The 125083-nt window shown below is 38.5% G+C and overlaps 2 protein-coding genes across 9 annotated transcripts; one reads left to right on the forward strand and one right to left on the reverse strand.

Moving 5' to 3' along the window:
* Positions 1-1996: 1996 nt before the first annotated feature.
* On the reverse strand, positions 1997-67442 carry LOC111865882 (zinc transporter foi). Of its 8 annotated transcripts, none has more exons than XM_023854305.2 (13): positions 67307-67442; positions 67130-67210; positions 48368-48906; positions 46665-46736; positions 36962-37035; positions 32673-32871; positions 31010-31179; positions 29177-29383; positions 25246-25375; positions 13244-13481; positions 10977-11194; positions 7262-7449; positions 1997-3101 (listed from the first exon to the last, which is right to left on the reverse strand). In XM_023854305.2, coding segments are annotated over exons 2-13 (2187 nt in total). In that variant the 5' UTR covers positions 67132-67210; positions 67307-67442; the 3' UTR covers positions 1997-2951. The 8 variants fall into 8 exon arrangements, with proteins under 8 accessions (XP_023710073.1, XP_023710071.1, XP_023710072.1 ...); XM_023854303.2 differs by having other exon boundaries at positions 32673-32874; XM_023854304.2 differs by lacking the exon at positions 67130-67210 and having other exon boundaries at positions 32673-32874.
* Positions 67443-67581: 139 nt separating this feature from the next.
* On the forward strand, positions 67582-102067 carry LOC111865885 (zinc transporter 2). The gene is made up of 7 exons (XM_023854312.2): positions 67582-68159; positions 80618-80764; positions 87389-87551; positions 89182-89335; positions 93589-93778; positions 99452-99692; positions 101336-102067. The coding sequence occupies exons 1-7, from the start codon at positions 67794-67796 to the stop codon at positions 101482-101484; spliced, it is 1410 nt and encodes a 469-aa protein (XP_023710080.1). The 5' UTR covers positions 67582-67793; the 3' UTR covers positions 101485-102067.
* Positions 102068-125083: the final 23016 nt, after the last annotated feature.

Here is a 125083-nt window from a genome sequence, read left to right on the forward strand (position 1 = left end):
TTCTGTATCAAAAGGTACTAACCTGCTTAGGATTTATAGAATGTATATAAATTAAATTAAATTCAATTCAAAAGAAAAATACAGCTAAAATTAAAAGAAAAAATTAAAGGATTTTAACATTTTAATACCAAAATATATTACATTTCTCAATGTGAAAAGTGGATCCATCTTACTGAAATTCATTTTAACATAACCCACAATTCAAGGACCCTCTTAATTATTTTGAATCACCTGATGTGTTATGAGTGAAACGAAATATAACCACAATAAGTTAATCCTCACACTTTGTGTGTTGTTTTATTTTAATGTCAGGTCACGTAGATGGTCCTCTATATATTGTTTCTCAAATGTACACTGTTTTACGAATGTCCTGCCTTATGTATTTGCACATTAATGCAAATGAAACATTAATACCCACCCCCCAAATATTTTTTTGACACTTAATTGCCATGAAAACCTCAAATGTCAAAATGTCATTGTCATTACCAACTTCAAATGAGGCTGCCAGTCACCGGACCATATATAGTGCTTTCATGCACTACTATTTATTTGTATATATATAATATTATTTTTGGTCACCTGAACTTCTTGCTTTTAAATTAATGAGAAATGCAATTTTGCTTTACAACTCTTCACCTAATGACTTTCAGGGACTACACATCCCTTTATAAAATGAGTTGTATAATACTGACACCCATGATCCCAAGGTATCTCACAGTGGGGGACCTGCTCAGTTGGAAAACAAGCAGGCTAGAAAGATTTCTGGAGATAGCAAGTAGATCTATCAATTGGGCTCAACTGAGTAGGCTTTACCTGAAGTTGGAGACAGAATCCAGTCTCTGAAATATAAACATGATGGTGTTTTTATACAAAGACAGGATGATGGATGTTTGTACTAATATTTAGTACTAATGTACCATCATCATAAACTTTTAGATCTTATTTTGAAATGCCCCGTCTCCTTTTACAAGTTTATACTTCAGTTCTGGTTTCTGCTTTCCAGTCTGTTTCAATCTGCCTGAAAGTACTAGCTGAAGAATAAAAATCTTTTTGCATTTTTCATATCATTCCATACTGTGTTTCCTCAAATATCTCATGCTGAGGGGGTCCAAAAATTTGTGTGTGAAGCCTATTCTTGTTAAGGCTGACAGCTGTGTGGACTTTATCTGTTAAGAGGATAGCTGTGGTATGCAGTTTATTTGTGTTGCGGTTGGCACTGGTGCACAGCCTATTTGTTATTAGCTGTCAACATTACTCATTCCAAGCACGATCTCAGCTTTCACAATTTCCTCTTCATTTTGTGTACACGTTTTAAACATGAGTAAAGGTAGGCTTTTATGATATTACATGAAAGTGAAAACTGAAAATAATTCAAGGGACAGAATGAATTGGAAACTGTGTTGTTGGTAGATTGGTACACATAAGACTTCATCTGAAATGGACCAAAACCTTTCAGATATGTTAGAAGCAGGATTTCATATGCATAGTATAAACTGGGGATTGACAGCGGTATTTTTTGGAATAACTTACCTGTGTATTATAAATGTGATTCCCTGGGGAAGGACATCAGATACTGCAAGACAAGGCTATAGCAGAAATAAACAGAGATGACCAAGTTTGAATTTCAAGACACTATATATTACATACACATACACTTACATGAATACTTCAGTATTTCAATAAATTCACATAAAGTTTGCCGGATTTTTTATTTCTTAAAAATTGCAGTGTGTGCTTTATTCAGGTGCACGGATTAAATGAGAAAATATGGTAATTCTTCGCTATTATGCATGTAAAGTTCTTGGAGAACTATGGTTCTATCTCTTATTGATTTCCTTTTGACAATCATTGGATCTATGCACAAATCTTAACCCTACTGCCGAAATATTTGACTGAAGTCAAACAAGCAACCATTACTGTACAGTGTAACACTGACTTCAGTCCACGTCAAGAAGTAATCTTCTCCTTTTGCTGTGTCATTTGGGTTCATTTACTGGGCTGTAAAAGTTCATTGCTGTTTTTTTTTTTTTTCATTTTATGAAAATGGCAAGAAAATAATATGCAGCGAAATGTTTAAAGGGTCTCACAATACTACTAATTGAAAACAAGTTAAACCTAATAAGCAGTTTTAGAAATTCCCTCCACATAGTGCATCTTATTGACTTCTCCATGTTTGCAAAACCTGTAGTAGTATATATATTCAGTTTATCGGTTCTCTTCAATCATCCCTTCATTCAAACTTTTCTCAGAGTGGCCAAACTACTGGGTACTGTCCTTCAATCACTGTATCACTGACCATTTGCTATGACAGGTGCTACTTATTCCTTAAATTTTACAGATGCTGATAACACAGTTGTGTAAGAACATGTCACCTCCTTGGCCTAACACTGAGAGAGATGACTTGATTGTCCACATCTACAGAAAATTATATTTCTACACTAATATAAAGAGAAATTAGGCAGTCAACTTAAGTATGATGCCAAAATATCACACAAAAAATCATAAAATAAAAATGTATGTTAATTGTGAATGTCTTGGGTCAAAAGGACAGTATACAGTAGCAACATGATTCTTTTCAGGAATGTATCATATAATAAATAAAAGCACCAAAAAATTACTGTCAGTGTAATACAGTTTAGCTAATGAAACATCAGTGTCAAGCCCTTGATGCAGAATGTCAGATGCAATAAAACCAGAAGACAATACTGCAACTTCTAAGTACAATAACTGATTAACCTTGCAGAAAGCAGTTCAAATAGTAGCTACAAAAATAATGATCTCAGTCAGACGCCTGTTGACTTCCTAAGTACCAAAACGTTAACTGCCAACTTGAAGAAATGGAAGTGATGTCTTAACTAATACAGGTTGTTTCCTTCGTACATATTTGGGTCATCTACACAGTCTTTACTCCATGAACAATGTTACTGACACACACACACACTGTTAGTTAACTAGTCGTCCGTGAAGACTGTCTTCAGGTCATGTTCATATGTGGCAATGAGTAGCATAATGCCAATCCCTGACAACAGGCCAACACATTGCAGCAGACACTGGCAAAGAGAACCCCCTTCCTTCGAATGAGATGTTGTCAGCTCTGGAATCTGCAAACACAGGTACACATTAATATGAACTCGTAATCTAATCATTTTGAAAGATACAAGGTGGTTCAAATATGACCAGGACTGATTTTTTTTTAAAACCATAATTGCCAAACCCTTGCACATGTCAGTCTTCAACATACTCCCCTTCGTAGTCAACACATTTTTTCCAATGTTCTGGAAGCATCCTGATGCCCTTTTCAAAAAGGCTTGTGGTTGGCGGCGTATCTACTCCCGAACAGTCTGGATGACGGCGTCATCCACAAACCGCATGCCTTGCAAGTCTGCTTTGAGCCTTCCGAACAGGTAGAAATCACTTGGGGCCAAATCGGGACTGTACGGCAGATATGTCAGAAGGTTCCATTTCAATTTCCAGAGGGTTTCCATTGTTGTTTTGGCCGTATGGGGGCATACATTTTCTTGAAGGAAGGCTACCCACTTTCCACCTGTCTTCCACTTGGATCGGACCTTTTCCTACATGCCTGTTGCCAGGAGGTCTGAGTAATAAACTGCATTGACTGTTCTGGCATCTGTCAGAAAGTCTACATGGATAACCCCCTGCCAGTCCCAGAAGAACGTTGCCATCACTTTTCCTGGCGAACGGCTCCTCCGTGCTCTCTTGGGTTTGGGAGAACTGGTATGCCGCCACTCGCATGATGACTGCTGGGATGCAGGAATGAAGTAGTGCATCTACGTTTCATCGGTGGTCACTATAGACTTCAAAAATGCATCACCATCTTCAAACTGCTGTAGGAGACGACTGGCAGCTTGCATGCACACCATTTTGTTCATGTCCGTCAAAGTGCGTGGTACCCACCGTGCATTCACCTTGTGATAGTGCAGGTGGTATTTCACAATGTCTTCTGCACTATCAACACTGATGGACAGCACTGCTCCAAGTTTCTTGATAGTAATGCGCCTATTATCACAAATAAGCGCGTCTACACGATCAGTGTTTGGCTAGGTGACGGATGTTCGCGGCTGACGATCGTTCGGTTCATTCTCCACACGCTCTCTGCCCTCTCTGAAGCTCTTACACCACTCAAACACATGGGTCCACGAGAGACACTCTTCCCCATGCTGTTGTTGGAGTCTGTGGCGAATTTCAGTGGACGGGACGTTTTCACCAATGAGGAATTTGATCACAATGCGGTGTTCCACACTCCACAGTACCTTCTGTTCGCCCATCACTCTAGCAACTCCCAGGCAGGACTGAACAAGTTCTAACCCGAACAGGAGGAAGGGTGGAGGTTGTGGCATCACTCTCTCAAGGTTGCACAGCTGCTGCGCAGTGTGGCTTGTTTACACACAAATCAGTCCCGGTCATATTTGAACCACCTTGTACCTTTATTCAATGTAAAGGTATGAAAAGATGTTGTAGCTGTGCTTAATTAAGTACCACATATGAAGATGCATGAGGGAGTGTAGGTACAGCTCCACACATTCTTAACCTTAATACTAGATGGATGTGAATAGCCAGTTTCAAACCCTGGCTGTCTGACTACCCGGGTAAGGGCCCATGATACCCATTGGACAGGTGGCTTGGTGATCTCTAGAACTCATCTGGACATAGTCGAGAAGAGATAAATCATTACCCATGCTGGGAATTGAACCTTGGCCACTAAGTTCAAAGGCAGTCATTATAAGGGCTGAACTATCCCAATTCCTTTATTCAATGTTGTGTTCTAAACTATGTAAGATGCAACTCTGGTTCAAACCGGCAACAGAAACCATGCAAAATACAGGTTCATGACAAGAAAGGATATACCCTAGCACATGAACTTTGGTATTATAAAGGCAACCATTAACCCATTCACTTCTGGACTAGGTTCCAACATGTTAAGTACAAAAATGGAGGAGAAAAAGAAAAAATCTTTCACACTTCCTATGCACTGATACTACAGTGAAATTTTGTTGGTGACATCACTTCAAAGGTTCATTGACATATTTTAATATGAAGTAACTTCAGAATTTTGGTGAATTCATTCACTGGAAGCTGAAACGTTGGCTATTCCCAAATAAGTGGTGATGTGCAAGGCCTTTCCCTTGAGGTGGGTGCCATCTATGGAAGCACTGCTCCCATATGCTTGCTTGAACCATGTAGCAAGTGCAGATTCCAGTTTCTCCAGTGGTGAACATTTCAGTGATATCCACTGCTTGGAGGAAGGTCCACATTGGACAAACCTTCTCTTAATGTCTTTATGGATATTAACGATAGTGTTTATCACGGACACTGAATGTCTCAAGTGTGATGCCATTATAACATGTGTACCAATATGAGCCAGCTTGTGCTAAAATATGGTCACATTTTAGGGGTGTGTTGTGGCTATAGACAGGGTATGGATTGGGTCATGGATCTATTGATCACTTATACACTTGTGACCCATGACTACATTTTACACATCATTTACACACACACACTAGTGTCCTCAGTCTATTACAGTCTCCACTAGCCGTTTCCTGGCAGCGGATTTAACATAGTGGAGATTCTTTGGCTTTCTGTGCTCAGGTCCTCTTGTCACAGCCACCTGTGCAGGACTCTTTGTCAAATGACAGCTCAACTAACTGGGTCCCAGGGTGGCAGCCACTTCACACCAACCTCCTACTCTCCTCTTCATAGGCTGACTTTCAACTGAACTGAACTGCAAACGAACCAACCACCTACTTCATGTCACTTCACTCAGCCAAACTGCTGACAACTATAACCAACAACCACTTCATTCCTTCAAACTGTCCTGCTTATAACATCTCGGCATGGACCACGTAAATAACAATGTTCTTCTATTGTTGTGTTTGTGTCCAACACCACAGAAATGTGTTTACTGAACCATGACTTATAAATGGGTTGCATAACCCTGTCATTCTATTACTGCTTACATTACCTAGAAATGGCCACTGTTACCAGAGTCGCTGCTTAGCAATGGGTCTATATGCCACAATGTACTTTATCACTTATTGTAAATAATTTGTTTTCCTTTATTATCCATATTTCATCCTCTTATGTTAAATTCATCTTAATCAATAATAAAATTTTATCTCTATAAAGGAAAGTCACATACGCACTGGGAGACTGAAGAATTTAACTTTGGTGCACTTCTGTTGAATCTTCCACTTACAAAATCACACTTGCTGCGTTGCAATGGTCAGTTTTTGGAACACTTAACAGACATGAGAGAGACACATTGCTCTCACTGAGTTACAGTTATACTAAGATGCAACTGGATCAAAGCTGGCTTAACATGTGAGCTGCTTCGGCTATAGTGGACAAAAAATACCCTCATCCATGATAAGCCTTAGTGAAGACATATGGTGCACATTAATCACTAACAGCTGTGCATCAGCCAACTGGTAGTATGTATTTTCAGACTGAACTACAAAATGTAAAACCAGATAAATTTTTGTATTCAGAGCTAGAAAGATAAAGTGAAAATTTGGGGAAAACATGAAATTGAGGAAACATAAAATCCATTAAAGTTCAACATTATTGCTATGGGCCTTCAAAAGGTGATATATATACATATATACAGGGTGTATCACAACTAAACGGCAAAACTTCAGGAACGGACTCCTCATACAGAGAGAGGAAAAAAGCTTATGACAACATGGGTCCGGAAATGCATATAATTACGGAGTAGTAATTGTGTCTATACGCCACTGAAAAGAATTGGCAGAGGAAAATTTATCACTAAGTAATCACAGGTGACGTCATGATAATCATAGAGCTGTTCTCCCAGTGAAAAGCCAACCCAACGATAGAAAGGCTGTCCTCCCCATGAAAGGCCAACCCACCAATAGAAAGCACTCATGTCGCCAATTCTTTTCAGTGGCATGCAGACACAATTACTGATCTGTAATTATATGCATTTCCAGGCCCATATTGTCATATAATTTTTTCCTTCTCTCTACATGAGGAGTTCGTTCCTGAAGTTTTGCCGTTGAGTTGTGATACACCCTGTATATTGATGTGACTCAAAACTGAGCATATCTGGTTTTATTATGAAAGTGTCAAAACTTCAATTATATTTTCCAACTAGTTATATACTTGTGGTACGCTATCTCATCCAGTAGTTACCAAGTTTGATATTATTTGTCCTGTTTGTAAATTATTTTAGTACCAAAAAAAGTATCACATTATAAACTCAATAAGAGCCAGAGGTTCTTACCATATCCACAAGAGCTATGTAAAGGAACATGCCGGCAGCTGCAGCAAACACTGATGCAGTGGCAGTTTCAGACTCCCCCAAGAATACTCCCAACACCATCCCAAGCAGAGACAAGACCGAGGAAAGAAGATTGTAGAATACAGCCTGTTTTGCACTCATCCCTGCTTTCAGGAGCACAGCAAAGTCACCTACAGCAGAATTATGCCTTTCGTGAAACTTTGAAAAGTGCATGATCAACTGCAATGTAAAACTATTCCAAATCACAAACACAGATCACCCAAATATATGACTCAGTGAGTAACTATCCTCTAATTAACAAATGTTTTAAATATATTTTGCTTTACTCAGCTAAGATGAAAAAGAGTAATTTTTCCTGTTGCTGTAATATATATTGTAACGTGTTTGTTTCTGAAGACGCTGTTCAGTGTTAATCGGTTTCATTAACAACCCAGAAGTCGTAACTACAATTAATTATAACACTGTTGCGGGTTTACACGCTTTACAAATACTACACACTATCTTCAGTATGACACGTTGTAGCCGTACCACTGACACCACCATCTTTATTTGTAATCAATATTTCTTTTAGAGTAATTATACACAAGATGTAGCAAGGAACACTCAAGGGTGACTTAGCCCGATTCTTGGTTTCAAGAATAGGGCCTGCTTCACTGCTACAAAGACCAGACAGGAAGCACCCCGCAGAGTTTTCCTGGAAATTCAGTCAGAAAGTTGACCGGCGGGATCCTTTGGTGAAGTTACACTTGACAGGTTTTGAACCCCGTAAGTCAAAAGTGGGAAGGCCAGCAACCCACGCTACTGGTATAATTTTTCAGGCAGCTGTCAAAAACGACGTTAGGACTTTAAGGTCCAAAGTCCCAAATTAAAGTTATGTGATTGGAGCAGTGAGAATTATGGTTAACTCCCTAAATTCGAATTGTTCCAATCAGCAGAAATTAGGGTAGTAACTTGGAGGCGGAGCTGAAGCCGCGAAGATTTCTTGCTTCGAAGCAGGGTCAGTCTGCGAGAAGAGTCTCTGAACAACCCTCCAAGTGTACAGCCGAAATTATGTTTAAGTGTTTGCAGGAACAATCTCTGGATAACTCTTCTAAATTTAACGTGAAATTTTCTTTGTGCTAAAAGTATAAGTGAAAGTGCAATTCTAGGGGTTGTGCTAAAAGAAACAGCCGCTAACTAACTAGCCAGGGATCTGGTCGACAACGTTGGAGAGATTTCCAGGTGTTTTAAGGAAGTGCAACAAGTGCTGATACATGTACGTGTATAGCAAGATCGGCTAATTAAACAGTGTGTGTTAGTGCCTACCTAAAACGCTCTTCTCTTTCCCGCTGACGCGAGGCCCGTATTCACCCTGAGACCGAATCTCATCGCTCCAGTGAGAATGCGGTACCTAGCACCTGTAGTTTCCAGTTCATCGCCCCTTTTCCCCGAAATGTAAGCCGTTACAGTAAGCTTACTGGCGCCCAGCACTCCGATAACCCATACTCCGCAAACTATTATCCACCAGAACAACAAAAAGGGAAACAGAACTGGATAGGAAGGACGCAGCCGCAACCTGCCAACTCGAAGTAACAACAGGTGAGAGGGAACAGCTAGAGGAGCAGATGCAACCAGCAACCAAAGGGCTCTTCAGAGGACTGCCGGAGAAGGACGGTTAGAAGGAGTGGCCCCCAACACAAAGGGCCTTAACGCACTAGACGGTTAGAGAAGGAGTGGTGCCCAACCAAAGGGCCCTAGAGAAACGGTTACAACGTGTTCCATTCTTCTTCTTCCTGCGGCTGTCTTGCACTCACTCCAAATACTCGCCAAATACTCCGAATACTAACTGACACTGTCTTCAGTGGCTGCTACATTTCAACTGACTCCTTAGGTATTCCAGTCTCTCTTATAAACCCTCAGTCGGACAGCAGAGAATGCAGCTTGCTTCACTGTTGTGACACTGTTTACAGAGGCATTGCTTCGCAACACTGCCGAGATTTGTTTATTGCTGTGTAGGAACCAGCGCGCTTCGGCTCGGCTCGGCACATCACGGAGAAACACCGCTTTCCTTACTGTTGCGTAACTTTGCAACCGACCGTTTATCAAGAGTCTGCCTTCATGGTAACTCATTCCACCTCCTGTTGCCCAACAACGGTTTGACAGGTAAAATATGAAATTGGGCATTGTACAGAATACCCAAAAACATAGGGTACAGTGAGATGTGGGCTTTCTTACATTATTCAGGTATCCCATACAACACCAGATGTGATACTAGATGACATATTCCACATCCCACAGTCGTTTTTGACCAACTATCTATGTATGTATGTATGTATTGTGACATATGAACCGTCTCTATAAAACAGAGGAATGTCTGTAAACATTCTCGCAGCAGTGAATACAGGCAACAACAGAAGAACTGCCGTTTCTATGCGATGGCCAGTAAACACCTTCTCCCTTAAGAACATGACAACAATAGGGAATCAATTGTTATAAGTTATGCAACTATGCTGAATAGAAGAGGTCCTCTATGCGGTCCATGCTGTGGCTATATAATGAGAGCTGTAAGCTATAGGATTGGAGTGAATTGGAACTAGCAGTTGACAGAATTAGACTGGAGAGTTGACGTAAGCCGCAAGAAGTTCATAGTTGAAGAAGAATCAGAAGTCGGCCAGTGAGGACTTAACATGTAATTTGAAGACTTTATGTGTCCTGTAGAGCAGTGATATCTGGAGTGTGAGAGTTACAGTTCCTGTGTTAAAATCTGCTGCCAGGAAATGGAGAGGGAAAACTTTGCAGAGGAATAGCCATTGTTTAGTTCTGTTACCTAGCAATGACCAGTTAAAGCAGATATAGAAGACTTTATTTACGTGTTATAATTACAGTAATCTTCAAAGTGTTATAATGATTTGTAGCTACAACTAGTTAATATCCAATAATCTATTCGCCAACCAACCTGCGCCAATTACTTCTGTACAGAACTTGGTGAGGGAGAAGTATATAGATGGAAAATTGCACAATTAAATAAATAAGAAATTCATATATATAAATTATATGGGGAGGGGGAATTTTTTCAAGGCAGTGAAGATGTTTATTGTGGTCTGTGTTGTTACATCACATAGTCTAGAAGGTGGTTACCAACATTTTGGAGGAACATGCTGCCTCCATCTTCATGGTAGAAGTGAAAGATAGAGGCAGCATGTTCCAATGCAACAGGGATAACCATCCACGAAACTATGTGATGTTACATCCCAGAAGATCACAATCTAAATGCATATTTCCAGTAACATTTCTATTGCTTCCTATAACTAAGGCCAATAAGGTTAAACTTAACAAACCAGGTTTTGCTAAATGCAATTCTTATAACATTAATACATATGTATTAATATGCTGAAGCCATACATAGACTCAGCTGTAGTGCTTTTCTGAACTTATACACCTGGCTAGCAACACGTCACAACCACTATGCCTACAGGGCACATGTAGACATGGCTCAGATGCAAAAATGTGCTGATAACACACTGTACTTGAAACAATAAGGCAGACAAGCCTTTTACTATGTGATATGCATCAACTATGCCAATAACAATGTTCTGTGGGAAGTCTAGCGATGCCATCTCTTTAAACAAGCAATAAACATTACATGATACTACCACGTGTAACAGAAGTTAGGGGACATAATTTGAATGTACCTTGAACATCATGCCTCGGTACCCACCTAGCTCATGTGGCAGTTCATGGCAGAAGACAGCAACTGCAGTAGAGAAACCCCCTGCAATGTTGGCAGCAAACGCAGCTCCAATGGCCATCCCATCCGTGAAATTATGGAGCCCATCTCCCATCACCACCATCCACGCAACAGAACTCAGTGTGTCAGGAGGTGAATGTACGTGGCCGTGTGTGTGTGAATGACCATGGTGCTTATTCTCGTGCTCCCTGTTAGAGCAACAGTAAGCCAATGTTTGTACACAAGGAATCTTCCTCCATCTGTTTTGACTTCAATGAAAACGTTCTTACTAATTCACCCCCACATGGCAAAAAAATTGTATCAATATCCACATTATTTGAGCAGAAAAGGAACACTTTCTTTGCTAATTTCGCTCAAGTTTACAACACAATTATGAACATGAATTTCTTTTTAACAAGAAATGAGGACATGATTAACAAATGTATCGGATTATGGGCAGGTGAAGACGCTTAATGCAATAAGATTTTCTTGGGCTATCAGCCATATCATGGATGAGTTTTCAACTCATTCATGACCACTCTTTTGAAGACCTGTTCTGTTCACATTACCATGGTCAATGATGATGCTTAATAATGAAGGAAATGGGACCTAAAATTTATCACTTTTTGTTGTTCAGTACGAGACAAACTGGGAAAATTAAAAGATGTAATAATGAACTCTACTTGAGCATGCAAACACATAAACAAGTATGTATAGGATCAGTGAACCACGGCACATGCAACACAACTGATATCAACTTTAGATGCAAATTCACGATTCTGGAAGAATATAATTTACATGTTTAAAACATAAAGCTCTGGGAGAAATTTGTGTTTATTATAATAATATGCTAATAACATGTTTCTGTAGATGTATTATATTGTGAGTCTGCCAAAATTAGACTTAAATTTTTCTTCTGAAGTTCTTGTACAGTTAGGAATCTCATAGTGAAATTCACACTGCTCAATGTAAAAAGAAGAAAAGGTTCATTCAATGGCTTCTACAAGTACACATTAAAAAAAAAAATAAAAAAGTGAAACTCTGGTTAAGATAAAATTTTCAAGTGGAAAATGATGGCATGATAATTGTACAAATCTAGAAAATTTTGGCTTAAACATTGAATGTTTGGTTTTAGAGTTTAGTCTCAAATTGTACAATTTCAATAAACCTGAGTTTTCTTTGTGTCATGGCTATAATTCTGTTTTATTTTCAACAAAACAAAACTTCTCAGTCTACTGCTCTTGCAGTACTTCTGTCCTCTGTTTTTTCATCCACACATGTTACTTGGTCAACAGATCTTCAGTTGAAGACAACAATTCAGAAACATTTAGAGAACTGAGAAAAGAATAGGATTTTCTCTACAAGATAACATTTTTCATTGTAATCAAAATTTTTAACACTACTCACATTTTCACAGTGCACTAAAGTGTACTACTTATCCCATTTGTTATCAGATCCCTTTTCAATGTAATTTTTTTAAGTCACTGTATAAAAAAGGCCCATTCTTGTGCCATATTCTTCCATGGGCAGAAAGTGTGTGTGGTGGGGACAAGAGATGTTAACTTGTGCTCTGACTCCTATATTGCATGTTCCTTGACCTATAAGGTGATATTTTCTGTGTTTATTCCCAGTTATAGTAATTATCTATTTTTCATGGCTGATATAGTCTCTGGCACTTTCTATCAATACAATTCTCATGGATCAGAGCGTTTGCGTGCTGCTGTGCAAAAACAAAAGTAGTTTTCTTAAGATTCACAAAATGTGAGACTGAAAAAAATACAAATGATCACAGCACACAAACATAAGGAAATGCATATGTATATAACACAGTCAGAAACTGCATACTGACTAAATCAGCCATGAAAAATTGATAATTACTATAACCGGGAATAAACACAGAAAATATTACCTTTTAGGTCAAGGAACATGCAACACAGGAGTCTGAGAAGCATTTTGGAGGCACTGGTTCCTAATCAGTCTATGTCAGAGATATATAAAAAGAGCAAGTGAGACTAGAAGCCTTAGCTGTCAAAGGGGAGCTGCTGAGCATGGAAATATTACTTGAGGCAATACCAAGCAACAAATACAGGAAGAAGTAGCAGACTGAAAAGACTTAGAAAGTGCTGTAGTTATTTAAAGATTAAGAATAATAATGAAACTGTGTGTAGTTATTTGTAGTTAGGAGCAACAGGTGTCCAACAAATTCAATTAGCAATCACCAACCTGTGATAATATATACATTCTATAAAAAAAACTACCTGATAATGACCGTGTAGCTCTCTGCTTCACTAGGATTCACATCTGTACCATGTTCACTGTCTGGACCTGGGGCCACAGAGTTACAGGTTGTATCCATTGGTCGCAGTTCATCCAAACCATCTGGGTGGGTCTCTTGTACTGAACCTGAAGTAGTCATCTCAGTTGTGTCTAATGCAGGCACACTATGGGTGTGGTTGTGCTTGTGCTCATACTGAAAGTTTCGATGGTGATGATCATCTGGACAAACAAACTTTTTCAATTACAACAAATGTCAGAGAAATAAGCCAATCTCAACACGTACGAGAACAGTCTAATGAAAAATAACATACTGTCAGTATAATATCACATGAATTAACTCAGCACCTACACAACTGACAATGAACTATTTCACATCATTGATCTGAGGTGTTATCGGAAAGTTTCCAGACTGTTATTGCTATAACTGCATCAGTGAAAGGAGATGAGAGGGGAGGTCAAAGTCACACTTCCACAAGCATATTGCATCAGTCTGCCACGTGACACTGCGGTGTAAACACGCATTATTTTTATATGAATGCTTTTTTCGACTTTGTGTTTCATTTTGTCTGCTGTGGGTGGCAAAATTGAGCAATGTGTCTGCAATGTGAAGCTCAGTAAGTCCACTACCAAAACCCTGGGAATACTTCATGAGGCTTTTTGAGAACATTCTTTGAGTCAAGACTGTGGTTATTGAATAGCATTCACGTTTCAAGGCCGGTCGAGTGTCAGTTGATGATGACGAACGTTCAGGGCGACCAAGCACCAGCAGAAACACAGAAAATGTTGCTGCAAAGTTTGTTCCCCGACTCCTGACAAACGATTAAAAGCAGTGGTGCCTAAATGTGTATCTTGAGCTACAAAAGAAAGTTAATGGGACCCAACTTTCATGTGTATCTCTAGGATCATAACAGGTGACAAAATCTGGATTTATGGTTATGATCCAGAAACAAAGCAACAACTGTCACAGTGGAAGAGCCCACAATCACCAAGAGCAAAAAAGGCATGGCAGGTCCAGAGTTCAACAAAGAGCTTGCTCATATTTTTTGACATAAAGGGGTTTGTTGATCATGAATTTGTTCCTCCTAACACTATGATCATCTCTGACTTTTACTTTGACATTATGAGATGCTTGAGAGAAAATGTGCAACAAAAAAGACTGGAACTTTGGCGCAACCACAACTGCCTCCTTCACCACAGTGTGCCCACCCACATGTCCCTGAAAAGAACAGAGTTTGTGACTAAGAACAGGATGGTTATCATTCCCCATCCTCCCTACTCACCGAACTTAGCCCCTGTGATTTCTCTTTGTTTCCCAAATTTAAATTGAAACTAACCCTTAAGCTGGGGGGGGGGTAAGGGGATTAGTGCCCAGCCTTTAACCTTTTTTTCTCTCCCCCAACACAAAACCCTGCTCTGTCCCAGCTCCTTCCCACCCCTCCCACTCCACTGATTTCACATGTAGACTTGCCCTTCCCCCTTTTCCTTCACTGCTCTCACATAGCTGTGTATATTTCCAACACCAGTCTGCTTTTACCGGTTCTCACGGTTCCTTCGCTTGCGGATTTCTTATATTTTCCTTCTACCCTGAAGATGGAGGCGATACGTTCCTCTGAAACATTGGTTAACATCACATATACACGGTGCCAAATCCCAGAAGACTGCTTTCTTCATAGTCACTGCAGCGAAAACCTCAAATCTTACATATGTGCTGTTTTTTAATCAACAGTAATAATTTGATATTAAAAAGTCAACAAGTTATTTGGTATGGTCTGTGTGACATTAACCCAAAGGCTATAGCTTACAGAACTATCTGTCTTCTTAATTTGTACACAATTTTGGAATTTTCTTACAGAGAAGGTGGTTATGTTCAGTTTTTGGATATGTGTTAGAATGCCTCTGTAACACATTTATGCAGTATCAGTACCTATGATATATCCTGATAGAAGCAAAGTACTATTTTCTTTTTCATTAGGTGTTGATTTCTTTTTAGTAATAATCCCAGCCCCAATGTACAGTATTTTCCTGTACTCAAAAAACTCAACCCTAATGGCTTAAGCAAAAGAATGAAACACATAATGGAATAATTCAGGCTAGCCATATACGTTACAGGCAACACATCAAGTGCATGGTTAATATGCAATCAAAATTTCAAACAGACTTATCTTATCCTATCTCTAATCTGACATATGAGAATTGTTCTTACATGAAGAAATGGAAATATACACATTGTGCGTTCAAGTTCTAAGGTCTCCAATTTTTTTCTCATACAATAACCATACAAAAAATTTGAAACTTCTGTCACATTTCAACGTAATCTCCCTGCAGCCGTACACATTTTTCACAACGTCGACGCCATGATTCCATGGCCGCTGCGAACGCTTCTGTAGGAGTCTGTTTTGACCACTGGAAAATTGCTGATGCAATAGTGGATTGAAAAACGGCATCCATGTCTCATCCATTGTCACAATTGATGAAAAGAAAGTCCCATTCATGCCTTCATCACGTGTCAACATCGCCTGGCAAACTGCCATGCGTGCAGCCTTGTGGTCATCCGCCAGAATTTGTGGCACCCACCTGGAGGACGCTTTCCGCATTCGCAGTTCTTCATTCAGGATTTTGTGCACAGATACCACAGAAATGCAAACTTTGGAGGCAATGTTTTCCGCACTCAATCGGCGATCCTCCAAAACAACTTTCTCAACTCACTCAACCATGTTGTCAGACCGGCTGGTGCAAGGCCGAGATTGTTTTGGTTCGTTGTCACACAACGTTCGGCCTTCTTCGAACTGTCGCGCCCACGAACGTACATTTTTCACATTCATGACACCATCACCACACGTCTCACTCAACTGGCGATGAATTTCAATGGGTGTCGCACCACACAAGTGGAGAAAACGAATGATTACTCGCTGTTCTTGTAACGAAAACGTTGCCATTTTAAGTATCAAAAACACTCCTCACTCTCACCGTTACCACTAGAGTTCTGTGTGCCATAGAGTGCTGCCATCTCTGTCACGCATTCACAAAGAGTGCACACGTATTTTAAACTAAACCGCATGTGTCTATCTGTTCCCAGTCCTGAGAAAAAAATTGGAGACCTTAGAACTTGAACGCCCCTCGTAATATAGCTATAGTTTATTGCAGATGCATTACTACTTCCAAACAGAATGTCCATAGCTTCGGGAATTTCAATTTAAATCAAAATGTTCATTTTCCTCAGGGCTGTTCCCTTAGCATACTTAAAATACATTTGAAACAATCAAACATTCTTTGCTTCTAAACACTTGTCCATTTGTACATGACAATATACACTTCATATGACTGCAATAAAACAGAATATCTAAAACTGTTTACAGTATTCTGGAATGTATTAAAATGACTTGTGTACAAATTTCTTTATTTTATTCCATCACCAGAAGAGGCAGCATGGACACACATATGTTTGCTACAGCATGTTTCAGCTCATTAAGATATGATGAGGTATTTTACTTTATGTTCAACTGTATTTGTCTGATAGTATTCCTACACTGGCCAGTGTTTACACATTGGAATACTGGTTTTAGTAGTATGTAATGCCAATATATACAAAAAGGTGTGTTCACCCCTAGGATTAAATTTTAACTGTTAAAATCATTAAAAATAAACGTACATAAAAGGTTTTCTTATGTGTTTGCTTGGATGTTGTAGTTATGTGGAGATGTGCCTCTTCCACTATTGTATTTCTTTGGGGTTCTTCTTGGTCTGGAATGTGAACAAATTTTTATGAGAATATATGTTTTTATTTATCTGTGAGGGGAGGGGGTATGTTTTTCCTTACTTTGTATCAATATCTTTGTGGTGTGTGTTTTGTTGGCTTGTAGGTATATAACTGCAGTTTCTCCTTGTTTGTGTGCATGAAAATATACTGTATTTTCTTTAGTATATAAGTGCATGATTTTGAAGTTAAGTATTGAGAGCTGGTAGGAGTTAGAATTGCTTCTCACCTTGTATTTGGGTGAAATGTTGTGTCTTGTATGTGGTGGTTGTGAAACTGATGTCTATATATATATATTGTTGTGCATACAAGGTAATGCCATCTGCTGGGATGGTGTGTGTTTGCTAATATGATCCTTGTATGGCGCATCAAATAGTGGATTCTGAAGGTGAAATAGTACTTCATTCACTTGCTTGTTTTGTTGACATACACAATAAGTATGAAAATTTTCTAAACTGTTTATGTGTTTGTTTTTATTGCTATTTGTATTATGTGCATAGGTAGACATGTCTTTGTTATGTTTTACTGCAAGTGTATGTTCATTGTATCTGGGTTGGAATGATCATTCTGTTTGGCCTATATACTGTAAGGGGCAATCTAAACATTTCAGTTTATACACCATTCCTCACACTTATTACTTTTTCACGGTATTTGCTGTAAATGTTTCTGTATGGTGTTCATGGCTTTTAATGCTATTTTGGTGTTAATGTCTTTGAATATTTTTGTGAGTTTCATGTCCAAAGTATGTAAATGTGATCCATTTGTTTTGTCCTTGGGTGTTTGTTTTGGTGTGACACTGGTCTGCTGTCTTTTTATTTTTTTTTGTCATTGTTAAGTTTCCTTTTCATGGATCCATTTATTTGGCATTGATTTTGTTGTAACGTATGTTTTACTGTGTTCTTTCCCAAATACAAGGTAAGAAACAATACTTCGCTCCAAATCATGCACTTAAGTATTAAAGAAGACATGGTATATTTTCATGAACACAAAACAAGGATAAAACACACTCATATACCTACAAGACAGCAAAATACATACTACAAAACCATCAATACAAGAAAAAACATACCCCTTCCCCAAATATAAACAAAAACATATATACTAACTTATGGAGCTGAGCCCTTCTTGAGGAGAAGCCAAATATGCAGCTACTTAAGAATTTCCCAGAATTTAATGGAACCCGAAGGTACATTATCATGTTCACAAGAGCAATCCACTGTTCCCTATCCTGAGCCAGATCACTCCAATCCATACCATCCCTTCCTATCTCTCTAAGATTCATTTTAATATTGCCCACCCACCTATGCCTTGGTCTTCCCAGTGGTCTCTTTCGTTTTGGCTTTTCCACCAATATCCTATATGCATTCCTCGTCTCCCCCCATTTGTGCTACATGCCCTGCCCACCTCATCCTCTTTAACTTGATCATTCTAATTATACTTGGAGGAGAGTAAAAGTTATGAAGCTCCTCATTATCCAGTTTTCTCCAACCTCCTGTCACTTCATCCCTCTTTGGTCCAAATATTCTTCTCAACACCCTCAGTCTATGTTCCTCTCTAATGTCTGACACCAAGTTTCACACCTATACAGAATCACAGGCAAAATTATAGTTTTGTATATTCTAATTTTTATGTTTTTGGACAGCAGATGAGAAGACAAAAGGTTCTGGACTGAATTGTAGCAAGCATTACCCAAGTTCAATCTCCTCTTAATTTCCTCCTGAATCAGGTTTTGATCTGTTACCATCTTTCCCAAATATCTGAACTGTGCCACATTTTCAAAACATCTGTTTCCTATAGTTATGTCATGATTTTGCCCTGCACTTTGGTAATGAAACAGCAACATATACTTAGTTTTCTCCATGTTTACTTCCAGACAAACCTCTTCACTTACGTCGATTAAAGCTTCTGTGTTTTTCTTTATGGCATCTACATTATCACCCAGGAGATTCACATCATTGCCGTAGACTAACAGCTGATGTGTCCCGTTTAATTTCAGTCCCACCTGGTTTCCCTGGACCTTCCTAATTGCATATTCTAAAGCAGAGTTGAAAAGGAGTGGCGATAAAGCATCTCCATGTTTTTTAGACCATTCTGGATAGGAAATTTATCAGACAAAAAATTTCCTACACGGACTTTACGATAAGTTTCGTTTAAACATATTTTAATCATACTAACTAGTTTCATGGGTATCCCAAACTCTATCAGAATATTGTACAATACTTCCCTCCTAACTGAATCATAGGCTTTCTTGAAGTCTAGGAATAGCTGATGTACTGTCTCATTGTTCTCCCACTTTTTTCTCCAATATCTGAAGAATGCAAAAGATCTGATCTGTAGTTGATCTGTTATGTCGACACCCACACTGATGATCCCCAATAATTTCATCTCTGTATGGACTTAACCTTGAGAGAAGAATATTGGATAAAGTTCTGTATAAGTTTATAGCAGTGATATCCCCCAATAATTACTACAGTCAGTTTTACCACCCTTCATGTGAACTGGTACAATAATAGATTCCTTCCACTGATCAGGCAATTTTTCCTTATGCCAAATAGAAGTAATTAGCTTATTGATCTTAGAACGAAATATTTCACCTCCTGCTTGAATAAGTTCTGCCGGCATTTCATCACTACCTGGCGATTTATATCTTTTCAATTTTGCAATAGCACTTTCAAACTCAAAAGGGCTGGGATCACGTATTAACAGCTCAGCTGTATGTATTTCTATCAGCCTAACATCACTGACCCTCTGTACATTCAATTGAGACAAGTAGTTCTTCCACCTATTCAAAATATTGTGGGAATCTGCAAGCAGATCACCATTCTCATCCTCCACTAAGTTACTTCTAGGTTGGTAACCCCTCTTAGTCATTTATTTCTCTGTACAGGTCTCTAATGTTCTTGTTCTTACTGTTCATTGCAAGCTCATCAATTTTGTCTTTCAGATATTCCCTCTTTTTGTTCCTGAAATGCCTGCTGGTTTCACATCTTATATTGTTCAGATTATCCCTATTTAACTCACTTGGATCCTGTAACCATTGCAATTTGGCTTGCTTTCTTTGATCTAATAATTTTGAGCGTCCTTCATCAAATCATGGCTTATGCTTCTTCAGTTCATAAGAACCTAGACTCTCCTTGGCAGAAACTTTTATATTCTCTCTAATAGTTTCCCAAGCTTTATTAACATCCACCTCAGTTTCCAAGTTTTCCAAGGCCACGAACCTATTTGAGATTTCAACACGATACTGCACTTTATCCTCTACTTCATTTCTTGAGATTGAACCTCTCCATGTGACCTCTGTGGGTTGTTTGTTTGACACATACATATATATTGTCTTAAAAATGTGTTCACATTCCAGATAAAGAAGAAACTCAAGAAAATACATCAGCAGAAGAGACACATCTACACACTACTAGTACACCCACAAAAAACATAAGAAACCATTTTATATACATTAAATATTAATGATTTAACATTTAACAATTAATATGTGGGACATTCAGAAAATAACTGCTGGGAAGCTGTTGATAAAACAAGCAATGAGAATAAATGTATTACAGTATATACAAAAAAAATGTACATACAAAGAAGTCTGCCACCTGTGATGAGCTAAGCCATATTTCAACACCTTCCATCAACTCCTCATTACTGTTGAAGTGCTGTGATCCTAACCAGTTTTTCAGGTAGGTAAACAGGTTACGGTTGCTCTGAGCAAGATCAGGGCTGCAAGGGGGGTGGTCAAACAACTCTCAGTTGAAATGCTCCAGTAGTGCTCAAGTGAGAGCTGCTATACTCACATGAAGAGCGGCATTGTCATGGAGAAGCACTACACCAGATGTCAGCATTCCATGCCTTTTATTCTGAATGGCCCTACAGTTTTTTTTTTTTTGTTTTCAACATACTTCTCATGTTATCATGAATTCCACCATCTGCACTCCTTTCCTGTCCCAGAAAACAGCTGCCACCAAATCTCGGCTTGTTTGGTGAATGTGTATGCACCCACTGCTTTGACTGTTATTTGGTTTCAGCACTCACAAATGAAACCCAGGTTTTATCACCTATTACTAAGCAATACACCACCATCTTTGTGGTATCATTCTAGAAAGCTAAAGCCATTCTCTGCATTTTTTTAAAAACATCCTGTTCAAAACTTACAATAGCCTAGCCTAACTGTGATATTTTCATACAGAAAAGTGTGAAATCTCTGGAAATTCATATTAAAGTTCTGAAATTTTGAAGAGCTGTCTTTCAGAATTTTTTTTCTTTGGTCAACACTTTGAACAAGATTATCTTTCACTACAGATGGCTGACCACTTCACTCTGCATCGTCAACATCTGTTGGCAAGCACATCTTTGAACATTCTTCATCATTATCTTATAGTTCCTTCACTCATTACATTTTAGTCATTAACTACTCATAATTCACAATGGATGTCCATAGCACTCATGTTCTTAGTGTGAAGAAAGTGGATAACAGCTCGAATTTTGATTCTGGTAGAATTATCAATTGCAGAAAACATAACTCACTCTGTAGAGACAAGAACAAACATTAGGTAACCAGTATTGTGATGGTTTACAAGGCGTGAGTCATGTGACATTACCTCACATGCATAACCTCTCCCCTGCTCCTACATTAGTTGCCTAAAATAAACAATGGTTATTTTCTGAATAAACCTTGTATGAGGTGTAGTCAAATGAAAACAGGTCAGAAGCCGAAACATATTAAAGAACATTTCTTACCTCAAAAGTAATCTCCAAAACATATAATACATTTATCCCACTGGGAGATAAGACGGTCAATTCCAGCCTTGAAAAAGCTTCTGGGATGTCTACGGAACCAAATCTTTACCCAGCCACACACGTCTTTGTCCGATGCAAACGGATGTCCACGAATGTCTCTCTTCAGGTCTCCAAAAATGTGAAAACCACATGGCAACAGATATGGGCTGTAGGGGGGATGTTGAAGCACTTCCCAACCCAATCTCTGTAGCGTATTCCTCACAGAGTTGGCAGTGTGGGGGCGCGCATTATCATGAAGAAGGATACTGCCGTTCGATAGCATCCCAGGGCGTTTTGACTTTATGGCACGTCTCAGTTTCTGCAAAGTGTCTTCATAGCGCTGTGCACTGATTGTCCTCATGCTCGTGAAATTCGACAAGCAGAGGGCCCTTGTAGTCGAAGAAGGTCATCATCACTTTACCGGAACTTGTGTGTACGGCGTTGGATTTCTTCAGTGGGAAAGAATTCACATGTGTCCACTGCTGGCTCTGCCGTTTGCTCTTGGGTTCAAAATGGTGGCACCATGTTTCATCCCCAGTGACAATACGGGACAGAAAACCATACTCTTCTTCACGGTATCGTTGCAAGTGACCCAGTGATGCAGCCATTCTCTGGGTCTTCTTTTCCTCCGTCAGTTGATGTGGAACCCACTGCATGCAGATTTTGTGGTACAGCAGGTGTTCTGTCACAATGGCATGTACAGAACTGTCACTATTCCCATAAAAAGACTAATTTCTTCCACAGTGATCTATCGGTTTGCCCAGATATGACCATCCAATGCAGCAATAACATCAGGAGTGATGACATGATGAGCCTGCCCTGGGCGAGCATCATCTTGCAGTGACACACGTCCCTCTCGGAATCTCTTATGCCAGGCCAGCATACGTGAACGTGACATGCTGTGTTCGCCGTAAACAACAGACATGCGACAATGAATTTCTCATCCTCCTACTCCTTCAACTGTCAAAAAATGCACTACACTTCACTGCTCTCCTTTACAAACCTCCATTACTGATGTTGGACAACTACACATAGCGCTAACCTTACTTCCAGCACAATGAACAAATGACTAGTGTTCAAGGGCACGTTGGCACTGTGCTTTTCCAAGTCCCCACCAGATGTTCGTACTGTGAGCAAATTCCACTGTTACCAACTTGCACGCCATGTGAGTTATGCGTGGTGACCCATTTTCATTTGATTGCCCTTATATTTAATCTTACTGAACACACAATTTTACACCTAATGGCAGTATTTTTATATGTAAATACAGGCCAATGTAGGAATACTAGCAGATGAATACAGGCGAATGTAAAGAAGTCGAATAACTGCTGATGGCTCAATGAGCTGAACCATGCTGTAACAAACAAAGAAGGTGTGGTGTGTTCATACCACCTACAGTGGTAAAAGCTGTTCCTGTGCTTAACTAATTAAGCACTATGCAATGAAGATTTATGGTGGAGTGGATATATAGATCCACATTTTCTTGACTTCAGCATTAGCTGGAGGTGAGTGGTCAGCTTCACACCACTTCTGCTTTATCCCAAGGGAAAGATCCCCTGGTACGCATTGGGCAGGAGGGTGGGTGGACCCTGGAGAAAGTATGGACGATATGGAGAAGAGAAAATTCTTGACCATACCAGGTTTTGAACTCCAACCTCTCAATTATCCAGCCCATAGATAGTCGCTAAACCAACTATGCTATACTTAATGTGGTGATAGAATAAAATAAAATAATTTCACACACAGAATATGACTATGGGGGGGCACAGGGTAGCTTAGTTGGTTGAGGCACTATGCTACACACTGGAAGGTTGCGGGTTCAATTCCAGATGAGGTACATTTTTTCAATTTACCTAATCCTTGCAGCTGCACTATGGCCCTGGGATCAACTCAGCCTCTAACAGAAATGAGTACCAGGATTCTTCCTGGGTGTAAAGGGCAGCCAGTGCATAAGGCTGACAACCTTATCATGATCCGTGAGTCGACTGTCTAGAGAAAATGTGGGAGCCTTGATGTCTCACAACCCTATGGGCCTTCACGGCCTGTTACAGGTATACCTTTACATTTTTTTTAGTAATATGACATAATATTTCTGACTGCATGAGAAACTGAAGTAATGAAAGGAGGCTGATACATTTAGCAAACAAGACAGTGATAACCTAAAAGAAATGAATAAATCAATATTACATCAAAATTTAAAACGAATTAGCAAACTAAGAATTCCTTTCAATACCAACTTACAGAAAGCTACATTACAATCAAGTGAGAAGGAAATAAAAAAACACAGACTACAGATGGCACCATTCAAGGTGAAGTTCCATAAAATAATTGAAACATTTTCTTAACCTGAAAGGACAGGGCCATCATGAAGAGACTTTGACATAGATGGAGTTGGTTTAATTGAATACCATGTAACAGAGACAGTGTGGGCTAGATTCAGCTGGCTCAGGATAGGGTCATGTGGCATGAACAGTGTAATGAATTATGCTTTCCATAAAAGTTGTGAATTTCCTGACCAAAAGAGAAACTACCAGATCCTTCATGACTTTGCATCATGAAGTTATAACCTCAGGTAAGAATATTTAAAGCACAACAATAACAATTCTATAAAGTCTGGAATCGATTCAGGGGGAAAAACATAAAAATCTATATATTGTGAAGTGGATGGCGTAGCAGGAGGTAGGGGTCACGTGAACTCTGTGATCTCAAGAGTGACATCACATACCCCCCCCTCCATCCATCAGTGTGCAACGCTAGGTAGACACCCCTTTCCCCCCAGTGACGTAACACGGGATGCCACAGTTGCTGTGTAGCTGTAAACAACTCCCGGCAGTGCTGCCCAGCAACGCCTTTGTAAACACGGCAGGGAGTCCGTGCAACAACTGTTCCTAGGCAGTCGGTAAACATGACGTTACGCAACAGTGGCACCTATTACGTAACTGTTTTCTGTGTTGTCCATAACGGGGCTAAATAAGGAGCAGCGAACACTATTCAACAGTTAGTTACGAGTTAGCCAGGGAGTCAGTTAACCAGTCAATAGCTGTCTATCTTTTGTCGGAGTATTTGTGATACTGCCAATGGCAGTAAGGTTGAGATTGTAAACTGTGTGACTGTAAGAGTGAATGTGCAATAAATTCGCTATATTCAATAAGGCGTGAAGTTATTTGTCGCGTTATACACCCAACATGTGACAATATATACATAATTCACAATATTTGTTTATCATGGTTTATCTTGGAAGCTAATAAAGAGAGCAGTTAATTGTGAATATACAATTTGTAGTTTCAGAATAAAAATCAAACAACTGTTAATTCTGCTTTTACGTGGATTTTGGAACAAGTCAGCTACCAATAAATACTTTCATTTAGGGAGGCTGACTGTTCAGAAGTAACACCAAAATATTTACTGCAGATTCTTCCAAGATTATATCTAGTGTTCCAAATACCTCACCTGACATCTCTGTTGTAATCTCACCATAGCAGTAAGGGTAAGAACTGTATTTATGCTTGCACAGCTTTTCACCCACTGAACTATTACCCAAATTGTCTGCATCCCGCATCACACGCACTCTTGATGGGACCTGGATGTGAAACACATCATATATGATTCAGTTTGCTTACTGAAACCAAGAATATGGTTAGTACATATGTTTTCAAAAAGCAGTGGAAACAAAAGACTTAATGAATGTAAATTATAATTTGTACAACTAATTTTGACTAAGGACTAATGAATTTTCAGACACTGTCCACTGTCTGGTATTCTAAGAACACATTCCGGAAATGAGACCAGTGATAGTGGTTAGTTCTTTCTAACAGATCCGACAGAGTAGGTGTCTCCCATCCTTTCATTTGATAGAAACAGATCCAGTTTCTGAAATGTTGAGCTCATCAGAATACTGGATGATGGACAAAGTCCAAAACTCATTAGCTCTGAGTGTTATATATCATCATCATCAGAGCCTTTTAGAATCAAATTTAATTTCGATATTTCTAACTTTGAGGCCAGTTCTGCCCCAAATATATTAGAATTTCATATAAGTACACCTAATCACCTCTTTCATATACATTTAAAAAATCCACTTCCAATGCTTAAAATTTAATATCAGATAAATTCTCTATCTGTTTATTTAAGTAGTCTGCCCATTTACACTTAAATTAATCAATCTCTTGAACAACTTCTAACTGGGGTTTTGTCTTTTCCATTAAGTTCTACTATTGACAACACAATCAAATGTAACTTAATACAGATCTTCCTTTTCTCCTTTTGGCATTGTAATCTGTTTCATATTAGACAAAACTGTTATTTTATATCTTTTTCATCTTACACGTTTCATCTGTTTTTCAGACATCTTTGAGCAACCATGTCATAATTTCTAACTTGATGTCACTACTGTTTTATAATGACTTATAAAGATCTTACTTAAATGTCGATATAGCAAACATCTTAATAAAAGTATTACATTCTTAAAAGTAAAATGCTGATGCAGATTGTAAAAACATTTACATTTATAATATCCATAAAATAAAATTTTAGCATATACACCCCTCCCTCCCACCCACACAAAGAAGGAAAGAGGGATGTCTGGAAAACAGAAAAAGCATGTGAGAGTGAAAATGAACAGAACAAGGTTCAAAATATGAAATACACTATGATGTCTTTAATGATGGAAATGTACTGTCACATGACAGAGTGACTCTCAAAAAGGTTTTGGATTGGATATTTTTTTTATTGACCATTTATTCACTCACGACTCACGACTACACTTTGCAGATCACTGTCACACAAACATATGAGTGTCTCAGTCTATTACAGTCTCCGGTAGCTGTTTCCTGACAACAGATTTTAACACGGTAACTACGTAGGTAAGCTAATAAGTAAGTTACATATGAACATAAAACTTTAACAAATAAGAGTACTGATCTGAAAAATACTTTTATTTCTCAACATAATCTCCCTGTACATTGAGGCACTTGTCCTATCATTTCACAAGCCCCTGAAAACCAGCAGCATAAAACTCTTTTGGCTGCTGTCAGAACCAGGCGTGTTCACACGGCATGGCCTACGTCATAATGTATGACAGGTTAGGTTTTCACAAAGTCTGTGCAGGATGGGTGCCGCACATGCTGACCCCACAACACAAAATGCAAAGAATGGGTCTGGCAGTACAGCATCTCAATCACTACCATGATGGACACGATATTCGAGCCCAAATTTTCACAGGTGATGAGTCTTGGGTTCACCATTACCAGCCTGAGACAAAGCGTGCGTCAATGCAGTGGAAACTTCCTGAATCACCTGCCTAAAAAAGTTTAAGGTGACACCATCCTCCAGGAAAGTGATGCTCACAGTCTTCTGGGATCACGAAGGCATACTGCTCACTGCACTCCAGCCTTAAGGCGACGCAGGATGTTTCCACTGCATTGATGCATGCTTTGTCTCAGGCTGGTAATGGTGAACCCAAAACTAATCACCTGTGGCAATTCAGGCTAGCATATCGTGTCCTTCACCATGGTAGCAACTGAGATGCTGTAATGCCAGACCCATTCTTTGCATTTCATTTTTGTGGTCAGCATGCGCAACATCCATCATGCACAGACTTCGTGAAAACTTAACCTGTCATGCATTACGAGGTAGGCCATGCCGTGTGAACACGCCTGGTTCTGACAGCAGCCCAAAGAATTTTAAGCTGCTGGTTTTCAGGGGCTTGTGAAACGATGGGACAAGTACCTAAATGTACAGGGAGATTATGTTGAGAAATAAAAGTATTTTTCAAATGAGTACTCTTATTTGTTTAAGTTCTATATCCATTTGTATCTTACTTATTGACTTACCCTCATATAACAGTCTCACGGAATTACACACTCCAAATATCATGCATAAAGTCCTCTCCTCACAGACAGACTTTAAACTGACTAGCTCAATTCACAAGAGCCTCCTAGTCCTCACTTCACAGACTAACTGACCAAGCTCTAATCCTGTCCCTTGCTTATAACATCTCGGCCCAGACCACATACAAAACATCATTCCCCTGTTACATTTATATCCGTTGCCAGAGGAATGTATATACTGAGCAGTTCCCTAGCAGTGGCTCACTATTCTTGATTATTAAGAATCTCCTGCCTAGCAATGGACAATGTTCAACTGTTCGTTTCGTGGCTACTACCTAGAAGCAACTGTTGTTTCAGAGCCGTTCACTAGCAATGGTTTTTTCTCTGGCTCCACTGTTTTTTGCTTTGAGCAAATATCCACAGTATATTAATAAACACATCAGGGTTTCATTGAATATGTGTGAGGGCAATGCATGTGTACGTGTGGATGTGCACACATGTGGAAAGGCTTCTCTTCTACTATTTAACCCTCTCCCAACACTTTTCAGACATACCGTAAATCTAGATTTTATCTTATTATCAAATCTTTCCATATTTAAGGCCTCAAAAGTACCTTACCATTAGAATTTTGGTCTCAGTTAAGTGCCAACAAAGATTTCAAGCATTTCCTGCCATCTTAGATTACAAACTAATTTTTTGGTACCAGTACCATTCAGCAGTGTATGGTGACTTTATTTCCCGTCCCAAAGGAGCCTGCTGAATGTAAAGTTATGTATATCAACTTACCTCTGTGCAGTGTAGGCTGCTTCTTGTAGGGTCTTCAAGAAGTAGGAGAAGCAGCAAAAAGAGTAATCCAGAAAACCACAGTTCTGATCATGCACGCGTTAAAGTGTTGTGAATACGAGCTCCAACTTCATTACAGTTTATTATGTACTTCAAAATTTACTCATGCTTTTATGAAATGATGTAAAAAAACACTTCTCGATATTTAAAATGAGAGGGTACAAACTTGGGACCAAAGGTTTAAAAATTTGGGTGGGAATAGATGAAAAATATATCTACATTACACTTTCCCATATTGACACAGATAACTTGGAAACTGGATTGAAAGAAAACCTGCCTTCATACATCGTATGATCCACTGAAGCATGAAGAATGCATTCTCCAACAGACAGATGGCAGTAAAAGGTAAAGCTATCCCTGTAACAGGCGATGAAGATCCATAGTGTTGAGACAGTGAGGCTCCCACAGATGGCAGTAAGGGTGTCAGCCTTACGCACCAGCCGCCATTAATCCCCAGGAAGATTCCTGGTACTCATTTCTGTTAGGGGCTGAGTTGACCCCAGGGCCATAGTGTGGCTGAAAGGATTAGGTCAATTGAAAAAAAAATCAATCTCATTAGGACTTGAACCCATGACCTTCCAGCTTGCAGCATAGTGCCCCCAACAGCTGGCAGTAGTAGGAAGAAATAAAACACTAATGATTTCAAGCTCAAAGACCAGGAACAACAATCAGCATATCTTTTAATGCTTGTGTCAAACAGTAGTACCAACCTTCCTTCTGCGCTGTCTCTGCTTTCTCCACTCTCCCACCAAGGTGAGACACCTTTCTGTGAAGAAAAAGAACACTAGACCCAGAGCTGCAACCAGACCCTTCCACATGTTCAGATCATGTTGAACTTCTGCAGAAGATAAGTCGTCATGTTGGCTCCCATGATGGGTAGGTGAAGACGTGTGAGAATGAGGCTCACCCATCATTGCCTATACAAAAGAATTCACTTTTTCATAATCATGCTAAGTACTTATTAAACACATGTACTCAATTTCATTCTGATCAAAATTTCTGGTTAAATAAGCAGGCACAACTGAGAGCTACAGTATCTTGTTCATGGGAGGATAGAATTTGTGTTCTTTCTCAGTCCTGACAAATTATAATCCCATGTTAATACCATCATCAGAAAAACCCACAATCTGCTACATGTTCTATTTTCCATCAATCAGTGTTAAAAAGATGCTCTGAGAGCATGAGATTCAACAACAATGTGAACAGGCTTAAAAAGTGATATGCCAGAAGCTGGCTTCTGCCCACATATGGACAAATTAAGTAACTGCACTATAATATTTTGTGAATCATGCCAGATTAAATCTAAACAAGGAATTCCCATTAATATTATATCATGAAGCCAAAAAAGATGACTGAGATTTTCCATCATAATTACAGTGCACTTCCCCATAACTTAAGGTGGTGGGAAAGTTCATGTGCCCTGATTACCTGGACAGCTATACTAGCAGCACGGGCATACGCACCTGGTAGGGTCACCCATACTAGACAGAATGATAGAAAGCCCCAGGTCCTCCAGGTTAGGGATTTGGCGTAAGCTACCAGCCTTGACTCAGAGATTAATACATGTTAAGATACCTAATGACAGAGGCCTGATGGAGAGAACAGCATCCGTTGTGTAAGAGGCCAAGGTTCTTGGTGAACCATACAACCAAAAATGAAGCAAATAATTGCAGTGCAGCAAACTGTGTACAATTTACTTTATTAAAAGGTAACAAAACTGTACAGTACAAGAAAGATATCCACTGTCTGATTACATAGGCAGGTAATGTCTCAGTTCTTATGGTAGTGATTCTAGGCACCTAGGTCAAATAGATTTCTTGTAATCATTATCAAAAGATTTTCCTAACCTCCCATATAAATATATTGCTTTACTATAACAGAAACAGACACTTGCAGCATTTTATAGAAACTGAAGTATTACTGATACAGCCAAAATACTTGCATGGGTCTTTAGTATATGTCTTTAAGTTTGTATGACTAAGTTACAAATGTTTTATGTATGAGCCTTTTGTCACACGGTAGATATCAATATGATTATCTAATTCATTCCAAACACACAGGTGCATGTCCTTGTCAGAATTTGCAACAGCTGTTGTGATGTGTTGCTTTAGATCATTTACACTTACAGGAAGTTGAGGAACAAAAACTCTGTTCTCTGATATATCCCCGCGAGAAAAATTCACAAGGGGTTAGATCCGAACTTTTTGGTGGCCAACATGTCATTGCCATGTTCTGGTCTGTTGAGCAGTGTTTGGAATGATCTGGATTATCGTATTGGTATCTGTTGTGTGACAAAAGGCTCACACACAGAACATTTGAAACTTAGTCATACAAATTCAAAGACATATACTAAAAAACATGTATTTTGCCTACATCAATAATACTTTCGTTTCTATAAAATGTTGAAAGTGTCTGTTTCTTTTATAGTAACCCTATATTTTCTGGCAGACAATGACAACAATGTTAAAGCTAACTGTACTGTTGACATATCCATGATGACAAGCTTTGAACATAACTACTACTGCATGCAACAACTTACTCACATGTGGAAGAAGATGCAGGAGGGCATCCCCACAGAGTGTGCCAACAGCAAGGGCAACGAGGAACTGTAAAAGCTGCTGGTAGAACACCCGCTGCATCACTGGAATTACTGCCACTCCTAGCAGTCCACACAGGCTTACCACCACAATGCTTAGTGTTGCATATAGCCACACTGCAACCAATATTACAACATGAGAAAGACACTACTGTAGAAAATCTGCACTACCATATGCTTACACAGAGAGTTTCTGCCTTGCTGCAAATGTATATTAAGGAAGGGAGGTTAAGTTATTCCTGTGCTCAATTAATTAAGCACCACACCACGAAGATGTGTAGGGGAGTGGAGATATAGCTCCACCATTCTTGAATTTGTTGTTAGATGGAAATGAGTGGTTAGCTTCACACCCCACCTCCTATCACCAGTACCCACTGGATAGGAGGTGGGGTGAGCCCCAGAGCCAGTCTGGATGCTGTGGAGAAGAGAAAAATCTTTCCTCTGCTGGCAACCAAACTCTGGCTGTCCAACCCACAACCCATCACTATACCAACTCCTTGCAAATGTATACTGCTAATCATAATCTTGTTGCACTTGCTGCTCATAACAGTTAATTTCTTTCTAATAAAGACAGTGGTCGCTTAGGTTAAAATTTTGTATCTTTTTAAATGTTATTTTCCTTTTCACTCTCACCACACATTTACATTTTCCACATGTCTTAACTATATTGACACTACTTGTACTCGTAACATCATGTTAATATACTACAAATAGTTTATAGTTTATTTAAAAACATTATCACTGACTTTATACAACATCAAATGATGGGATGGCAGCAAATTGTGAATTGCAAAGAATGTGGAAAGAAATGATACCAGCCTGACTTTAATGCCTGTACTGGCATTTGCCTGGAGAACCTCAGAAAAACCACACACACACACACACACACACACACACAAAAATTGATTCGTATAGTCAGTCCCCTGACTACACAGTAAAATGTGTTACTGCTATGTATACATAAATGTCTATCCCAAATTAATCTAAGTATTGCTGTGGAGCTACTGAACTCATTTTACATCAATTTATTAATGTCATCCCACACCAACAGACATGTCAGAATGCCTGTTTTATGTTTTCTATGTATTCTTCAACCAGTGCATGGTCTGCTCTTCCATGTTTTTGAACGTTATTGTTCATGTTCATTTCATTTCTTTCTTTTCTCTTGTGGATATTTTACAATGATACGAGTACTTCAAGCTATACAATGTTGAATGGTAGGATGACTGGTGAATAATGAACTTGGAAGGAAGTGATCATGATCTAATTGAGGAACTGTCCCAGCATTTTCCAGGCAGAACTGACGTAAGCCATGAAAAACATCACTAAAGATAGCTGATATTCTAATTGAGATTCAAACCGAACGCCTCACAAATAGAAACCTACATCACTGCCGCTACATCAACCTGATTGGTAATTAATTTTTATCTTCTTGGGATTGTTCTTATAATCTTCATGTGCAAAATTCACGTCCATTGTCTGTAATTTGCAAAACTGGAGTAGTCTTCAACATGCAAAGTTATAATTTGTTACTGGATAACATTTTTATTTAAGTATCTAATTACTGGGAAAGGGAAGGCATCTATAAACTTTGAATGTGTGATACTCACCAGCACTGTGGCTCACTACTTCAGTACTGATGTCCATTCCATGTGCTTCAGGACCTGGCACTGAAACCATGATGCAGTCTGTAGTCATATCAGTCAGCTGGTACAGCAAACCCGGGCACAGGCGCTGCAGCGACTCAGGTAGCAGCTTACCTTTTTGGTCACCAGCAAATGCAAAGAACAGTTCCTTCCCACTCAGACACTGCTGGTAACAAGAACACATCATTTTCCCCAAATTATCCATGAAAATACAGTAAAACATAAGAAACACAAATTTCTGGGGTTTGTTATGCGGGATATTTCTTTCAGATATAAATGTCATACATTACACTGATGCAATGTGCTGCATCCTGTGTTTGAAGCCTGCACAACACAGAAGATAACAAAACGCAGATTTTAACATATGATCATTATGCATTAATTGGGTGAAACTGAAAAAATTATAGACATGATTTCATAAAATGCATTCACATTACACATTATACATAAATGACCTCCTGCTACAAACCTTACCCAAGAATAATAAACTGAGAAAACAACACATATGTCTTTTCATACTGCACAAACATGAGACCCACTAAAACCCTCAAGTCACACTGACAATATGAATGCCTAGAAACCAGTAACAAAAATTTTAGACATAGACATTAGTGAAAATATTGTCACGTGTTGGGTATGTTACGCGACAACATGGCACCCTGGCTTGCTATAAAAATTATCTGAATTATAATTTTCCATCAGTTTAATTAAGCTTATTGGCTCTCTTCCTCCTCAGAAACAATCCAGAGTCCCGGTCAAAGGTGAAATGTCTGGATATACAGGGTTTGTCCGAAATGTAATGCAATTTAGTTTGTAAAAAAAAAATTGATTCAAGATATCGTTACAAAGGTTTATAATTCTTCAAAGTATTCCCCTTGGGTATCCACACACTTTTGCCGGAGACTTTCCATGCACGGTATGCATCCTGGAAGGCATCGACAGGGACCTCCTTTAGAGCCTTTGTCACGGCGCTTTGGATCGCTTCAATGGTTCAAAAACAGGTTCCTTTCAGGACGGTCTTGATCCTCGGGAACAAAAAGAAGTCTGCTGGAGCCAGGTCAGGACTGTAGGAGGGCTGGGGTAACACTGCCAAGCTGTACTTGGCCAGAAACTCCCGGACGCGCAGAGCAGTGTGGCTGGGAGCGTTGTCGTGGTGCAGCTGCCAGGTAGAGGCGATCTCCTTTCGATCTCCTTTTGACAGATTAAGAAACAGAGTCGTCCGCAGACGACTCTGTTTCTTAATCTGTCAAGCACTTCCACATAGTAGGTAGCGTTGACTGTCTGCCCTTGGGGTACAAATTATTTGTGGACCACACCCTTGGCATTGAAGACAATGAGCATGGTTTTCACTTTTGATTTGCTCATTCTTGCCTTCTTGGGATGAGGGGACTCCGAGGCGTGCCATTCGGAACTTAGGTGCTTTGTCTCCCGGTCGTACTCGAAGGCCCATGTTTCGTCGCTGGTAATGACATTGTCCAAAAAATCAGGTTTGTTTTGTACACGTTCCAAAAGTTCACTCGCGATCGTCACTCGGTTGTTCTTGTGGTCGTCAGTCAACAATTTGGCAACCACCTTGGCACACACTTTCCACATGTGCAAATTGTCAGTAACAATGTCGTGCACAGTGGTTTTTGGAATACCGAGTCTCTGCTATCATCCGAACACTCATTCAACAATCGGTATTTAAAAGATCACAAACACGAGACACATTTTTGTCACTTTTCCTGGTTGAAAGCCATCCAGAGCGGGAGTCATACTACACCTCTTCCCGGCCATTTTTAAACAACTTCAAACACCTGGAGACTTGAGAATAGGAGAGAGCAGAGTCCCTGTAGGCTTCCTGAATCATTTGGTGTGTGTCGGCGAGGCTTTTGTTCAGTTTAGCACAGAACTTGATCGCATAACGATGTTCAATAGTTTTCTCCATTGCCCGCCGTGACACAGGCATTAACAGGAGGTTCACGGAAACATTGATCCTGACGCTTCCAGAGCTCAGAGCAGACTGAGCTTGGAAGCGCTGTGAAGCTAAGAGTCCCCCCCCTTTCCCAACTGGTCCAAATTCGCTGTGACCAGGAGGAGCGGCAGGAAAAAACAAATTGCATTACTTACCGGACAAACCCTGTACAAGGTGGGGGATCACAAGGTACCATCCTGTTCCCTGCATGATGAATTCTACAGTTTCTGTAATTCTGTGTTCATATGTCATAATGATCTGTCCTACACCAAAAGTTTACAAAGAATGAATAAAAACTAAATTAGACTAAACTAAACTATTCTTCAGAAAACAGATTTCTTCAAAATTCTTAACACACAAACAGAATTGAATATTTTGGAAATAACATGTGAAAATAAAAGTGCATTACTAACACTTCAGTATTAGTAAAAAAGTAAAAGTAAAGCTATCCCTGTAACAGGCCGTGAATGTCCATAGGGTTGTGAGACATTCAGGGTCCCACATTATCTAGACAATTGGCTCAAATATATCGGTAACGTTGTCAGCCTTACGCACCAGCCGTGCTTTACCCCCCAGGAGAATTATTTAATTAATTCCTGGTACTCATTTCTGTTAGAGGCTGAGTTGACCCCAGGGCCATAGTGCGGCTGGAGGGATTAGGTCAATTGAAAAAAAATGTAATGACCTCATTGGGACTTGAACCCACAACCTTCCAGCTTGTAGCATAATGCCTCATAATTAAAAATTATACCTGGGGCCTTACTCATGAATTTAAGACGCATAAAATATTATGAGAAATTATCATCTTATCAGGAAAACACGATTAATGTTGTTATAGTAAAACCACTTTGGGCATTCTGCAAAAATAATAAAACCTTCACATGCCTGTTCAACCCCCCCCCCCTTCACACACAGTCTAGTTAAAAACCTCTAAATATAAATGTATTGTAACCGATGATGAAGATGATGAAAATGACAGCATCATCAGACTAAAAGACTCCACAATGCTCTGAGTTTTGCCTAACTTTTGTTATTCCATGAGGAAATGGAGGTTAATGGAATTTTATCAATGAGACAGAGATTGTAAGACTGCCCTTTTCCCTGATTAACTTTGTTGAGTTTCCTTACTACAAAATGAAGATCATTCCATAACATCATCACAATGACCAACTCCAGACACTCCAGCAAATCCTGACAGAGTATCTTCATTAGGTCATGACTACTTCCTTCTGAATAATTTCCAAATCATCAACTGTTACACTATTCAGTGCTATATAGTTCAACTAATGACAGTGTCATAAAATACCCCCCTCAGTACCAAAATGATTGCTCTCAAACTACTGAGAGGAAAGTAATGCTAATGTCTTTCAATGAATTTTAGTTGTTTTAAAAAATATATATTTTGGAAAGACAAAAGATAGAAACATACAACTATTCTCATAAATTAAATGCCTTGTACATATTTTGCTGTGAATCTTTGTCAGCATGCTCAAACATGCTTATCTTTCTGTTCAAAGTCACAAGTCATGATAATGTGTTGTTGGGAGCTTGATAATAGTTTCTTTAATTGCTAGTGGGGTGGGACTAAGTCCCTTGTACTGCGGCCACTTCTGGCCAATTGTACCAGCCCCAGATGATAGGTGAGGGTGATTGTGGAGCAATTGGTGGAATGAAGATTGGCAGGGGAAACCAAAGTACTCAGAGAAAACCAGCCCCAGCATCACTTTGTTCAACACAAATCCCACTTGAACAGACCCGGGCCACCGCAATGGGAAGCCAGTGACTAACCACTTGAGCTATGGCACAACCATTTGATAATAGTTAATTCACACATACAGAGGAATGACTGTAATTATAACTTATTCAGACTTTTAATACCCTTAATATGCATTAGTGTTTGTTGCTTTAATCATTCCGTAATCAGTCCTCACACATTCATCAGAAAACCTGCATTACAGATGGCACTGTAAGCTGCTATGTTCAGCCATGAGGTGACTCCTCATTTTCACCTACTTGGTTAGGAATAAAATCACAACTCACAGACAGGTAAGTAAAAAGTGTGATTCACAGGACTCTGCTGTTCTTCACTCTTATTTCTGGAACTGTATTTCCTCTTTTTCCCGATGTAACTTGCAAATAAATACAAAGTTACACTTCGTGCAGAATCTCATTCCCAACATACTGGAAAATATGGAGTAACACAAAACAAAATCTTCCAGTTCAAGATATTATTGTGATTATAAGATATTAACCTATATGTAAATTGAACAACACAATCTTTAGTGTTCTTCTATAGTACCTTAGCTGTCTGGTTTGAATGTGTGTCCCCCTCACTCATGTCATCGCTTGACACAATGGCATCAGGCCGGCTGGCTGCAACACAGAAAATAAACACCACCACAATATCTATCACTTGAGAACAACTTACAAATGGCCATTATTTAATCCATCAACCACAGTTACCACTGTCTTCAAAACAAAGACTTATTTGCGACAGAGCTGAAAGGAACCCTATCTGTCCAAATGTAACACATATATTTACAATAAACATTACCATACCTTGAAAACTTAAATCTGTCAATATTCTGATGAATCATTAACACATATAAACATCATACATGCATGAACCTTATATCAAAAAATGTGTAAAATGAGATCATATGTATCTCTTCATCGATCCATCTTATTTCATCAACTAAATCTCTCTGAATGAAGTTCTGCTTGGGGAAACCATATCAAGGGTTGTCAGGCATATTTTATCGCATGTATACATCTAAATGAGAAATGTTTGAAATACATTTTAATCTTACAGCTTAGTAAAGCATATATTTGTATCATAAGGTTATGGAAACTGATGCCGTGTAGTTTGGTGATAGGTACTAAAGTTCCTCTGAAACGCTGATACCAGTATACGAAACTACATGGTTTCATATTCCCAGAAGACAGCAAATATAGGCCAAAATGTTAACGTATAATGCTCACACTAATCACTCTGTAATAGTATCTCTTAAATTTTTAAGGCCACATAATAATGAAAAACTTGTCTTTAAACAGTAGATAGATGCCTGCTGACAGGAATCCTTTGTTTCCCAATATCATCAAGAAAAACAAAGTCAGTTCAGAGCTTTTAGAAGTACAAGGTGGTTCAAATATGACTGGGAATGATTTTTTTTAAACATAATTGCCAAACACTTACTTGCACATGTCAGTCATCAACGTACTCCCTTCCGGAGTCAACACATTTTTTCCAACGTTCTGGAAGCATCCTGATGCCCTTTTCAAAAAAAAGGCTTGTGGTTGGCGGCGTATCCACTCCCAAACAGTCTGGATGACAGGGTCATTGTTCACAAACCACATGCCTTGCAAGTCTGATTTGAGCCTTCTGAACAGGAAGAAATCACTTGGGGCCAAATCAGAACTGTATGGCGGATATGTCAGAAGGCTCCATTTCAATTTCTGGAGGGTCTCCATTGTTGTTTTGGCCGTATGGGGGCGTGCATTGTCTTGAAGGAAGGCTACCCGCTTTCCACCTGTCTTCCGCTTGGATCGGGTCCTTCATGTCTGTTGCCAGGAGGTCTGAGTAATAATCTGCATTGACTGTCCTGGCATCTCTCAGAAAGTCTACATGGATAACCCCCTGCCAGTCCCAGAAGAACGTTGCCATCACTTTTCCTGCCGAATGACTCCACTGCTCTCTCTTGGGTTTGGGAGAACTGGTATGCCGCCACTCGCGTGATGACTGCTGTGTCTCGGGAATGAAGTAGTACACCCACGTTTCATTGTTGGTCACTACAGACTTAAAAAATGCATCACCTTCATCTTCAAGCTGCTGTAGGAGACAACTGGCAGCTTGCATGCGCACCATTTTGTTCACATCCATCAAAGTGCATGGTACCCACCATACATTCACCTTGCGATAGTGCAGGTGGTATTTCACGATGTCTTCTACACTACCAACACTGATGGACAGCATTGCTCCAAGTTCATGGTTGATAGTGATGCGTCTATTCTCACGAATAAGTGCGTCTGCATGATCAGTGTTTGGCTCGGTGATGGATGTTCGCGGCAGACGATCATGCGTTTCACTCTCCACGCACTCTCTGCCCTCTCTGTACCACTTACACCACTCAAACACAAGGGTCTGTGAGAGACAATCTTCCCCATACTGTTGCTGGAATCTGTGGTGAATTTCAGCGGACGAGACGTTTTCTCAAACGAGGAATTTGATCACAATGCGTTGTTCCACGTTCCGCAGTACCTTCTGTGCACTCATCACTCTAGCAACTCCCAGACAGGACTGAACAGGTTCTAACCCGAACAGGAGGGAAGGTGGAGGTCATGGCTTCACTCTCTCCAGGTCACACAGCTGCTGCACAGTGCGGCTTGTTTACGCACAAATCAGTCCCGGTCATATTTGAACCACCTTGTATACAACGTCAGTGCAGTGATGTATTTCTTGACTACACCACAATCCCTGACTCCTTTATTCTCTTCTCTTAGCAAAAGCCAATGATTTAAAAAGCTCAGTTGAAAAATTAAATTATCTTGGTTTCAGCTGAACTTGGCTTAATATCTTTAATTCAAATTTCTATGTGATATTTACACTGTTGTCATGAAATCACTTCTTTCAGTTGATATCAGTGTTTTCTGCTGGCGGTAGCTATATTCACACTTACACTGTGTTCTATCTTCTGGATGTTCAGATACATGAGTACAACACCTCTCGTGTTCTACTTTGCTTCTTGCTGGTACCAGCTGACTTCGTACTTTGCTGAAATTATCTTTGGTACATAAAAGTAATACTATCCCCTATATTTTTTGACTGTTCAGTTACTTTCACATAAAAGGGTAAACAATTATGTTACATGATGCAAAAGTTGTTTCGGATGAAAGCTCTATACCAACAGATTAACTGGAAATATTATTCATTAAATTAATCACATACATGTATTAAGTAATCATTTTCTGTTTGTTAGACCGACATATTTCGTTAATCTGGACTTCATTATAAAGGGATCATTTCCCTATATTTATAAAGGGAACCAGGCAGACAACGAAAATATATCACGTGAATTTTTATATTACATATTTTATCTATTAACAAATGCTCTGGTAATAAAATGATTCAATACTACAGGTAAGAAATGTCTGAGGCAGTCCAATCCCGTTCACACTTTCGTAATTTATTTAAGGGCACTTTCATATGTTCCAACATTGTCAGCTATTTTTTTATGCTCTGATATTACAAGTGCTGTTGTTGGTATAGTAATCTAGAAATCACTCTTAAATTTGCCAATGAAATTCTTGTGGTATGGTGTGGCAATTCAGTTCAGTTTGTTGAAGTTTGAAGATAGCTAAGTGATGGACAAGAAAAGACTCCACTTATATTTATTACTTCTCAGAAGAAACGACTGATGACAAAATTATACCAGACAATGGTACTGCACTTCTAGCCATCAGAAGTACACGTAGCATCTTCGATGCACTTGCTTAGAATTAATGAGGCCTATAGGGGATATTTTCTAATTATTTTACCAACACCAATATGTCGGTGCCTGTCTAAAACAATGCACATCCTTGTACTGCTTACTACATTTTGAACAAATATTGATAAATTTCTAACCAAACATCTGACAGTTACACCAATACCGATATGGTGAAACAAATTTTTATTGGATTAGTGACTGTGATAGAAAAAACCTATAACATATGTATTTTCAATCCATTCTATACTGATACGGACCCCAAACTAATAAAATCAGATCAGGTAAAAGAACCCTAAATAAATTTATGTATTATTTTTCCATCCTCCCCTTCATTTATTAAGCGCCAACTTTCTAAGAGCTTTCCCCACCAAATTTTTCTGTTTTCTTCCTTAATCTGACTGCCCTAACTAGGTTGTGTAATTTATCAATTCCCTTGTTTACACAGCATCTTCCATTTTGCCTTTAAGCCATGTAATCACGGCTCTAAATAGTCTCCTTTCACACTCAGTTTTCCAGTGTTTACATACTTCCTCCAGAGTAAGAGGCTACTTCCCACAACAGACAAAACTGGTTAAACGATTCTTTTAAGTGCTTTGGAAAGCAGATGGAATGATGCTGGTTATTGAACTGAGTAAAAACAAACATTCCTGAATTATTTTTGTTTGTTTCTCCGCTTTAAATTTTAACATCTTCAAATGATGTATGACCTAGTTATATTACAACTTTGTTGGAAATCTTTGCTCTGACATGCTCACTCACATGCAGTTCTGTCTTCATGTATTTCATCACATGTTTATTTATTGGCTTGTAATTACTGTTCTATTAAAATCGTAGGTGTTATGAATGGGCTTTACATTACACTGTCTGTTATCTGAAGTTTGAGAGGACGAGTTACCTTCTACATATTCAATGTTTTCCCCCCTCTTGTTTAATTTTCGCAACAGAATTCGACAAACTCCCATTGCTTTAGCTGACCTTTTACTTGCCTGTTGACTAGGCACTGTAAACGTCCCCCACTGGCTTCATTTTCCATAAACTTATCACTGTTGTAAATTAGCTCTCATCTGGCTAAGGAGTTTCTTACTCTTCAGTATTGACTGTGTAAGAGTTCAACAGGGATCACAAACATGTCTCAGAACAGCATTAAAAAAGATAATTTAATTAACAAGGGCAATCTTAATGGTGCAACTTCTTGTTGAGTGCGTAGACTAGTAGTGTGGTACATTGTCATGTATTATAGTATTTCCTTCTACATGTTTTGGCCTTATAAGGTCATAATCAAGTAGATTACATATGTAGTTATTGCACTGTATAGTTCTTTAAGTCTTTGTTCTAAAATATTGCCAAATCATGGTCAAAACTAGGTCTAAATTATTGCTGAATAAAATAAGATGCTCAGAATACAGACAATAATACACCCATGCATAACAAACACTGAAGCTGTTGTAATTAAAAAAACATAATAACTTGACCATCAAAAATTTCCAGTTCTTGAGCCCAAAAATGCTCTGTAATTTTCAATTTCACTTCCTGTATTTTCTAATCATGCAGCACTTACTAAATAGAGTTGATGCCTCTCTTCAATATTTTAATTCTCTTAACAGAAATGTAAGTTTAAATTTAACTTATAACTCTTGTATCTGTTCATCTTGCAACAGAGCTTAAACTACCAAGTTATAGCACTATTTGAGAGCACCAAGAATAACGACATGACCCAACTACATGACTCGTCATCCACCTCCCAAAGTGGAAAAGTGTAATGCCATGTTTTAAATCAAAACATTTTGCAAAAATGTGATTCATTTTTTTCTTGGTAGCACAGAAATCTACAGTTCCTCCTCAATGTTATGGTCCCTTGTATCAGTACTCACAGCTGTTTAGCTTGAAATGGCATTGGCCAACAGTCAGGTGTTTGCCAGGTGCCCTGCCAGTTGCTCTGCTCTACTATACTGGAATCAGGCAAAGAATCTCATGCCTCTACACCTCCACTTTATCTATCCTTTATTCCTCTGCTCCGCTTACTCTACAACCGGCCACGCCATAGCTCAAGCGGTTAGTCGCTGGCTTCCCACCGCAGCGGCCCTGGTTCGATCCCGGGTCTGGTCAAGTGGGATTTGTGGTGGACAAAGTGGCACTGGGGCAGGTTTTCTCTGAGTACTTCGGTTTCCCCTGCCAATCGTCATTCCACCAGTTGCGCCACAATCACCCTCATCTATCATCTGGGGCTGGTACAATAGGCCAGAAGTGACCACAGTACGAGGGACTTAGTTCCACCCCACTAGCAATAAAAAAAATACTCTACAACCACTCCACCACTCCTCCACTCCTACTGGCTGGATTATTCATTCTACTCTAGCAGGTAGGCCTTATGGTTCAGTGGGTGAACAGATCTTCCCCTCTTGGCAACTCTTATCCCCACTGTCCATGTGAATTTTTGGCTTGCTGCACTGCAGTGAATCACCTGATAATTTTTTTCTGCTGCTAGATATACTGGTATGTACTGTGAATGTTGCAAGCTTGCAACTGTAAGTTTCAACATTTGGAGTCTAATGAGGATCTGACAACAGCATTAAATTATTCTGCCCAAGGTGGGCTTGTTACATCACAAAGAGGGGAGGACACAGATCTTTAAACCACCGTACTGAAGTACGACCACAGTGTGATGATTACGCTTGTAATTACAGTATAGTAAGTGATTAAATTCTAGCCGGTCACAGTAGCCGAGCGGTCTAAGGCATGCACTGCCTTCGCTCACTCGGAAGCCGGGATCGTGGGTTCGAATCCCACTCAGGGCATAGATGTTTGTGTGCATTTTTCTGTTTGTCTACAGCTAGAGCCCTTACAACGAGCTGATCACTCACCCAAGGAGTCCTACCGATTGTGTAAGATCTAGAAAAACCGAAGTGAGCGGAGTTCATGGAGGTAGGCCTAGGCCCACTGGGGCTGTAGTGCCAAGGGGGGGGGGAGGAAGAAGTGATTAGATTCTACAGATATAAGGTCAGGGTTTCAAGCAGGAAATTTCTTCCCACTCCATGGTTCAATTATTACATTTTTCAGAAATGAAAGGATCCTGAATCAATACCAGAAATTACAATTTGGAGAGGTTTCAGGGAATTTATAAAATAATGAAAGCAGAGAATCTGAAGAAAGGTAACCTGAAATTATAGACAATTGTCAGATACAGGAATCAAGATTAAACCTCAAGATGACAAAAAGGATATGAGTATGAGGGCTGTAACGTGTTTGGAGTAGATACCTCCATGGCAAAGCAATAACAGTGGGCCACTGTGTAGACAATGCCAAAACAATGAATGCGTTTCCCCGGAGATGAACAACAGAAGGCCGTCGAGTACCAACGGATGAGACGAAACACGTTACCGCTGTAATCTATAGAGATCGTTCCCGAAGCAATGGATTGCCGAACAAGTGAGATCAAACCTTGGCGAATGGTGTCTCATATCTGGTCCGCAGAACACATAAGTCAAGAGCGACAGAGCTACAGGACAACAACCACAGAGACCTAGCCTTCATAGAACACAGCCTTCATACAAGACAGTTGGAAGATAGCCGCCACAGAGTACAATTGAAGTGGTAACGATTGTAAGGTGTGTACGATTGAGTGTCCAATAAAGACTCGCTGAATCTGAGACCCACGTGAATTTGTCGCGTGACATACCCAACACGCGACAGGGGTGAGCCACAAAAACCGGCCCTTGCACTGTGACCTTCAATGACCTATTGTGCTTCCCCTTTATTAATCCTCCACTTCAAATGAAATGCAGGACTTTCTTTATGGAGGCATCATAAAAGTCACTTGGTTCCATGAGGAACTGACCCAGGTAGTCAAGCTGCAATCAAAGCAATTGGTACACATCAAATCACTTCAAAATTGGTTTGGGACTGCCACCAATCCCTCACACAGCTGGACAGACATAACAGAGTTCAGCTGATATAGGTGCCAGGCCATGAGGGTATTGCCGGGAATGAAACTGCAGATCAGCTGGCAATAACAGGATCTGAACAGCCATTCATAGGACCTGAACCAGCTTGCGGCATCTCAATTGGAGCTGCCAAGAAAGCGATCATGGACTGGAGTAACATAAAAAAAACACTGAGAATCCACAACTGGACTCAAACAGACAAAAGTATTTATATCAGGACCCTCTGCCAGAAGAACAAGGGACCTGTTAAAATTAAACAGAGATCACCTAAGATGGGTGGTAGGATTACTTACTGGACACTGCCACCTAAAAGGACACCTTTTCAAACTGGGACTGACAGGCGACCCAACCTGTGAAAGGTGCCTAAAGATGACAAAATGTATAATGTGCTTTCTAAATTTAACATTGCAACATGACACCTGAGAACTGGAATAGTGGACACAGAGGAAATGTTGACTGACAGGCAACAGCTCAGTAACAAGTTCCCATAACAACAGATGAACTGTCTGAAACAGTGTTTTCTATGCAACGTGCTGAAGCTGTATGACAAGGACCAACAGGACCAAGTACTGAGTTGTGGGAAGAGCTGCACAACTCCTAGAGTCGTGAGACAGCAAAATATGGTCATGAGTCCTGGAGGACTCAGAACCAAGATGACTGCTGCTGAGAGCCAGTAGCAATTCATCTGACCAACCAATTAAGTACCAGGTCATGAGCTGGCACTTGCAGTTTGTGGTTAGTCATGTGCACAGAAGTACAGAAATCTCCACTGCTGGAAACCACTATCAAGCAATAACTAGTGAAGACATAACAGACTGAGGAGACTTAGTGTGTGACCTAGTTACTTATAGAGTGTGTAGATTAATAAGTGTTACAATTATTTCTAGTTATGTGTCATAAGCATTCAATAATTCCAATTATCAATTCAAACCCTGCATCTAGTCACTAATACATGATGATATATATGCTGATAAATGGCTGTTAACTTTCAAGTTTTGTACATGTTTGGGAGTATTCTAAATGACAAGCAGTAAACAACTTCAGTCAGGATAGCAGTACTAGGTAAAGAAATGAACCCATGGTCTTCTGAATATAAAGCAGGAATGACAATTACTCAAAGTGTAAGGTCAAATCTCTCGCCTAGATGAATGGATTTAGATTAGATTAGGTACTGAGTCCTTTTTCAAATAAGATTTTGACTGAAACTTGGTTAACTCCTATACAGGGCTTAATACACTTTTAGATATGTTTCAATGACTAATAAAAAATTACTTCAGTCAAAAATCTATGGTTATAATGTAATATATACTTCAACTTATGAATATTTTCTTAAAACAAGTCCCCCTTTCGCCAGATAATATCTACAGAATTTCAATATTCTGAGTTCCAACTATTACCTATACACAAACTACTCTGGTGCCTAGACATACACTTAAAAAACTGCTATAATTACAAAAAAGTGGAATCTTCAAATTAATGAAGATTTATATCTGCATGCTTCATAGTTCTTGAATACAAAATATAACTAGAAAACTTGAATATGAAACAAAATCTTGCACCCCTACTAAAACGACATAACTGTACTACCATTAGAGATAGTAAACGTACTTATAAACCAGAGTCTGGAATAAATAAATAAATATACCTGCTTCCTCATGTTATAATACAATTGTTATTTTATACCAACTCATGTTTTATGAACATAACATTAAGGCAAACTTAATTTCCTCCAATAATATATTCAATATCCTCCTTGGATGAAACAAAGTAAGGATGGTAAAAATATCTGTCACATATTATAATGAGAGCGAGTGAAAATCGCATTTGGTCTACTCAATGCCAATTCTACACTGTTTATGGGCAAAAATGCCATGATCATTTCTGATTATAATAAATTTTGGCAAGACTGCTAGCTCTGGTTAAGTGGCAAATATGAAAAATTACCTTTTTAGCTCAAGAAATTTCAGAGATGGCAGTATTTCAATATGTAAATCTTTTTTTTAATTTCCCGTTCTGAAGCACTGAAACAACCGCAACTCTGGCCCTAACCAAGACAGGAAGCTTAACTTTATACCAGTTTAAAATCATCAAATGGAAATTTTGTCTCGAGGTTTCTTTCATTCACTTAAAATTTATCTTAGAATTTATGACTTTCAAATTAATTTATGTTCTTGCAAAATATTTTGTCACTTTTTAAGTACACTGTTGGAAAATCAATGGCAAAAGACCCATCTTTTACAAGTACATGTATGCCATATATACATAATTATAACACAGCAACACTGATAATAGCACCTAAATATAGAACCTAAAAATAAACTTGTCAACTACATTATTAAACAAGAAGTAAAAGTTTGTGATGATATACTGATACAATTATTGACCTTTTGACATTATACAGTCCTGCTTTTTTATTTGGTGTTGGCTTCTATTTTGGCAATACTCTGATTTTATGGATTGTGCCTGTTACATTATACATGGTCATAGATGCAAGGCCTCATGTATGTGAAGATTGGAAATGTTTTTCTCAACTTCCTGCAGATGGTTTATGTTGTGTCTGGCTTATACATCCTACCTTGTGTTGGTTCTGGTGTCCAGAAATAGGGGCTAGCTCTATCAATTGGGCCCAGCTGAGAAGGCTTTTTACCTGAGGACAGACAGAGTCCAGTCTTTGAAACGTTGTTTTAAATAAATAAAAATCAGGATGCTGGATGTCAAAAAAGTCAATAATTGTACATTACTGAACATAGCATGATGAATAGGAAATATTACCTGAAACAATAACAATCTATGAAGTCTGCCTTCAAGATTGTCAGTATTCATCACTGTGTGTGATAGTCATTTCCTCAGCCTGTAATTATTATGACTATGAACAGTATTTTTAAACAAGTTGCCAGCATGTGCTGTCACAGAACAATGGTGCAGGCTCATAAAGATAGAGTGTGATATTTTCATTTTATGGCTGTACAAACGAAGTCAAGGTAAATAGTAAATGTAGTTATGTGACATGTGTTGCACATAAACTGGGCTGTAAGGAACGCAATACATCACAGAACTTAAATGTTAAATCTAGACTGATAATTATTTTCCCACAAGTTTGGAATATACAGATATATTACTTACTTGGCATACGATATTGACACATAATTTGATGTACTATAACAGAAACAGGGGCCCAAATGCTACCTATATGAGTTTTCACTTTTCCCATCAAACACAACAAACACCAAAAAGCTTTCTCACATTAGTGACCTGACAAGCGATGAAGGCAAACATAATAGTGTCAGCTCAAAGACTACAAATCCATCAACACATTTAACATACCCAACCACAATCCAATGCCACATATCAACATATTATAAACATAAGTGAAGACAGTTACATCATATACACAACATTTTGAATCAAGATAACAGCAATAAGCCAAAATAGTCACAGACAATAAGAAGCCCAACACAACAGAGAAAATCTATACCTGAACTAAGGATGAGAATTGGCAACGCCATAGCTCAAGTGGTTAGTCACTGGCTTCCCACTGCGGCGGCCCAGGTTTGATCCCGAGTCTGGTCAAGTGGGATTTGTGGTGGACAAAGTGGCACTGGGGCAGATTTTCTCCGAGTACTTCGGTTTCCCCTGCCACTCTTCATTCCACCAAATTATCCATCATCATAATCATCTGGGGCAGGTACAATAGGCCAATCAGTGGCCGCAGTGCCAAGTGGACCCTACTGGACTCCACCCCCCATTAAGAGAATTAAAAAAAAAAAAAGGATGAGAATTAACCATTAAAAATATCCAGAATATGGCATTTCCATAAGTTCAATATTTTAACTCTCACTGGATTGTTTAATATTTTAAGATTTTTAATAAGTTTTAAATGCTTGTTTACTACATTTTAAACCAGTTTTGGTTCAGTATAGAACCACTTAATATGTGCATATAAAAGTGAAAGTGAGAGAAGCATGCCATATTTTTCATTTTATTCGTAACACATAATGATAAACATGATATATGGATCCATAAGCCAAAATAGGTAGCAACGCCGTACGACCAATGAACTCAGTTATGTATAGTAGAATGTGACGTACTTGGTGTTTGTTGTGTTTGACAGGAAAAACAAAAACTCATGTACGTAGTACTAACACACAAAAGGATGCATTCCTTAAAGAGAGGGGTTCACATGGTTAAAGGTGGCACAGTAACAGCATGATATACTGCTTACTTTAGAAACTTTACATATACATCTACTTCAGTATGAATACCAGCAATATTCTTTACCATTTGCTTCAAGCTTGACATTGGCTATATTGGACAGTGGTACACTGTTCAAGGAATGACCACCTCTCGCTGGAGATATGAGCCGCTGCAGTCCAACAGTTCGAAGGAGACGTTCGAAACCTTCAAATGTCATGGTGTCCCCTTCACCAAACTGTGAAAACAACCTCTTCACAAACACCTGCTCCTCCGAAACATCCCAAGTATCCCTCGTGTGTCTGCAACTATCACTTGACATATCTATATGACTCTTATGATGTTCATGGCCAGTATGGCTGGAAGTGTCACCGTCATGTCGATTCACATCACTGCCATCACTCCGTCGCCTTCTCTGTGTCCTTAATACATCCCCCAAAGATGTATAAATGGATGAGGAATATGCAACCTGCCTAGGAGTCCCTACACTGTTGTGTGTTTTGGAGAGTAGTGTAGCATGGCGATGGAGCGAACACTGTGCATGCTCTGCACAAAGGAAGCAGAACACACAACATACAGCCGTAGTAATGAACGGCCTCCCCATCCTAGCCCACACGCTGGCTGGCCTGGAAAGTAAATAGGCATGTTAAGACATGCTACTGATATTTTAGAACTTCATTTTGTCTGACATATTATATTCACTCATAGAAGCCCCCATAACTTGAAAATAATTTACTTTTACAAAATAATTTTGATTTTCATTTATGTTTTGCTTGTTGTTGGTTTTGAAACAGGAACACAGGACCTATAGGATCCTTTGCTTTATCATCCACGATGCAGTACTCGTGACTGGTACGTGTGGTAGCATATAATGATGGAACAGTTAATTTTACTGCCATACAGAGCATTGCAAGAGAGTGGGTAGCATTCCTGCATTTTATTCAGGAGGGCCTGAGTTCAAATGCCAGCCTGACAATTTGGCTACCTTGACTGAGACTTTTGGTTTTATTCGGTCCTTTCAGGAAAATGCTGGACTAGTACCTCAAACTAATCTACAACTGCTTCATTTCAAACCCTTTCCAATTCATTATTCAATATTCATACTATCAATTGGTGACATAACTGAGCTACTGAAAGGGTAATTAAATAAACCAAAAAATAAATTAATATTTCTATTTGGTTATGATGATACAAGCAATTTTTCATTTTATTCCAGCTTATTTATGGCACTATCATGTCACTGTAGATCTTTCACAACTAACAACTACCAAACAACTCACACACACACACATGCATACAGGTGTTAGAAGAGGAGTTACAGGCTTTAAGGGGGCACAGTACTCATTTAAATGAGCAAAAGAGTCCCAAGCAACTTATGTCCAGAAATCAATGCCTGCTGACATACGGGCAAGTTTTCAAGAAGCATTCATACTGAGAAGACTGGAAGATCTCAGAACCAGTGTGTGAAAAATTTCAGCTGCTGAAGGCATCATTGTTCCGCTGACCTGGAGAATTATCCATGAACACTCACTTTACTCATACCACATCCAGCGAATGCAAGCCCTCACTCCTCCTGACCACTGTGTAAGGGCGTTGTTTTACCAGCGCCTTCTTGCAAAATTCATCATAAACACACAGTTTGCAGCTAACATCCTGTTTGCTGATGAAGTGGGATTCACAAGTGATGGCATTATGAACTTTCATAATACCCATGTCTGTGTGGATGACAATCTCCACACCACCATAACATCAAGACATCAACATTGATTTTTCGCCAATATCTGGGTGGGCACCTTACGTGATCAACTCAGTTGCCCAGTTGCCTTACCTAACAGACTAACAGATGCTGTGTACCACTGTTTTTTGGCAAATGATTTACCAGCACTCTTGGAACACATGTCGTCCATACCCGATGGGGCACCACCTCATTTTCTATGCACTGTGAGACAGCACCTGAACCAGACTTTCAGTGAATGGAGCATAGGACAGACAGGCCCAGTCAACTGGCCGGCATTATCCCATGATCTTAATCCTCTGCATTATTGGCTGTGGGGCCACCAAAATACTTTGGTGTATTCAGTGCTGATCAATGACTTAGAAGTACTACAGTAACAAGAAGAGAATGCCTGTCAGGAGATTCAAGTGGAATCTGAAAATTTTGAGAATGCACGCCTCTGTGCAATGAAGAGCTGAAAGATGTGTTCAAATTCATGGAACCCATACACAGCACTTGCTGGAGAGATCACACACCATCACCCATATTTCAGCAGACACTTGTTTCTGGATATATGTTGACTTGGGACTTTTTGCTCATTTAAACAGCTACTATACCCACTTAAAGCCTGTAAACTCCCTTTTTCTTAACATCCTATATACATCATACAGTGACCATCATCCTAACAGCCTTCAACATGTTTTGCATCAGATCTTTGAAAAATAAGCAGCTTCTTTTGTTTACCATATAAAGCAACATGAAATCCACATTTTCCTCTTCACTTAACAACTGATGAACCTCTGTAGCCCAGCCTGTAAGCCTTAGTGTGGAAAATAGATCATAAAGATAGTGATACAAATACATTTTAAATGAAACATTGCTTCTGCATTAAAGACTACAAATAGTGACAATATGGCACTATGAGGTTATATTTGATAAATTTCAGGTAATAGAAAACTATCCTAACCAAACTATTCTACCAGAAGTACTAGGGCATTCACTGGCATCTGATTGACCTGTTGGAGTTAGTATCAAAGCTAGATTTAAAGTGCTAACAAAACTACAAGTTCACATGCACTAGATCTTCCATGACCATCATTGGACTATTAACATAAATACCAAACTCAAATTCAAAATGATAGCAGAGTGTCACAAGGTAACACAACACAACACACACACACAGATTCCGGAAGCTCTTAACACTGAAGATTGAGGTGTGTATATTATTCTCAACTTCCATACACTGAAATTTCTAGGGAAGCATGACTGAGAAGATAAACCACAAACTAAACCACAGAATATAATTTATGTAACGTAACCTTATCTGTACTAGTTTCGGTTACATGACAGTACATAAGGGGCACAGGACATAAACTTTGCTCATTCAAAGATGCAATATGTTAAACCATACCACCATACAACATACCTTAACATGTACTATTTAAACAAAACTGATATCAAGCAGAATTGTAAATCATCAAAGCTGCACACTGTTTGATCACTGCCCTACTTTAAAAAATCTTGATAAAACATCCATATGTGAGATAACATGCACATTTCTTATATTAAGCTACAGTGAGTGCCCAAACACAACATGTGTATGATCTTATCCTGAGCCTTCACTGCCTACTCCTCTTTCATTAAATTAAACTGACTTGTATTCCTTCATTACAATTCAGGTCATCCAAACACACAAACAGGCTCATTAACAGTAACCTATGACAACATAATCAAAGTACACTGAAAGGATACTCAGTGCCTTTTTCATCATACAAATAAACAAAGCTGGTATAAACATAAGTTTACATACATATGCTAATAGTTATATATTTCAGGTTATCCTGACTGATGATTAATAAAGCCATCCAGCAAGCCCATCAACAAGTACAGAAGAAGGAACTGATGATGTATTGTGCAGTGTGGAAAATACAAAATTTCAGTTCTCAAGTAATGAGAACCTGTGAGTTCAAAGAGAACTCAAGATTAAAATGGGTGAACATTAAGAAATCCTTTCACTGTCTTTTGAGCTGTTCCACGTTTCAACAGAGCTTACTCATAAAAGCATCTTACACGTATAAAATCAGTGTACCTTTCCACAATCTCCTGAAGCTTCACTGCAGTATTACCCACCTACATTTGTTTGAGACCTGCAAATGACCACTATCCAAGAGGATTTTCTACCAACACAGGTATACAATTACTGACCCTTGTCCATGCCTAGCTCACAACTTACTTAATATTATTACTTCAATAATACTATGAAATGAGTACAATACACAGGTTCAGGATGTAAAACTAAATATCTAAAATGCAACAGCTTATCTCCTTTTCCAATTTCCAAGCAGTTTTGAAAAATGGTTACAAGAGGAGGACCTGACTGAAATTAATGGAATTATCCATTCCCTTCAGGATTCAATATTTTCACAGTGGTAGTTAAGAAAAACACTATTTCCTGCGATATAACACCATGTAGTCCGTTGAAAGCCAATCCTTTCCTTGTCCACAATAACTTCTGGATAGGAAACTTAGCCAATTCCAGAGTCAACACTTACATGATAATAAGGAAAAATATCCTAATGCTGCTCACAGAATTTTAACCCCAGCCATCCAGCCTATGGTGAGTCACTTTACTGACTCACCTGTTACAATGATGCAGCACATTTACATAGTCATACTAGAGAATCTATGAAATACAAAGGGTACAAATAAAGTTATCCCTTTGTACAAGCACCTTGCCATGAGGGAGGTTTGGAAGTAAGGTTCCACACATTTAATCAGGACTAGACTGAGGTGAGTGATCAGCTTCAGCATGAAGCTTCGCTGTACTGTGTGTGAGCCACATGAGGCCAATGTGCCACTGTTTGACAATGCCATTAAATTCATATTTCATGAAATTACATATCTCATAATGATAGGTCCCAGTATCATAAGAAGCAAATTAATATCCATTAAATTAAACTAAATGTTACCCAATACTCAGTGAAGTGAAATCTGTCCCTGTACAGTAGCCAGTAAAACAAAACACTGCTTATTGACAAAGAATGGATTGCTGAATCAGCAGGCACTCAGGCAATGCAACAGTTACAGCACTGAGTCAGGATGTGTGATTGTATGTTTTACACTTTCCAATGACACGGTTACAATCAACAAAAGGAGAAAATACAAACTGTTTGGTTCACTACACAACTGTGGCAGTTTTTTGTATACCATTTTCAATATCAAATGCTGTGTTTTAACCATAAAACAAGGCCTCTTTAGCATATAGTACATCTCTTGTAATGCTCTGTCAGCATGTGTTGCAGTTTTCAATTTCTCTCTCTCAGTGTTAATATTCCTGTCCAAAATACTGGGGTTTAATTACATGATAGTCCCATGCCACTGTGAGCTTCCACCAATAAATCCTACTCACTAGCCAAGAAACTGTGACATTCACAGCATTATAAATTGAAGCCTGTGCATATATATATATATACACCCTATGGTGAAACAAAAAGCATTTGCAGAAGTAAACTTTCAAATGTATCTCTTACAGTTATTTTTAAAAGAAGGAATATTTTTGCCAATGGTGCCAATATACTTACTGAGCTATAAATGTTAATATAAGACTACTCCCTCATTCATAAAATTTTAATATTACTAACTTCACGGGGCTGAGACCATCTTGAGAAGCTGCCAGCTGTGCAGCTACTCAAGGGCTTCCCAACATTTCATGGAACCTGAAGGTTAATTATTGTGTTCACAAGAGCCCTCAATTGGTCCCTATCCTGAGTTAGATCCAGTGCATACCACCCAATCCTATCTCTAAGATCCATTTTAATATTATCTGCCCACCTACATCTTAGTCTTCCTAGTTGTCTCTTTCCTTCTGACTTTCCCACCAATATCTTATATGCATTCATCTTCTCACCCATTCGTGTTACATGCCCTGCCCATCTCAGACTCCTTGACTTGATCACTCCCATTATACTTGGCAAAGAGTACAAGTTATGAAGCTCCACATTATGCAGTTCTCTCCATCTTCCTGTCACTTCATTTCCCTTCAGTCAAAAATTCTCCTCAGCACCCTGTTCTCAAACACCCCCAGTCTAGGTTCCTCCCTTGATAAAGTTCTGTGGCCACACAGAACCACAGGCAAAATTATAGTTTTGTATATTCTAATTCTTATATTTTTTTACAGCAGATGAGAAGACAAAAGCATCTTGACTGAATGGTAGCAAACACTGCTTGAAATCAATATTCCTCCTGAATCAAATTTTGATTTGCTAGTCATTCCCAAAATATTTCAACTGTGCAACATTTTCATAGGATCTATTAGCTATTTTATGCCATAATTTTGACCTGCATTCTGGTGACTAGCCTGCAACATATACTTAGTTTCCTCTGTTTCTTTCTAGACCAACCTCCTTTCTAGCATCAATTAAAGTTTGTGCGTTTTTCTTTATGGTATCTATTTTATCACCCAGTAGATTCACATAATCGGCACAGACCAACATCTGATGTGTCCCGTTTAATTTCAGTCCCACCTGGTTTCCATGGATCTTCCTAATGGCATATTCTAAAGCAAAGTTGAAAAGCAGTATCTATAAAGCATCTCCTTGTTTTTGACCACTCTAGATAGGAAAATTATCAGACAAATATTTTCTTGTACAGACTTTACTATACATTTGGCCGTGCCATAGCTAAAGTGGTTGGTCGCTGGCTTCCCACTGCAGCGGCCCGGGTTCGATCCCAGGTCTGGTCAAGTGGGATTTGTGGTGGACAAAGTGGTGCTGGGGCAGGTTTTCTCCAAGTACTTTGGTTTCCCTTGCCAATCTTCATTCCACAAATTTCTCCACAATCACCCTCACCTATCATCTGGGGCTGGTACAATAGGCCAGAAGCGGCCGCAGTACAAGGGATTTAGTCCCACCCCACTAGCATTAAAAGAAATTACTATACGTTTCGTTTAAACATATTTTAATCAGCCAAACTACTTGCTTGGGTACCCTGAACTCTATGATAATATTGTACAATACTTCCCACTTAAATGAATCATAGGCTTCCTCGAAACCTAAGAATAGCAAATGAACTGTCTCTTTGCACTCCCATTTTTCTCCAGTATCTAACAAATGTAAAAAATCTCATCAGTAGTTCATCTGTTATATCAAAACCCACACTGATGATCCCCAATGATTTCATCTATATATGGACCTAACCTTGAGCAAAGGACATCGGATAAAATTTTGTATGAAGTTGATAACATTTTTAATACCCTTCTTGTAAATTGGTACAATTATGGTGTCCTTCCACTGATCAGGCAGTTGTTCCTTATTCCAAGCAGAATTAATGAATTTATAGATCTCAGGCTGTAATGTTTCACCTCTTGCTTGAATCACTTCTGCCAGAATTTGGTCAGTAACTGGAAATTTATAATTTTTCAACTTTGCTATAGCAATTTAAACCTAAAAATGACTAGGATCAGGTATTAACGGCTTAGCTGTGTGTATTTTTATCTGCCTAACATCACTGACCCTATGTACATTCAATAACTGAGAGTAGTTCTTCCACCTATTCAAAATGTTGTGGGGATCTACAAGCAGATCACCATGCTTACCTTTCACTATACTACTTCTAGGTTGGTAACCCCTATCAAATTCATTTATTCCTCGATACAGATTTCTAATGTTCTTGCTGTTTCAATGTTCATTGCAAGTTCATTAATTTTGCCTTTCAGGTATCCTCTCCTCTTATTCCTGGAATGCCTGCTGGCTTCACGCCTTATATTGTTCAGATTATGCCCATTTATTTCACTTGGATCCTGTAACCACTGCAATTTGGTTTGTTTCCTTTGATCTAATAATTTTGAGCACCCTTCGTCAAACCATGGCTTATGTTTCTCCAATTCATAATAACCTAAACTCTCTTTGGTTGATATTTTGATATTCTCTCTAATAGTTTCCCATGCTCTATTAGTATCAACCTCAGTGTCTAACTTTCCCAGAGCTGCGAAACTATTTGAGATGTCAACACAATACTGCTCTTTACCCTCTACCTCCTTTAATTTCTTGAGACTGAACCTCTCCATATGAAATCTGTTACAATAACAATAAATTTATGTCAAAAGAAAATTGTCTTTCATTAGAATTTACCCTTTTCTATGCACTGGTGTAATTTATGGAGATCAAACTATTTTTTGTCATAATATTCATATGTAGCCTAGATGCACAACTCAACAGGAAAAGTGACCCAGCACCATGGAATACATAAGCACATACATGGGACTACACTTAGAATATTACAACCAAAAAATGGGAGCACAGCATTTTTCACTAACAATTTTTAAACACCTAATGATGACCAATGATGGTCAAAACATGCGGTGCAATGTACAGAAACTTTCAAATAAGGATTACAAAGACACATTTGTGATGAAAGAAACTTTTAAACAAGTTTCTGAAGGATGCATTCATGTAAGATGATGAATCAGTGACATTTGTTGAATAATAAATGATGTGCAACAGAATGCTACACTATATTATGAACTATTTCCTTCTTTCAGACCATTCTGAATAGAAAATGCATAGACAAATCATTACTGTACTAGACATTTATTATATTTCATTTTAACATATCAACACATGTTAGTGACTAGACACTGGGTTTTGGGTTTCTAACTGGATTTATTGAAGACTTATATCTCATTACTAAAGGTAACTATAACAGTTTCCTGGATCCACACATTATACAAACCAATAGTCCAAACATTAAGGCCTCTATGTTTTCACCAAGCATTGCTAGGTAATGGCTCCTAACAATGAATATTCCTCTGCTTCCATGTTTGCCAGATGGCAACCACCTCAAAACTAACTAACTGCACCTGAAGACCTGCTAGCCATGACTCTCGACTGCCTGGCTTGTCAAGTTGTCCTTGTTTCATAACCTCAGCACACACCATGTAGAATTGCCTAGAAACTGTCAGAGTTCCTGTCATTGCATGTGCATTCATTGCCGTGGACAGAGTTTACCATGCCATTCTCTTGCGTCACTTCTTCTGGTTCCACTATTCTGGCCTTCAGGCATCATGTCAGATTATTTTAATCGGCTCATGCACTTTCAATAAATACATCAAATTCAGTGAGAATGCCGAAGAGTACTTCTTTCCAGAGCCGTTGGTATTCTTCAAGTAAAAATAACTAACGCAATGTCCCATTATATTCCCACTGCTTCTGCAACATTTCACAAATAGTAGTTGATCTTTTGCACTGGAATCCACACTGGTGATTTATACATTTTGAACAACTTCAGTCTCAAGAAAGCTATGAGCAGGTAAAATTTATGCATTTCAGCCTGCATATCATCAACTGTAAGTACAAAGACTTCCACCTATTCCAAATATTGTGAGAATCTGCAAGGTGGTTACTATTTTAAACTTTAACTATGTTAATTCTAGGTCTGTGGCACTTCTTACATTAATTTATACGTGCATATAAACCTAAATTATTGATACAGATTATTTATTATGATATATTGGGACTTACTTGGAGTCTTAGATTAAAATATATATATATATATATATATATATGTCACAGGTTTAGAATCCAGAAGAGTTACTACCATGGAGACGCCAGAACAGACTGTTGCATAAGAAGTAACAATAGTGGTATTGTAACTGAAACAGTGAGACGTTGCGTAGAGATGAGCCTCCACGGTTACGACGAATGCACAGAGAGTCCCCACAGTGACAACACAATAACAGTGGGCCGTTGCCTGGGGCAAACAAACGCGTTTCCTAAATGATGAAAGGTAAGGAATTGTTTGAAGCATTGCATGACAACAGAAGGTTCATTGCATAGCAATAGCAATAGCCCAGCTTCAACAAGAGACAAGTTAGAGAACAGACTGACAATGGACTTACTGACACAGACTATGACTGACAAATGACAGACCTGACCTCTCGTCAGAGAGGGCGCCCCAAATGAACAGGACAGTAACTTTCATATAAGAAAAAAGAAAAAAAGAAAAAATCTAGTCATAAGCCCCAGTCAGGGCTCGACACCAAGACAAACAGATTGACAGACCATCAGTCGCAATGTGACTTGGACTTGGAGACGAGTTAGTATTGGGATAGCCGTCGCCGAAGACAGATGAGATCCAGCCACGTTCAAGGACAGTATAAGCATCGGAGTATTGGGCCAGAAGTCAAGTGACACTGCAAGCGACAATAATTGTATGGTGTGTAAGTGTGAGTGTTCAATAAAGATTCACTAAATCCGAGACTGACGTAAAGTTATTTGTCGCGTGACATACCCAACACGTGACAACTGGTGTCATATGATGGCTACAGGCAGGAACAGTGGAGCCAGAAGAGACAGCAACTGCTTGGCAACGTCATGGTAAACACATGTCAGTGGCAAAGTATATGCATGCAACAATAGAGGAATTTCTAGAAATGGCGTTTAATATGTGGTTCATATGTAGCGAGGATGAACAAGGAAGCTGAACAACTCCCAGAGTTGTTAGACGGTAAAATATTGTCATGAGTCCTGTGGAACTTGGAACGAACAACAGTGCTGGCGAGGGCCTGCAGCAATCTACATGAACCAACCCAAGTTAGCTGCAGTCATTAGTTCGATGTGAGATGGAAGCAAGCTGGAAATGACATGAGCACAAAGGTGAGGGAGCCGTTACCTAGCAACTAGTAACGACTTTGTGCACTGCAGTTACAGGGATCTTCATGGCATGTAAATCGGAAACTGTTATAGTTACTTGTAGTTTTGAGTTATAAGACTTCAATTAATCCAATTATCAATCTAAACCCCATGTCTAAACACTAACATGTGACAATATCAATTATGAAAATGGATTACAATTTTAGATTCAGATAAATAACACATCAAAATAAAATATACCACTGATTTACTTTTTACCTTATACAATCATGAACTATGCATTTACAGAAGAAACCAGAAGTAGGTTTTTCTAAACACTTCCAGGCATGAAACATGCTGATGTGTTCTCACTTGTCCCACACTACACCATCTCATTTTTCTAAGTGGTCAAGTAACTACTGACTTCACCAAAAAGATATTTCCGTATCTCATGTTCAGTCTGCTTGCCCAATATATTGGAACTGAACCATAATGACATCAACTGCTACCAACACATGACAAATTTAGTCAATGATGACCATCATGATCTACGTACTTGAAGATAAGTATATATTCTGGACATAAAAATTACTTCAATGTAGTACTAAGTATTCAAGAAGCCAATGAATATTAATAGAACACAATCCGATCAATCTCAGAGTCAAGATTTAATGAGATTACAGTCCCTATTCAAAAAAAGAATGTTCTAACTCTTAATGAATTAATTTAATTCTGACAGAATTAATACCAAAAACCATTCAAGATGCCCTTTCTCACCTTGGCAAGGCACATCCCCAGGCTCTAAGATAAGACCTCCAGATAAGGAGGACAGCTATAAATATCTACATAAGTAGCTGCTGACAGTTGACAATGAGCAGTCCACCAATTTAAAGACTGGGGCACTGGATTAAAATAATCACTCGTGATCCAAAAAGTCCTATCATGCAAATCCAACAAGATGCCTCTGAACTGAAGTCATTCTTGGAATTATCTTGGCAGTGTTTCAAGAACATTAGTAGACAGACATAAGTCACATTTTAAGGAACAGAAAGGGGGAGCATGTAAAAGATGGATTAAATTACAAGGAAATAGTAAAAATCAATATCAGAGATTTGTACAGAGGTATTAAGGAATTACAGCATGCACAACAGATGCACATGTTATAGGATGGGTATGATGATGCTCACAGTAGTCTTGATAAACAGAAAAATAAGATACCAAACCTTCCCGCAAACAATCAATCTAGACAGTAAGAAATGTTTACTGCTGAAACACTGATCCAAAATCTATGTTTTAATAAAGGTGATATCACCACTGAAAAACTGAAGAGTTAAATCTGCAAGCAGATGTTTGATTCCAGTTGAATTAATCTATGGTGGTAGCACAACAGTTCATCCATAAGAATTATAAACTTGCAGTGTAGACTCTAATACTGTGCCTATTTATAAAACAAGAAAAACCCAAACACTTCTGTCAAACCCACTGAAAATGTTACACAATATTCTTTTAGGACTGGTAACATCATCTGTGTGAGAAATGACTGCCAATCATTAATTACGAGTATATAACAAACCAACTACTGGTGAATTTTATTTAATTCAACCAATATCGAATAATAAAAGTGGCTCAATGCATATTCATATTGCGATGTACAGACCCAATGCTAGGCAACAGCTCGATAAACACCTTCCCATGGTGACAGATTCTTGGTAAAAAGCCCATTGCTGAGTAAATATGTTCCAACAAATAAGCAACAACAGAGGACATCCATTGCTAGGCAATGGACATGTATTCTGTGAGGTCAGACCCAAAACTATATAACTGAGAGTTGATTTGGAAATCAGAGTACTTCCAGTTGTGTGTCCAGTCAGAAGAAGATGACCCTGCGAGTCGTAGGAAGCGACGAAAAGGGAAGTCTCAAATGTGAGACAGTAAAATATGGGCGCGAGTACCAAGGGACTCCGACCCGAGAAAGATCGCTCTGGCAAGGGCCAGCAGCATATGCACAAGACAGACCCGTCCTCTCGTCAGAGAAGGCACCCCACGAAAAGAAAACCGTAACTGTCAAGCGGTAATAATTAATATCTGGTCATGAGTCCCAGATGTGGCTCGACACCAAGACTTACTGACTGAGCGTCAGTCGCAATGTGACTTTGACTTGAAATCAGAGTACTTCCAGTTGTGTGTCCAGTCAGAAGAAGATGACATGTGTGAAAGTGAGTAGTCAAAAATTGAGTCAGAATTGAAAGAGCTGTAGACTGGAATTCAGGGAGTTGGCAAAGGTGACAGTCGGAAAGGAATCAGACTATGCCAAGAAGTCTTAGTGTGGGTTGTAGACGTTACACATATAGTTGCAGTGATATTTGAAGTTACAGTGAGACTGTGATAAATTTAGCGTGGTATGACTTGCAGGTGATCAATAAATCCAATTACAAATCCGAAACCCGTCTAGAGTCACTAATACAAGTGACAATATTATATGTTTATAGATTTCAACAAAGCTTTATTCAATTATGTGGAAAGAACTGAACACATATAAAGTGAATTTGGAATACACAAGTAATGCATTGGATCTGCTGAAATGTGAATGCATGAGATATCTAGTAATGATTGAGCAAATACAAGATGTTTTAGATTCATAAGACAGAAGTAACCAATATTTTCCTACTCATCTTTCATTGTATTTTTGAATGCAGTGGAACCTAGCTTAACAAGCACCTCTCATAATGAGCAAAACAAATTGTAAAAAAATGACTCGCTTAACGAGCGACGTTTCGCATAACGAGTGACGAGAGGGGAAGTCCCGGATTGTGCGCTTGCTACATCAGTCTGTTAGCACTCATTCTGCTAGCATCTTAGTGTCGCTTGTGATCACACATTTTTCCAAACTTGTGTTCAGACATATTATTTGTAATTTTTTGTGCAAAGTTTAATAATCCTTGCAAAAATGTCCCCGAAGAAAAAGTCACAAAAAGACAGCCATAAGAGAATAAAAATAACCATAGAAATGAAACATAAAAGCATTGAAAAGCGAGAACAAGTTGTGTGCGCGGCTGATCTAGCACGCACATACAATCGGTCTACATCAACGATTTGCATGATTTGGAGTTGCATTGTTTTTCACAGCAAGAAGCTGTGGAGGAGAGTTTGTCAGAGGAGGAGGAGGAGGTAGCAGGAAAGCAACAATCTTCTGGCGCAATAAGAGAAATGCTGAAAGCATGGGAAGCTGTTGCATCATACACTGAGAAGCATCACCCTAATAAGGCAGTGGCTATGCATGCTACAAATTTATTTAATGATAATGCTGTGTCGCATTTTCACCAAATTTTGAAGCGATGGAAAAAACAAATGTCTCTAGACAGCTTTCTAGTAAAAAAGAATTAGATATGTATCATAAATAATAAACTAATTACGATTTTTTTTTTGTTTTTGTTTTCTGCAAATTGAATTCGCATTCCAGGTTGGTTCATTCCGCATAGAAGAAAAGATGAAGATGATTCATGCTCCTTAACAATGTATATATAATTTTGAATAAACGTTATACATAAATTTTTTTGAGTATTTTTTTTGGCATGGAATGCATTATTGTATTTTACATTAATTTATATGGGACAAATCGTTTTGCTTAACGAGTGTTTCACATTATGAGTAAGATTCTGGAATGAATTATACTCGTTAAGCGAGGTTCCACTGTATGTGACAAGTCAAAAGAATTACAAAAGGTTGGAATGACTTTGTCAAAATCAGGTAAATGGGAGAGAAAAAGCTATCCCTGGGCCTAATTAATTAGGCATCACGCCATGAAGACATACAGAGGAGTGGAGGTATAATTCCATCATTCTCAACACTGGCACTACGTCAAGGTGAATGGTCAGCTTTATCCCCAGTGCACATTGCATAGCAGGCTGGGTGGGTCCAAGAGCTGGTCTGGACATTATGGAGAAGACAAAAATCTCTAATCTCTAATAGTAATCAAAGCCCAACTCCTTGGATGTCCATCCAGTAGCCCAGACATTATACCAACTGAAGGGTAAAAAAGGTGAAATCCCTGTGCTTAGCACCATGCCACATGGTTGCTTGTACAGGCTAATGACAATCAAGTTGGTGAAAATATATAATAAGTATTGATTTTGAAGTAAACATAGATAACCCCAAGTATACAGAAAGTTAGACAGCCAAAATTATAATTTAACTAGAACTAGTATTCACTCCGCTGTACACGTTTTAGAACTTATATTATGAAGATTATGATGTGTTACACATGCTGCTTAGATTAAAAAAGAACCTTATACTGAATTTTGTTTGTAAAACCTTAGATAATTCCACCAATTGGGAAAGATCACTATATTAAAACGAACTGGTGTCTTCAAAAAATGGGATGTAAGGACAGGAATTGGAAAGAACTGGTTTTAATGAAAACCAATTTGGGTTTAATTATTAGGGAGTTGGATGTTTAAGGTGCAATGAAACAACACAACTCACAGATCTCATTCTGCAGACATAAATTCAAATCAGTGTGAATCAAAAATAGTTGATGCACAAGCATTCCTAATGTGGCCACAATTACAAGCCACATTTCTGTACTACTGCTCAACTAACCCCCAACTGGTTCATGTGTTTGACATCACACAGCAAGACTTACTGCCAGCATCGAGAAACACAATAAAAATGAACAAGATATGATGATTATGCAGCCTTTTGTGAAATATAGCATAAGAGGAAGAAATCAAAATTTTAAATTTCTCATCTCAGAACACTGCAGTGTTTAATATTTCCATTCACAGTATATAAACACTGTGGGAAATATACAGACACATATTAGATTGAGGTTATCACAGCAGTAACTGCCCATAAGGTAATCTTCTGCAGATAGGATGCCATGTTGTTTGGTAGATGGGTACTGACATTTCATATGAACCTACTACCACAGAAAAATAAACTATATAACACTCTATAGGGTCTTCTTGTACCATGAATACATAGATTTCTTTTACCCCTCAGGTTTAGCTTCTAATGTTATCCTGAAGATGGAAGCAACAGGCTTCTCTAAAACACTAACACCTATCTTCCAAAGTAAAGACATTTCACAACCCAGATGATTGTGACTTTAAACGTTTGTAAGTTACATTTCCTGATGTAAATGAACATTGCCACCAACATGACATAAAACCTACTCATAATGTAACCCCAAGACACATGAACACCTTTCCACACAGGTTTACATTTAACTCAAATACTGGTAGATAAATATTCTGAGGTACATACCACATGTCTTTACGTATAGAACAAGAACTTCCTGTTACACAGGTACACTAAACTGATAGTGAGGAGAGCATGTTTTCAGTTCACTATTTTACTTCTCCAGCAGTTTGTTACACAGTTCTGCACATACTTTGTCAATGTTAAGGCATATTTCTTCCTCATCCTTGACCAGAATGTCCAGCCTCTGATAAATTACAGGGTCAAAATTATACAAAAAAAAAACATTCAGGTTGAATATCATCAGTTTATACAGTAACCACTATTAATTTATTACAGGTAATTTAACATTAGTTTTCCCTCTACCATCGCTGGGACCATACAACTTATCTGGTAAAAGTAGGCTTCTTGTCACATTTGGGTTCAGTTTTTGAAAGGTTTTACTATGCATTACCACTGTGGGCCACATTCCCTGGCTACTCCACAAAGAAACTTTTGTATACAACCAAAAACAGCACTGCTATTGCTAAGTAAGTTTAATGTGATATAGGCATCACTGGATTTGTCTATGTGGGTCATCTCAGACAGTTACTGTAAGTACAGAGAAATAGGAACAGCAAGCAGTCATCTCATCACCTGGGACAGCACTGGGAAAAGCCAAAGGAAAAGTTACCTACTATGCCTACAGTCCAGGTATAAGAGATTTCAGTGTCCTATTTGTTCTTATTAATGTTTCAATTGCAGATTTTATACAGTCAAATCAGTCATGAACGACAAGATGCAAAGGGTTTCCAGGGAGACAGTTATGGTGTACATGAAGGTGCCACTTCAGCATGACCCCATTCCTTCCCATATTAGGCTTATCCAGACCTGCTATAGATATTACAAAACAGATTCTTTCCATTGTTTCAGTGATATTGCTAAACACCTTTCTGACTTTGTTCTTTCCAATTTCTTCTGTATTCTATACATTTTCTTATTTGTGGAATTTTAAGTTCTCTCATAACTTCTTATTTTCTTTTATAGTCTGAAAGTGTGTATTCCACACTCCCCCTCATGAAATGTATTTCTGTTCACATCAGTCTTTTGTCACCATTTATTCTTACCACCCACTGTACAACGCCAAAGATAAACATCATCTATCACGTGTCATATACAATCATATTCTTATATGTATAGAAGTCAATGATGATGTAAAGATCTTACTTATAATTTCTTGTATTCTGACAAAATTTATAATTTTTGCACTTTAAATCCTTCCTCCCTTCTTATATTATGCCTCAAATAATTAACAGTACATGCCATATATTCAGACTGCATACTGGGCACTGTAAATCATCTTGAGATTTAATCAGAAGTACCTGATAATCTGCTAACAGCATAATATCAATGCTAAAGTTTCTGTTAACTGAGATGGTTCCATGTCTTATCATTTTCCATTTATGTATTATTTTGTTCACATATATGAATAACACTGGCAAGAAACCACAGACTTGTCTCTCACCTCTATCAATTTCTTTCCATCCAGATTTCTACCTGTATTTTTACTGTCATTAAACTGTGTTTATAACTTTCATGCATTTCCAGTAAAGGTTCATTAGGTATATTATCTTCTATAAGCATTTCAATGAATTGTCCTGTTAAATTTGTCTCTAACTGTAATAATTTAATCTTACAATACAGTAATCTAAATCACATATTGCCATACAATTATTTACAGTTGATTACAAAAACCTAAATAATACAAGGAATTGATTTTCATTGGAGGTCTAAAGAACTACTATTACCATTAAAACTTAAAATATGCATGTGTTCAAGTAATTATCTTGTACATGAACAATTTTAAATTGGGTTCTGTTCAACAGAAAGTTTTGGCTAGATATATTTTGGAAAGAATCATACATTTATCTGTAGTATTGCAAATACTACAGGAAATGAGAACTTCACACATGAAAAGTCAGGGCTGGTGACATGTTTAAAAAAAAAAGTGTTCCATGCCACAGGGTTTCACTCCTTCCTTTATTCATGGTTGACAAGTCAATTTTTTAATTATTTTAGACTGCTTATGTTTCAAGGTATATGCTCAGAATGAATCAGACACAAAAATCTAAGAACACAAGATGCATAAAAAACTGTTACTAAACAAGGCCAAACATCATGCTTGGTGATTGGAAAGAAATGTAATCACACTATTCGTTTGCTGTAAGTGTTCAAGATTTCTGGGAAGGCCAATGAAAAACAGACACCAGTCTTTGTAACATTTTCTGTTAATTACACTGTTCAATTTTATTTTACCCCGACTTCTCGTATCATGCCATAAAATGTGTTACAGGCATTACTTATATAACAGCAGGCAATGCACATACAATACACGTGTCACAAATGGAACCAGAACTCAATCATACGAGACGCCAGACTGTGATCTTGCTAACTCGGCAGATAGTGTTACAATGCAGTGTAAACGGTCTGGACCCATTATTGAAAGCAGTATGGTATAAAACATGCCCCACTTTCCCGAGAGGATGCCCTAATAAATGATTCACACTAAATAATTGTTCATGCTCTTATTTTAACATTACGTGTATTTTTAGCTGTCAAAAAGCACGAAAAGAGCGAGTGGGCGACAAAAATGCTCAAGTGGAGGGAAACAAGTAGCGTGCTATATCAGGTTTCTTCAATTAATTTATGTAGACAATATGAAGCTTGTAGATACATCTACACGAAAAAAATTATACATCTTTATAATTGCAAGTATACGAACCCAATACTTTTATTCTACTTGAGTTTTCTGAATATCCCGCGGTTGTTTATGCAACAGATACGAGCCGTGTGCAATCAATGGGAAACATGGCGGCACTGCTGAACGTTGATCGCCATGATTGGTGGAGGTGGTTCGTCGTAATCATTACAATTGATGTATAACACAAAAGTGTTATTTTATGGGTTATAAAGTGACGCACTTATGACACAGTAATACAACTGAAATGTGTTTACGTAACACAAATATTACATTAACAACCACATAAATGCATACTAATTCAAGGAAGCTAGCTTATGTTGGCAGCATTGATGCTTTTAAATTTTACGTGTTGAAAAAAAAATGTTGTAAACATATATTTTACAAGTTAGAAAGTAATACTATGTTAATTAGTAACCCATATGTTTTTCAAACCCTTTTCGAGTATGTCTTTTAAGAAAACTAAATGCTACACAAACGTATCCGTTCTACAGTTTACAACAGGCGTACTATTGTATTTCAGTATACAGAATTATCGCTGCTGCGATTTAACTTGTTTGAAACAGCCTTACATTCGACCATCTTTAGTAACGTGTTTACTTCTATTTCAGCTTCTTGGCCAATACCGTGGACATCCATTGCCACTTTTCGTTCTGCAAAGAATTTCACCAACGATTATCGTACGATCATCGTTGCGTAAAATATAAAAATTCCATTACTTCAATTACAATTTAACGTCACCTACTTACATTGATCATCATACATGTCTAATTGATTTCAGTGCGCACAACATTGAATTTATTGCTAAGGCAAATAAATTTAAATTGACTTTTCCCAGTTTTAATTCTAAATTCCATCGGATACTATGTAGGTTATTTACTACAAGTTCCGCACAGTGAGCATTTGGAATTGTAGGTAGCGACACCAGAAATCCAATCCGATGAATTCAGGGAATTTTACATGTCATTAGTGGGGAAAGTATCGTGCATTAATATTCCCTCACTGGCTGTACGTCATACCTCACGCAGGTGCAAGGGATAGATAAGTGGGAAGTATTATTGTTTGTTGTAATGTACATACGAGATTTCGTACTTGTACAGTATTATATCTGTATAAGTAAATATCGAATCGCGAATAATGACATAGGTAATTTATTCTGTAAATAGTTCTGTATTTTACGCGAAATCTTAAATTTGTAAATGTTTATACGTAACCTATTTTTTTGTTTATCTTGAAATGGCAAACATCTATGATGAAGTAAATGTATGTGAGCACCAGTATTCCGGTTGTATCAACCCATTAAGTGAAGATAATCTTATGCTTGAAGAGGAAGCACGATCTTCTGTGCCTCTGTTGGGTAATAATGATGAACCTGCTACTTTTTGTGTAAGATGTCGTTCAATGTCGAACTCCTGTAATTATGTGACGAATCACCAAGCCGAATTGCGGAGCCCCGTTGGAATGACAGAATGGGGTAATAGAAACATATTTGGCAATGAATGTAATGGACATCATGACACAGTGCTCAACAACACACAAACACCACAATACCTGATCACTTCTGCAGGAGATGGAGCAGATATGCCACTGCTTACTGACAGAGTGAGTATTCTATGTAAATTAGGTGAATGTTGTATAATCAGTTTGTGGGTGAATATCACATAGCAAACCATGTTCAGCTTGAGTTGGCTGAGAGCGTTGTAATAAAGGAGTAATTTTGAAGTGCTATCCAGTAGGCTTAAATGTTGACTTACCAAGTTAAGAAAGTGCACAGTGGTTCTTTCTTATACTGTAAGTACATTTAGATCATTCAGACAAATCATACTTGTGTCAATATACATGCCAATCATGACTTTTTGAATTTTGAATTCATGCAGCATTATTCGTTCCATTCTTTTACTGACAGTACCTTTACTTATATATAACCTAAGATGATCAGCTATTCTCTAGGAGATTATGGTGGGAGAAGCAAGAAATGTGTACAGAAATCTGTCATTGAAACTTCTTGAAAGACCAACAGTGAAGGATAATATTCTCATGTAGGAGGGGTTTGTGTGACAAATAATAATGGGTTCTGGCAGATGATTGAATTTATTGGCACTTTATTACAATTACAATCAATCATAACAGCCCCAAATCCATGGCTCTCTAAGACTGATTGCATTCCTTACTGGACTATGAGTGTCTCCTCTTCTGAATGACTGACTTGGTTCTGATTTACGAGTCAGCCACTTCTTCAGCGTCCTTTATCTGCTAGTTAACGCTCCACAGCTGAACACTGAATTCTCTTACAAGTGCCAAACGATTGAGCTCTCTCACAAATGAATCAGTTCCAAATGATGGCTCCCTTGCAAATCAACTCTGAACTCATTCTTTTATAACTTCAGGGTGAACTGAATATTAGTCACCATATCTTACAGTTCCTCTCTTATTCTGTTTTTATCCATTGCCATGGAAGTGTGTGTTAGCAAGCCATTGGCTAGCAGTGGACTGTTTTGGCTTCTTGTTATGGAAACGTGTGTTAGCAAGCTGTTGCCTAGTAGTGGACTGTTCAGGCTCTCAGGTGTCATGTCACAATATTTTGCTGGATCTTGGGGAGATTTATGAAGATGGGAATAGGATTGAAATGGCATAGGATCATGTTTAAGGATGGTCTGTAGTATTAGCAATGTTGAATCTTAGGAATGTGTGACGAGAGGTTTTGCTTTTATCTACTTCCCACTTCCAGATATTATGTTCCTTGTTCTGAACTCTGCTTGAGCATGTTTGGGTCTGTTCCTTAATTTACCCATGAACATTACGAGTACTATCTTGTGGGATGTGACACCACGCAGTCTGGTAGATGTACCACTCTCACTGCCATAAAAATCTCAAATTGCACACATGCTCTTTTTTTTTCTGGGTAACCACATTGATTTCAGACAAGGTTTTTACACTACAGAGTCTTTCTGAAATGCCCCTCTACTTTTAATCAACGAACACTCGAACACTTGTCAGACATAATTTAATTTGTGCTTGAAATCTCTGAACACAGCTGTCACAGGAGAATGAACATCAAGTGGAAACATTTTAAATGGGTATGCTGTCAGCATCACCTATCACAGTGGCTGCAAGGTCTAAGGCATGAAATATCTTCACCCACTCAAACACTATGAATGTGGGTTTGAATCCCACTCAAGGCGTGGATGTTTGTCTGTTTATTCTGTGTTTGTGTTGTCCTGTGTAGGTAGTATTTGTATTTGTATTTATTGTGGCCTTGCACTGAGCAGATCCCCTGTCCAGCGAGTCCTACCAACTGTCTAAGATTAAGAAACTGAACGGATGTGCTATGCTCCATGTGGAAGCGACAGGAATAGATAGATAGACTGTCAGCATCCAAAACTCTGTATTTTTCATTTGATATTTTTCCAGCCCGAGTATGTTCATTGATGTTAATAGCAACTGATGAAGTCTTATTATTCATTTATTGAATTGTATGTGGAGTGTTTCTGTAAATAGTATTCTTAAGAAATGTCCAGAAGAAGATATTACATGTGTTATAATCGGAAGAGTTTACTGACCAGAGCAAACTGTATCCGTTATGTGCAGGAAATTGATCAGAGAGAACTCAGTTGGGAGAATGCTCATGGGGAACACAGAGCACATCATTTTTCTTATGTGATCACACCCTGCCCTGTTGACTGTTCTCTCAAAAGCCATATCCTTGCTTTGATAATGTAAAAAGGTAAAGTTTTCCCTGTGCTTAATTATGTAAGCACCACACCATGAAGAAGTATGGGGGACTGAAGACCCTTGCCTTGGTGGAGGAGAAATTGTTCTTTGAGGACATGAGGGAATGGTCAGTTTTCACAGTACCGTTGATAAAAATTAATCCAACGATACCACAAGGAGAAAGTGTTGTTCTCAACATGTGTTTAGGGGCATAGCAGTGTCTTTATGTGGGTTTTATGTGGCTTATATAGGAATATTCTTGCTAGTATAGCCATTTATATGAAAACGAGCCTTGTCTGTAAACCATATGCTTTTCAGAATTCCAAGTCCTCTCAAAATGCAGATATGGGCCACAGAAGTAAATTTTTTTTTTTATTATTATTATCCTCACCATTAGACTATTGCATTTGAACTTTGTAGTGATACAATTTCATACCTTTTTGAAGAATCCTGTATATTTGATGATTCTCCAAAGTTGCACCTCACCCCCTGCACCTGCAGTTGGACAGCATGGTTGAGCACTACATCAGAATGGTTAAGGAGCACCTATGAAAGGTCTTTGCATTGCACGAGAGCTATTGGGATGGAAGATTGCCCACCTTTCACCTTGCTTATAGGACATCAACTTACAATACTACATGCTTGACCCTGACTAGCCTAGTGTTCAGAAGAGAACTCTGACTACCCTGCGACCTGCTGTTTGGGGCACTGCCCCCCTGACAAGGAAGAACCCGCAGTTGATCACGTGGCAGATTTAGTGGACCATCTACACAACGTCCACAATTATGCCTGCCAACACCTGAAACTGGCCAGTGACCATGTCGTTACGACACTTGTCAACTGCACAGGCTACCACGAGACTGATGATGTATGGCTCTGTTGGCCCACCTGACGAAAGGAAAGTCACACAAGCTTCAATCCCCATTGAAGGGGCCATACATGGTAGTCACGTGGATAAACATCATGGTGTACAGGATCCAGCAGAACCCTAGATTGAGGATGGGAGTACACCTGGACGTGCTTGCACTTTATCAGGGAACTCCTTGGCACAAACAGTCTTAATGATGGAGCAGCGGGGCAGTTGGAAGGTAATCACTGTGAGAACTGAGCCATGGGGAAGGAAGGTGAGGCTGATCACAGACGTCACAAGTACAAGTAGCCTTAAGGAGGGCACAGTGTGGCATATAGACCCATTGCTAGGCTACAACCGTTGAACAACTAGACAGCGATCATTACTTGGCAGTGACAACAACAGAGGAACTTTTTTTTTCTATGCTGTCTGTCCTGAGATGTTATGACAGACAGTTAGTGGAGTGGAGTGAGTTGGTTGGTGAATGAGTCAGAGAAATGCTGAAGTTTAGTCATGAGCTGATGCTGTTACAAGCTGGCAGCTGAGGCCAAGTACAGTTCAAGGATCCTGACGAAGGGGATTGTCTACCTTTGTAAGCTGTTACCAGAAGACTGAGAAGACTTAAGTGTGTACTCTAGTGAACTGTAAAGAGTCTGAATTAGTGTAATGGTTATAATTACTTGTGGTCACAGATCTTTAAGATTTCTGTAAATTCAATTACCAAAGAAAACATTGTCTGCAGTCACGCTCGTACATATGACAATATTAGAATAGACCCTAAAGAGATAAGATGGGGTTTTTGGGCTGAATTCATTTGGCTCAGGATAGGGACTGGCGGAGGGCTCTTGTGAACATGGTAATGAATCATCAGGTTCCATAAAATGTTGGGAAATTCTTGAGTAGCTGCACAATTGGTGGCTTCTCAAGAAGGGCTCATCTCCATGGAGTGAGTGAATTCATTAGTTAGTTACGTAGTTTACATAGATGAATATTATGATATTACAATTATGAATGTATGGATATATTAAAGATGTTACAAAATCCATCCCAAACATTTGAATTGAAGTCCAGACACTAACAAATGATGATGTGGTTGATAACAGTTTGTTCAAGAAGCAATTCCTTTTGTAATGTGCTGTGACAGCAACACAAACCTAGACAGCAGATGAAATATAGCAGCAGGTAAAGGTAAGGTAAAGTGGTTCCCATGCTTAATTAATTGGGCACCACCCCATGAAGACATATGGAGGAGTGGAGGTATAACCCCACCATTCTTGACCTCAGTATGAGATGAAAGTGAGTGGTCAGATTCACATTAGCCCCTGGAAGATCCCCTCTCCTCTCATACCCATTGGTATACCCATCAGCCTCTTGTAAATTTGAGTTAATACCAAAAGGGAGTTAATTTTTTAGGAACAAAGGTCTATAATAATCTACCACAAGATATTAAGGATATATTGAGTGACACTAAGAGTTTTGAGGTACAATTAAAACAATTTTTATATTTACATTCTTTTTATTCATTACAGGAATATTTTAGTTATAAATCTTTTTAAGATGCGAGAAACTGTCTTACTTTACAATTTAAAGAAGGCAAGATTGTCGGCCTGTGTTCTAGTTTTTAGTTACTTATTTTAGGTATACACAATTTTTATATCACTATATACTAGACTTTATTTACATTGTAGGAATCATAAGGATAATAATCTAAAGAAGCATTATAATTTATACTGTAGAACTTTAACAGAGGTAATAAAAGCAGCAAAAAAACTTAATTATGATAGACTAATAACTAATTCAAGTAATAAAATGGTAATGGCGTGGAAAATTGTTAAAACCATAACAGGGAAAAAATCAGACAATAGATTATTGCAATTCATAGATGCATATAATTCAGAGACTCCAAGAGAAAAGCGCAGTGATATAGCTGATGTTTTCCAGAATTATTTTCTCTCTGTAGTAGATAAAATAAGATCTAATATAAATAGGAATGATATTCCTGATAAGAACTGTATGGACTACCTTTTCAAAGCCTTTAAGAAACCTTTTCCAAAACTAGATCTGAAACGGACATCGACTAAGGAGATTGCAAAAATAATCAAAGATCTCAAACCTAAAAATTCATCTGGATACGATGAAATCTCCCTCAAAATACTAAAAATAAGCTCTCCATATATTGTTGCCCCATTAAATTATATTTGCAACAGAGTAATCTTATCAGGTAAATTTCCATCTCGATTGAAATATTCCATAATAAAACCAATTTATAAGAAGGGTGATAAAAAAGATATTAAGAACTATAGACCAATTTCACTATTGACATCCTTCTCAAAAATATTTGAGAAAGTTATACTAGCAAGATTATTAGAACATGTCGTTAATAATAATATATTATCTACAGATCAATTTGGGTTTAGAAGTAATTCCTCCACTCAGAAAGCCATATTTACTTTATTAAAGTACATTCTACAAGCATGGAACAGCAAGTCTGTGGTGGGAGGTATATTCTGTGATTTAGAAAAGGCATTCGACAGTGTTAATCACGATATATTATTGAAGAAATTAGAATTTTATGGGATTACTGGAAGTGCTAACTTGTTAATGAAATCATATCTTAAAGACAGATATCAAAGAGTCCTTATTGAAGAGAACTCTGTAAAAGTTAAGAGGACCTCAGAGTGGGGTAAGATCAAACACGGTGTTCCGCAGGGGTCAATTCTTGGACCGCTGCTTTTTTTGTTATATATTAATGATCTTCCTTATGTGGTAAATATGTCCTCTTATCCAATTCTCTTCGCTGATGATACAAGTATTATTGTCAACAACCCTAATTCTATAAATTTCAAAGAAGACCTTATCTTAGTATTTGATCAAATAAATAAGTGGTTCAGTACCAATCTTCTAGTATTGAATTTTGATAAAACCCAATATATACAATTCAAAACGACTAATACTCCAGAAATTCCGATAAACATCAGTTATAATAATAAATATATTGTCAATTGTATGGAGACTAAATTTTTGGGTATTACTATCGATAGTGTCCTATCCTGGAAAAAACATATTCAGGATCTCAAGGTTAAATTATGTAAAGCAACATATGCAATTATGACACTTAAACCCTTTGTATCACCCGAATCACTAAAGAGGATTTATTTCGCGTATTTTCATAGCATTATGACTTATGGAATAATCTTTTGGGGAACCTCTTCTCATAGTGGTGATATATTTAGGCTTCAAAAAAGGGTAATTAGAATTATTACTAATTCTAAGAAAAGAGACTCTTGTAGAAATTTATTTAAGGATTTGAACATTTTACCGTTTTATTCTCAACTCATATTCTCGTTATTAATTTTTGTAATAGATAACATTGAGTTATTTAAAACCAACACTGATCTACATAGTATAAACATTAGAAGTAAAAACAATTTGAAGTTGCCACAAGCAAGGTTATCCAGCTATCAAAAAGGGGTTTATTATATGGGCATTAAGACTTACAATCTGCTTCCATCCTCATTAAAGGATCTAGTAAACAAGAAGAAACAGTTTAAATTAGCTTTAAAGAGATATCTTTTGGAGAAATCCTATTACTCACTACGGGAGTTATTTGATGGGTGAATGGGGTGATTTTCACCCCTTTGCATATTGAAGTCCTGTATAGAAGGCATACTAGGAAGTGGGATGTCTTATTACATTTTGTTGTATGCATTGTGGGCTGATTGGTGGGGCTGGTACATGTAGGACGGTTTACAGTACTATTGTTATGCATCATGATTCTGGGAATGTATTGTATAGACCAGTGGTTGGTATAACCAATTTGTTGGATGTGAAGTGTGGTCATAGGTTGTTTCTTTGGTATACTGTAGCTTTTAAGTGATGGTTGTGACACTTTCCTCAGGGTAATTAGTTTTTTGTTTTTTTTTTTTACTTCATGTTAAAGTCATTGTTGAATACATATGTTACTGGTACTTTTAATTTATGGTTTTATCTTATTGTATTTAAATGAAATTTTAATAATGTGTGTACTGTATCATATATCGTTCTTATCGGGTATTTTGACTCTGTTCCAATGATTGGGAACTTAGACTAGTATTTACTTTGTGACACGTTCTATATCCAACAGTTTGTACTTTCAACTCATGTATGGATCAACTGAACTTGAAATAAATATGAATATGAATATGAATTATTTAAATTTATTATACTATTAATGTAGGTGTATGTTATACAGTACTCATTAATGACATTGTATTTTAACTATTGCATTTTTTAATTAATAGACTTGTATAAAACTGTACAAATTGTATAAGGTTTGCCATTACTTTTCCTACTAAAATTAACTTATTTATTATATTGTATATGTTTATCAGTATTTTGTTACAAGTGTTTATGCTGTTGGATGACAACTGTAATTCTTAGCTGTGACTGTAACTAGGACAATCTCCGCATTCGCATGAGAATGTATTCTCGACAGGATTTATGGACGGTGAATAAATGAATGAATTGGATAGTTGGCTGGGTGAGCTTTAAAGCCAGTCTGGATGCTGTGGAGAAGAGAGAAATCTCTTGTCCCTGCCAGGGACCAAACCCCAGCTGTCCAGCACAAAGCCCATCACCACACCAACTGAACTGTCATGGCTTCCATGTAGTGCACATGAACTGCTTGAAAAAAACAACATATTTTTGTGCCTGCAAACCTCTGGAATAAAACTTTCCATGTAACTGTAGGTTTGAAACTTATTTATACCAAATTTGATTTCTGCACAGTTAGCACATTGGGAGGTATCATATGTAAGTTTACAAATTACATCAAATTCTGTACAAACATCCAGTTTTCAACCATGTACATCATACTGTATGGCTTCATGTATGAGGGGGTACCCAAAAGAAACAGAATTTATTTTTTTTAAACTTATTTATTCAAATTTTAAGCACAAACCTTCAATCCCCTTCAGAGTACTCTCCACTTACACCAATACACTTGTCTAGTCTTTTATTCCATTTTTCAAAACATTGTCTAAATTCATCTTTTGAGATGCTTGACAGCGCCTCCATCGTTTTTTCCTTTCATGTCTCTTTTCATTCGAGGAAACAAAAAAAAGTCGCACGGGGCAAGGTCGGGTGAGTATGGAGGGTGAGGAACAGGGGTCATACCATTTTTGGTCAAGAATTGTCGTACAGACAGGGCTGTGTGAGCAGGGGCATTGTCATGATGGAAAAACCAGTCACCCGACTGCCACAAATCTGGTTGCTGAGCTCCAAGTCACTACCGACAGCTCCACAATTTCTTCAATGGTCCTTCGTCGATCTTCCTTGATGATTTCACGATTTTTTTCAACATTTTCATGTGTAGGGGCCGTGGAAGGATGACCAGAACGAGGTTTGTCATCAATTGACATTTAACCATTTTTGAAACGGGAAAACCACTCAAATACTTGAGTTTTCCCCATAGCATCATCCTTGTACGCCGTTTTTAACATTTCAAGAGTTTCTGTTCCACTTTTCCCAAGCAAAAAGCAGAACTTCACCGCCGCACGCTGTTCACGAAAATCACCCATTGCAAAAACGACGATCACACAAAACAGTTGTCACTGTAAACTCTGCCGAAACTAGTCCTTACATTCTGAAGCAACAGTAGTCGGCTTATCGACTCAGGAATGTTAGCTCTATGCGCTCATAGCGGCAAAACGCGGTACTACAAAAGCTCTGCCCAGAAAAAAATTAGTTTGGTTTCTTTTGGGTACCCCATCGTAAATGTCTTGAAACTACATAATTATGTTGTAGTAAGATTCACACCAGTGAATCTTGTTTGATTCCAGACATTTTGATAAGTGAAAATGTATGGAATTTTTCTCATATGTTCTTCCGCAGTTGGCTGTAACATCAGGTTATTCAGATAACATGAAGTATTCATTTTCCAATGTTTCATAATACTTGAAAATGTATGGCACCAGTGCTGAACTGATTCCAACCCTTTGTAGCCCGATGTTCATACATAAAGTGGATTAGCATGTTGATGACCATGGTATTTTAACGAGTTAAGTCCAAATTTATATAGGCCCATACCACATAGTATCAGGTTCTTGCAGTGTATGGAACTCAGGTAAATGTGTAATTAATTGACCTCATTACAGTTATACATTATCTTATCATACTGCAGCACAACTCATACAAGTATTTGCACATGTGCCATGTTCTTTTAGACAATGAAGAACTGTCAAGGAATGTAATCTTTATTCTGAAGATATATTGCGTAAAAGGCATTCTTGAATGTAAATAATATATTTTAGTATTTTGCTCATTAAAGTTGTATAACTTTGAAGTTTTCCTGGAGTTTGTATTTGACTAAACAGAAGATTGTTCTCTTATGTAACCTTACTTACTTATTTACATATGGAGCTGAGCCCCTCTTGAGGAGAAGCCAATTCTGCAGCTACTCAAGAAGTTCCCAGCATTTTATGGAACCCGAAGGTTCATTACCATGTTCACAAGAGCCTTCCACTGGTCCCTATCCTGAGCCAGATCAATCCAATCCATACCATATCATCCTGTGTCTCTAAGATCCATTTTAATATTGTCCACCCACCTACGCCTTGGTCTTCCCAGTGGTTCTTTCCTTCTGGTTTTCCCACCAATTTCCTATGTGCATTCCTATTCTCCCCCATTCGTGCTACATGACCTGCCAACCACATCCTCATTGACTTGATCATTCTAATTATACTAGGAGAAGAGTACAAATTATGAAGCTCCTCGTTATGCAGTTTTCTCCAACCTCCTGTCGCTTCATCTCTCTTAAGTCTCTTAAGTCCAGTTCTCAAATACCTTCAGTCTATGTTCTTCCCTTAATGTCAGAGACCAAGTTTCACACCCATACAGAACCACAGGCAAAATTATAGTTTTGGATATTCTAATATTTATGTTTTTTGACAGCAGATAGGAAGACAAAAGGATCTGGACTGAATGGTAGGAAGCATTAGATGAGTTCAATCTCCTCTTAATTTCCTTCTGAATCAGGTTTTGATATGTTATCGTCATTCCCAATTATCTGAACTGTGCCACATTTGCAAAACATCTGTTTCCTATCGTTATGTCACGATTTTGCCCTGAATTTTGGTGATGAGACAGCAGCAATTGTGTCTGTCTCTTATGTAACCACTGTTCAGTTTTATACTTGGGGAGATTAGCAGATAGTAACATTACAAGTCACTGTTCTTGTTTCTTTCTTTTCTTCTTATAATAAAACTTGTACACAGCTCTAACACTTATCTTATGCAGATGAGTAACTTTTGTCTGAAACGTGCCTAGTTTTTTAGTGTATCCGGAGATGAGGATGATCCAGGATATCTGAGTCAGTATAGTGATAGACTATGGGCTGGATGGCTGGAGTTTGATACCTGACAGGACAGTGTTCAGACTGGCTCAGGGGCCCACCCAGTCCCTCATCCAATGTGTTTCATGGGCACTCTCCCCAGGGTAAAGCAACCAGGGCATGAAACTGGCCACTCACTTCCATCTACTGCCAAGGTAAAAAATGGTGGAGCTATATCTGCACTCCCCCATACATTCTCAATTAAACACAGGGGCATCTTCAGCTTGGCTGAGATAAGGGGTGTGTAGCAGAGTGACTTTTCTGATTATTCAGGTTACTCCTGAACTGCCGTAAAAAAGTAAAGCTATCCATGTACCAGGCCGTGAAACCCCCATAGGGTTGTGAGATGTTGAGGGTCCCACATTATGTAGACAATTGGCTCAAAGATGGCGATAAGGTTGTCAGCCTTACGTGCCGGCCGCGCTTTACTCCCCAGGAAAATTATTTAATTAATTCCTGGTACTCATTTCTGTTAGAGGCTGAGTCCACCCCAGGGCCATAGTGCGGCCGGAAGGATTTGGTCAATTGAAAAAAATCCAATGACCTCATCAGGACTTGAACCAACGACCTTCCGGCTTGTATCATATCCCCTCAACCAACTATGCTACCGCCATACTGTGTTTATATTGTAACGTGTTTTGCTTCTGAAGACGCCGTTCAGATTGTTAATTGGTTTATTTAACAATCTACAAGTCTTGGCTACAATTAATTATAACACTGTTACGGGGTTACACAATTTACAAGCCTACACAATAATCTGTCCACTCTGTCCTCAGTAGTCTACACGTATTCACAGTAGGATACGGGAGCTATACCAGTGTCACTGTATTACACACTCCCAATTACTTCTCTTGTGAGCCAAGCATCTGCTTCTCACACTATCACTTATAATCACACGTTCTGGTATTCTTCTTTCCGCTACAACTGAACTCGGCGACTGTTCCAATTCAGCTGTCTCCGGTGACGGCTACATTTCAGCTGTCTTTGGTGGTTGCTGCATTTTAACTGTGTCACTCCTGATGACACACTAGTAACTAACTACTAACTAACTCTGAATAGTGTTCGCTGCTCCTTATTTAGCCTCGGCACAGACAAGACAGAAAACAGTTACGTGATAGGTACCGCTGTTGCCTGACGCCATGTTTGCCGATAGCCTAGCAGCGCTGTCGGGAGTTGTTTACTGCTGCATAGCAACCGTGGCATCCCTTGGTCACGTCACCGTGGGGGGAGGGGGTGTTTACCGAGCGTTGCGTGGTAATGGAAGGGGTGGGGGTATGTGACGTCACTCGCAGACTGCAGAGTTCACGTGACCCCTACTTCCCATTGCGTCATCCACGTCACAATATTTTATTCAGAATTTTCAGTATGAAATAATATGAAAAGTTTTCCCCTGACATTACTGATGGTAGATGACATTATATATTTTTATATTTTATGTTATTTCTGTGGCTCTTGCTGGATCTTGTATAAAAGTAAGCATGTGGGATAGTAACAGGTGTGGGAAGCTTCACACTCCTAGGATCTGTTAAATGTTGTCAAACTAAATGTAATTGTATAAAAAGTATTTGTACAAAATATACACACTACATGAATTATACCCTTTGTTAGGTTCTGTAATTTTGTCCAAGTTTTTTTTTTTATTCTCTTTTGTGTATTACATACATTCTTACAGATACTGGCCAGATCAGGTTACCATGTTACACATAGCATGAATATAGTTTCCTAGGTGCAGTTGGCAGAGATAATTAACACATTGTGAACTCTACTATGAGGTGGTATTGGAAAGTTCCCTGGCTGTTACTGTTGTAACTGCCTTGGTGAAAGAAGATGAGAGAGAAGGCCAGGGTCACACTTCCTCAAGTTTACTGCATCAGTGTGTCATGTGATACAGCACTGTGAACATGAGTTGTTTTTACATGAGTGTTTTTTTGACTTCTTGTTTCATTTTGTTTGTGATGGATGGCAAAATTGAGCAACATGTCTGCATCAAGTTGTGCATGAGACTCGCTAAATTCACTACCAGAACCCTTGAAATGCTTTGTGAGGTTTTTGGAGAACATCTGTGTGCTTATACTTGGATGAGTATTAATGTGAGATGTTTCCTAATTTTGGTTATGTTCTGAATTTCAGGAGGGATTTTGCAATGTAACAGTGAATCCCTCCAACTTCATCAATGATGAAATAGACCACTGTCATATGGCAACAGCACTACCACGTGGAAGCTCTGGAGCATGGCATCAGCTTCTTGCAGCCACACTCATGTGCCTTCTCTTCATGGTGAGTGATACAGATGCATTCTATAGATTCTGTTAGGCAGGGTATGGAAAAAGCCATAGTAGATCACATATCACATTCAGAAAATATCTCAAAATATAACACAGTTATCAGAAACTGTATTTCACTGTATTTACAGTGATACTTGAAGTTACCTCCAGTCTAGAAAACCTAAATTCATGGCCGTGGGTGATTCGTTGCTCTGACCACACAACACCCTCTATCCGCTAAAGTTGGCACTAACTTTGCCAAAAAGTGGTGGTTGTTCGGTCGGTATAGTTTGCTTGCAGACGAAAACCACGGAGTTTGTTTTGTTATTTGTTTACTTGAAGTTACCGCAAGACTGAAAAATCTGTTGTCAAGAAATGAATTTTGAAGGCTAGTGAAAGCACACTGATAAGATGATTTGTGGAGTGATTGGATACGAGTTGTATATTCCATAACTGAAGCAGGGAGAGACACATCATTTTATTTGTAGACTTTGAAGAGTACACACGTAAAGAAGATAGCAACAATAGTAATACCAGAAAGTGACATATTAGCCATCTTATATTCAGCAGCTGACAAAGGATTAACTTCAGCCACAACAATCAAAATGGAAACAGTGTCGTGATGGCAATTCGGAGAACATGCGCGAATTGTCTGGGAGATTTCTAACCTGCTGTGGATGGTCCTCATCTATATTCTATTTCAGCTGATAATGCAGCTTGTTCAACAGAAAATTCAATGGATGCATGATAGGGAGCAAGAACAGAAGATATTACAGCTGGTGGTGAGAATAGATGAGGGTCACACTCATGCAAGAATTGGAAGAACAGGCACAGAACCTGCAAGACACACAAAATGATCGCCATTCTTGTGAACAGGTTGAGATATCTTGAATAAAGAAGATGATGAAGGCAGAAGAAGAACGCCGTGAGCAGCTACGGAAGAAGGTGCTTTTACTGGAGAAATCAATGAAGGCAGCAGAAGAACACTGTGAGGAAGTATGGAGTGAGATGCATTCAATAGAGGAGACGATTCAGAATGCAGAAGAAATATGTGAACTACTGTATCCGAGGGACAACTGAATTCATACCATGTGCCTAGGGAAGAGCTGGAACGCTATCTAGAATACGTGAAGTTCGTCGACAACACTAGGGCAGCCATTGAAGCAGGAACAAGAACTTTGTCGAGCTTCCACTCACCAAGGCCCTGATTTTTGTGCACTTACCCCGAAATTTTGAGCCAGGGCAGTCCAAGGTACAAAGAAGGAGCAACATGAGCCACAAGCCTGGTGGGGGAAATGTGAAGATAGTAAACCGGAAGTTCGACTACAGAAAGGTGCAGGCCAAAGTCAAAACAAAGTGGAAGACAGTGAAGACAATATTCAGGTGACAGTCGCAGTGACTGAAGGAGTTCACTCTCAAGGAATTTGAAGATATCTTTCGAGATGTGGAAGTCGTGAAGGAAACAGTCATGAATGCTGAAACATTCCTTGATCAAAGCGTACAAATTCACAGAGGCCACGTGACCCCTACTTCCTGTTGCGCAATCCAAGTGTTCACAGGTTTGTTGCCCAGCAACACGCCGATACAATCCGCAACTCTCCCGTTGCACACATGCCCCAAGGCCTCTGTGGCTCAACAGTTCCTGCATAGAGCAAATACGCTGCATTGCTCCCTCCTTAAGGCTGTTCATCCCAAATAGCCTAACTGTGCATCCCTGTTCCTTTTTATCCAAGGGCTGTGCTTGCAATGTATCCTTTTTCCCTGACTCGGTATTTTTTTCCTTCCATTGTCTGTTCTCCTACTGCTACATCTGCTTCCTCCTTAAGGCCAGCTCATCCCAAGCGGTTCACTGCTAAGGTGCTAGGACATCCAGAGATATCGCCATCATCCAATCTCTCTCTCTCTCGCTCACTCACTCACTCACTCACTCACCCACCAGTGGGGGTCTAACTCCTCACCAGTGCTCCCGCATATCCGGCTCTTCTTATGTTAATGTTGCTCCCTTTTCTGCTTCGGAGAGGGCTGACCCCTCCACAATGTCCAGCTCTTGATTGTCTGCAACGCGCTGGAAATCCTAGTTGCTTGTTTCCCAATCTCCAGCCATAGGGCCTTCTTGAGGGTCTTCTTGACTTCCCTTTTATGTCACAGGTGCAGTCTTAGGCCTTGGTCCCTTATACCATTGTTGTATCTCAGGCTTTTCCACATTCTCTTCTAGAATGTTCATTTCCGGGTGTTTTGTTCAGTATTGTCCCTGGTAAAATATTTCTTGATGAAATTTCTCTTGCTCCTTGCCACTCCTGAACGGTGGGGACCTCGTGATGCTCCGCTACAGGCTGCATCATTCCTGAATTGCGCTCAGTCCTCACTGCATCTGTCTCTGTCGCTTCATGGCAGGCGGTCGTCTTTTTGGCAGGCCTCCATGTCTGCTGAGGCTGGCTCCTCACATTCCAGATGTGTTTCCATCATTTCTTGGCTGGCCATCGTCTGGCATCTGTTAAAAGTCAAAGTTACTTTATGACTGGCGGATTACCGCCAGTCAGTTTGTCTTGGCATCAGGTCCCTTGAGGCCCACAACCAGAGATTTTTTTTCCAACTGTACTCTTGCGGTAATAATCCTTATGTAATATCCTCTCTGACGAGAAGAAGGGGTTGTCTCTTATTAATACATTTGGCCTTTCGTCAAGTGTATATTTCACACATGTAACATGTTATTGAAAATTCTTCCTTTTGCACCACACACAAGTCCTCTGTCAGTACAGGCTTTACAGAGCAGATTTCTGCACCTGTTCTTTCAATTCTTGCATGAGTTTGACCCTTATCTGTTCTTGCCACCAGCTCCCTATCCCACCTCCATTGAATTTTCTGTTGAACATGAGTCTCAGTCTCAGTCTCAGTCTCATTTTATGACCAACGGTCAGTCGGCTAGTCTGTCTTGGCATAAAGTACTCATCTGGTGCTTGTGACCAGATTTTTATTACTATTTGACAGTTATGATCTTGTTTTTTGTGGGCGCCGTCTCTGACGAGAGGATGAGTCTGTCTTTTGTATATGCTGCTGGTCCTTGCCAGCGCAGTTATTCTCGGGTCCGAGTCCCTTGGTACTCGAGACCATATATTACTGTTTCGGATTTGAGACTTCCCTTTTCATCGCCTCCTACAACTCGCAGGGTCACGGTGGAGGTATTCGAACTCACCTCCATGCAGGCATGTTGAACATGCTGCCGAATACTCTCGTTATATGGCTTCCACACTGACCATGCAGAAGGCAGCACATATTGTTGGAACGTGTTTACTGAGCGATTACCCAGCAACGGACTCCATAGAAACCAGTTAGGCCGCACCATAGCTCAAGCTTTTAGTCACAGGCTTCCAACTGCAGCAGCCCAGGTTCGAGCCCAGTTCTGGTCAAGTGGGATTTGTGGTGGACAGAGTGGCGTTGGGGCAGGTTTTCTCTGAGTACTTCGGTTTCCCCTGCCAACCTTCATTCCACCAGTTCTCCAACATCATAATCACCTGCGGCAGGTACAATAGTCCAAACAGCGGCCAACGTGCCAAGTGGACCCAGCTGGACTCCACCCACACTAAGTGAATTAAAAAATAAGTTATGTGATAGCTACCACTGTTGCGTGATATCACAGCCTAGCATGGAGGGGTGTTTACTGAGCGTTGTGTAGCGATGGGCTGAGTGGGGGTATGTGACATCACTTGCAGAATCGCAGAGGTCATGTGACTCCTACTTCCTTTTGTGCCATCCAATCATTCACAGAGTTGTCACCTAGCAACATGCAGATACAATGCACAAAACTCCCATTGCAAGCATGCCCTGAGGGTTCTGCGGCTCAACAGTTCCTGAATAGAGCAAATACTCCACATCCCAAGGACAAAATACATGGCAGTAGACTTAATCGTGTATAATCACAGTTTCAACCTTATGATATGTGTGTGTCATTGCAGAAATGTAAGCTGTAAGTAAAGGTATCCCTGCAACAGGCCGTGAAGGCCCATAGAGTTGTGAGATGTTGAGGTTCCCACATTTTCTAGACAATCGTCTTATAGATGGTGGCAAGGTTGTCAGCTCTACACACTGGCCGCCCTTTACCCCCAAGAATATTCCTGGTACTCATTTCTGTTAGAGGTTGAGTCAACCCCAGGGCCATAGTGCGGCTGGAAGGATTAGGTCAATTGAAAAAATCCAATGACCTCATTGGGACTTGAACCTGCGACCTTCCGGCTTGTAGCATAGTCACTCAAACCAGTACACTGCCACATATGGGATTCATTTGTAGTGAGGAACATGCTGGCACATGCTATATGAAACACCCTTATCCAAAGAGGCCATCTGATGTACCAGCAAATAATGTTACCAGCATTAGTAGACTTCACCGCCCCAGCAAAATGAATGCAGTGTTGTGTGCATTCATTTTGTAGATTACAAGAAATATATGCAGTATCTGAAATGCAAGGTCTGCATATATATGGACAGTAGTTGCTTCTTTGACCATCACATGAAGGCAAAGCTGTTAAGTATGTAATAGATGCTGAGTGTCTATTTGAAATGGAGAAATTTTGGTCAGGAACTAAGTAAAAGAAATGTTACAAATGTTTAGTATTCGATATATGATATAACTCCGTCCTAAGTGCAAACTATATTTATAGGTCTTTCGTTTTTTTCTTCGTCTTTAGGATGGAATTATATCATATATCATATAAAGTGCAACAGGATGCTTAAATATAATATTGTTTATTATTCCACTTAATTTTTTTTTCAGATTTAAAAAAATACTGTTGTATTATAATTTAATTGGTATAGTTTACAAGAATTCAAATACAGCAATCATTAATCTATAATTGTGTTCAACCTGATATATTCTGATACAAGGATCATTAACAAGGCCATATGTTCCACAATTTTGTAACCTGTTATAGGTTTTATAAGAACACAATTTCGGTCACATATACTTTTTTTTAAATAATGTACTTTGCTTTAAATTAACTTTGTACTGTGAGTAAATTCTAAAAGTTTGTGACGATGGTGTGTTAGTACAAATTTTATGTTTCTAGACATTATCCATCCTCTTGTTTTTATCTAAAACACTGCCCTATTTATATTTCAACAGCACTCTATATTTAGATAAAGAAAAGACATGGATAATGTCCAAAAACATAATATTTATACTGTGAGTGTTAGTTATTCATAAAATTCTCGTATTGCATATATCTTTAGTCTCAGTCAGATTGAAAATACAAATTGATACTATTGTATCAAGACTGCTGTACAAACTTTGTTGTCCTTAGAGCTCATGAATCTATGCCAACAAGTGATGTGGAATACATCTTGAATGAAATGTTTACGTTGATATGAACACCATCTGTACTCCTTCATGATAGTGAGAAGGAATTTGCAAATTAAGTTGTTTCCTGTCTGAAAAGTAACTGACCTGAATATAGAACTGTTCACAGAATACTCAATCATTGTCAGAGTCAAGGTAGGTGAAGAAGGGTAACTGAGATATGGAAAATACATTAACAAGTTGGATTCAAAATGACAGAAGTACTCAGTAAGGGAAAATTCCTAGATTTCCTTTGTGTAATGAAGAACCGAGCTTATCATAGTGGAATTGAGAAGTCTCTTTAACAAAGCTGTACTGGATTTCAAGTTGGGCTTAGTGCATCAGATGATGTAGAACACAATGCAAGGAAGATGAACTATAGGAAATTATTCTCAGCTGCTGATTCATCATTTATACTTGCTAAAGTGCATTCAGGATTCTTATCACTTTCACTGGAGTCATTGTTGCCTTCCAAATGTTATTCATGTCAAGTGATAAGTTTCAATCACTGTCTTTACAGCCTACTTGCAAAATTTAATAACATCATATTTTGTACTGTCAAATATTATTAAATAGACTTACTCTGACTTTAAATGCTGACCACAAATGCCTAAAGCAATGGAATGAGTTGTACACAAGCCTGTACATGCAGTATCAAATTTGGAAATGTTCATTGCAGCTGCATTTTTTCTGAGATATTAAGTATGTCTTGGTACAGCAATCTAATACATGTATTCACTCATATCCAACTGTATAGTAGAGAAATTGAGTGATACTGTCACTCTTCTCCTCCCCCACCCTTCCTCCTCATCATTCTTTTAAACAGGAATGTGGGAACTGGCACATTTCCAAGCAAATATTGGCTTATATCTTGAAGTACATCATGACAAGGCCTTCCCAATTTCTTACTTATCATTATGAACACCTTTCCAACTCATAAGATGCTTTTAATTTCTGCAGTTGAAAGAGTGTCATTAAAAGCGTCAAGAATCAATCATCAGTCTTCATTTCTGTCTCAGACTAGCCAGTGCATACTGCCGTGTTGTGACCTATACATGTATTCAGAAGTAATGAGGCTTACATTTGCTGACTTGGTTAATAGAACATGTAGTTGGGTGAGTGTCGGGTGAAAAATTGAGTATTATGAAACAGTAGTTATGAAACGGATTGTAATTTGAGCTGGGTCATATTGTCATTGTAAATATACTGTTCTGGCATTTACTGCAGCAGATAATAGAAATTGTGAGATAGGTACCCCCAGTATACAAGATAAATTCCATGAGAGCTGTTTCTGATTGAACACTGCAGGTTGCAGAAGTGGTTGGTGGCTATTTGGCAGGAAGCCTCGCTGTCATGACAGATGCAGCCCATCTGCTCTCAGACTTTGTGGGCTTTCTGGTCAGTTTGGTTGCCATCTGGTTGGGCAGACGAACCCCCACAAGAAGATTTTCATTTGGCTACTGTCGAGCTGGTATGTGCTGTTCACAGTGTTATGTATTTAAAATAGTTGATGTTTTATGTGTGAAACTTGTATGAATGTTGCATTACAATGGCATATGCAAAACATGGAGTTGGAGGCTCACTCATTTCTGACATAAGCACTGGGCATAGGTGACTGATGTCCATGCTTCAGCAGCCATAACTTCCTGGAGAAACATTCTCTATATTCATTGCATATGATATTGGCTGGCTGTCATTGTCATCCTGAACATGATGCAATTCTCCAGTAAGGAATGCTGAGTTTGGATTATGGGCTGAAATGAGTCTAGAATTTTTACCTGTGAAGTTCAAACAGCTTCATTCCTCTGAAGTACTGCTTATCAGAATTTCAGTGCATTTAGGTCATAAGATAAGAAAAAATTGCATTGCAGATAATATTTCCACGTGTTAGTGACTAGACACAGAGTTTGTATTGGTAATAGGATTTATTGAACACTTAGAATTGTAACTAAAAGTAATTGTAATGCTCTTACCAGTTCATCCTCTTTACTTTTCACTACAACACACGCCATGTCTTCTCTGTCTTCACTGGCCATTGCCTTCTGTCCCCTGCTTACATACCTACTGTCTGGTGCATGTCTCACGACTAATTTAACTATCGACTCTTAACTCATGACCACAATTGTCTGGATTAACTGACTGCCTGACTGCAGCTGGCCTTCTCCAGGGCAGTGATTCTTGGTTCCCAGTCTCACAGAACTCATGACCATGTTTCACTGTCTGATGGCTCTGGAAGCCTTAAGACCACATCTCTATTGCTTGGCTTGTCCTGTTGGTCCACATTATATAGCCTCAGGTCAGACCCATAGAAAACAGCACATCATATTTGTTGTTTATGTGCTGTTGCATAGGAATGACTCCTTGTTTAATGATGTCATTGCATGTTCACTGTGCTGTAACCTAGTAGTGGCTGTCTTTTTCAATCATCTTGTCACAGTATTTATTGTGAGGAAGGCTGGAATGTTTTGTGTGATCATAACTCTTGTAATCACAATAGTTTGTCATCTACCAGGATATAATAAAATCCCTAGAAGTTAATCTGAGTTGAATTTACTGATATGATTATATCGGGACCATAGAAATTAAAGTCAAGGTAGTGAAAGCATTAAACTGAACATTATCTGTGGTAGTCACAGACCTGGAATAGCTTAGTTGGTATAGTGACAGGCTACAGGCTGAACAGCCAGGGTTCAGTTGCCTGCGGGGTAAAATTTTTCTTTTCTCCGTAGTGTCCAGACTGGTTCTGGGGCTCACTCAACCATCTCTTCAGTGGGAACTGTGGGCTGTTTCCCAGGGGTAAAGCTGCAGGAGCGTGAAGCTGTCCACTCACCTCCATCTAATATTGAGATGAAGAATAGTGGAGCTATACCTCCATTCCCCATACATCTTTATGGCATGGTGCTTAAGTAATTAAGCACAGGGACAACTTTACCTTTAGCTAGGGTTTAACTATAGTCATCTAGTCATCTTTCATAATATCCACAATCCTCTTATGAATATGAGAGTTCTTACAACTGTTGTAAATCACTTGGGTACAATTTGATTAAACCCGATGATGCACAGCGAATAATATGTTACAAATGAATTTATTTATGCTGCAGAGATCCTGGGTGCATTGCTAAGTATTTCCATCATTTGGGTGATGACTGGAGTGTTTATATATCTCGCAGTGCTTCGGTTCATTCACCAGGACTTCAACATTAAGGCTGACACAATGATGATTGTAGCAGCTATTGGTGTTGCCATCAACATTGTGTGAGTACATTTCACATTCCATTGGAGCAACAAGATAATTTTCAAGGCCTTTAGATTTCCTATGAGTGGTGCAGATCTGTTAGCATATCTCAATTCATTCCATACTGTGTGGCTCTATATAGAACCCCAGTGATTAATAGATCAGCTTGCCTTTACACTTTAAATAGATTCAATTTTTTATCTGAAGTTGGCACTAACTTCGCTGACAAGCAGCGGTCACTTGCACAGTTCGCTTGCAGAATAAAACCATGGAGTTTTCTAGATAAATAAAAATTGGATCTTGTGAAAGTGATTAATAGATCAACTTGCCTTTACATTTTTACTAGAACCAGTTTTTATTTGGGTGAACAAATGGATGAATAAAAGTCAAATCTATTGAAAGTGTAAAGGCAAGTTGTTGTGTTAATCATTGTGTCCTTATTGTTGTTCATTACCCATACAAATTAAGCTGAAAAATACAGTTCATTTTATTTATAGCTGATTTATAAGAACATTGTGCTTAACATTTTATGCATGTGTGCAGTATCCAATGTCATTTGCATACAAATTTAATATGTCTTCTGATACAGTTTTGAACCTTATTAGAATTATGAACCTCTACCCTTTAGTTGTGTAAAGTGTGTAATACTTGCCAACTTAAGTATCTTCAGGAATTTGCAAAATAAGACCTTGAATTATGTAAGTTTTGAGGTTTTCACGGCGATGACTATGAAGAAAGTCGTCTTCTGGGTTTAGGTGCCGTGTATTCTTCGTTTTGGCTGACGTTTAGGAGGAATGTATCGCCTCCATCTTCAGAGCAGGTGAATGGCTTGGAATGCAGAGTAGCTACAGCTACTGCTCTCTGCATTCCAAGCCGTTCACCTGCTCTGAAGATGGAGGCGATACGTTCCTCCTAAACGTCAGCCAAAACGAAGAATACACGGCGCCTAAACCCTGAAGACGACTTGCTTCAAGACCTTGAATTAGTTTATAATACACCTATTATGCTCATCCTCAATTTGTAAATGTTTAAAATGGTCTGTAACCTGTGAAAGCATTTGAATTCTTCTGTTGTTTGTGCGATTCTAGACATTATAATGTTGATTTTGATGGTAATGGAATGGTATGGCTGTGAGTGTGGGGAGAGCGAAATGGTGATTATTGCAGTAATGAAAATGACAGTGGAAGTGAAAGTGGTGAAAACATGGAAACTGGCAGCAGTTACATACCCTTTGGATCTATATAATCCTGTAACATCAGTCTCTTGTACAACAGATGCACATTGCTGGCAATGGTTAATATGATTATATACCAGATGTGATCAAATTATGGTTCATGAACCAATTGTGGTGCTTTTAAACTATTAGTGTGGCTCATAGAAAAAAATGTGTTCTTTAATGGATGAACTGACTAACTCCGTGGAACTGAGCCCTTCTTGAAAAACCACCAGTTGTGCAACTACTCAGGAATCTCTCAACATTTTATGAAACCCGAAGGTTCATTACCGTCTTCACAAGAGCCCTCCATTTGTCTCTATCCCGAGCCTAATGAATCCAATCCATACCACCCCATCCTGTTTCTCTACGATTCATTTTAACACTTTGTGGACTGGTGGCATACTTTTATGCCCAGCGCTTTTAAACGTGGCGGACCGGTGGCATATTTTTATGACTTTAGGACACGTTAGATTGTAACACATTATACCTTTCTCTGGCGCCACCCAAATAAAATGACTACTGCATAATATTATTCCGGAATGTTTGCTTAGTAGGCAGTAACTTGATCTCACTGTTTGGGTACCCCTTCCAAAGGAAAATTATCTTTGACCCTTCAAGCTCTTATGTACCAGGCAGGAAGTTAGTTGCGCAATGAGTCAAGGACAGAAGCGGTTGAAAACCAAGCAATAGCTGACTTGTTCTCCGACGTGCTATCTGATGTGAGCTATTTGACATTCCTTCTGAGACGTGTAGTGATAGTGATTTGACAGTGGCAGTGGCAGAGGACAACAAACAATTGTGGCTACAGACAATATAAGTGAAAGTAGCTCCGACGAAAGTGCAGGTAGAAGGGGAATGTTTCCAGAAATATCACACTCTCAAGCACTTCTAGAAGCATTGGTAAGTGTTCTCCAAAAATTTTAGTTCATAAAATTAATTAGGATATTTTATATTAATTTTTAAAGTGAACAGTGCACAAGTTAGGGTAGTGGGTTAAAAAATTCCTGTCCCCAGGGTAATTTAAATATTTAAATTGCTGGTCTGCAAAGTGTTAATATCTTCCAACCTATGTGTAGGTCTTCCTGGTGGTCTCTTTCCTTCTGTCTTTACCATCCAAATCCTATATGCATTCCTCTTCGTCCCAGTGGGTGCTACATGCCCTGCCTATCTGATCCTCCCTGACTTGATGATTCTAATTACACTTAATGAGGTGTAAAAGTTTGTGTTGTTGGTATGTTAATACAGTGATTGTGTTCTTGGACATTATTAATCATGTTGTGTTTTATTAAAGAAACAAGATGATGGATAATGCCCCAAAACACAATAATTGTTCTGATTATACCTGGTGAAGCACATAAGTTATGAAGCTCCTTGTTATGCAGTTTTCTCCCCCCTCCTATCACTTCATTCCTCTTCGGTCCAGATATTCTCCTCAGGACCCTGTTCTCAGACAATCTCAGTCTGTGTTCCTTCCTTAATGTCAGAAATGAAGTTTCACACCTATACAAAAACAATGGACAAAATTAGAGTTTTGTACATTCTAATTTTTTTTTTATGTTTTTAGACAGCAGATAAGAAAATGAAAAGTTTCGGACTCAATGGAAGCAAGCATGACCCAAATTTAATCTCCTATTTTCCTCCTGAATGAAATTTTTATTTGGTACCACCATTCCAAAATATTGGGACTGTACCACATTTTCGAAGGATCCGTTAACTTTATGTCATGATTTTGCCCTACATTTTGGTGATGAGACAGCAACATATACTTAGTTTTCTCTGTGTTTACTTTTTGACTTACCTCCTTAGTAGCTTTAATTAACATTTCTGAGTTTTTCTTAATGATATGCTATGTTATCTCCCAGGCTGTGCCATAGCTCAAGTGGTTAGTCGCTGGCTTCCCACTGCAGCGGCCCGGGTTCGATCCCGCGTCTGGTCAAGTGGGATTTGTGGTGGACAACATGGCACTGGGGCAGGTTTTCTCCGAGTACTTCGGTTTCCCTTGCCAATCTTCTTTCCACCAATTGCTCCACAATCACCCTCACCTATCATCTGGGGCTGGTACAATTAGCCAGAAGTGGCCGCAGTACAAGGGTCTTAGTTCCACCCCACTTACTTACTTCCTTACTCACTCATGGAGCTGAGTCCTTCTGGAGGAGCTGCCAATTCTGCAGCTACTCAAGAATTTCCCAGCATTTTATGGAACCCGAATGTTCATTACTGTGCTCACAAGAGCCCTCCACTGGTCCCTATCCTGAGCCAGATCAATCTGATCCATACCATTCCATCCTATCTCTCTTAAGATCCATTTTAATATTGTGCACCCACCTACGCCTAGGTCTTCCCGGTGGTCTATTTCCTTCTGACTTTCCCACCAATATCCTGTATGCATTCATCTTTGGCTTCTCCTCAAAAAGGGCTCAGCTCCATAAGTAAGTAAGTAAGTAAGTAAGTATCTGATGAATGCAGAAAATCTGTTATATTGAAACCCACAGTGATGATCCCCAATAATTTCATCTATAAGTGGCCTTAATCTCTGAGAAAAGGACAATGGAAAAAATTTTGTATGATGTTCATAGCAGTGATATCCCACAATAATTACTAGTCAGTTTTACCAGATGGTGGCCAGTATCACAATCTGCTCCCCTGAATGATCAGACATCAGGTACACTTGAATGGCACATACTGTCTATCAAAATATGGCCAATTTCATTGTCTTTCCATCAGGAGATGTCCATGTAAATTTATGAATGTTATGATGCTGGTACATTATACTTTCAGCAGTCAGATTTTTGGATGTGACAAAGTTTACTACTTTAACTCCATTATCATTATTAATTTCATGTAAACGCTTAATCCAAATTGTTGGTGTGATAAAGTCTTCCCTACATACTTTTGTCATTGAAATCTCATTGCAAATTTTTCATATGGCATTTAGGGAATTTATAAATATATTTTCTAGTTCCTCATAGAATCTACCCTTCATATCATCAGTTTTAACTTCTGTTTCTCATTTCAATGTTAAAACTGTTTTCACTTTGATGGTTTGTTTTGTTGTAGGATGGGCCTTGTGTTACATGGAGCCTGTAGTAATGTGGGTCACCACCACAGTCACCATGGCCAGTTGGCGCGAAGAAATGAACGAAACAAACAAAATAACATCAATGTTCGGGCAGCAGTGATCCATGTTCTGGGTGATCTAATCCAGAGTATTGGTGTTCTTGTGTCAGCCTTCATCATTAAATTTTATGTAAGCTCATCACATGTCAATATGTTTGTATGGCAGATGAAGGGGTCTGCTAATTCCACTCCATATAGTTATTTTGTTGTTACGGTATGATCATCTGGGATATTTTTGTGTTCTGTCTTATTTTACCCTGAGATTTCCATCATCTGTAGAAGAAAAATTTATGTCAGATTGCAAATTACTCTGAGGGAGATTTGGAAACTGATATGTTAAAGGAGATTAGTATTATACCCAACTATCAGCCGAATTTATACATTAGGAGAGAAATGTATGTTTTAGATTACATGATCATATAATTTGAAACAGTATACTTCTTGTCAGCAGTGTATACAAAATAAGATGTTATTTTTACTGATTTTGGTACTCTGATCATAAAAATGACAGTTAAAAATAGGAATTGCATAATTTTTGTTATATGTAATTTTATGCAATAAATACAGGTATACATACTGCCTATTAAAGGTAAAGATAAAGTTGTCCCTGTGCCTAACTAATTAAGCGCTACGCCATGAAGACATGATGGAGTGGATGTATAGATCCACATATCATACTAATTATTACAAGTTTGATTTGTTTCATTCTGGTCCGTCACACTAATAATTACAAATATAAATCACTCCGTCCAATGTGACCTGTAAGTTTTTGAAAAGTTAACACCCTTACATGTTTCGGTCTCTGTGGACCATCTTCAGAGCGCAAACATCACTACAAACAGGAAACCACCATCACATAAGTTGTTTAGACGTAAAGTACGTACACTTATATGCTACAATGCATAGTACACAAAATAGAACATTCCTGGGAATGTAAAGTTTTTTAAAAAATTATATAAAATTTCTTGATGTTAATTAAAAAAAAANTGTGACGTCAGTGTGGGCATGTTCTGATGATGTATTATGAGGTCGAACATATTACGTAGGCTATTACTTTCTCTCTTATACTTTTGTTCTTCTATCAATTTATTGAATTTATTAAATTGATATATGTAGAAGTCCTCTTTTATATTCATTATGCCTCCTTTTTTAGCTTTTTTGATCATTTCCATAATTACTGTCATTGGTCCGTATTGATGGAGATTATTTAGTATATGTTGGGCAAACGCCGATTCGTCTTTGTTTAGTCTTATATTTCTTATGTGTTCTGTGTATCTAGTTGTTAGATTTCTACCCGTTTGGCCGATGTATACTTTTTGGCAACTTTGGCATGTTAATTTGTATATACCACTATGCCCGTACGGGTTTATTTGTGTTGTTTTAAAGGCTATCGTTATGTTGGTGTTTTTTAATAGTTTTGTGATTTTTCACATGTAGTTTCCTGTGTAGGTATAAGTGACCCATTTTTGTTGTTCTTTTTCATCTTTATTATCCGGGTTACTTATCTTTTGTTTAAGTTTGTTATTGAATTGAATGGAATTTATTTACATTCTATAAATCCTAAGTAGGTTAGTACCTTTGGATACAGAACAAGTCAAAAGGTTACATACATAACTACAGGCAATTTTAGCTTAAAAATTAATATAACTTAATTTTACATCATTCTCTATTTACATTGAAGTATTCATCTAAAGAGTAGAAGGAATGAGCATGTAGATAATTCTTTAACTCTGATTTAAACTTTTTAGTATCATTGCCCAAGTTTTTAATACTTTGTGGCAGATTGTTGAACACTTTTATGCCAGTAAAGTAGACTCCTTTTTGATATACTGATAAAGTTGATGAGGGTAGGTGGAAGTTATATTTTTGTCTAGTATTCATGTTATAGACATCAGAATTTAATTTGAATTTATCTTTGTTGTAAACAACAAATAAGAGAAGCGATAATATGTATTGCGATTGAAGAGGTAGAATTTTTAATTTCTTAAATAATTCTCTACATGAATCTCTACTTCTACATCCTGTAATGATTCTAATTATATTCTTTTGTATTTTAAAAATTATTACACTATGTGAAGAGTTCCCCCAAAATATTAATCCATAGTTCATAATAGAATGAAAGTAGGCATGGTAAACCATCTTCAATGTTTCCTGTGACATAAAAGGCTTAATTGATCTCATCGCATAGCAAGCTGCATTTAATTTAGGTATAATTTGTTCAATATGTATTTTCCAAGACAGTGTACTGTCTACATGTATTCCAAGGAATTTTGTATCAAGTACTTTACAGATTAATTTGTTGGCATAACTGATGTCCAGATCAATTTGGTGGTTGTTTTTAGTTGTGAATGATATGTAATGGGTTTTATCAAAATTTAATGAGAGTAAATTGGCTTCGAACCATCTGTTTAAGGCTTCAAATACAATATTTATGTCATTTTTAAAGTTTTCAAATTTAGAGTTCTTAAATATTATACTAGTGTCATCTGCATATAGAATTGGTTTAGATTTATTGTTGATGGTTTTAGATAGATCATTTATGTAGAGAAGAAAAAGTAAGGGACCTAAAATTGATCCTTGTGGAACACCGTGCTTTATAATTCCCCAGTTTGAAAATGCATTATGACTGGAGTTTTTATTATTTATTTCAACTCTTTGATACCTGTTTTTGAGGTATGATTTGATCCATTCATTAGCTTTGCCAGTTATTCCATAGAAATTTAATTTCGATAGTAAGATATCATGATTAACACAATCGAAAGCTTTTGCTAGATCACAGAAAATCCCTCCCACAATTAATCTGTCATTGAGAGCACTTAAAATATCGTTAGTTAGTTCATAGGTTGCTTTTTCTGTTGTTAGGTCTTTCCTAAATCCAAATTGCTCTTTGACTAATATGTTGTTAGAATTTAAGTGTTCAAGTAGTCTATTATACATAACTTTTTCAAAGACTTTTGAGAATGAAGTCAATATGGATATTGGTCTGTAATTAGAGATGCATTTTCTCTCTCCTTTTTTAAAAAGTGGTTTCATTACAGCGTATTTTAAGCGTTGAGGAAAAGTACCTGATGATAAAGATTTATTACATAGATGATTCAAGGGTGAACTGATGTAAACAGAGCTTGCTTTAAGTAATTTGGTAGAGATTTCATCATATCCATGTGAATTTTTGGGCTTAAGGGATTTAATAATGTTTTCAGTTTCCTTCCTTGTTGAGAATTTGACATTTATATTTGGAAATGAATTGTTAAAAGCACGTGACAGATAGTATATTGGATTGTTATTATTATTATTATTGAAATATGTTTTCTCAGCTAATGAAAGGAAATATTCATTAATTGCAGGTTATAATGTCTTCCTTTCTATGGCCATTATTTAGTGCTATATTAATAATAGTGTTTAATTCTTTGCTTCTAGCATCCTTCTCAAGTGGAAGTGTAAGAAGTCTGTGTATCCAGTTTTTATATGCTGCTAGTTTTTGTTCTTTAGGGTGGCATGATTTATTATTCGAATATAACGGAAAATATTATAAACCAAGAACAGTTGTAGCCATGGGCTCGCCCATATCGAATACAGTGGCAGAAATCTTCCTACAAAACATGGAACAAAGCAGAATAAAACATCTGCTGGAAGATGAGAAAATCAAATACTACAACAGATATGTAGACGACATCTTCATAATATATAATCACACAAAAATAACTCCCCAATGCATCCTCGAACAGTTCAATAGACAACATAAAAACCTACAATTCACAATAAACGAAGAAGTAAACAACCAAATAACCTACCTAGACTTAAACATAACTAACAGAAATGGACATATAGAAATGGAAATATACAGAAAACAAACATTGACAGACATAACTATAAATAATAAATCATGCCACATCCACAAAGAAAAAGAGGGCAGGTGGACATTTTCAAATGAACACAAATATATTACATTTCAGCATCCTGTTACACTCACACAATATATATGGATAAATACCGTCTTAAGTGCAACAAATTTTTATTGTAGTTTTTACTTCTTTTCCTCCTCCACACTACATGTTTCGGCCCTAAATGGCCATCATCAGGTGTGTATCACTCACGTAGCTGTTACACTGCTTGTTAAAATTTAAAATTACCAGTCTTTCTAATTGTATAAAATCTTTGTTAATCTACACGCGTCGATTTGATTTTTAAATTAGCACTTTTTAAAACTTAATTCAAGTTAAAATGTCTATAAGATCTCTGTTCTTTCTTTTTCAANGAAAAAGAAAGAACAGAGATCTTATAGACATTTTAACTTGAATTAAGTTTTAAAAAGTGCTAATTTAAAAATCAAATCGACGCGTGTAGATTAACAAAGATTTTATACAATTAGAAAGACTAGTAATTTTAAATTTTAACAAGCAGTGTAACAGCTACGTGGGTGATACACACCTGATGATGGCCATTTAGGGCCGAAACATGTAGTGTGGAGGAGGAAAAGAAGTAAAAGCTACAATAAAAATTTGTTGCACTTAAGACAGTATTTATCCATATATAGAACACAAATATGTAGACATTTGGGGAGTGGCCAGTGAAGTTATGAGTAGAAGTACTGCCTCTTCAGCAGTGACGGGCATTGCTATGACTGGTGTTCTCGTAATGTTAGATATGCCTTTCATGATTGGGTTTCACCATATAACATGATGACTGTTCTCTGATGGTGTGGGGCTGTTTTTCCCAAAACACAGTTTTATACAGACATTTTTGAAGATGTTATGCAAAGTGACCTGTAGATTGTGCTAATAATTTCAGACAGCTTGATTCCCATGCTTTCGTCAAGACTGATTTACCAAGAAGTAGCTCTGTATCCCGAAGTTTGTTAGTCATTTTCCTGATCTGAAACTTGTGGCCCCCTTGTGTGTCTCCACCTTATCGTGGTGAGGGGGTTTGAGTATGCCAAGGACCCTGAGAGCTATACCAGCGGTAGCGTAGCTACTGGCAGGGTCTCCCTTGCTGGACAGACGAAGAGAGATACCAAAAACCAAAAACTGATGCCAGAAGCAGCATCATCAGTAGCAACTTGAAGCACAGAACGAATGATGCTCGAGATGGTTCAAGTTCGTATAGCAACAGGCATGACCAGAGTGGTTTGAATGGCTGCTGTACTGCGATGTGGAAAGCAAATGGAAAAACTACCACATTATCACTTTTCCTGGATAGTCTCTTTCCAAAAACAGAAGATCGCATTAAGTGTAGGAACTGTTTTGGAAGAGACTGTGGACCTGTCGTCTGACAGATTACTGATGAATGAATGAATGGATGAAACTTGTGGATCATCTTTAGTTGGATCTTGAACAGTGAGTTAATCAAGTGGAAGTGTCTGACATGGACGAGAAGTATCATTTATCGGTCAAAGAATGGAATAATATTGATGAGATGACTGGTACAATTTTTTTCCATTGTCAAGGTGTAATCAAATCAAACAGATATTCCATGAAGTATAGATATGTGTGTGTGTGTGTGTGAGATAGGAAAATAAACGTCCTAAAAGTATGATAGTTTCTTTTACATAGCACAGTAACCTGTCAGAAGAAATCTGTAATGCCCCCACCTTAATTTTGAGTGCTTGAAATAGTGGTAAAGGAAGGGGAGTACAAGTGAATGTGGTAGTCCAGTGTTAAACACCAGGATTCACACTATCCTTCAGTTTCAATATTTTTAATGTTTTAGTCCATTCCCAGCCAGAAGTAGGATGTATAATTGATGTTGGCTGAAACACGTTTCAAAAAAATATTAATCTTGTCAGAACCTGTTCGTGTGCTTTCAGCCAGGAGTAAAGCTAGTGGACCCTATCTGCACATTCCTCTTCTCCTTAGTGGTTCTTGCAACAACACTTCCAGTTTTGAGGGATGCTTCCCACATCCTGATGGAGGGTTTCCCACGACATCTCGACTATACAGCTATTGCCAACAACCTTAGTGCTCTTGATGGGGTACGGACAGTGCATAACCTACATGTCTGGTCACTTACTCTCAACAAGAATGCTTTAGCTGTCCATCTTGCTGTTGGTGAGTTGCCAAATAATATTCTGGACAGAATGTTCATTTTTAGGTTATCTTCATTTCATCATACTAAAAAGAATATATTGTGTAAGTGATCGGGTTTCAGAAAAATCTGTTGGGGTTATAGAGGACATGTACAGTCACAGCCCCATAAGCTTTTTCTAGCTTGTGAAGTAAGGAAATTGGGTAAAAAAAAAAGTAAAGCTATCCCTGTAACAGGCCTTGAAGGCCCATAGGGTTGTGAGATGTTGAGGGTCCCACATTATCTAGGCAGTAGGCTCACAGATGGCGGTCAGGTTGTCAGCCTTACGTGCCGGCCGTGCTTTACTCCCAGGAAAATTATTTAATTAATTCCTGGTACTCATTTCTGTTAGAGGCTGAGTCGACTCCAGGGCCATAGTGCTGCTAGAAGGATTAGGTCAATTGAAAAAATCCAGTGACCTCATCGGGATTTGAACCTGCGACCTTCTGAGTTGGGTGAAGGAAATTGGGTACATATATAATCTGTAACAGTATCCCACTTTGTCCTGCACAGGCTACAGTGAAGGATATCAGTGACACTTTGAAAAAATTCTAAAAATTTTCAATAACGAATTTTCAGAAGGTGTAAAGATAAAGATGTCCCTGTGCTTAATTAAGTACCATGGCATGAAGAGACATGGGGAAATAGAGGTATAGGTTCATGGATACTTCACCTTGGCACTAAATGGAGGCAGGTTGTTATCTAAGCATCTTGGCCACTTTATCCCTGGAAATAGTGCCCAAAATATCATTGGATCAGAGACTGGTTGGGTTAAAAAATCTGTGACTGCTGTGGAGGATAGAAAAATCTCTTGCTCCCGACATGAATCAATGCTCCTGTTATCCAGCACATAGCCTAAGACCAGCCATTATGCAGAACAGTTTCTGAAAATCATTGGGTGGGGAAGGAGCAGCCGTTTGAGCCAAGATCATGCTTGGGATTCTAGAGACAAGTTACTGCATGACATTTGCATTGTGTTTTGGGCATTTATGCCAATTGAGGTATCATCTGTGTTGAGGACTACCACATCAAAGACAGTACTAAGTTAAATAAAGTTGTCCTTGTGCCCAACTAATTAAGCACTATGTCATAAAGGTGTGGGGGAAGTTGATATATGGAAGTCCTCCAAAATATGCAGAACATAACAACAAGATCTATATTACATTTCTGTGAATCTCAGTACTCAGGCAATGCAGAACATGTCAGAGGACTTGCATACAGAATCTAAATGAGTGATGACCAGACGGCTACTATTCTATTCAATACTGAGCAAGTTGATTTGGGTGGTAACATTTCTCCCTTGTATTTGGGAGTTGCGTGGTTTGAATCTGGGCTGGGACACTGACTATCCTGACTGAGTTTGTCATGATTTTTCTCGATACCTCCATTTAGGTGCCCGCATAATAGTTTAAATTAGGCCACAGCCACTTCCTTCCACATGCTTTTCATTTCATTAATCACTGTCATCCAGGAATTTGACACACTGTAGCCGTGAGTTACAGACATTAAATAAACCACAAATAAATAAAAAAACAGTTCTTTTTGCAGTACTCTTGAGTGTCAGATATAATGCTAAGCAGTCAGTAGAGGAAAATGTTAGTAATGGAAGTACATTTTATGTCTGCAGATCGGTCAGCAGATTCAGACCTTGTGTTGAAGCAGGCCCTTTGCTTGGTGCAAAGGAAGTTTGACATTCACCATGCAACAGTTCAGGTGGAACGCTACTGTGCTGCCACCATGCAGGACTGCCTCCAGTGCCAGGTACCAAAAGACTAGCATCAGAGTATTTTCTGTCTTGGTCCCATATAAGCAACAGCGTGATGCAGTGCTGCCAGTGCCTCTGTTGTTCATTGATTGTGGATGGACTGTGACATTTTGTCCTACTTTTGTCCTGTACTAAGTTTCTCTGTGTGTTTCAGACTTTGAGTGAGGCGGTAGTTGATATTCACACTCAGAGAGCAAAAAGCAGATTTTAATAATCGGATTTGCAGGTTACATTATTGATGTAATTTTTTGTGTTCCTTTTTTTGGTACATTTCTACAAACATTGATGGAGAATGGTATTTTTTTTGTTATTATTTCACAACATATGCTTTGGGGATGGCAGAGAAGAAATTGATATCCTTCCATGTTCTCTATGCTCCTGGAATATGACCCACTCTTGGAGGTTTAACTGTTTCCATTCATTTTTACCCTTTTACCCTTATGTTTCCTTCAGAATTATGTGGACTTGTGTGGGGCATCTTCGTTGGTTGCATCCTGTTGTGTGTTGCAGATATACATAGGAATTATGATGTCAACACAACAAATATACTCAGTTTCAGTGTTTTACAATTTGATCTTTATTCCTGCTACATGTTTCGGGCTTATGGCATTATACGACCGAAACATGTATCAGGAATAAAGATCGAATTGTAAAACATTAAAACTGAGTATATTTGTTGTGCTGACAGTATAATTCCTATATATGTATATCTATGTGGGGCCTTTTCTGACCTCCGATAAATATTTTGCTTTAAACTACTATTATTTGTTAAAAAATGTTTTTTTTTATGCAGTTACTATTATTTATGTTGTATGTATTACAATTCACGTTAGTTACATATGTCAGTTAAATAACATAGTGCAAATATGGGGTCAACTAATTGACTGTTTTTGATTTAATGACTGATACTGTAAATGTTCATCTTATGGACTCTCTATTATTATATGTTGTTAATAATTCTCATGTCAATCAACACTCTGGTTACACAGAATTTTCTTTGATGCATGGCCGTTATGCACATACTCCCCACAAACATGACACACTTCGTTTGTCTTCATGTCTTTTTCTCTTTGAGCAGGATGCCCACCTCAGTTGCTTCATTCCTTTCCTTTCTGAATTTTTGCCATTCTTGTCAGAATTTGTTGAAATCTACATGCAGTAGCTGCTTTCCTGATGGTTTTCTTTCTCTTCTGTGGGTTCTTCAACCGTCTTCTTATTTCAGGTTGAGCCATCTCTTTTGCAAGATTGCTTAGGAAGTAGTTTGTTGCTCTCTGTTACGTTAAGGAAGCAGTGTACTGCTCAATATGTATGCATTGATGGCAACCACATCCACAGTATCATTGAACACAGCTAGTGGCCATTGCTTACTGGCAAAAAAACTCCGTGGCTTTAGTCTGCAAGCCAACTGTACCGACCGAGCAACTGCCGCTTGTCAGCGAAGTTAGTGGGTCTGGAACAGGGTCCTCTCAGCCTCATGAGGATAATTAAGGAGCTACTTGAATGGAAAGGTAGCGGCTCTGGTCTAGAAAACCGAAATTAACAGCCATGGGGATTCGTTGCACTGACCACGAGACACCCTTTATCCATTAAAGTTGACACTCCTACTGGCATGTTTTACAGAATATTGTCAGGTCATCTTGTAAGCAGTATCACTGTGTTCATTATCATACACAAAATAATTTTGGTAATTTTTGTCTCTTTGTATCATCATGCAGGGCCACGCTGTAGTGTAGTTGGTTGAGGCATTATGCTAAAGGCTGGAAGGTCATGGGATTGAATCCCAATGAGGTCATTGGATTTTTCAATTGACTAAACCTTCCAGCCACACTATGGCCATGGGTCGACTCAGCCTCTAACAGAAATGAGTACCAGGAATTTTCCTGGGAGGTAAAAGGGCGGCCAGCGTGTAAGGCTGACAACCTTACCGCCATCTGTGAGCCGATTGTCTAGATAATGTGGGACCCTCAACATCTCACAACGCTATGAGCCTTCATGGCCTGTTACAGGGATAGCTTTAGCTTTATTGTCTTGCAAATGGCAAAATGGTTGAGACATATGTCACTTACGAATCAATTTGAACTTCAGGATATTAATGAATGATACTTATATTCCCAGCTAACAGTTGCCTTATGTTCTCTCCCTGCCCCCTTAAGGACCTACATGCCTTAGGACAGTACTAGTGGTACTTTCCATATAATTCATATAATAAATTTAGTGATATAGTATAACACTCTTATGTTTGTGCATACATGTTGACCAGTGCTCTTAACTGTAGTTTTTATGGAAGGGTCATTTCGAGATCACTATAAGAACTATTTGTAAATTTGCAGTTCATTTTGCAGATTCAGTGATACTGATGGTTTTACAGTTGAGCAGATCACATATTGTTAATTTACTCTTTTATTGTGAACTGAAACAAAATATTTCATTATCAGTGTGTTCTAATTGGTGTATTCTTCCTCCACCAAACTCCTTTCTCTTTTTTCATAATGACATGGGTCATGCTTGTCACCATATCTTTAAGTTCATATTTACTTCAGAGTCTCTGTTCACACATTCTCTGACAACACTGTATATCCTGTCCTAGTCATGTGAGAGTGTAATTCTGATAATAACTTCATCTGGGAAATTTCACCCTAGAGGCAAGGCATGGTTACTAGTAAACTAGGATATCTGACAGTGAAGTAAAATACACGACTGTATACTTTGCAATATAAGGGTCACCCAGCGGTAATGGAACAGATTTTTTCCGCATTAACAGTTAGATTTAATAAAATTCCAAATATGTCATATTAGTACCTGAATTTTTGGCTACCTAAGCCTATTTTTCCACATCATCATCTTGTAAATCTTTGGTTGTATGCCACCGAGATGCGAGAGCCTGTATGCCTTCACAGTACTACTCTGCAGATCTCTGTTGCAACCAGCTCTTTACTTCATAATGACTTTCTCCACCCCCACCCCCACCGCCACTGCCACCTTTTCCAGAGCAAAGAGCTGGTGGTGACAAGAGACCTGCATACAGGCTCTCACATCTTGATGGCATAAGGCCATGGAGTGAGGAGATGATGTTGAAAAATAAAACATTCAGGTACCAATGTGACATACTTGAAGTTCTAATAAATTAAATTGTGAATGAGAAAAAAATTATTGCATTACTTTCTGGGTTACTCTTATAATAATAAAAAATTTAGTCATATATTTTATTTCTGTATATAATAACAACAACAACAACAACAATAATATGCCATATAAATTGTTTTGCATTGTATTTGGGATCTCTCTGTACCAAATATTCAGAACTATTTTCTTTTCTTTCCATTGATATCTCCATTGATTTTCCCTTCTGAACTTACTGGTATATTTTTCTTCCAAATTAAATACATCTGTCCATTACGTAGGTTCCTTGAAATTATCAGTGACTGTCTTCTCCATATTTATTTCAGGTTCATATTTCTTTATAATTGATTTCATTTTGACTTTTCCCCCTATCAGTACATTGTCTGCAAATATTAATGTTTTCACATCTGGTCTTTTCCTTTCTCCTTCAGCTTATTATTAATAAGGTATTAACAATGGTGAGAGGTCACTTTCTTGTTTCACTTCAGTACTTTTCTTGACCCAGTCTCATCTTCTAATTTTATTTTAACACAATTTGTACAACCACTGTGCTGACTTCACATTTCTGCAAGATATTCTGGTACCTTTACTCTCAAAGAGTGCCTCTAGTGAGGAGGGAACATCAGGTGCAGGCTTCCTGTTGGGGTGATACTCAGTACTGCCACAGAAGCTGAGAAGTTTTAGTAGGAACTCTGTTAATGATGGCTAATGCAGCTCCTGTGAAGCTGTGACAGGCTGAACAAGCTGACAGTAAATATGTGTAATGCTGTCAAAAAGATGAAATGCCTTAGGAAAAAAGCAAACATATGTCTGTGGCTTTTTTAAATACCTACATTGATTGTCCATGTGAAAAGGCAGTGGAAATTTTATCGCAGTGTGCTTTTAGATTTCCACAGTGACCCAGTAAGTATGAATATTTCAGGACTAGCAAAAAAATACATTTTTAAGAAAGTGTGTATTATCACTGGAGTGGGAATCTTGGGAAAGCCACAATAAACTACAGTTGTACCAATTGAGTTTCAACCAAAATATCACTGAACCATGCTTGTTTTATACTGCTGATATACTAGATCTGTACTGTTGGTATGCTATTGTGAAATGTTGAGAGGGTTTCTTTGTTATTGGCTTTTTTGAAGGAATTGTCACAGTGTTTCTTAACCTCTAAATTAATTTGATTCACTTCCTGAGCAGAGAGTTTTATCATTGCAGCAATGGAAGCTTAGTACCAAATTCTGTTATGTCACTTCACCACAGTTGATTTCTCTGAAATACATTTTGATATAATAGTTACACAGAAGTTACTGAGAGAAACAAATGTCTTGTCAGGCAGCAGGCAAGTGGTGAATGTGATGAACTATTCTTATAAGACATTTCACCCCCCTCTGTCCTACATTTTGGTAACTGTAAATCTGTACTCTGACAACAGCGGCCCTATTGTGTATGCTATTATAATATCTAGCAATATACCCTGGCTTATAGAAATACAGTAAGTTAGGAACATGTAATGTGGGTGTTACTCATACAATTGTGATTCTTATCACTACATTACAGCATTTTGCTTCCATTTATACCTTGTTCTTCCAAGTATCATCCTCTCATGATATGCAGATGTCATTATATAGTGAATACCTCCTCCTAACATACCATTACCATTTATTTTTCCACAGAGTTTCTGTCACTGTTATGTAGGTGGTTGAAAGGTCTTGTCTGCTGTCCCAAATATTATCTGCTTCCAGGGATTTGGGACTGCCATGAACAGATAAATGTAATAATGCTATTCCTCAGAGTAATGTCATTGTTGGCTTCTCATAGGTACAAATATATGGTATTTATTTCATGACACTGACTACATTAGCAGGTCTGCAAGTCCTGGCTCTCTTACTGACAAGATGCAGACAACCATGGTAGGTTACTGACACTCAGGTCAAGAGAAAGGGTCCTTTAATTTCATGGTAATTTATTATGAAGAGTTTGACAGGTACTGCCAGTCACTTTATTGTTACCATATAACAGCTATCTTAGGCATTGGTATTATTTTGAACATTTATATACAATACTTTTTAAGATTGTGATACTCAAGAAATTAAATATTATGGCTCAGTTTAGATGTGTTATATTCTGTTTCACCCTTCTGATAGGATGAATGTCAATTATTTTTACTGAAGATGACTGATAACTTATAGGAATAGCCGGTTTTTCATAGTGAAGTCTTCATTGCATTAGAATGTGGTGGCTGTAAATGTCTTCAGAAAAGAAATGTGTTGTGAAGATGGACCGTGGATGGTTTAGTAGCATTGAATGATCAGGTTTGGTTGCCAGAATTAATTATACTTTTAACCATCTGGGAATTTCCAGAACTTGTTCATTATCTGCTTTCCGTTTTTATCCAGTATATCTCGGAAACAAATATTATGTTTTTGGACATTATTCATCATCTTATCTTTATCTAAAAACTATCCTCTTTATTTTTCAAAACACAACGTTTCAGAGACTGAATTCTCTCTCTGTCTTCAGACACCTGTGCCAGCTTCAAGAAGGGGTACATAAATCAACCACTGCACAAACTATCTGTGAGAGATAAGAAAACATTAAATTATTGAAACTCCACACATATTAGGCCTTGCACCACAGAAGTATCTTGATTGAAATCATCACTGGAAAGACAAGACAATGGATAATGTCCAAAATCATAATATTTGTACTAAAGTACCATTGTCACAAACTTTTAGATTTTATAGCTTGAAACTTTTTTTTAGTTTAGTGCAGTACAGTATTTGTTATTGCCAGATATTTTCCTGGGCCATATGACAGCTTTGGTCATTGTTCTTATGGCTATCAAAGGAATTATTTATTGCATCTTCAGAGATGCAGCAAGGATGTATGTCCTTTGTCAGGGAAACACAGAATTTGATTTAAGTCACTATTGTTAATGTTAATGAAAACTTAATTTTGTTGCTGCCAGTTCAAAAATATACCCCTGTACAACATTGCAAGTATCTTGTTTCAGTAATGTTATCACAAATTATTTCTCTTATACTAATTTTAAGTCTCAGTACAACATGACGCAGTTTATAACCAAACAGATGCAGTATCCGTTTCTTATGCATGCACATAACCTCACTTGTCTACTTTGGTGCCAAATAACATACTTAATTTGGAAGTGAAAAGTAATCTTTACAAGAAGAAACGTTTGTTCTTTCATAATCAAACCAGAGCTGTATTATATTTGTTTCATAACAATGACCATTACTTTATTTAAGTCGCAACAAACATGATAGGAAATGTACCATATTTCCTTATGTATATCATACATGATGGTTTTGGAAGAAGTTAAGACATAGAAGTACTTTTTCTTGTCTATGACCCACTTGTGATTTTTAGGGTCGTTGTTGAGGGGCAAAACACACATCTTATATGCCATGAAGCATGGTACATTTCAGTTTTTAGAGTGCACACATAATGTTGCATGGATTCACAGTAATATTCTGCTTTGGAGGGGTGAGTATAGATAGATACTGGGTTATTTGGACCAGACTGGTTTCCAGTTAGTGCAGTTTCTGAAATAAACAATATTACTGTGTCATTACTACACAGTGCAATTGTTGTTTAAAAATGAAAGTATGTTTGTGACATGTGGCTTCTAAGTTTTTAAACTATCTGTAAGAAATATTTATTTCTCTTAATAATACATGGTGGCTGGACTAAAGTTATCCAAAATAAAATAATTATATCTCAGAAATCTTCTATTATACACATTTATGGTTTACACCACTACAAAGGGAAACTATCAAAGTTTCTTATGTGTATATATCTTTCTCAATACATTTCAATGTTGGCACCCTTGGTGGCACGACAGATATCCAGACGATCAAGCATGTTTGATGGTACCATAGCCACAGCGTCCCTATGCAGGCTTTCAGGTGTTGCAGGTCATTGATCTTAACCTGGTAGACAATGTTCTTCACATAACCCCACAAGAAAAAATTCATTGGGGTTAAATCTGGCGACCTAGGAGACCAAGCGATTGATCCACTTCTGCTGATCTATCTCCCAGCCATCACTCTGTCCAAGTGATTCGTAACATGGTGGCAGAAATGTGAGTGCATGTGCGTAAGCCAGACATGGGAAAAACTTACAGGGTTTTCCTTTCCAATGACATAAACCAGATATGTGTATGACAGTTACTTTCTGAGATATACATTTTTTACTTTGGATACCTTTCATTCGGACATCCGATATATAGATTTGTTAACTGTGTTGTAAGCGCTATTTAAAATATTCCAATGTATGTTTTGTATTACATGGCCAGGGTGTTGCTTATGATTTATATGGTGGTTTTAATTAAAAAGGAAAGAGTCTTGTTAGGATATTTAATTGGTAACATGTAATTTGTATTGTTAAAAGGTACAAATTTGCAGTGTAAATTCCTTGTAGACCGTAGGAAAAGTTCTCTTTCATTACCTTGTCAAGTAAATAAATTGTGACCAGAATGACCATATTTCTGACTTGTGCATATGTTCTTTTTTTGTAATACTGTTTCCATCAGGTTGCTTTCTTTGTTGATTTGAATGTATCCATATGCTGAAAATCATTATAGAAAATTTGTCATTCTGTTCTCCAAATAGCTCCAGCAGAGTAATCAGAATGAACTGAAATGAGAATGTATATTGATAGAATGTTCATTTGGTCTTTATTTCTCAGTTGAATGAGGTATATTGTCTGTAGGTGTATTATACAAATCCACTGTGAAAGGTGTTTTTATTACAGTACATATGTATTAGAGGAGGTAACTATTGGCCAACCAAAGACTTTAGGTACATTCTGTAAGAAAATGAAGAAAGTACTGACCATATTTTATCTTTCATTAACCAGTGAAAGAAGAAAAAACATGTTTTTGAGCACATATTGTACAGTAATGATGTTAGATTCTGTGGCAGCCAAGCAGATTGTTTTATTTTAAGGGTAGTGTCGGTAAGAATATATACTCAAACATTGCATTTCTTTGTGTCTGAAGCAGTTCTTTAGAGATTACAGTAATTTCTTCTTGGATTCCTAATTTAAAATCCTGAATGGTAGCTGGACATGTCCTTAAATATGACTTTCAAGAAATCCCACAAAAAGTGGTCAGGAATTGATAAATCTGGAGATTGTTGAAACCAGTTAATTTCTCTGAATTTAGATATAAGGCATACAAACATTTTTCACAGTACAGCTGTCAATTCTGAAGGTACAGTCTGTGACCCTTCCCTGCTACAGTGACACAACACACCACACTGTTGTGTTTGCTTATTACATTTCATGATATCATCTTATGCCCAATAAGGGAAGTTGTAATTGAATTCACATCTGTGATGTTATAATTTGTTATTTTGTCAGTAATGATGTAAGCTCATAAGATTATATTTTCTTAATATATTTTGTTGTGGCTCACTTGGCTACTGTCAGTGCACACATTTATATCAGCATAATACCCATTTTCCTAAGACACTTAAAAAATGCAGCTTTGTCTGACATTAATCCTGTGATTTACAAGCATACAGAATATGAGTTCTAGATTATACTGTTATTAATATCTTCATAGAATTTGTTACGTTTTTTCTGGTAGGTATGGCTCAGTGGAAAAGCATGTGTTTGCTTGCATTTATGTGGTACATGTTATGGCCGTTATGGTCTTCCTCATCATTCCTTGTAAATGTCAGTACTAAAATAAGGGATTGTTTATATTTTATCAAGTCATCTGCTTTCAAAGTACTGTATGAATATGGAAGCATGTCACTGTAGGTTTATTATACATTCAATTTCTGAATGCTTCCTCCAACTGTTTCACAGACCTTAGTAACTGAAAATGAACATTTTTTTTTTTGGCTGATTTAATTTTGGTTCACTTTGTTAAAATGGGGTCAGCCATTAAATGGAAATGCAGCAGTTTCAGTAGTTTGAAGTGAACAGGACTGAGGTTGCTTTGAACCATCAAAAAACAAGAACAATATGGGATAACCCCACCTCCCACAAAATTTGTGAAGCGATACAGGAATCACTTCCTTAATCGATTGATATATTTCAGTATTTTTCATTATTGGTATCAGGAAAGTTATGTGCAATGCTTTCAATGTCTTATGCACAAATTTTTCCCTCTAAGAAACTTTTTCATCCAACCTTGGCTTACACTGAAGCCTTGGATTCCAGTTCCTTTCAGTTGGCTTTCTTTCAGCAGTCAAATGTCACTGGATTCCACAAATTCAGACTTTTGCCTTTAATTAATATACAGAGAAACTTCTTAATTCTGTGGGTGAAATTTCATATTTTGGCCACATCAATTCTGCCAGTTACTGTTACTTTCCTGTCTTCTTCAGTCTCTGGCACATCTTTCACTCCTATTTGGATGTGCAATTTCTCATGTATTGTATCTACTTTATAACTTTAAGTTTTTCTCTGAAGATCACTTTGATTAATTTTCAACAGCTGTAATTTCATGTTTTCCCAATCTGACATCACTGAAAGAATGGTGCATGTAGCGAGGAAATGATGGGTAAGGTTATATTTGCATGACATCTCATAATTCAGTGCACTAATCACAATTAATGTCTGAAAACAAAACTATCAAAATTAGAAAAATTTGTGTGGTAAATATGGTAATTTAATTTCTAATATCCAACACAATTTTTTGGAATACATCTATCCATATTAATGTGTCTACAAACATTTCGTCATACAGTGACATAAATCAATAACATTATTGTTAGAAAATCACTAGATTCTGTATTCAACATATGAAAGGACCCATAGTTACCATACTGGAGGGGCCACACCATAGCTCAAGCAGTTAATCGCTGGCTTCCCACCACGGTGCCGTGCGTTCGATCCCGGGTCTGTTCAAACAGGATTTGTGGTGGACAAAGTGGCGCTGGGGCAGGTTTTCTCCGAGTACTTCAGTTTCCCCTGCCAATCTTCATTCCACCAATTGCTCCACAATCACCCTCACATATCATCTGGGGCTGGTACAATAGGCCAGAAGTGGCCGCAGTACAAGGGACTTAGTCCCACCCCAGTAGCAAAAAAAAATACCATACTGGAGATCCTGTTGAAAGCAGGAATTTTCTTTTCTGGGGTTGATTACTGAAGATGTGACTTATTTTCAAAGATGTTTAAGACAAAGTATACATATATTATTGTCTGAAATTAATTGGTGTTTCATGTAATGATGAATTGTTGAAATTTGTTAACCAAGGTAACTGAGGAATGTTTATATGTGATGACAGCAAGTGGAACATAAGAGATTTATCCAAGTATGCATGATTTTTTCCATGTTTCTAATGTGTTATTTTATGTGAAACAGTGTGTCCAAACTTTTATGACTGCAGAAGTCTCTGACTCATGTAGTGACAGAATGCAACACCTAACTACTTAAAGCTGCAGATTTAAGTGCAATTTTTCATCCTATTTCACACAGGCATATAGTTGTGAAGGGAACAACAATTCATGAAGTTCTCTTTTTTTTTGTCGCCTATGAGGTGAAGACTGGAAATGACTGTCTTCTGGGAGGTGATGCCATGTAATGTTGTAGTTTCCAGCATTTCAGAGGAAGCTGCTGCTGCCAGGTTCTCCTAATCTGAAAGTGTACCAGCAGCTATGTCCAAAAGTAGAGAACAGTTTACCAAAAAAAAAAAAATGGCATCACATTCTAGAAGATTGATATTTACTGAAGCCCCAAATTACAAGTTGATTCTAAATAGTTCTGATGATGGTGTGCAACACTCAGAAGACTGGGTTTTTGGACTTTGTCCATTGTCTGGTATTCTAGAAATTAGAAAACACAATGTTTTGTTTTCTGCTTTCTAGAATACAGTAGGATGGACAAAGTCCAACCCAGTGATTCTGACACCAAAATGCACTTTACACATATACAATATTTCTATCTTATTAAAATGGGAAGTGGTTATATGAGTATTCATAGATGTGGCAAGTAAGTGGTAACTGTGAATTTATTTCCTTCCTCAGTAAGAAATTTGCTTTGAAATTATTGTGACATGGACGGTGCAACGGTCGGTAAACATCCCCTCCCCCCGTGATGATGTAAGAGCACTTCCCACGGTGACATAACAGGGGACATCATGGTTACTACGCACTCTCGGCAGTGTTCCCCAGCAACGCCTGTAAACACGGCATTTACGCAACAGTGAAGCGAGGTGGGTTTCCCACTGTCCAACTGAGGGTTTATAAGGGAGACTGGAATGTGTAAGGAGTCAGTTGAAGTGTGTGATTAGGAGTGACACAGTGTGGATTGTGAAGTCGCCGAGAGTAGTGGAAGTAATTGTGATACTGTCGATGGCAGTAATTGTGTAATTTGGAATGGTGTAAATGTACAAGCGAATGTGGAATAAATTCGCTATATTCAATACAGCATTAAGTAATTTATCATGTGACACGCACCCAACATGTGACATTATTTATAATCAGTCTTTCTCTAACATCAGCTCCACCGGTCAATAGAGAATGAACAGAACATTCTCAACTTCCCCTCCTTTACATGTGCCACAAGAACTTGTACTGTTCTTTCTCAGTTGTGGTATTGTTAGAGCTGTTGTTAAATTACACGACATTCCATATGTGAAGGATATGTCACTGTATTACCTGAAGACAGAAGAGGTAGTAAAAATTACACTGTTACATAACTTGGCATGTCTTCCCCATTCTAGCACTTGCCTGGCTCCTGCAACTGTTAACTTCCCCCTCTCATCCAGATAGTAGATGTAGATGCAGTTGGTGACCATAACTGCTTACCTCCATAGGAAAAGAAAACAAAAAAGTAGTACTAGATTTATGTGAATTTTAATCTTTAAGGAATTAAATTTTTCATTTTATAATAATTGACAGATATATGCATATATTTTTAAATACAAAACAAGTTGTGTATAGATGTTGCATTGTTAATGAGTACAATAACATTTCTTTACAGAACTGTGATTTGTGAGACTGTGACAGTATTGTAGATGTTTTATACAAGCTTTCCATTATAGTGGGTTTCTTTATTCTATATTGATGAATTTATACATAAATATATAGTTTATTTTCAGGAATTAATGTTTATGAAATAATTTTAATTTTGTTGTTACTTATTGTTAGACATTTGCATTGAAGCACTTGTAATATTTAAAAACAAGACAAATAAATAAGGCACCAGGACTTAGTCTCTGTTCATTAACAACCTCACAACTTTGTGTAGGGTGAAGGGTGAAATGAATGGTAACAGCATATTCTGTGTAACATACATTTATGTCAGAGTCTTTCTTCTCGTCATAATTCCATAAGCTCCATGTTTCTTCTCTGGCACTCCTCTATTCACATGGACTTTATTACAAGTTACAAGTCCCTACACTCCAAATGTTTCTTCACATTTCTAATGTTGAGGCAGACCTTTGTTGCCCACAGTAATAGCATATCTGCTCTTCTGAGTGGTTCCTTTCTTCATTTGAATCCAAGTTGAGTTTACCTCTTATAGAATGAACACCCTATACTTGTTTTGAAACAAATTTCAGAATGTAAGAAGTCAGCCAAATCAGAAGGTATTGTTTCCACTTATTATAAGAAGGATGCTGACTACAGTCTGCTCTAATATTGAATGCCTTTTTAAAAAAAGAAATTTAAATTCTCTTAGTGGGGGGTGGAGTCCAGCTGGGTCCACTCGGCACGGCAGCCACTGATTGGCCTACTGTACCTGCCCCGGGAGATTATGATTATGGAGAATTTGGTGGAATGAAGTTTGGCAGGGGAAATGAAAGTACTCGGAGAAAACCTGCCTCAGCACCACTTTGTCCACCACAAATCCCACTTGACCAGACCCGGGATCGAACCCGGGCCGCCATGGTGGGAAGCCAGTGACTAACCGCTTGAGCTGTAGCATGGCCTAATCCTTTGAATGCCTTGCTTTCTATTCCAACTACATCATTGAATTGAAGGAGACCAAAACACAGAGGAAATGGGACACCATGCTGAAATTGGAATAACATCCTTTGGTCCCATGCCACCCCTTGTCTTTCAAGATGCAAAGCAGTGGCGTGCCATGCATGGAAGCAAGGGAAGTGTTGCTTCCGTAGTTAAGAAACGAAAAGAAAAGAAGTCATGTATAACTCAATTTGAATAATAAGGATTTGAATATTGTCATTTAGCACGTGTTCCTGCTCAAGGCCACATGCTTCCTCCTCCACCCTGCCCTTGCTTGATGGGATGGACCAAGTTTCCTTCGTTAATCTCCATAAGAATTCATCGCACACGAAGCAACTTTCGGTTTGCTGGCTAATGCCTGTGATATGGAAGTGAAGGAGTGTGTTCTTTCGATGGTTATGTGAAAATTAACTGTTAATGTGTGATTTCAGTCGTGTTGGGTGTTATAGGTAAAATCAAGTTTTATTAAGATATTGTAAGTGCATATTTATATGGTGTAAGATTGTATTTGTGATTTTATTTTGACGCATCACAAAGAAGCTATCTGCTTCTAAGGGAAGTAAGTCTGATATTGCGGTAAGATGGGCAGGGGAGTGAGTAGACTACACACACAAGCCACAGCTAAAATGAATGTTGGCAGACGTGACTGCGACTGTGCAATCAAAAACCTTTTAAAATGGGGGGTTTAATAGCAGGGACTTTTCTGAAAAGAAAATAATTATAGAAAGAGGGCGACCGACATGAGAGTTGCCAGAACTTAAAGCACAAATCAAATTATGTGTGAGGAAATTTAATTTGGAACAGTATTCTAAAACAGAATGGCTATCCGGTTGCTGTAACATAGGAAAATTGTTTTGTTGGCCATGCCTATTGTTTCTCAATGAAAAAAATGCATGGAACAAGACTGGGGTGATATCAACAACCTTCATAAAGCATTGAAATGACATGAGACCTCTCAGACTCACATTATTTCAACAATGCAACTTGTTATGTTCAGGAAATCTCGAATTGACTGTCAACTTGACAATCAAAAGCACCTGACGATACTATATAAAGAAACGCTTGATTGATATCATCTGGCAACTTGGCCTGCAGGGTCATGACAAAAGCATGGATTCTATCGACCGAGGTAATTATGTGGAATTAGTTCACTTGTTGAGGAAATATGATCATAAACGCAATGTTCACCTTGAGAACAGTACAGTATTTACAGGTTTATCGAACAGAATACAAAACGACTTTATTGACTCAATAAGTGACGTAAATTTTGGTGAGTTGACTGCTATCAGTTCGTTTATTAGATACCACTGCTTCCCTAACCAAAAATAGTACCGCACGCCACTGATGCAAAGTCTTATAAAAATTCTGGAACTATACTATGTATACTATGCTTTCTTCGTAAACTATACTAAATCACATGTGACACTGGATATGAACCAGCCATATATATGTTTGATATGTGGTATTATTTCAGACTGTCACATGCTCTACATATAATAAATAATTTTGGTCTGAAGGATCATCTAACATTTGTGGACTACATCAGTCACCATGAGTGGAATCTTACACAGCCACTAGCTTTCATTCCCAATAAACTAAACAGTTTGAATTAAATATAACCTGTTTTGCAACATGTACATCAGTTAAAGATGTCACACAAGTAATATAGCACAGTGCTCAATTATCTAACTATGCATATAGTAACAGTGAACTAATACTCAGTCTGAGTGTGATTTATTCATGACCAGTAAACATTCTATGCCTCATCACCCTGTCTCTAGTCTGTTATTTACGCCACTATCCACTCCCTTTCGCGTGCCCTGGGAATTAATGCTTCCTGATTAGCTAGATGGCAGTCTCTAAACCTGACTTCCACTTCTCATGGTTAATGGCTTTCATAAAGAACAACGTAAGATTCTGACAAAGTGAGTAAAATCAAAGAGGGAATGTTTGCAGTATGATTTGTGTAAGTGTAATGGCTGTCATTAGAGCCTAATGTGGCATTCAGACCACAGTGATGGCTTCATATATTTCACATTCAAACATTTTTTTACTTTGCCAGAAGCGACCTCCGTAGTCTAGAGGTAACGTTCCCACCTCATGACTCGTGGGTTCAAAAACCCGGCGGAGGTCGTGGAATTTTTAAGGGCAGAAAAATTCAGGGAACAAGTCCTCCGGGAGGGACTTTAAGCTGTGGGTCCCGTGTCGTAGCTTTATGGCATGTAAAAGAACCTCATATCTCCAAAGGAGGTCACTGAGCCAAATTCAGGACATTTCCCGCCCAACAGTAGTCTCTAACGCTTCCAATAGATGGGGGAAGCATTATAGATACCGCCAAGCCAGTAGAGGCGAACTCGCTGGCTCGGTCGGGACTGATGGTACGCACCAATATCGGTAGGGTATAGAGACTGGTAGAATATCATAGAGGGAAGCACAATGGACCAATACTGGTCTAAGTGCATGGGGAAACCCACCCTCTCTAATAACTAACTAACTGCTTTGCCAGAGGTGACGGAAGGGAGGGCATGTGGATAAGCAAAACTGGATCAGGACTTCTGATACCTGAGCCTTTGGGACTGATGGCTGTCTTTAAGCAGTCAGGTTTTGTGATTTGCAAAGTTTAATTTGTTTGTTGGCTGTGCTTGTTTGGCATATTCTTTGACCCTAAAGATGGAGGCAATATATTCCTCTGAAATGTCACGACTTTCAGCCCCCTACATGGGGTCATATCCTAAGAGACAACACCTCATTTTATTTTGTTTCTTGTAATGCCTTCAATGAGACGTTTTAAACATTACTGTGCTGCCATGATCCTTCATGTTCAAATTATACTAGATTTTTTAAATGCAGTTGTATGTAAAAGACTCTTCTGGGGATGTGACACCGTGTACTCTGATAGAGGTTCCCCTACATTTAAAAGGAACATAACTGCTTCTATCTACTCTTTGACTAATGGAATCTATGGCTTTACATTCCAGAAGATAGTACTCCTCATAGTCACTGCTTTGAGAACCTCAAATCCAACAAGCTTAAATTACATTATCACATTGTCACTAGAATGTGTTAGATTAAGGTGTATACAGATTTATTAACAAAGTTCCATTTCTGTGTATGAAGCTGGAGCAAGTCTTGATTTAAAAGCTTTCAAATAGCTACATTATTAATCCTTGCACGCTTACCTGCCACTGATGTGAGTCGCATGATTTTCCTAATTTTATTACTGAATTATGAGACTTGAGATTTTTACCATGGTCCATATTCATTGCAGGTCATGTACAAAATTTCTCATTTTTCAAAGTAAAAGATGATATTGTGTTCCTGCTTGGAAGTAATGTTGGCCCTGAAGTAAAACGCAGCATGTTCCTCTGAGACATCTTGAATTGTGCCATTCTGGCACTCTGTGATAACCAGAAGATCAGGATGAATAAAAAAACTTCAAATTCAAATATATATCTTAACTTAATCTCAGAGTATACTGTTACTAATCAGTATAATTACTACTTTCACTTTTCTTACATATCTGTTTTATATAAATATAGGAATGTTGTTTATGAAATAACAGATGCCTTGCAGAAATCCTTTTTCTTTTAGCCTTAAAAGCTCAATAACTGACTTTGGGTATTCCTTTTTGCTGTTCTCAGACAAAATGTCCATCATTGTTGCCCGTTGGTCATCGTACAGTTTAGTCCCAGAAGATATGTTCCTCCGTATGCAACCCATCACTGCATTCGGCCATGGACAATGTTAAATCTGTTTAGGCTTGCTTTAAGCGTGGTGTGTCCTGCTCTCATACGGTTTATTGACATGAATGCACGGCGGTCAGTTTTTATCTGTTAGAAGTCATACGGGGGAGTAGATGCATAGATCCATATTTTCTTGACCTTGGAACTACCTGGAGGTAAGTTGTCAGCTTCACATCCCAGCCCCTTTACCACCGGGGAAACAATCCTTGTTACCCACTGGATAGGAGTGTTGAGGATTGTGGATCCACTCGACGCGGTAACATAAGTTGCCAGCGGTGATGTAACAGGCAAGTAAACACCCCCCCGTGATGTAACAGCACTTTCCACTGTGACGATTGCCGCTGCTGGCAGACAGATCATACCATCTCTCGCGGAGATGTGGGGGAGGCAGTACTTCGATGAGTTCGCGCTTTAATAACCAAGAATACTGTACCTACGCAGCCAGGATAGCAACTGAGTACAGGTTGGAAGATCGAGGGGACTGATGCATAACAAGTCGGGGTTTGTAATAATACTGACACTAACAAACTATGTTACCAGAAGATCACAGCTGAAGAAATAACTGTTGCACCCGCTCACACTGGTTCCTCTTCGCTCATATGTCTCTACTCTTAAGACGGAGGCAATTTGTCCATCCGAAATCTGGATTCACCCAAGATCTACATGGCCCCACCTCCCAGAAGACGGTATTTTTTAACTGTTAAACATATTTACTCTGTTACACGTTGTTTTCGATGACTCGGCAACAGCGCTTTAAACATTTCTCTGCTACAGTAGTGGGGAGGCGTGTGGAATTTGGAATGGAGTCCTACTCTCGTATTAAAAAAATCGTATGATTAGTACTCGAACCCCAACCTCACGCTCACAAGTCACGAATACTAACCACTACACCACGCCTCTACTTCCGTTGCAACGTAAATAGCATTTATATATATCAAAAAGACGCACTGAAATATTTCATGTTTTGAATACCCGTAAAATAAATTTCCATTTCTTCCCTGTCTTCTAATATCCACAGAAACGCCCACTGTTAAGTTTTATGGAAGGCTGCAGTAAATACAGTGTACTCGATTATGTTCCGCCCCCACTTATTTTAGCTTCAGGAAGAAAAACTGCCTGAATAGATTTCGAGTCCAAGGCAAAATATTGGGCATTCACATTACATATTACAGTGAATCAATACATGGCATGGAATGGAGTGTTATTCTCATGCAGTACATACTGATATTGTGACGTGACCTTGGGATCAGAGAGGCACAGCTGATGCGTAATGATTTTGTAACAACCATGCAGGTGCTATTGCGGGACATGTTTTCTGCGACGCGGCAACAGCGCTATAAACATTTCTCTACTAGAGTAATGGGGAGGTGTGTTGCGCTTGGAATGGAATCATACTCGTTATTCACTTCGTGGACCGGACACCTAGGCCTAGGCGTTTGGGTTTCAAATGTGGCAGACTGGTCGCCTAGATTTAGGCTTTTAGGACACGTTATGTTGCAACACACTATTCCTCGCTTTGGTGGCCACGTGTCTGTAAAAGTACTGCGTAGCTGACCTTCGGAATGTTTGTTTTCCGAGTCAGCAACGTGACAACTCTCTATTCCCCTTTCACTCTAAAGAAAAGTCCCTTTGTTCAAGTCTAAGCTTCTATGTGTGAGGCAAGATATTCTCAGTGTCAACATGGCTAAGAGACGAAAGCAGTTGAAGGCAGCACGAGCTCTCAGAGAAGAAGAAATCTGTGATTTGATCTCCGATGAGTTATCTGACTTGCCAACTGCTTCATCTTCTGATAGCGAGGGCAGTGTCAGTGGCAGTGACAGGGACCCCCAAAATATTGTGACCAGAAGAGAAAGTGACAGTGAGAGCTCCGATGAACATGCGAGTGCTAGCATTGCAGGGACAGCCACATGGGGTAAAGTGGACAAAACACCCACTTTGGGAAAGTTTACTAGTGATCCAGGGGTGAGACAAATGCCATTGGACCCTACACAAGTGTCTGAAGTAGCTGAACTGTTTTTTGGAGATAGTTTCTTTGACATGTTGTGTCAGGAGACCAACAGATACTATCTCCAACACCGTGAGGCGTATGACATACCTATAAGGTGTTGAAGTGGGTGGATGTCACTTCAGCAGAAATGAAAACATTTTTGGCAATAATCATTCTAATGGGGTTTACAAAGAGGGATAATTTGAAAGACTATTGGTCCACTGATCCATTTTTAGAAATTCCCATTTTTGGCAAACTCATGAGTCGTCAGAGATTTGAACAGATGTGGTGTTTGTATTTCAATAATAATGAACTGCAACCACAATCAACGGGCAGGCTTTTCAAAATTCGGNTAAGATAAGTTTTCCATTTCTTCCCTACAATAAAATTAACATGACCATTACATACGGTTTCAAATATCTACAGAAATGCCTACTGTTAAACAGGCTTTATGGAAGGCTNGAAATTTCGGACAGTTTATAAGCCAGAGCAGCAATTGTCTTTGGACGAATCTGTGATTCCTTGGAGGGGAAGGCTTCGTTTTCGAACGTATAATCCTGGGAAACTCACAAAGTATGGCCTACNCACGACACCAATCCTCTACTACCATTCAAACACCAGTAATCATTATACATATCAAATACATGCTCAGAAACATTTTCATACTAACTTTCATAGTAAAATTAAGATAATATTATGGAAGAGGTTTGAATACCCGTAAGATAAGTTTTCCATTTCTTCCCTACAATAAAATTAACATGACCATTACATACGGTTTCAAATATCTACAGAAATGCCTACTGTTAAACAGGCTTTATGGAAGGCTGAAATAAATACAATGATACCGTGACATGACCTTGGATTGATTTTGGGATCAGAGGAGCACAGCTGACGTGTGGGTGGCAACCAATAGCCGGAGCGAATACACAGTTGACTGACAAGGGGTTTGAGGGGAGGTGCTTTCTGCGACCCGTAATATATAGAGCGTGACAACCAGTTGTCTGTAACAGTATTGTGGAAGTATTTTGTGCTTGTGGAGCTAGAAGTTGTACGACAGCAGCGAGGGCAAGGAGCAAAGTTGAAGAGCGGCAACTATCAATTCCACGCACACCATACTGGAAAGTGTTGGAAAGCAAAAAATAAAGGCAAGTTGTCACTGTTGTTAATTAATTAAGCACTACGTCATGAACAAGTATGTAGGAGTGGAGATGTGTCTTCAATATTTTTAACTGGGCACTAGACAGAGGTGCGTGATCAGTTTCACACGCCGGCCGCTTTACCCCAGGAGAAACACCCCCCTGCAGCTATCGGATACGAGGCTGGCTGAGCCTCAGAGCCAGCCTGGAAGTTGGGGAGCACAGAAAAATGTCTTTCTCTTGCCAGGAATCGGGCAATCCTGACCGCAACGCATCACTACCGATTGAGCTATCGTGGCTCCAAGCCTGGAAAGTGCTTGCTGTAGTTAAAGGACGATGATTGCGAAGAACAACAAAGGTTTTGTAATTACTAGTAGTTAAGAGCAACAAGTGTCGAATATTCCACCACGGAAAAAAAGGTTTACATGTATAGATACAGCGGTCCCGGGTTCGATTCTCGGCACTACAAGATTTTTTGAGTAGTAGTGCATCTCGAACGGATCCACGCAGCCTCGTAAGAATAACTGAGGAGCTATTTCAATGAAATAGCGGCTGCAATGTAGAAAACTGGGATTAACGGCCGGGGAGATTCATTTTATTGTACAAAAAATATTGTACACACAAAGAGGCCTAGGCAATACTCACCCAGCCTTCTGTAGCACATTCTTATACATATCTTATTCTATAATAGCGGTGACCACGCGATTCTTAATGTAGATCGTAACTTAAATCTGGAGGTATACTGTTAATAATCAGTATAATTACTTCTTTTAATTTTCTTACATACAAATATAGGAATGTTGTTTATGAAGTAAAACATGCCTTGCAGAAATCTTTATTCTTCTAGCGTTAAGAGCTCTATAACTGACTTTGGGTATTCTATTTTGCTGTTCTCAAACAAAATGTCCATCAATGTTGCCCGTTGGTCCTCGTACAGTTTACAGTCCCAGAAGATATGTTCCTCCGTTTTCAGCCCATCACCAAATTCGCATTCAGCCATGGACACAATGTTAAATCTCTTTAGGCTTGCTTTAAGAGTGGCGTGTCCTGCTCTTAGATGGCTCATTGACATGAATGCACGGCAGTCAGTTTTCATCTGTCGGAAGTCGATGGGGAGTAGATGTATAGATCCATATTTTCTTGACCTCGGAACTAGCTGGAGGTGAGTTGTCAGCTTAAAGCCCCGGCCCCTTTACCACCGGGGAAAGAACCCTCGTAACCCATTGGATAGTAGTGTTCAGGGTCGTGAATCCGTGCGACACGGTAACGTGCGTTGCCAGCGGTGACGTAACAGGCCAGTATAGACTCTGCCGCCCCGCGGTTACGTAACAGGGGATACCGCTGTTACTGGGAACTGTAACCGTGGTAGACGGGTCATACCATCTCTCATGGAGCTGGGGGTGCAGTCTTGTCAGCTTATGTCAGTATGGGTACTACCAGTTTGGAATGTAGCGTCTTGGAGTGTGGTAAGTTGTATAGTACGTTGTGTTGCTTGTTAGTTGGCCTCCGTAGGCAATGCTTTCCGCTCGGGAGAGTAGCTCTGAACGTCACCACAGCAAGCGTACAGCTTCGCGTGCTTCCCAACAGTGTTTACCTCTAAGCGTGTAGGCGGGGGGGTGGGGGGCAAGAACAATTTACCTCCGGTTTTGAAGGTTCCCAGGCAGTGCCCGCTCGTTATTCTGATAGCGTTATGTTTGAGAGAGTGTGAAGCTTCTGGAAATGGATGGGTAGGGGGCCTGAAGGAAAGAAGTTGAGCCCTAGTTTTACTTCGTATGATAGGAATTAATTTTCATACCACGTTGGAAGTGCTGCATTATAGTGAAATTTTGATTAAACATTTTGGTGACTAAAGTAGGGCAAAATTTTGATGTTTGTAATTTGGAGGGCTGGAAAGCGGCCTCCGTAGTCTAGGGATAACGTTCCCACCTCATGACTCAAGGTACGCGGGTTCAAACCCGCTGGGGGTCGTGGAATTTTTAAGGGCGGGAAAATTCAGGGAACAAGTCCTCCAATAGGGACTTTAAGCTGTGTCTTGTGTCATAGATTTACGGTCTAGGAGACCTCTGAGCAAAATTAGGCAAAGTTTCCCGTCCAAGTATTTTTCAATTCCTCCGGCAGATGGGGAAGTATCGGGGACCACTGCCAGAGAGGACCGACCTCACTGGCAGAACAGCGCTGATACCGAGCACCAGTACTAAAGGGCATGGCGACTTTTAGAATAATTAAAGGGGGACACACAATTAGGGTTCCCAGATATCCCGTTTTCTTCTGTGTTTTCACCCAAATTTTGTTCCTCCATTTATTGTTTACCCGGAGTGGATAATTCTCCATTTTTTTATTTAAGTCCATTGCGAATTATATTTCATGGGTTAAATATTATCATAAAATTTCTGTAATCCTTGGAAAATGACATTGTTATAGTTTCTTTCGTTATGTTGCATTTCGTGAATGTTGGCAACACTTGAGGTTCTAAACCAAAGCAGAGGTTGTTGGTGATAGTGTATTTTTAATCCATTCAATCTTCGCTAGAAAGTCAGTGTCAAGCAAAAATGTTTGAGGGCGAAGAACATCCATCAAAGACTCCTCCACGGAAGTTGAAATTCCAGGTCAAACATAATCAAATACATATCTTAAGAAATGGGAAGATATGTTTTCGCGGGTTAAGCCGGGACCAGACGAGAACCGGGCATTTTGTACATTCTGTATGAAGGATTTTAGTATTTTGCACAGTGGACAAAGTGACATGAGGCAACATGCACAATACAAGGAACATAAAATTAAGGAAAAATGTAATTCTGGAAGTTCAAATAAACTTTCGAAATACTTTGTTAATTTAAACAATAAAGAAGAATATGACAACAGCACCGCGTGCGAACTTGGTTTAGTGTATCATGCAGTGAAACACAACTTAAGTTATTCCAGTCTGGACTGCGGAAATAAACTTGTGTCCCATATTTTCAGTGATTCCGCAATTGCTTCCAAACTTTCACGTGGACGCACTAGAGCGGAAATGATAGTGAAGTACGTTCTTGCTCCAAAAAGTGTAAATGACTTTGTCTATTTTATGATATCCAGAAAATACTTCAAAATTTTTTCGTTGGCTACCGATGCATCAAACAGAAGCAATTGAAAAATGTTTCCTGTTTCCATCCAGTACTTCAACCCTTTAAAGGGAGTGCAGAATAAACTTCTAGATTTTGTTGAAAGTGCTGAGGAAACATCTATGGCAATTACTGGTTTGGTGCTGCAGAGCTTAGAAAAGCACAACTTGGATGTAAATTATGTGTCTTCTTATTGTGCAGACAATGGCAATGTGAACTATGGAAAGACACATTCCGTATATCAGTTGCTGCGAAGTAAAAACCCAAATTTACTGGAAGCTAATTGCTCTAATCATGTCACGCATAACACAATTAAGTTTGCAATTGACAGATTAGATACTGATGTTGAAAGTGTAGTCTTAAAGATATATAATCACTTCTCTGTCTCTGCCAAAAAAGAGAAGAGTTAAAATCATTCTTTGAATTTCTGAATTTGGAGTGAGCTGAGATTTTGAGGCATGTTCCAACTAGGGGGCTGTCATTAACATCAGCCATTTCTCGACTGCTTCAGAACTGGGAAGCAATGAAAGGTTACTTCAATAGTATTCCCAACTGTCCAAAATTATTATCTAACATTTTCA

This window comes from Cryptotermes secundus, unplaced genomic scaffold (genome assembly GCF_002891405.2).
Source record: "Cryptotermes secundus unplaced genomic scaffold, Csec_1.0 scaffold1589, whole genome shotgun sequence".
NCBI classification, from domain to species: domain Eukaryota; kingdom Metazoa; phylum Arthropoda; class Insecta; order Blattodea; family Kalotermitidae; genus Cryptotermes; species Cryptotermes secundus.

Coding starts and splice junctions, on each gene's coding strand:
- LOC111865882 (XM_023854304.2), bottom strand. Junction 32,875..36,961: donor ATTCAAACCAGACAGCTAAG/GTACTATAGAAG, acceptor TCTTGTTACCAG/CAGTGTCTGAGTGGGAAGGA. Junction 3,102..7,261: donor ACATAGCTCTTGTGGATATG/GTAAGAACCTCT, acceptor CTGTGTTTGCAG/ATTCCAGAGCTGACAACATC.
- LOC111865885 (XM_023854312.2), top strand. CDS start 67,794: ATGGCAAACATCTATGATGAAGTAAATGTATGTGAGCACCAGTATTCC. Junction 68,160..80,617: donor TGCCACTGCTTACTGACAGA/GTGAGTATTCTA, acceptor TCTGAATTTCAG/GAGGGATTTTGCAATGTAAC. Junction 80,765..87,388: donor TCATGTGCCTTCTCTTCATG/GTGAGTGATACA, acceptor TGAACACTGCAG/GTTGCAGAAGTGGTTGGTGG.